General features: G+C 46.1%; 2 protein-coding genes across 2 annotated transcripts; one reads left to right on the top strand and one right to left on the bottom strand.

The window, feature by feature from the left end:
• Positions 1–4,803: 4,803 nt before the first annotated feature.
• On the top strand, positions 4,804–50,619 carry erfl3 (Ets2 repressor factor like 3). Its single transcript, XM_086113892.1, has 5 exons — positions 4,804–5,515; positions 40,250–40,484; positions 47,979–48,094; positions 48,202–49,316; positions 49,663–50,619. The coding sequence occupies exons 1-5, from the start codon at positions 5,494–5,496 to the stop codon at positions 50,323–50,325; spliced, it is 2,151 nt and encodes a 716-aa protein (XP_085970018.1). The 5' UTR covers positions 4,804–5,493; the 3' UTR covers positions 50,326–50,619.
• A 14,848-nt stretch (positions 50,620–65,467) lies between these two features.
• Positions 65,468–121,438, bottom strand: pou2f2b (POU class 2 homeobox 2b). Its single transcript, XM_086113894.1, has 16 exons — positions 121,339–121,438; positions 82,227–82,292; positions 81,291–81,325; positions 80,394–80,450; positions 79,384–79,503; positions 78,672–79,010; positions 78,119–78,224; positions 77,953–78,044; positions 77,370–77,522; positions 77,143–77,284; positions 76,895–77,043; positions 75,899–76,093; positions 75,326–75,531; positions 74,976–75,044; positions 74,199–74,272; positions 65,468–71,443 (listed from the first exon to the last, which is right to left on the bottom strand). The coding sequence occupies exons 1-16, from the start codon at positions 121,436–121,438 to the stop codon at positions 71,127–71,129; spliced, it is 2,220 nt and encodes a 739-aa protein (XP_085970020.1). The 3' UTR covers positions 65,468–71,126.
• Between the last annotated feature and the right edge of the window lie 10,215 nt (positions 121,439–131,653).

Consider the following 131,653-nt stretch of genomic DNA (forward strand, 5'->3'; position numbering starts at 1 on the left):
GTTTTCTTAGCTGAGATATACTGGATTTGTTCATCCTTGGAGGTTTGTGCCCTTCTTGTTCAATGCCTTCATCCATTGAATCTCGGGCGGGGTGTGAAAGAGAAAGGAAGGGAGGGCGAGGATGGCATGAGGCCTCGTCTGTCTTCTGGCGGTTGGATGTGAGCGAGCTTGAAAATAAACAAGTTCTCAGATGACAAAGCCGCCATTGACTGTCTCCTTCGCCTTCTTCTGCGTGCTTTGCCCCCCCCCAACCCCTCGGTTGTGGTTTCACCAAGGCTGAGGCTGGAGGGTGAGAGTGGGGGGGGGGCAATAACCGCCACCTCGCCACACTTGTTGTCCCCTCAGCTGCTACCCCCCCCCTCCAACCCCCCCACTCTCACTCTCTCTGTCTCTCTCTCTCAATCCCTCTCAATGCTTTCTTTTCAGTCTCAAACATCTCTACTTGTCCAGTCCGCTACTCACAAAATGTTAGGCTATATTCTGCAGGGTATGGTCTCATGCGGGCTGATTGAGAGACGACACTACTTCGGGGAAAGGAGAGAATTGTGGAGGAGGATTTGGAAACTGTATTTAAGCTCAAGATCAGATTGAATGTTTTTGTATTTCAAGACAATTTCAAAGTAAAATTCCATTAAACTTGCCATCCATGTTTGTTGTTTTCAATGACCCCACTTGACGGTGTGACGCAACAACCAATCGGCATGGAGAATATGCTGAGCCACTCACAATGTCCGACAACAATGACGGAGAAATGATCGGGAACATTTTGACTTGAAATAGTAAACCCGAGGAAAATAGTAAAAGTAACACAGCCGAACATAAGGTTACGTATGTAATTTGTTCCGGGAATCGAAACATTTACAAATCGAGAAAATGTTCCCCATACCATACTGTATTTCCCTGTATGTTATTACACGCAGATCTTTTTCTCTTTTTTTTCTCCCCCTCTTTTTGGGTGGGGAGTGTTGGTACGAAAGAATGGCAGTTTCCACTGATTTCAAAGGGGCAATGTATCTCAAGGCACAACACTAGTGTATATGAAGCTCATTAAGATTATGGCCCTTTGCAGCGGAAATAGTGGTGAGAAGAAGAAGTCAAGCATCAGTGCACTTTACATCTCTGCTGTTTCCTGACTGGCCTTTGCTGATACACACACCTTGTGTGTGTGTGTGTGTTGCCTGTGGTGCAGCTGTGTAATCTACCACACCCAGCGTCCATGTTAATTGCACCCACTCTGAGCCATCTGTGCCGTAAAGATGGTTCTTGACCTTCCGTACGGTTCTTTCTTCGGCTTGGACATCCTTAAATTGGGGATGATGCGACATCCAAGCCCGAACTAAGTCAGAAGGACGTTTGTACGTGTCGCAGGATGCCGGGACTGGAGTTGTCATGTTATATGTAAAAGGCAAACGCAAAGTGGAAGTCACTCAAAAATCCATCATTCTTATAAACTGAGGTGATGACGTGTAAAACAAATGTAAATATAAAGAAAAGGAAGAAACTGTTATGTGAATGTGGAAAAACGTGTTTAAAAATGTTAACTATTTTGGAAAGTTGAAAGTTGTTTGGAAAAAAAGACAAATTAAAACCATGAAAAAAAATCACTACTGTGAAAATGTTAAAAATTTTAAAGGTGGTAAAAATGAAGATATACAGTATATTTTTTTTAAAAAGTGGTCAAATGGTGAAGAAATTTGTAATTAAACAATTGTCAAATGTGAAATTTCTTTTTTACAATTTGCAACTACTACATACATTTGAAAACGTGTATGAATAACAAAAATCTAATTTAGGTGAATGTCAACCTGTTTTGGAATGATTAAAAAAGATCTGAAATCGAACTCTGACCAAATTTAAATAAAAATTTAAAATTGTAGAAAAACAACCAAGGAAAAAGAACGTCTGAATTTAACTCTCATACAAATGGTAATTTTAGTTTCAAAATTGTATTTTTAAAATGTACAAATTGGGAAAGTATCTTTAAAAAATTGTTTTAAAAAACTGACATCAAATCCCGGAATGGATTGCAAATGTGTGAGAAAGAAGAAATAAAAACTTGTTAAAAAAAACCTGAAAGCGCCGATTGTCGAAAGGGCCTGTTTAGTGACACAGAAGATAACCCCATTTCATTTGCACTTTGAATTTGAACTGCTCCTTATTATTATTTTTTTTTTGTTTTTATGGTGGGGGTGGGGGCCATCACATGAGCGGGACCATTAAATCGCTCCGGCTCTGACTTGCTGAGTGAACTGGATGACGCGCTTGGCAGGCAGATTGTATCATAAGAAGCGCCCTTGTCCCGCCTGTGTCATCCCGTCCCGCTCTTTTCATCCGGCCGCTGTCCGTTCCTAATCGGGATGACAGGCAGACGCTGGCCGCAGAAAGACGCAGCCAATGAAAGGGAGCCTCAAAGACTTTGTCAGATACTCACACTTCAGGCGGGTGCTGATCATCACTGAATATCTCAGTTTTCGACACCCCTGTTGCACAAATGAACATTTAAAAAAAAAAAAAAAAACGTTCCCCCAAGGAAATGACTCCAAAATGATCATACAGTAAACATCCATCAATTGCAGGGGAGACAATTTTATTTGTATTTAAAACAACCACATAGCCGCCGCTATCTTAACGCTAACATGCAATCGGAAACAGAATATACCCACGAGTAAACAATTTACATCTAAATGGCAAACATTTAACATGGGCGTGTATTCTTTATCCTCTGTGAAGAATAATTACGATTACTGCCATACTGAGAAGCCGAGAGAGGAGCCGAATGAATGTGTGAGTGGTTGTTTGTGAGCTGTGGCAGACAGTCGCTGCGAAAGTTTTACCGCGCTTCATAAAAATATCAACAGCATCACCAATTCACTGACTTCATCTTGACTTTCATCGCACTAGCCTCGACAACGGAAAATCACATTCAACCTATTGTATGGTTGCTGTCACCGTCTAATTATCTTCATGGGGCAACCCACATTGGTTGTGCTTGTTTATAAGTGTTCAGAATGTTCTGTGCTGTGAATTTACCTGAAAATGTCATCGAGTTCCCCACACAAATGTGCACATACACACACGCACACACACTTACGCACATGCACTTAATAGTTCCATCACTGTGATATGACTTCCGTCCTCCTCAATTCTGCAGCGTATCCTCTTGTTCTTTCTTTAATTGTATCTCCTGCGAATAAAGTCTCCTGAACTTGAGAGTATACAATGTGGAGCCGAGCTCTGTGTCCCCTAGAACCGATCGTTCATTCTTTGCCCCTGTAGTCTACGTGTAGTCGGCGCACCACACTGGATCACAACATAGCCCCTTTTGCTTTGTTTTATTTTGGATCCTGTTTCTTATCAGGCGGTGCAGAGCTTGTTTCCTGCGTCTGTCAGAGAATAGCCAGTGAGCGGGGGGGGGGGGGGGGGGGGCGGGGGGGGATCCTGTTTGTAAATCACACCACAGGGACACTTGTTTTTGTTGGTGGGGGGGGGCTGCTTCGGCAATTTTGCTACTACTGTTTCATGCTGTCAGTAAGGGCTGCGGGGCAAACAACTTGCTTGCTTTGTTGTGCTAACTAACATTGTTTGCCATAAACGTCAATAATTTATCATTTAAAGTTGTTCCAAAATGACAGTTTTAGTCAAACAAAATAAATAAATAAAATAAAGTGTTTTCTACAGTTTCTATGACCTCCAAATAGAGTTCAGCTGTTCTCGTAGACTTGTCCTGACATTTTTTAAATTACTTAGTTACTTAGTATCAGTATTACCGCACTGATCATTGAAGCTCCAGCTCTCCACATACTTGAACAATTGTTGTTGATCAATACTCCACAGAACCAGACACTTGAAAGTGCTCAAGGGCTTTCTGCATCATGCACACCTAAAGTTATACTACAATTACTGCTACTGGTCACTTAAAAATGGCGTCAAGTTTATCTGCACCAACTGTACAACCATCACAATATTTTAAGTATTATACGACTGATCACCTACATTGCACAGTTGTCATTGGGTGGTACAGTACTACTACACAATGGTACCCTCACATTACAGAAAGTATTTCTGTACTTATATGTCATGTCTTTGTTTATCGTAGCTGCTTGTTATTGCAATAGTAGGGTAGCTCATACTACCGGAAACAAATTCCCTGTGTGTTTTACATTTATAACAACAAAGATGATTCTGATTAGTCGCTTACTTTTGCTGTGATTTAGATACTGTAGTTAGCTAGTTATGGTCACTTAGTTAGATTTATTTAGTAATTTATGTAGTTACGGTTACTTATTTTCAGCCTCAGTATGTGGCTGTGTTTGGAATTAACCAATTGCGTTCAAATTCATGTTAAACCGGAATCAGCAACACACCTGCCACCGTGTAAAGTGTCTTGGATTAACAGCAAATAAATTTCAGATGTTCTTGTAGGCTTGTCCTGACATTTTTTTTTACGTACATTGCTTTTCTTACCTAAGCACTTGTATTTCATGCTTTCCACTTTTCTTTCCTTCACACACCAAAGCCACTGTTTATTACTTAATTGAGGAAACAAATTGTTTTCTTCATTTTTTCTTTTTATTCAGCCGTGAAATCAATCATCAATATCAATTCGTCAAAAGGCTGTGCTTACATATTTTTGAGTTGACATTCCCTAAAGTAATAACCATACCATTATTCATGACGAATAATTCAATGCGACCATCCGGGTCATCAACCTGAGACATGATTGACGTCAATGCGAGCAACAACGTCGGATATGACGTCACTTCGATGGCTTGCTTGGGCCAGTGTCCATGGCAACATCGTTGCGCGTGCTGGACGCCCCTGACGCCAACTCGAAGCGTGGAGGAGAGAGAGAGAAACAGAGAGATAAGCCACATTACGCACCCCTCCACCAGGTTACGAAGCCCTCCGCCCTCGACTCCTCTCCCTCCCCGTCTCCCAGTCAGTGTGGGCGGGCTTCGCGCGGAAGCGTGGGAGTCGAAACACGACACCCAGAGGACAGAGCGAGGCGAGAGGGTAGAAGAAGAAAAAGAAGAAGAAGAAGAAGTGAGGGGGGCAGGACGGAGGAGTAGGAAGAAGAAGAGTGGACGCGAGTGGCGTGAGCGTCGGAGAAGCGGGAGGTCAAGAGAGGGAAGAAGAAAAAAGAAAAAGTCCGACAAGAGCGACGTCAAAGCTCGGAGACATGTCGAACGGCGACGAAGATGCGGCCGAGGCGAAGTAAAGCACTCGCCGGAGAGTTCGCGAAACAAGTACCTGGAAGAGGGAAGGCGCTTTTTACCTCGCCTCGACCGCCTTTTTTTGGGTTGTTGTAGTTGAGAGGAACTTTAGGAAGCACCGCCGAGCACTAACGGACCCTAGCCCCTTAGTTCACCGGAGAGCGAGCCCCCTCGGTCGGGCCCGGAGAAAGGCGAAGTTCTCTCCCACCAAGCTGGGCGAGAAAGTGCCTGCGAGAGTCGCACTCCATTCAGCGGAGTTTGACCAACTTTTACGGGGAAAATGAAGACCCCCGGAGACAACGGTAAGTGCACTTTTTTTTCACTCGTATCGTTTGCTCTTTTAAGGCACCCCCATGTTATATTGGTACCCAAACGAATCTGAAATAGGTGTTTAAAAATACACAAAAATTCCAAGGTAAAACTTATATTCTCTGCCATTTTTCCTTTTCCCTTCTACACTTTTACTACTTTTTATTTTGATCATTGAACATGCCTCATGACCACCCCAAACCTGTTGATTTCAACGCAACAGCTTGTTTCTTGTCTGGAACGCTATTAATCATTTGGCATTTATTATTGTTCTATTTTGACAAGGAAGTGGATAGTGGTGTCTCCTGCTGGTGATTGAATTGCTGCCGGTATATAGACTGCTATGAATTTAGCGAGACCAATGGGGCCACTCATAGTCAACTGAGCTTTACAGTACGTTCGCTGTATGTTATGTATGTAAGTATGTGTGTGTGTGTGTGTGTCCAATTCCTGAAATGCTTGCATATGTTTCTTCTCGCCAAGACAAATCCGAACCCTTTCAGAAACTAAAAGAGGAAGTGTGAGCATTTGTGCCAGCAGTGCAAGTTTATTATGCGTGTGAGTTCGACTCAATAAACTTGGCCTTATCCTACAAAATTGACTTCTATGAAAATCCTTCCAGGTGGTGTGCTTGGACGTATTGCATGAATTTTCTGTGTGGCAACGCATACATATTTCACAACTTTTTTTTCCTCTGGAGTAGTGGGAACCCTTTCTGCTCCCTTCCCCCCACCGCCATGTCCCCTCCTGACTCCCGCTGCACCCATGGTTCGCCCCCCCCCCCCCCACCCCTGGCTCTCCACATTCCTACACACACACACACACACACACACACACACACACACACACACACACACACACACACACACACATACTGCAGTAAGACAAGGCTACCAGGACATCCCCACGGTGAACTTGTAGACCTTTTATTACAAGGAACTCTGTTAAGTGTGGCCTTCTGGGAAGATACTAAATATTGATTGTGTTTATAGGTCCGATGTATACAGCCTGAGCGTGCTTGAGTGTGTCTGTGGGTCATGTGTTCTGTGAATGTCAAAAGTGTCCTTTTCCTCTTTTGTTTCTGTCCTTTTTTTGTTTTCAGTACCGCTGCATATTTGTGATTGTGCAAATACGAGGCGTCAACTAATAATGTCATTTTAAGGTGAATTTTAGTGTCAAATACACAATCTTTCCTCAGTGCAGTGTAATTTCCTCGAGGTCATATCGTTGGGGATTTTAGTCAATCTTTGCACAAGCCTTGAAAAATTAACTCTGGATCTTTTTGTTTCATGACAAGATTTCCCAAAAATGATAGTCTTTCAATATGTCTGGTCGGAATGGCCACTCCAGAACCTGAGCACAACACACCATGAATTTTGAAAATCAAAGATGTGTTCCAGACAAAATTAGTTTTGTTGTTGTTGTTAGGGGTTTTTGTGTGTGTCATTACAAAATGTATTTTGGGGAATTTTTTTTCTTTCTGATATCTTTGGGAAATTTGCTTACCAAAAAAAATCGGCGTCAAATTAGAGCAAAACACTATTACTTCATTGTTTGTCTCCTTGGCCCATTTGTTTGTCCTTCTCAGGGAAGCCCTTCTCCGCTTGGCTGACTGGTTTCAATTAAAAACCTCCAACAATGAGCTTGTTGGGCCTTCACAATGAACATTCTGAGCAAAGTTATCTGTACGGATACGAATAAATATTTTACAATTAGAACCATTCAACGCTGGAACATATTATTCCCTATTGTTCCTAAACACATCATTTCCACTGTAGTGCCGAATCTCACGTCATCACACGTTAATGTTTGCATATCTTTCGGTCTCTTAATTGATTTATCCCATGTGGATGCGTCTCAGAGGCATTGCCTAATAACAAATCTGACCTTTTGACGTGCCGCTTATTGAACTATTTAATCTGGTGCTGATCCCCCCCCCTTGATCTCCTGCTGTTCCCCGCATCTGCAATCAGAACGCAAGTTTTAACCCATAACCCCATCCTCCGCTCCACTGAGTGAGTTTGTTTCAAATGATTACGCCGCTTGTTACGTGAACTGTTGCTTTATTGCCGAGCCACCGACACTGATGGCTTAGCTCTCAAACGTGAGTACATGCAGTTTGAGAGGGACAGCCATTTCACAGGTTGCATCAGTCTGGCATTCCAATTGAATGCCCGTATTTGTTTTTTGGATTCCATTTACATGCACGTCTCACATATGAAGCGACTGACCTGCGCAGATGCCCAATCTGCACATCTCATTCACTCCACAAACGTCAACACCGGACAGTGGAAGTAAATAATACATAAATCGTAAAAGTATTAAACATCACGTAGGATTTCGTTTTCCTGGGCTGATTCTTCCCTCATGGATGTAAATGAGGTTAACCTCCACTTTACACCACTGGCTACTGTCAAAGACTTATTTGGCTTATTAAATGATGGATGTGCCCCGAATGTTGCATATTTAAACTCTTTTTCATGTTTTTTGAATGTTTTTTTGGGGGGTGGGGTGGGGAGTGAGATATGGGTGATCGGTGTATTTAGCGATGACAAGCACGGATTGATCACGTTCTATTCAAACTGCACCCCAAATCAAGTTTCAGTCAAGCAATCCACTTCTTCCTCGATAATCCCGCCATGTTTTTGTGGTTCAATTAAAAAAAGAAATACCGTCTAGTGGAGTCTCATAAACGTATACAGGGTCACAGTTTTTGGTTAAAAAAAGGACTGTCATTTGGATAGTGCTTATCTAGATTTGGTCCTCAAAGCGTTATTTACCCATTGATGACGCAGCATCAGGAGCTACTGGGGGTTCAGTAGCTTGCTGAAGGAAACTTTGACATGGTCGGCTGGGGGTTGAGACGACCAATCTACTAGTAAGCCATACTGTCCCGTTGCGATATGTTGGAAGATGTGTAGTACAGTACTCAAACCCTTGGTGTGCAGCAAAAACAATTCTTGCAGTGTAATGTTTTTTGCAACGGTCCACTTCAGTCAGTTTCAGCTGCTTGTTCGGTGTGCCGCCGGCTTAAGATGAGAACAGGTCCAGTTGCCATCGTTTCAATGCCCTGAAAAACAAAAGAATAACCTGGATTAATGAGAAGAGTCACAGACTATTGAAATTGACCCACAGCTCACAAGTTTTGAGTTTGAAGCCTTCGGATTATTTATTTATGTATTTATCTCTGTATTGATTGATTGATTGTGAAGAACAAGCAAGCTTTGAATATGAAGCCAGGTGAGTGAAGCGCTAAAAGAAAATATATCTTGGGGTAATAGAATGTCCTCGTGTTGAGCTGCTGTTGACCACAACTCGCACCCAGACGCTCACTCTGAACTATAACTGGAAGACCCCCCTGTATTGTGTGTATTGACCAATTTTGTTCAAAATGTTGTGGCCTTGAAGACCTTTTTTGTTGTTGTTGTTTTTCCATACATTAACTCTAATTATGACTTGACCACTGCCGTCACGTACGTTACTGATCTGACTTAGATACAAATTTGGGTTACTTTGCCACCATAGGAACAGAACTTCACGATGGCAGGAGAGTACTTAGGGGAGAGGGAATGGGGCTTAAATGGCCCCCTGGTAGGAAAGGGGGTTTGCGCACCCCTAGATCGAGTAGTACATGTCATTAAAACTAGCCTACTGTATTCGTAGGGCTTTATCCCGAATACACACTCATCGCCATTTTCCTCCTTCATTCATCTCTCCCCCTGATGTGATAAGGACTGGTGTGTGTCTTTATGCAATGGAATTGCATAGTAGCTGGACCCCTGGCTCTGGAGTGGCTATTGTGCCTGTGTGTGGGGGCGGGGGGGGGGGGGCAATGGTGGCAGAGGCGAGCCGGCCCCCGTAGCTGATTGTGCGAGGACTCGTGGGGGGCCAGGGACCTCTCATTGTCGGCGTAATGGTGCAGAGTGGCGGGTAGTGTGCCGCCCGCGCGGTGAAGAGCGGGCATCCCCGATAAACTCCAATCGTTCAACAGTTGATCAGTCACCGTTCAGTCTTTGACGCAAAACACAAGGCCGCCTTGAGGTGTAGCATGAAGGGACAGCTTGTCGACCGCATCGATGGATGCGTACAGTCTTGCTCACACTGCTGACTGCAGCAAAAAAACCCAAAACAAAACGGTATCACCCATTATCCAGATACAGTTTTATAGCCTGATTTATGGGACGGGAAGACCTGCTGAGATCAGGCTTGGCCAACGTGGCTAGAATAGATGGCGCCTTTTATGAAAAACACTTATCTTCTGTGTGATCAGCAACCGAGGAACACCCAAAAAGCCCTGAGGGGTGACAGATTGTTTTTTTGTTTGTTGTTGTTGTTGTTTTTTTTAAAACTCTCATTCTATTCTACACAAAAGCACAATGTTATGCAATTGTAACCGAAAAGCGCCAGTCTCACAGTTTTTCATCGAAGTTTGGTTATGATAGTCAGTGAGAGGAGCCGAGGTACACTGGTCTTTTTCAAAACTAAGAATCTTCACCACTCTTTGGTAAGAGAAAGAAAGAAAAATAATTCTCGGGGTCAAATTGTTGGCTTCATCGCAATAATAGTAAAGGTGACATGACCTCAATTGTCTTGGAAGCGTTCAAATACTATACCGAACATGAAACCTTTGTTGACAAGGCGGCGATAATTAAGGCCGCGCATGCATTTTGAGTCATTTTAAAACGTTCTTAATGATGCAAAAGCAAGTGAAAATAAAAGTAAAGCAATGTAAAATGTTTTTAAAAACAACAACAAGCAGTCTACCCTAAGTTTGCTTGCTTCACATCACGTGCTGTAATTCGTGCTGAGGCAGCTCCTTCTTATCGAGTAAGTAACTCTTATTAATAAAACCAAATATACAATACAACAATACAATACATGCTGATTTATATAGCGCTTTCACAACAGCGGCAGCTGTAACAAAGCGCTTAACAAAACAGTTAACATAAAGTAATGTAAATAAACACAACACATAACATAAAACACGGACAGTCGTGCAGTCCTAACCACTTTTCCGTCACACGCTTTGTTGTTTGAAGCAGTTTGAGATGAAAGAGGAGAGAATCAAAGTGTCTAACCAGTGGATCAGAGACGTCATGCTCAAAATGTGCACACGTCGGCTACAAGCTAAGTTTCAAAGTCAACAAGAAGCTGAAGCATCCATTGACGAAAAAAGAGATCGGTTCACTTCTCCTGTCGCATGGAAATCCATTTCAATTCCAAGCGGCGACTCTCGGTTCCAAATACGCATGGGCGCTCTGCGCCAACGCTCCTCTCTCCTCATCCTCAACTTCAGCAGCCATCCGTCCAGCCACACCAACGTCGACTGTCCAACAGCGCCGACATCTCCACTGAACAAAACGGGGTTGTGAAAAATGCTGCCCATTACAGGCGCAAAAAACACAAGCGCCCCAGGTCTGTCCGGCACCGACAGTCAATGATGCCGACATTCCTCCCAATCAAAATATGTGCTTGTACAGGCGTGCTGCCGAGAAGGCGCAACCACCAAGCACAGATACTTTTCCTTTGACGAATGTCGTGGCCAAAAAACGCTGAAAACAGTCCATATCAGGTCCACACGATGAAACAACAAACAACATGTGACAAAACAAAAGACAAAAACAACAAAAACTTGCCGACGGCTGCCTACTCGGGCGCCATCTTGGGAGCGGACCACCCTTGCTAAAATCTGAGAGAATACATCCGGACTTAACGAGATGGCATTGCATGCTGACACGGGGAGATTGAACGGATTCTTGTGTTTCCCTGCAGTTTTCCTCCGACTCTTACGTAGGGCAGAACTGGGTACACTTACACTAACAGTCACTTTTCTTTCTCCCCTCGGTGCAGGCCAAGGTTTTGTCGCGAGTCTGTTTCCAAATTTTCCTCCTCCTCGGAACCAGTGTCGGAAACATTATCATCTGGCTCTTGGGAAACTTCCTCTTCAGCAAGTGGTTCATTGAATTCTTCAACCAATACGAACTCGATAAATAATTCTAAATAATTGTGTTGTTGTTGATCAACGACGCAATTACACCTCAACAATAGAATAAAATATACCATACCATACAGTGGATCCCCGCTATTCTCGGCGGGGTAGGGGCTGGCCCGGCCCATGATGATCTCAAATTCGCGTATAACTGACATCCGTCATCAATGCATTAGTGATAATGGCTACCATACAGCACTCAGAATATGAATGAAAATAAAATACAATACAGCCAGCATCAAAACATTGTTTCCTATTACAAAACACAAGGCGTCTCAATTTTTCCTATTGCAGCGAGTCAGTATGACTGTCTGAGCAAGGGTCAACTGCTCGATGTGCGGGTGTGAGCCACCGACAGTTTTTTTTTCTTCTTCACGATAGACCAGTTCAGTCACGTTCCGCCGTGTTGTTTGATGTGTGGCGGGCCATCCGCGCAGGACAGCGAACCTGGGGAAAAAAAGATGCCCAATTAGAAAAGCAAAGGGACTCTGTTTTGAAGATCCATTTTTCCGTGAAATGTTTTCCTGGGGCGAAAACTCACTTAGCATGTTGACCAATGCAACAACAACAACAAAAAAAAAGAATAATCCAAAAAAAGAAAGTTCGAAACAAATTCCACATGTTCTAGTAAGATGACAAATGACTTCTGGAAGAGCGATTGAGGTGGTGGTGGTGATGGGAGGGGGTCAGGGGGGGGGGCGGGTTAGTTGTGAAAATGTCTGTATTTGGTCAGGAATGTGACCAAAGGGAACAATGTGCTCAGCCAGTCGACACTAATGGACCTCCCTGCTATTAGTCGCCCTTGACCATCAGGACCACTGGGGGTGAGTGGGGTGAGATGGGGAGGCCGGACCCAATGACCAACAAGGTGGCGTTACCCTTGACAGAAACCACATTAACCTCCCATCTGGCTATTGAAATCTTATGGATTATCTCCTGGTGCTACACCAAATGGCTTCAAAGTGAAGATGTCCCATTTCACAGTTTGCTGTGCAGCAGAACCGAACGTGTCCTCGGGCCGGCTCTGTGATCACACCATCGATTACAGACACGGCGCGGCCCCGTATTGACCGTATTAGTTACTGGCTGCTAATCGGCTGCCTGTGCATGTCTGAGCGCGACGGTGCTGTTGGCTGACAACTTTTGGCAAACATATACATGCGAGTAGTAGCGCAAATACATACACACAAAATCCAGATATTTTTTGGTTTGTTGTGGTTTTGTTTTTGTTATTGGAATTCTTGGACCTCCCACATTCCTGCTTAGAAGGTTAATAGTTGCCGGCTGTGTTGTGTTACGCACGAGTCGGTATCTCCGCGAGCCGTTCCAGAACCCACTCGCAGTCGACTCGCAGGAGCCGTGCGTTTGCGCTTGCAAGGATCATGCAAGTTGACACATACGGTTTTCTTTCGCGGGCCATGTAAAATGACGTGTCGGGCCGGATCTGGCCCCCAGGCCTGGACTTTGAGACTGTGATCAAGTTCTGAAGTAAAATTAACCTGCACCTGCCCGCGTCGGTGTTTGTGCATGCTTGCTCATCCTCCTTTGAACAATAACGCTACTGTGTGTGTGTGTGCACGTACGTAATATACTACGGGGGGTTTACGTGGCGGCATTGTCGCGCAGGTGAATTGGTGTGAGGCGCACGGCGGCTTGTTTTTGTAAAAGTATATGGAGTGGATACACAAAAGAGGCGATGCTTTTGTGTGAAAGCACGCGTGAAAGGTATGACCTGTGAACAAAGTGTGTGTTGTGTGGGTGTGTATCGCAGGTGACCACAGCGCAACTGAAACTGATCTGAGCACGATCTCATACACACACACAGATCAGATAACTGTGTTCCTGTGATCCTTCCATATGAGAGCTTTTATTGTACACGGAAACAACACGATCACCTGGCCCGGAGACTTTCTGCTTCTTCACTCTGAACAGTGACAAGACGGCCGCATCGCTTCGCACTTGAGACCCCATCTCTAATGACATCACAGCCCCCGGGTTCTCATAATCCTGCCTCCACCCCACCGACAGTAGCCGGGGCCGCTGTGGCTGTGGCGCCGTTGTAATGTATCCTCCTAATCGTCTTGGATTAGCCCCAATAATGCCGGTCATGCTGAGGGTATCGTCAAAGTGGTAATGGCTCAGCGAGCAGTGAACCTGATCACGTGCATTCCAGGCAGCAACTGGGCGAGCGGACCAGTCTGGTATTCTTGAGAACATAAAATGTGACGAAAAAAGACCCCGGAAATCTAATTTGAAGGACTCCAAGATTGTACGGTATGGAAACCGGCAGAAAATTTGAAGGAAAATAGAACAAAGAAAAAAAATGGACAGACACAAGACGGTCGATGTATTATTATTATTATTATTATTATTCTCTCGCTGACCCGTGATGGCTGATTAGCGTAATCTCGGGTGCTTGTCAGTTACATGTCTCGTAATGCTCGCATCGTAGTCACGGCCTCCCCCGGATATACAGTGAGGGTGTGCCTGTGTGTATGCGCGCGTGTGTGAGACAATGATCAGACTGACCTACTGTCCCCGGGCTGTCAAGGCGACGAGTGGTGCTCCTAACCCCTCTCTAACCCCTCAAGTCCACTCCCTACAGAAAGCCAGCGGTGTTGGAATAGTTCCCCTGGCTATTTTTATCTGGGAATCTGCCTCTGTGCTGGCCCGGGGAAGGAACAGGGGAGGGGGAGGGGGGGGGGCGCGACAGTGTGTAGGACAAATATCGAATCTAATTTTGTCTGATGGGAAGTCACTAAAAGAACCTCTGCCCCGCTCACATAGTGGCAAAGGTGCGCGCGTCTACGTGCGCTTGGGTGTCGGGGTAATGAAATGCCGTCTGGTGCCAAGTTAAACTTGCCCCACTCATCCTTTTATTCCCCCCCCCCCCACCGCCTGACTTTTCCTTGTCTCCCGCCCCCATCCCGCCGCCCCATGCAAGGAATGCGAGCTCACGTTTGGACTTTTCTCAGCCTTTCGTCTCAATCTCCGTGTTCAGACTCGTCCACGCAGAACTTTTGAACCAGCAGCCCGCAGCGCAACGTGCCGCACGTTCTGAAAAGGTGCGGCTTTGGGCGGCGCTGCTGTGTCAAAGGTAAAAACGTGACTTGTTGTTGATGAAGAGTTAGAAGAGAGTGAACGTGCGGCTCTTGGAAATCAGAGCCAGCATTCTCTTTGCGTGAGCTCAACAACAGCTGGGCGGTGTCTTTGAAGGTTCAGGTGCAGATGCTGCGCATAACCGCATGCCCCCAAAAATGCCGCTTGTCTGGTTTGGGAATAAAACTGTATTTATAGCCACATTTCCACCAAGCTAGGGGTCCAATTGAGTTCTCTTTGCAGTGCCATTTGGAACGGTAAACCCTGATCTGGCTTGATGAACCTAATCTGAGTTTCCACTGTGGGAAGTGTAGGCGTCATTGGGTCTAACAGAAACCAGACTTTTGTTATGCATACTGTTTACTTTTTTTTTTTTTTTGAACATATGTGTGAAGTCGGGGAAAAAATATTTAAAGAGGCTAAAAATAGAAGCTACAAGGGGAAATTCTCCATGTTCAGCAGCAAAAACACACATTTAATTACCTTTTCCTGCGTGGAAGACGATGGATTGGGGGGGTCGGAGTTGATCCGCAACATTTTCCAGCTTCTGACGTTATATCAGAGGCGAAATGACGGCCGCGCCCCTATTGTATCAAAAGCAATTGTTGCTGTCCCAAACGGCGCCGCCACAGCTTTCCACATTAATTGCTTAATCGTCTCCGAATCAACTCACCGATGATCAAATGAATCCGTCCGAGCCGCCGCGGATCGACCTCACACCTGCGAATGAATGTCCAAAGTTGCAACGGCTGTGTGAATGCGCACCGCTTCGGGGGAGTTTTTCATGACGGCTTGACTGAGGCGCCAGTTTGGCGTTCGTGCCTGTCACCATTGTGATTTATCAGAGTGATGTCATTGAGGTTTGATTTGATTGAGGTAACGTACGTCAACAACCGACTGCTGACTTCCCCGAGTCTCGCTCCACCCTGCCACCTTTCAAACGTTTGGCAGTGGTAAAGCAAAAAACTTTTGCCTGTGTTCTTGCAGTCGCTTGACTGTCAAACCAAACCTTCGTCTGTCTTCACTTCCTTCCTGCTTTCGATTTACCCGATGTGACCCTCTTCAAGGATCCCAAAATGGCTAGCATCAGCCTGTTCGTTGCCAGGTGCAGCCATTCGACCGCTTGAGATGTTGTTTTGGAAGTAACTCTGGTGTGTTGGTACACACGCGCACACGCACGCCCACGACTTTGTAGGGGGGGTGAAACCTTTTTAAGCATCGATTGACCTTCCCATCCCACCATCCTCTGATGCCTCTCGCTATCACTTGTGTGTCACCAATCCGTTCTGGAATACCCCAGTGGCGGCTTCTCTTCCATTAACCTCCTCCTCTTTCCAGCGCTCCCCCCTCGTTCTGGCTTCGTGTTTTTGTCTCCTTCTTGCTTGTATGGTGCTGATTTGGCGCAGCGATACAGCGTTGATTCTACCTAAATTGACAGCTGTAAATGGGGATACGGTGATACCTTTTTAAAAGTTTTTTTTTTTTTAAAGGACTGAAAGTCGAGGTTACACAAGAGTCGCCGATACCAAGCACTGATACTTGAAACTGTCATTACATCTTGCAGTTGGGATATATCGTCATGGCTGACGATTTAACGTCCAACAGTTTTTCAAACAGTCTAGCCATACCGTTCACCTAAATGTGATCTATACCAGTGGTCCCCAACCTCTGGGCCGCGGACCGGTACCGGTCTGCACAGAAAGAATAAATAACTTCGATTACTTCCGTTTTATTTATTTCGGAATCTGAACGATGTTTTGTTTTGAAAAATACCGGATTCTCTGTTAAACCCGTCGACAGTATGTCACTCTTGACGCAGGTCAAGGCGCGCTTCTCCGTCACGTGATAGGTTGCCGCTAATATGAAACTCGGGAGCGGGCAAAATGAGTAAAAAAAACTAATGTCTTTGGAAGGTTTCTTTGGGAAGGGGGGGGGGGAATCCCAGACAGAAGAGGAGCCGCTGACTTTCAAGAGAAAGACGGCTACCTTTAATAGACAGTATCAGGAGTCCTACTTAAAATACGGATTTATCTCAACGGGAGATTCCCCACGCACCAAGCACTTTGTATTTGCGCTGTATCTTATTTTGAAGGCACGTTTAAACATTACCATAGCGACCAGAGAGCGTTGCGGCCAGATAGGACGTTCCTCGCATCATGATTCGTGGTCATTAAAACACCGCCGTTTTCGTGCAGGTCATGCGTATTATTTTGTTGTATTTATCCGCCACACCTTAAAAGCTGGTCCCTGAAAATGTCATGTCAGGTGTGAAATAAAACCGGGAGAGGCCAACTGAAGTGACATAACTCAGCAAAGTGGGATATTGATGCTTTTAAACCACAACACAGCTCCCCTCAGTCAGCTAACGATGTCAGCCACACCGATTAGTGTGACAGACCCACAACTGTAAATTCAGAATTTGATTGTTCGGCTTTGGCGTTGTGCCACTTGTCTAATAGTTATTCACTGTGACATAAGGGAAAAGTGAGTGTCAAGTGTTACTCAACAACCATGTCCCAGTGTTGAAGAATTTTCTTTGGCTCATGTGGCGTCTCGCCTCTGTTCTGGCTCGGCAATTATCGAAGAAGGTGGAAAAGTACCAGGTCGACTTCGTCCTGGTCATTGGTGTTTATACAGAACAGAGCTGCAAAAACGTGTGTGTGTGTGTGTGTGTGTGTGTGAAAGGGGATAATCTGGATCCTCCCAAACCTCAAAAGTAAAGCCTGAGGCCACTCAGACTGAGGACCTCCAGCTGGTACCAGGTCCACATGGCTCCTTAAATCTTTTTACCCGCCAGCCGTCCTCCTCTTAAAAATGCCGTTTTTGTTTTTGTTCTTTTCTTTCCAGGTGTGTGTTCGAGTGTTGGCGTGTGTGTGTGTGTGTGTGTGTGTGTGCATGCGCGCGTGGCCTAAGAGCACCTGAATAATGCATCAGATCATTGGAAAGGTATTTATAGGAAAGCAGAGGGATTAAAGTTTAATGAGCACGCCGGCCATCAGCGGCGAGCATCATGTAGCCAAGTCTGACGGCGCGCGCACACACATCAACAGACACAAATGGATGCGCACTTGGTCGTGTAAAACCTCTCTGGGAGTTTGTACATAACAGGGCTAAGTCGCTTTGCGCGTTCCATCGTGGAGTGCTGTTGTGGAATGGGATTAAAGTACAACGTCGACACGTGTGCTGATAGTGTGAAACAAGCACATGCCCTTTTATTGTACCGACAGCCTCCTTCCTGAGTTTACATTGACTTGTTACCTTTTAGAAAATAATAGATTGAGTTCATGGCGGCCCGGTGATCGAGTGGTTAGCGTGTCGACCTCACAGTGCAGTGCAGAGGTCGTGAGTTCGATCCCGGGGCCTCCGGCCTTCCTGCGTGGAATTTCCATGTTCTCCTCGTGCCTGCGTGGGTTTTCTCCGGGTACTCCGGTTTCCTCCCACATTCCAAAAACATGCATGGCGGGCTGACTGAACACTCTAAATTGTTCCGAGGTGTGAGTGTGAGCGCGGGTGGTTGTTTGTCTCTGCGTGCCCTGCGATTGGCTGTCAACCGGTTGAGGGTGTCCCCCGCCTACTGCCCGTTGACAGCTGGGATAGGCTCCAGCGCCCCCCGCGACCCTTGTGAAGAGGATAAAGAGGATCAGAAAATGGATGGATGGATAGATTGAGTTCATGTGTTGCCGGGGCAACCTGTTGCCGCTATAAAAATCGATTACAGAATGCCTTTTCCTCTTCCATTTCGGCGTTCCTAAAGAGTCAAAAGAAGTTGTATGATATAAAAAGAAAACATTGTTGATGAATCTGCATCCACCCATCTGTGATTGATGGACAGAAAGCTGTTCTAGATTGAAAGCAAGTTTTAAAAATTCCGGCCGCGCCATCCTCTGCGGACAGAATTTTGTGGGTATCCCCTGCCCGCTGTGCGCCAAAACAAATTTGGCCCGATAATCTGTCTGCTCACACCGCGCTTTAGGTTTTATTTCTTTTATTTTTATTTTTATTATGAGCAATGCCGACTTCATTTGGTGAGCAGCCAAGCCCTCGCAAACGTGGTGGTGATCACACTTGGGACGCTTACTCGAGTTTTGTTTGAATTTGTAATTGTGTGCGTTTCCACTCACAGCATTTTCGTGTGTGTGTGTGTGTGTGTGTGTGTGTGTGTGTGTGTGTGTGTGTGAGTGTGTGTGTTTTCCCCATTGCCTCCATACACTAGCCCTGCCCATCACAATGGTTTTATCCAAGTCCAGTTTTAGCAACAGATGTGGCCTTGTGAATTACATAACTACGCGGCAGTTGCACACGAGTGTACACACACACACACACACACACACACACACACACACAAAGTGATTTGGATGGGAGTTTATCATTTACCGAAGAGAATGGTTGTGTTTTGTGCGCAGACGAGTCACAGGGTGTGAGAGAAGCAACTTGCAAGGGGCGGATCAAGGAATGAAGCAGGACTGGTGGAAAAACATACATTTTCACACACTGACCCCCCCCCCCCCCCAAAAAAAATAAAACACAAACAAAACAACCCCCACCCCCGAAAAAAAACCCTGGTGTGTCAAATTTAGGCTTTTCACTATTACGATCTTTTTTCTTTGGAAGGGGAAAAAAATTGCATATTCTACGGTTATTTTCCCTATTCGGCAGGACAATATTTCTGCATCAACTTCACGTTGTTAGTATTAACCAGCAACGCAGAAAAATCTTTTCTGCGCTCAAACGGAGATATGGTGGAGGCGTGCGGACGACGAGGCAATGAAAAGAGCATGCTCGGGCATCTTTAGGAAGCGACTGTTGATGCGTTTACGACCACTCAATTAGTAAAATCCATCTTGGATGGTTACGAGCGTTGCTAATGAAGAAAAAGGGGCAATCGCCACGAGAGCGTGGCGACGCCGTAATTGACAACACAGGCAAACTGCACGGAAAAGCTTTCATCACTTGACTGCTCGGTGGGAGTGATGAATTGCGCAACGCAGTTCATATCAATAAGGATGCGTTTGTGTACACGTTGCCGTGGAAACAAGTACTAAGTGGCTCGCGTTGGCCTCTTCGGAGATGGGCTAAATGAGAAGAATGAAAGCGAAGGAGCCCTGGTGTACATTTAAGCGAGCCCCGCCAGGGTCTTGCAGGCTTTGATTGATTTATCAGCGGATCCCCCGCCGCAACGCTCGGTGCGCCCGTGTAAGTGCTGTTTTCGTCTGGCCCGAAGATTCGCCAGGTTCTTCGGGCCCATTCTGCCTTGGGTTACTTGGGTGAGAAGGAGGAGGAGGAGGAGGCCTAAAGGATAGTGTGTGGGATTTTAGAAAATTAGGAACACTGCGGACCAACTTTTATTGGAGTAGAATACTGCAAGCCCAAACAGGCATGTGGTTTCTTTTGCCTTTTTGTCATTTTCAATAAAGGGCTAGCGGTTAGCATGTGCGCCTCAGAGTTTTTGAGGTTCAGGATTTTAATTTCTCCTGTGTCGGGTTTGCCTGTTCTCTCCCCGTGCTTACTTGGGTTTTTACCGGGCACTCTGGCTTCATTGCACGTTCCCCAAATTTGAATGTGAGGTTCTTTCAAGACTGAAAATTGTCCACAGCTTTGAATGCACGGGCTGTATTTCATGCCCAAGCCACCAATCCGGTCGGAATCGAATCCGTCTATCGCACAGTCAATTGGAATCCAGATTCTTACCTTTCACGAAAACTACCAAATTACCTCCGACAGAAATTGAAAAATAATTTTCATTCATAAAAATCAAAACTAAAATGCTTTTAATCAACCAAAACTACCTGAAACTACATCTTAGGTTTATAAAAGTAACAGTAGTGATCACGAAAATGTCCTTTGTTTTCATCTTTGTGCGTGAATCACATATATGAGCCTTTGGGGTTCGTTTTAAGTAATTCTTTCAATATAGTCAAACACTCATTTGAGAATTGGAGTTTACTTGACTTTATTGACTTCATTGCACAATACTTTGTGGTCCCAACCCCCCCCCCCCCCCCCCCCCACATACCCCTTTTTTTAAACTTTAGAACACGACAAGTACTTTATGTATTTAAAAAAAAACACTTTAAAAACGAATTAAAACTAACTGAATTTTTAAAAAAAGTAATCAACACAAAATAAAAAGTAAAACTAATGAAAAATCTAAAGCTATTACAACCCTGGCTGGGACTTGATTTAACTCTTTTTTTTTTAATTTTTTTAAATGGAGTCCCCTTGTGTGTCAGGGTATTACCCGATGCCTGGGCCAGATTTGAGAGTTGAACTTCTGACACCCACTTTGCGGGATGCCCCGTCGCCATGGAAAATCCCACTCAGTTTGTGTCAACGGCAAACGCCGATCGACTCCGGATGATCTTCTGCTGTTTGTCTGGAATGCAGTAGTTTGCCCGTTTGCGTCTATCACTAAAACCACCAAATTAACAAATAGCGACGCTCGCGCCGCTTTTGTCCAGATAAATTGGGCTCGGAGAGGAAGCACGCAAGCCTATACATGGCCTTTGAAAAGCTTCACACTTCAGAACAACCGGTGACATTGTACAAGATCATTGATACATCTCCACGTGGTTTGCCGTAACCGCATTACGACAATTGGATGCCATTCATTTCCCGCAACTTGAAAGCGGCGTAACCAGTTTGGTGTGCGCACTGCGATAAGACGTGAGCGCGTGAAGATTTAAAATCGCTCTCGCTTGAGCTCGCTGCTATAATTTGATGAGCTCCATTCAGACGACCCGTTTAATACAATCAAATCTGACACATGTTGACCACTGGCGCTTTTTGAGAGCGCGTGTGTGAGAGAGTCAGACAATACCCTTTCACACACATCTTGAACATCCATGACCTTATGTGTATATGCATACACATCAAACACACAAAAGCGAGTCACGGCGATGGCACACGTTGGTTGTTACGTCTCACGCCGAGGTAACTGCTGTGCGTGTGCGTACGTACACGCTGGCCTCTTACATAACAGCATGCGGCCACTGACACTGGGTAGAAAGTTCATTTCTCACTCTCTGCTCTCCCTCGTTCTCCCGCTCTCTCTTTGCCAGTCAGTCTTTTATCTCCGTCAACTTCCTTCCTCTCCTTGACTTCTTGCTTATCACACCTGCTGATTTGCTGTCGTTTTTTGGTTTAAAAAAAAAAATGGGGGTGGGGGGGGGGGGGTTTAGACTTACAGGGACCATTTTGCAGTGTTTCCCTGCTGTATCGCGGGTCATCGTTGGCTCCCCAGCTCTATCGCAAATTTTCTAGGGATTGTGTGTGTGTGTGTGTGTGTGTGTGTGTGTGTGTGTGTGTGTCCATCCATCCATTTTCCGATCCTGTGTATGTCTGTAACTGAAAGCTGCATTACACTGTGAATATGCAGTCGCGTGTGTGCGTGTGTTTGTGTGTGTGCGTGTGTGTGTGTGTGTGTGTGTGTGTGTGTGTGTGTGTGTGTTCAGTTAGGTGCATCCTTTCGCAGAGGCCATTAGCGGGCATCGGTCATCTTGTCTCTCGGGTCCTTAAGAGCATCCTGACGAGGTACAGTAAGGGACGGCCTCTGTCTCTCTCCCTTTGATGCCCACTTGCCTCCATTTGCTGTATTTTGCTCGCCGGTTACATCATCATCAGCCTTTCTCTCGTTTTCTCTCTCTCTCTCACTCGCTCTGTCAAACTCTTGCATAACATCCAGCTTTATTTTCCTCCATTCGGCGATTCTAATCTTCCCCACGAGTCAGAGCGGAGCTGACTCGCCGCTGTTTATTGAATTAAGGGTGAGGCAAAAGGTTGATCACGATACTAAAGCTAATTAATAATTAAAAGCAAAGCATTTCGTGTTTACATGTTACAACGATTGGATTAGTCTTGAAATAAAAATATATGCATTGAGAGTGACACACACATATACATACATATACAGTATAAAACGCATAATTATAACTGAAATGAAAATGTAATAAGTATTTTCCAGAGGGGCAATATAGTCAAACCCGTTGTCCCCCTCTTGTCTCGTCTCCTGTGCTCCAGTATCGGTACACTGCGATCAGTATCATTTCTCGATCTGTTATTAAATTGAAAAGGCAAAGTGTTCAATTTCAAGTCTTTACCTTAACTGTAACATTTAAATAATATTTATGCTTCCTTTAAGTTAAGAGTTCCAATGACAACATGAGTATTATCATGTTCAAGCATTGGTAGATTAAAACTTACATAATAGTGGCCTCTTCTCAGAGTCCACAAACTCTTGGGTAAGGATTCATTAAGTGTACTCACAAGTAGTGCAGTGTTTAAAAAACTTCAATGTGTGACTTGCCGCGAGCTAGCCAAGCTAACAGGGCTAACATCACTGGGCCATAAATCAAAAGTAAGGCTTGTGTCCTTATTTCCTTTTGTCAGCGTATGCAGAAGGTTTTAGAAGATGGCGGCGAGTGGTTTAGTAGCCCACAAAAGTCAACGATGCTTAAAGTTTGCTCGCCAAGCGCCCACAACGTCAATGGTGAAATCAGATCGCATTGTTTGAGCCCTTGGCTCCCCTGTGGCCAAAGGTTTGCACTTTTCCTTTCGTGAACGCCATCGTACCCATGACCGCCCCCCCCCCTTTTTTTTTTTTTTTTCAAACATTGTTTGATTTATTAACAAGGCGTCCTCATTCCGATATTTATCATTCATCCCGTGTTTGTCGTGTGTTTGACGTGCGTATGCGCAGGACACGGAGGCGTACCGGAGCTCGTTGGAGGAGGAAGTGAGCTATTCTTTCAGGTCTTTCCTGTCCACTGCCGTTGATCTAGCGCCTCCATAGTGGCGTAATGCTGCAACTGCAGTGAAAATATGAAGCTGCCGCAGAGGGACAGTAACCCTTCAATCAGCACAGCTGGAGCTTTATGCCGTGAGCCCTGCGTGGCGGCCCATAATTAGCTGGAGGCGGCCGCCACGCAATTTTGAACGCAGCAAAAGCCTAGATTGTTGTATCATGATGCCAGGTACAATTTAGTTTGCATTTCTTGTCATTGTTTACTTGGGACATATTGCTTAGAGCTCTACGTATCTATCCATCTATGAATTTAGTTTTATTTCATTTTATTGACATGTCGTCAAGCACCATGTTGGGATACAAGTAAAATTCTAAGTTGCTGGTCCGCCGTGGAATGAAATATACAAGGCGGCCTGTCGTACAGCTCGTTTTGAATCAATTTGGAAGTGAATCTGGGTGTGTTTTCCAGAATCAAAAGAAGATGTTTATTTCACAATACAAAAATATCGGGGCACAGCACCAAACTACCTCGGTTGCGTTAAATCGAGTGTGCCTTCGGCCATGTACGGGAAGACAGTTTGATTGTTCCGCCTGTCACTACACATCACTGACACAGAGAGATAAACAAAGGAAAATTGTTTGTCGCAAATAAATAATAATTTTCCGGCCAATTAAATGTAGTTGGGTAATTGTTTAGCACATTTGATGGTTAGTCACGACACTCTATTGTGCTGCAACGCAGCGGTTGGAAACTGTTGAAACCCGTTTCAATTTACTCACTGGGCCTGCTTACATGAACTGAAAGCTGATCGACTCGCCAAGACACAAACAGGTGGTGAATTGAACCTTTTGCCGTTTCATAAAAAAGTGATTCATTGTTCTGCCTTTCACTATATAGTGCTGGATGAGCAATGGTACATTTGTAATTATGTTTATTTTATTATTATTATTATTATTATTATTTGAAGTTGGATAATTTCCCACGGTACCCCGACTGATCTCTCATGGGCACACTGGTTGGGAATCACTGGTCTAGAAAATGGATGGGATGTTGCTGGACTCTTTAGTACCTCCCAAAGAGGGAAATTAACATTCGATTATTGTAAATATAATTCTTCATTGGATGTGAAGAATGTGACATGCCAGTGTTGTAGAGCACAATAATGCTCCACATCAGCGGTGGCATGATTTAAAAAAAAAAAAAAAATTAATGGAAGGTTTATATAATGATTCCAGTGCCGAAGGACCAAGGGATTTGGGGCATTTTTTTTTTTCACAGCATTCAAATCCCATGAAGTTTTCTTCACAGTCTAACACAGTACCCGTGACGGAAGGAAAGGGCTAGCTTTATATCACATTTGTGGCCTTGGCAGGCTTGAGTGAAGCTTCTCTGCCAGGCCTGGCAGTTTATACCACCTCTGACCGTGTGTGCCCTACTAGAATAGAATAGAACGCAACAAACTAAGAACCAAGAACCGTGACAAAATGTGCACCAAACACGCCTGAACGTGACAACATTTGAATGGAAAGGTTGGAGAAATACATATGCTTCCCGTCCCACACAGGACCGCCTCAAACTTTTGTCACATCCTTTCACGTTTTGTTACGTTCAGTCATTCATGACAGCGGACTCGGGTTTCGAAGTCGTGGCAAATCTTTGACAATTTAAATATCTGTCCGGGCATCAACGGCGATCACGATCCTTTTTGTCCATGGTGACCTGAAATGTGATTGCCGTGGCTGCCGGGAACACAATGTGAACCTGTCATTAAATGGCACACCGGTCGAGTGAATCAACAGCCCGGTAGTGCAAGCCACGCTTACGCACTCCGATAAACTGCGATCGCAAGCTTCGGTGTGCGCTACGAACACTGACGCGTTCATTCATGCCTCGGATTTTCTCTCAAAGATTTCTAACACAGACGCACACGGAAGCACAAAAGATTGTTGTGGCTGGCACGCTTGGATGGCTGGCGGCGATGTCTGTGCGAGGTGAGCGTTGCGTAAGGCTGCTCAACAATACTTAAGCGCGGCCTCGAAAGCTGATTAACAAGCCGGCTGGGCAGCGCGGGCGAAGAGGCAGCAGCGTTGGGGTGTCGGAGGGGGGGGGGGGGGGGGTGCTTTGCTTGCACACGAAGGGAACGCGGTGACAGGCGGTGACGTTGAGTGCTTACGACGGGATCAACGCGGGCACGTAAACACTCCGCGCTTTGCCCTTTGTGGCGCGCCCGCCTTGGCGCGCTGTGCGCTTGTAAGCCCGCGTGTGCTCGTATACGCATCGACTTGAGTCTTTTCCTGTACGCCCGCGAGAGCCAAGCTGACTGCAGGTGCCGCACTAACTCAAAAGGGTCCTAAAGCCGCGGCTATCGGTGCTAACTGTTAGCACGTTGACGGCATTTTGCGTTGTTTGTTTGAATTAAGTTAATTTGACAGCAATGATGCCGAGTGTTAGCCGATGAATGGGATTTTGAATCATACGAGAGTGTTAAGCTAGCTGGGGCCATGTTAAAAGAGGAAGTCAATTGAAAACGTCAAGGGCACTTTGACGTTAATCTTAGCTCTTATACAGCATGTGCGCTGTCCTCAAAATGAAGATTACGTTTGCATGACTGTCGCCCCCCCGTGTGTGTTGCACAACGCTCATGTCAACTCAGATGGGACGCCGTCATTACCGATGGATTAATTGTCCGTTGGCTGCTTCTTTATACAAGCCAACGTGCTGCTAATTTTGTCTCTTTTTCCAGGTGACCTTTTCCCGCTTCGCTCCTTTCACTGCTTGCCCCCTTGCAGCACATGCTCACATAAAACCCTCACACACACGCCTTTTCTAACAGATGTGGCCGAAGCTTTCTCGCGCCTCCCAAATTAGCTGCAATAAAAGAATGGCAGGAAAGTGCACAAAGGGAAGGAAGCACAAACAGAACTGATGGGACAGAGGCACTAGAAACGGAGGAAGGAACAGGTTGATGGGACTCGTTGAAATAGCCCGCGTGTATTTTTGGTGCTGTTGACACATGCTGCTGACGCACAGGAAGTGCCGAGGGGCACAGACGCTACTGGGCATTTATGACGTATTGTTTGTCAGGCTCTGTTGAAATCGTCAATGCGCCATGATGGCCTTTTAACGTAGAATCAACTTAGCTCGCGTATGAACTCAAAAGGAGTTTAGAGTAGGGATGAGTCTTGCCCGTGTTCAATTTTACTGCGGAAATTCACGACAGACATCTTAATCTAGTGCTACCTCTAATTACGAAATTTATTGGTTCCGGAAGACATTTCTTAACTCGAAAATTTTATAAGTAGAGATGCTTTTTCCACGTGAATGCCCTAATCCGTTCCAAGCCCCCCAAAAATTCAGACATAAATGTTTCCTCAAGTCCAAAAATGCATCAAAATATGTAACAAATACATGTTACAATTAGATTATTGCACAATAAATGAGAGTTGTGTATCATGTAAAAAAAAGAAACAAAAACTGCGTCCTCATCGTTTTTCTGCCCTCTCGAGTCCATGTTTTCTCCCAAAAGTGGTTTATTTGCCTGCGTTTTGTCAAGAACTGATCCAAGGACATTTGCTTTTGCTTTTGCTGAGAGTAACAGGCCATACTGTATTTTTACCTTTTGTATCTTGACATTTCTTTCGTAAAAAGCGGCAATATTTTCCCGTTGAGGAGTTTCATAACTTGAAAATTTTGTATGAAGAGACGTCCGTACGTATAGGGGTACCACCGTAATGAATTCCGTCTTTCAAGGAGACGCAAATTATTATTTTTTTCCACCACTTAAAAAGGCAAAGATACATTTGCAAATACTGAATCATAATTTTTGGACGAAGTGACATTAGATAATTTCTCGAGGCACCCCCTCGATGATTTTTTCCAACACCGTGGCTGCGACACGCTGCCACACGACGGCTGACCTGCATGGAAGGTCTGCTTAGCGCTCGTAAAGTCATATCAGGGTTGTCATATCAAAGCATTATATATATTTTTTAAGTATAGACAGTATTAGCCCCATCCCTAAATTGCATGAGTTTATACTGCAATATTAGAGTCACCCTGAAATTTTATTCTCTCCTAATTTTTGGTGAGTAGTGTATTTGGTATCCAAAAAGATAGTTGTGGTATAAGTGGCCTACCTATCATTCGTTACAGCATTGAAAAAAAAAAAACTTGGCTGTTTGCACTCAGTTTTCTATGGTAAACGGCCATGTGGCCTGTTTTTTTTTTTTTCTTCACCGTGGTCGTGATGTGAAGCCGCCGAGAGAAAAGTCATTTTTGTAATTGTGCTTCCATTAGCACCTTTAATGCCACGCGCCCGCCGACGCCTCCTCTTCCCCCAAGCGGCGGGAAGGTGTGAAGGACAACAGTGCTGGTTGGCAAAGCTGTCTGTGTCCCCTGTTCTCTCCGCACCCGAGGGCCTATTTTTACTTCGACATCTTTCATCCTTGATGACGGACGGCGGCATCGCCACAGCTCGTGTCACTTCCACCTTGTTTTCCTCGTTGTGTAGAGTAGTTGTTTTTGTCATGTGCTTGTGTATTCAGAAAGCACTCAGGGCGACTGTTTGCGCAGCTTGCTCTCTTTCTTTTTTTTTTTTTTTTTTCACCCCTGAATACCTTGCGAGTGTCAGAGCATCACCGGGAACAGTGCGGCGGGGAGAAAAACACCGTTCCCCCAGGGCCAGCCAACTATTCTGCTCACAACAGCGCAGCGCTCATAACAAGAAGCACACGCAAAAAAACCCAAGCGTGTAAATGCGTCCTGCAGCTGACAGGGAAGTCTTGATCTCATTTTTGCAACGTGAAACAAAACCGTTCAAAATGTTGAATATGCGGCAGTCCACCGTATTCCAAGTCGGGCGAATGGGGACATTTTGGCGCTGTAAGTCGCGGCAATGGTTCAAGGTGAGCTGAGACGGTGACTGAGACTCACCTGTTGAACCGGCAGCGTTTTTATTGGCGTGACAGCTGGAACAAATATGAGTGACAGTGACTCAGAATGAAAAGAACGAGAAAAACGAGTCAGCGGCGAGCAACGCTGACAAACAAATATCTACGTATGATTTGTACGACGTGTGCATGCGTCAGCGCTGACTCAGTACGCGAATGCGTTTGAAAATTTCGCTCTTGACGACGCAAACACCCCCCCCCCCCCCCCCCCCCCCGCGTTTGCCCAGTCTCCGCTTCGCCTTCTCGACTGACACGGTCCGGTCTCCTAGCAACCAGACACTAAAGCCTGAAAATAACCCCCTCCCTTGCCAAAGAAATGCATTGAACAACAATAAGAAAATAAACGATAAAGACTAGATAGACCGCTCCTCGTGAGAGCGGGATTTCACAAAGCAACGCGCGGCAGGCAGGCGGAGAGCGAATGGGAACGGCAACAGGTAGTTGTCAGGAGACGGAGTTCTGCGCTCCGCACATGTCGTGTGGGTGTGCGTTGACTCTCCTCGATATGATGGCGCTGCTCAAGGCAAACAAGTCTGAAGCGAGCGAGCGAGCGGCAGGCTGGCAATCAGGCCGCCGTTTAGCGCTCTCCGAATGGAGACTCGCTCCTGTCGTCTGTCAGGGCCCTCGCTCTCTTCTTTCTCTGTCAGGACATCCCCCCCCCCCCTTTTTTTTTCCCTCCCAATCTGATGTTACGAAATGTGCATTTTGATTTAACAAAACAACTGAGTCATGGATGCACACTGCTGTCTCGCTCCGGAAGATGCGAGAGGCTGGTAGACTTTTGAAGGACATTTTGGATGGAATTCACAAAAAATAATAATAATAATCGAGCGCACGATTGGAAAGAATAAATTGTAGGGCCCAGCCGATGTGGATTTCTTGCAGTTCCGACGTTGAGAAGAATAAATTCTGATAACCGATGCAATGGCCGATCCATAATATTTTTTTTAAAAGCCTGAAATAACATATTTTTGGTCCTTTAACATTTATAACAATAAAAATATGAATTACTTGGAGAAGATTTGACTGTTTTGCAATAGTCGGTACTTTTTTGTTTAACTTTACAACAGGAAGAAAAATGGGCAAATTTGATTTATTTTTTGTGTTTTTGGGGGGGTGGCACTGTCTTTGTCTAATGTCGTATTGTCTTCAAACATTTGGCCCAAACGAAAGCGCAAATATCAACCGATGAAATTGTCTGGCCGATTAATCTGTCGGGGCGTAGTAAATACAATAAAAACTTTTTCAAGAGACATTACAACGGCGCCATACAAGTTAAATTTGTTCCATGATCGCTGTTAATAAAACAATTACATCTCAAATCATTTTTTCCCTTTTCTTGAATGGAAAATCCATGAATCTGCTCCATCCTCCCCCTCCCCCAAAATCAGCAAAAATTATGAATTTTAACGAGGGCAGAAAAAGTCCTCCTTAATCTTGGCATGTCATGACAATGAAATATCATTAAACTGTCGCCCGGTGGTCTGACGAGAGAGAGAACCGTGTCAAGACATGACATTGTTCTTACAAGTACATTAAAAAAAAAATGGAGATGAAGAGCATAATTGTGAGTGGCTTGTGCCTTAAAAGCGATCAACTTCTGGTTTCTGGACTTGGTGATTGCATTCTGATTTGATTGAATGTGACAACACTCATCGGCAGGCAGGAAACAGATCTGTTGCTGTTATGCAGAATCAGCGGCGAGCTTCCCGTCCATCTGGAGTGGCGCATTTCGGGAAGCCTTACAGCCTTCCACTAAGTGACACCACGAGCTTTAGTTCGCTCGTTAACCTTTCTCACCTAACTCAAGCCGCGTGGGAAAGTCGCCACTGATGCCATCGTCACAGTGATGGAGGGAAATTGCAAACTATACAAAAATATGTTCGAGCACAGTTAAACTGTACAGCTAATTTTTCCAAGTAAAATTGGAAAATTGTACTCTTATGATCGGAAAGCTCGGTGATCCGGTGGTTAGTGCGTTGATCTCACAGTGCAGCGGTCGTAGGTTCGATCCCGGCCTTCAAAATAAAGTGGATCGGAAAATGGATGGATGATCGGAAAGATATCGTGTGCCGTGATTTACTGGCTAATCACCATCGCTGTGTGTGATTTTTATGAAGGGACGTCATATGTATAAAATGTATCGCCATTTAAAATATAAATCCAGTGATGGCTCCCCCAATTTGGGGGCAGGATATCATGTCTCTCTTTTACATCAGCACAATTTTAATATCTGCTGCTGTTCCACCAGTTTTCTCCACGCCTCGTGTGATGAGTCCAAATAGATCAAAGCCTCAAATGATGGCAGCGCGCGGCGCTCGGCGCCGTCCTTACGTGCTCCTCCGCACAGAAATGAGCACTCGGGCAAATGTGACTCGCGCGACGAGTGTAGGCAGTGGGTTGTTGAACCAGAGGTGAAGTGTCAACCGGCAGCTCTCAAACTGCTGGCTGGAGAAGTGCATTAACACCCGTGCGCCAGCCCGCTTGAGCGACTGAAGGGAGGGGGGGGGGGGGGGGGGAATACAGGCGCCTGTGGCTTGTAACGTGCTCCTGTTAGGCCTTAAGAGCTTTCCCCCCCAAACTGAAGGGAAGGAAATTAGGACCCTGGCATCAAAAGAGCACCATTTTTTTTTTAATCATGGGTAAGACTCTCTTGAAATTGCTTAATTTTTATTTTTTTACGTGATTTTTGAGGAATTTTCAACTCATCCCATTTTACAGGTGTTTTCATCATGGGCAAAAATTGGCTTCAAAGCCCCTCACGGAATGTTTGAAAATTCCTCTCCCAAAGACTATTTCCTTATCCGACCGAATGGCGAAGGTCAGTGAGATACTACGGCCTGTAGATGCACAAAATTAGGTGGGCTTGCCCGTCGAGACTTGACCCCCAAAAATGTCTTCAGAACCTATACCCAAAATGATTCAGGATTATCTGCTTTTTTGGGTTTGAAGCGTCCATTTTGGGCCCAAGGTGACCATTTTCACCGTATCTTCATCAACACATTCGTCGTCGCTTGCAAACTTGTAAAATTGCTAATTTTTGAAAGGCATGTCGGCGGCGCTTTGAATGCAAAATTTGACAACGGTGTCCCGGCACGATGAAGTGGGGTTTTAGCGAATCTCTGTGGCTGTCAATCACACTCCATGTGTGACTCTACATCTGACTGAAGGACTGAATGTTGCGATGAAGTCGTTCAACAAATCGATGAGATTCCAATATGAAGTGAATGTCCGTTCAATTGTCTTTGAAATGAACGTTGAATACATGAGGAAAAGTTAAATTGCCTTTCTAATGATGCAGGTTCCAAAAATTTGGTCTAAAATGTGGCCCTGGTGCCCAGAGAACAAGAAAGACCTCTTCAGCCGATGACACAATATTGTTCTGTTCTCCTGAACACACTCGGGGGAGCACATTGGCACACGTTCCCAGCAGGCTTGTTTAGAAGTGTGATTATGCACCTTAAAAAAAAAAAAGGAAAAAAAAAGTAGTCGTCCGAGGCACCTGAGTGCCGCCTCAGGTGCAACGCCGCGGGGCCTTTGCGTGTGTTTGCTCGCATGTTTTTTCTCTTCTGTCCGCTTGAGCTCTTTTTAGTTGTCTCATTCCCGTGTGAAAACGCTGGCCTCTGTGTGTACTGTATCTGTGTGTGTGTTTGTGTGTGTGTGTGTGTGTGTCTCTTTTCTTAGAGCTCCTAAGGGACGGAACGCCCGCTGTGTGTATGTGTGCGAGTGTGTACATGTCGCTAGTTGCGGGGTGTGTGTTTAGTCTTCCCAGGAGGTCCCAAACCACTGCGTCGGTCGCCCATTATGCTCTCACCGGTGAGTTCAGGCATCAAAACAGGGTGTTAAAATATTCATAGATTTGGACGTCAACCTTTGCGTTCTGTCCCTCATTAAGCGCATACTTATGTCCTTTTTAGATATGAAGTGGCGCATATGCAGATTTTTCTTCACAGAGGAGGAAACGACAGTCACGTGTTAGGCTTACGCTTGTTGCAGTGTGTGTCCTACTCAAGATGACCAACACAGCGCAGTCGCAAGTCGCCTCCTGATTTCGAAGCTGATTCCGGATGAAAGAAAAAAAAAATCACTCTTCACCCACCTCATACCAAATGCAGGATAATATTTTCGACGTTTGGTGACTTTGGTCACAAAAGAGATAAAATGCTCAAATTAAGGGATGAATAACTATTGGTATGTGTACTAGGGCCGACAGATATGGATTTTTATTTTATTTTTTAGGTTGATGCCAATTTCAATATTGAACGGATTAAAATTCTGATAACCTATTCAGGGCGGCCCTGTGATCGAGTGGTTCGTGTGTCGACCTCACAGTACAGAGGTACCGGGTTCGATTCCAGCGCCGGCCTTCCTTTGCGGAGTTTGGATGTTCTCCCTGTGCCTGCGTGGGTTTTCTCCGGGTACTCTGGTTTCCTCCCACATTCCAAAAACATGCATGGCAAGCTGATTGAACACTCAAAATTGTCCCTAGGTGCAAGTGTGAGCGCGGATGGTTGTTCGTCTCTGTGTGCCCTGCGATTGACTGGCAAACAGGTTCAGGGTGTCCCCACTGCCCGAAGACGGCTGGGATAGGCTCCAGCACCCCCCGCGACCCTTGTGAGGATAAAGCCTATCAGAAAATGGATGGATAACTTGTTCATTGGCTATTTAATTAAAAATTAATCAAATGAATTAAATAAATTTTGAGTCCCTCAGTGCTGACAAGATTCGCACATTTTGTGTGTTTGAATGTCTGACGTTACAAAAAAAATCGGCACAAATCAAATTTTGTGCCGATTTTTTTTGTCAGCCGATTACATAAATCAGCATGCCAATTAATCAGTTAGGCCCTCTTCCTTAACGTCGCCAGCTTCACCTGGTTTCCGAGCAGTTTGCGGAGGGGGAACCCCCCCCCCCCCCCCGCTCCCACCCTTAATACATAACCGGATAATCTCTCAGGATAATTCTCCAATGACATCCGAGAATTGAGTTTACACCGAGGGAGGGAAAATGTCCAAATTTGGCCCAATTGTCTGTCAGCCAGTATGTGTGCACCCCCGCTTGCTTTCAAAGTGAACGTGGCACACTTTTTAAACAAGCGTCTCAACGAAACGGCTACTTGAACCGTCGTTCCGAGTCGGACACAAGGGCTGTATGTCCGGGAAGAGGCGATCCTTTTTTGGCTTCTTTTTCTCTGCCCTTTAATTCCCGTTGGCTGCAAGTGTCGCTGTCCAGCGAGCGACCACATCTTACATCATGCCCTCCTAAATCTTCCGTCCTTCTCCTCCCTTCTGTCAATCCTTACTGTGTTCTCTCTTTTGCTCATCCTCCTTTGAACAATAACGCTACTGTGTGTGTGTGTGTGTGTGTGTGTGTGTGTGTGTGTGTGTGTGTGTGTGTGTGTGTGTGTGTGTGTGTGTGTGTGTGTGTGAGCAAGAAGTTATTTTTGGCCCTCCCAAGGCCACAAAGACCTCTCTTCTCTAGTCCGCTCTCTCTTCTGTGGCTATATGGCAGCCAGTAAAAGCCTATAGACGACCTCTAGGAATGGCTGAGCAGCCTTCTCGGCTTCCGTGTTTCTACTGCGCGATGTTTGTTTAAGCGTACCTACTCTTCTATTTCTGAATTATTCAAAAGAAGACATCCTATCCTGTATATCACTCCGATACAACTCGTTTTCCAGAATGTCAAGGAGCCCTACAGAAACTATCATTGAACTAAGTCAAGTGGGGGGAGAAAAAAAATCTGTCCTAGCGCACGCAGAAGACGGTGCGTGCGTCAGGTTAAAACCTTTCTGTATATATAAAATAAATCTTCGAGTCTGAATGTGTACTTTGCCACGTTTAAGGGCTACCTTAACCGGCACTATTAGCGTTAGAAAGGACGGCTTTCCATTCAGATCTCTCCCATTAACTGAGACGCTCTCGACCCGCTTCGCATTTTTGTCATGGATAGTTCCCACGGTGAGGCGCGTGGCATTATAAATACTATCCATCCATCCACCCATCCATTTCCTGATCCATTTTATCCTCACAAATGTGGGGGCTTGCTGGAGCTTATCCCAGCAGTCTTCGAGCAAGTAGGCGGGGGACACCCTGAACTGGTTGCCAGCCAATCGCAGGGCACACAGAGACGAACAACCATCCACACTCACAAGGACAAATTAGACAATTTAGAATGTCCAATCAGCCTGCTACGCGTGTTTTTGGAATGTGGGAGGAAACCGGAGTACCCGCAGAAAACCCACGCAGGAAGGCCGGAGCTGGAATCCAACCTCTGCACTGTGAGTTTGATGCGCTAACCACTCGACCACCAGGCCGCCTCTTTTACAACAAACGAAGCGAAAATACAATACTTTTGAGAGACCAAGAAGTTTTAATCAGCCATTTTGATTTCAGGTCAAAATATTCGCTAGTTGCTCCCTGGTGTGTTTTATAAGCACTTTGGAAAGTCTTGTGACAGAATGGTGCGATGTACATAAAGCCTCCTGGCAGGTAACCCAAAGAAGAAAAGGGGGGTGGGGGTGGGGGGGGGGGGGGGAGCTGCCCCGTAGGCAGATTCAAAAGTGCAGTACCAAGAGTACATGGGCCAAAATGCTGTCGGGAAAACAGGGAGAGAGAGAGAGAGAGACAGCCAGACGGTCCAAGTGGGAAAGGACGTGAGAATCTCCGGGGCAAATCCACTGACGGGTCTGTGACAAAATCACGGCAGTGTTGCACAACGGCAGGTTAACTCTGGCGCATGAAGAAGAAGCGTCAGGTCACTGTGGGTTCAGGGAGTCGGTCAAAAGCATTCAAAGGCGCCGGCAGAGACGGGAGTAGCCTTCAGCATCCATGTTCATTCAAACAAGTCAATACATTCTCGGATGAGCAGAAAAAAAGCGCTCCAGGGGCCAAGGGAGGAAACTGGAGAAGGAAGAAATGACGGCGCAATATAAAGGCGCCGCCAGACGCAACAAGCAAAGGCAAGGCCGCGCTTGCCGTGGTGAGGTCATCGGAGCCCTTCCGCATGCATCCCTGAGTGGCCCCACTCTTCCCACTGAGTGCATTCAAAACAGAGGCCCTACTTTTACCCGGTTACATTTACGCAAGTACCTTTTGCTATAAATCGTACTTGCCAGAGAAGTTTTGACCCAATCCATATTCCTTTTTCCTTCGGTACCCCACCTACTGCCCCAAGACAGCTGGGGTAGGCGCGCGCGCGACCCTCGAGAGGAGAAGCGGAATCGAAAATGGGTGGAGAGAAAATGGAAGGTAGAAAATGTGTGGGTTGACTCCTCCTTTAATAGTTGAACCGACCATATAATACATATTGCGTTTTTCCAACAGTAGTATTTATAATGGCGGCCCGGTGAGCCAGTGGTTAGCGCGTCGACCTCACAGTGCAGAGGTCGTGGGTTTGATCCCTGTGTGGAGTTTGCAGATTCTCCCCGTGCCTGTGTGGGTTTTCTCTGGGTACTCCGGTTTCCACCCACGTTCCAAAAACATGCATGGCAGGCTGACTGAACCTTCTAAATTGTTCCGAGGTGTGAGTGGGTCTACTCGTTACGGAAATGCCTCCAGGAAACTGACGCTTCACCGATTGTGTCGAAGTACTCTCGTCTGACTTGGACAGCAGTGCGGGTTCAGTTCCCATTGACTAGATGGTATGTTGCCTTTTCGAGATACAGTATTAACCGGCGACCAGTACAGGGCGGAGTCCGCTTCTCGCCCGAAGTCCGCTGGGATCAACTCTGACCTTGCAGAGCAGAGTTATTCTCGAGTTTTGTTGTTTTATGGAGAGTCAAGTTTCCCTGCTATGCTGCGCCACCCACGCATCTTAAAAACTGCATTTTTTTAAAATCCTAGTTTGGTTGCATTCAGCAAGTATTTTGTCTTTAAAGGATCCTTGGAAATTGACAAAATGACCAGAATGTGGCCATTTCGAACCAAAATGGCTGAAGTCGAGTCTCTTTTTCGTCATGGCTTTTCGAGACTTTTTGCCGGTTTACTGATGGTCGTCAGTCCTATCGAATTGCATGTTTTGTCACTGTGCGAAACAAGCGTTGGCGGCTAACCTTTCAGAATAATTCTGGGGGGCATTACTGTGGACGATTTATTCACCGCCAAGCAGACTTTCTTTCAATTGGGCACGACAACATGCCCGTCGTCGCCTTTTTGTTGTCTTGCTTGGCTTCTTTTTACATGCGTGAGACGAGTCAAAGCACCGCGCCTTTGTCCATGAATTTGAGACGGTGTGTGATAATCCGTAATTTTTTTTTTTTACACGAGCATTTTAACATGGGGACGGATGGGGGTGGGGTGGGGTGCGGTGCGGTGCGTCAACAGCAGCAAGCGAGCGGACACAAATGACCGCACGTAATGTGAGCCACTGAGCGTTTTGTGATCTCTTTGACTTTGGAGTGGACCACACAGCGGTGACCATGGCAGGAGGATCATGTTTGAACTTCCTCTTTTTGTTCTCCTTGTCACTAAATCGGCTTGACCACACTTTTAGTCACATTTCATCATTTTTTTTTTAACAAATCTGTACATATGGGTGAGGAGCAGCGGAAGATGAGGCGAGCGATAGTGACCTACCCCCCCCCCCCCCCTCAATCGTCTTCGCTTTGACCTCTCCTTTCCCTCTTTCAGGCTCTTTTCCTCCCGCCTCAGTCCCACGGGGAGATACCAGATAGCCATTACGGCATACGCGCACACAATCTGTATCAATAATGTAGAAGCTTGTGTGGAGCCCTGACGAAAGGGGTGCGTCTAATCTCTGCCCTGGGACAGCAGAGAAAGAGTGCAACAGCATCGTGAGGGGCAGGTGGTAGAAAGGGATGCAAAAAAAAGGGGGGGGGTGAGGAGCAGCGAGGGAGATTGGGGCGGGGGGGGGGGGCGACCAATAAAAAGGGAAGACGAGATGGGGCGAGCGGCACGACGGGCCGAGAATGGAGAAATGAAAAGTAGCGGGACAGGCTACGGGGGAGTGGGTGGGTGGGGGGGGGGGTACATTAGGGGAAAGGAGTGTGACGGGAGCGGGACAATGGCCAGAGTGGGAGAGCGGCGAGGGGGAGGGTGGAGGAGAGAGTGGTGGTGGTGGGGGGGGGGGGGGGGGGGGGGATTAAGGGAACGATGAGATCATAGCTCGTCTGCTAGTCTGTTGTCATCCCGATCAGATTGCTAAACCCCCTCCCGACCACCAACACCCCCGCAACGCCCACCTCCCAAATCCTTGTCCTCTCCCGGAGTGCGGATGGCTCTTTTCCTCACTGTGAGCCCCTCTTCCACACTGTGGGGGAGCAAGAAAAAACAAACTTGGGGGGGGGGGGGGGAAGCACGATGATGACCACGAATCCAGTTTTTCCCATCTTCTGCAACTGGTGAAAACCTCTGCGACATACCTTCCGATGAGGATGCAACTTTCTCGCACGCACACACCCTCCCCCCACCTCCCTTCGAACCAACTTATCTCATTCTAAGTGGTCAACAGCGCTCGGCTGTTGACCGCATCGTTGTCCTCCCCACAGGCCGCGCGATTCTCCGGCGCTATTAAAATCCCGTCTGGATTTTTTTTGAGATGGAAAAGGCGTAGGCACCGCGCGCGTCGCTCGAGTGTTATTTTGATGGCGCGAATCGTGCCGTAGAATCCTGAGTAGGCGGTAGCAGCAGCAGCCAGCGAGCGGGCGAGCGAGCGAGTGAGTCACGGTCCGCGCTTCACAATCGCAACACCGTGCGGCCCGCTGTCAATAACGTGAAGCAAAGGAGAGCTTGAAAGTGCGACTTTCTCGTCGCGTTTACGTAACAGCCCAAAAAGAAAAATGAGCGTGCGGATTCATAAACGGCGCGGCAGATGTGCCACCAAACACGATTGTGTTACGCAAGCCACCAAATGGTTCTGGGCAGGTTAGCGCCGCGCAGATTATCAGAGCGATCTATCTCGCCTCGGGCTGTCATCCGCTAAATCCATTGACATCCGTAAGCCGATGATTTGGAGCCGTTTGTCTCACAGTTTCCACCCTCATTTCCTGCGTGGCTCCAGCTTGTACGCGGCAAGGCAAAACATATGCGCGCCGTTTCCACACCCGCATTCTCACCGCCTGTATCTGGTTTCATCGGAGCGGCAGGTGTATTGAGATGAGAGACGGCGGGTTTGTTTTTCCTCCGGCCGTAGGAAAGAGTGAGTGCGCCGGCAGGAAAGAGGCGGGGGGGGGGGGGGCGGGGGCGAGCGTCCTCGCATTGGCCGCTAACGCAACTTTGAGCACAGTCGTTTCAGTGTTTTTCCTTTTGAGGGGAGCCATTGCGGCGAGGCGGTGGCTTCGTCTTCGCACTTGTATGAAGACTGAAGTCGGCAGTCCTAAAAAAAAAAACAGGACTGCAGGTGAAGCCATCGTGCTGCCGTCCCTGCTTGCGTTTCTTTTGGTTCTTTGTTTTTCCTTATCTTCTCTTTCAGCTTTTTCAGGTTTTTATTTTTTTTTAAGCTAAAGGATGCGAATGATCTTTGTACCAGGCAGTTTACAGTTTTGTTTTTTTGTTTTTTAAATTGCGGGCTGCACCAGAGTGATGGTTGGCCTCAGAGGCCTTCGTTCTACTTGTGGAACGCCATAAAATCAAAATAATGCCCAGCAGATGGACAGCTGGGCTCAGGTAGCAGAGTGGAAGATTGTGGCTTCAAACCGGAGCCCCCCCCCGTGACCACGTTGAAGCAAGATACACCAATTGCCTTTTTTCCTCCAGGTTCTTATTTTCAATCATTAAATTAAAAAAAAAATCAATCGATATCAATAGCAGCCAATATGAAATATGACTTCAATCCCGATATACTTTTCAGTCCTATCTCGGACCATTTTTAACTCCGGTTAGTGGGAGTTGAAATCACAAACGCTCCAAATTTTAAGTCTGGTCAACACTTTGGTCAAAAAAATGCCTTGGTTTGGCTGTTTATGTTCCAAAAATAGTTGTTGAATAAAAAGATTCATCCCGCAGGCTTGGAGTTTCACATACGTGGTTTGAATAGGACAACATCCGTCATTCAAGAGCGACTAGAAAATGCAGATGTGGTTTGGAACCAAGCTAAAAATTAAATAAGGTTAAACCAACAAGTCTCACGGGGGTGGGGGGGGGGGGGGGGTGGTATGCCTTGGAAGCCACAATTCGCACCAAAAGCCAGGAAGTGACCAGCAACAGAAAATCTGGTCCACGGAGGAACACAATGACGAGAGCGTGTACTTGACTCGACCGACAGAACTCGTGAACAGTCATATCGGACAAACGAAGTTGAACTTGTCATTTTCTTCTTTTATTTCTATATCTCACTACCCAAATGTCATACGAGTGAATTATTCTGAGCTCAACGTGATGTCATTGCCGATATTGCGCGCGGCGTTCGTTCCCGTCGAGTGCGAATGGGACTCTTGTTTTCTTCTTGTTTCTTGGAAAGCCGGATTGGTGTTTTCATGCAGTTTCCTTTTGACTCGCGAAACTGACATGCAAAGCCGCCAGCCGGCCGGGGTCGAAGCGAAACTTGTTTTGTGAGCCATCCATCGCACTACAGATCAAACTTTGCTCAACTAAAAATAACAAAAGCATATTCCGGTGGAAATGTGAGCGGGCTTTTTCCCCAAAGCGAAATTTGCTCGAGAGCAAGCAAACGGTGTCGAGGAAGCAGAGGGAAAGGTGAGCGAGCAGACGTTCGTGCCGGACGTGAAATATGAATGAGGACAGACACTCCACCGCGAGCCCGACTAAGCCGCACTCTTATGCGCGAGCTATACTTGGCGAGACACTCGTAATCCTCTTTGCTCTCGTAGACTCCACTCACCTGAAACGGCTACAAACCGCTGACTCCCATCAAACAAATCTGGACTCCTCGTGTGACCCGCGACTTGCCGTTCGACATCGATTGCGCATGATTTTGTTACTCACAGGCCGCCTCCTTTTTTTAATTTTAATTTTTTTTTTTAACCCATGACAGGTTTCGCCTTCCCCGACTGGGCCTACAAGCCGGAGTCGAGCCCCGGATCGCGGCAGATCCAGCTGTGGCACTTCATCCTGGAGCTGCTGCGGAAGGAGGAGTACCACGACGTCATTGCCTGGCAGGGAGACTACGGCGAGTTCGTCATCAAGGACCCGGATGAGGTGGCCCGGCTCTGGGGGGCCAGGAAGTGCAAACCCCAAATGAACTACGACAAACTCAGCAGGGCACTGAGGTAAAAAAAAAAAAAGGCAAACATTTGTTCTTTGTGGACGCGTTGAAACGACCTTAAGACAGAAGTTGAATGAGTGTTGATTATTTTGAAATCAGCAAACTTGACGAAGGGGCAATTACTCGGCAGCGTTGTTCATAGCTCGGCCACCAAGCGCGCAGCTGCTCTGACGCAATCGACTTACTCGAGCCACGTGCTCTCCCCAAAAAAAAAAAAAAAAAAAAACCAATGTACAAAAGATGAGATGAACACCCGTTCCGCCAAGTGTGTCGGCTTCCTCCCGAGAGAGACTTTTGACTCGCCGTCTTTCTCTTTTGGCTTCAGTGAGCGCAAAGCATGCTTTGAGATCAGCCAAGCCAATATACAGAAGGAGTCGTTTTTCCACAAGTGCCTCATTGCCCACCGCCTTGACGGAAAAGTCTCTTCGGCATCTGCTGAACAGACGGAGGTGCCTCGCCTCGTCTGGCTGTTTGCAGGTGGAGCCCAAATTGTCAAGCGTACAAGAATCCGTGACAAGGCTCGGATGACTTTTCCGTCTCGTGGGGTGAAGTTGACTGGAAGCGTTTCATTGGGGCCCCGCGTAGGCGCCGGCCGGCCCTTTTTTTTTTACACTTTGGCGCTCTTTCAGCCCATCGGTCATGTGTGTTGAATCTCCAAATAGCAACGAGCCAACGCTGGCCACGTGCCCTCGCGCGCGCTGTTGACCTGTAGCAGTACGGCACGCTTTGCGCCAAGTAAAACGATCAACTATTTTGCTGGTACTTTTAATTTCCAACCGTCGACACGGAGCCGAGACTGTCGGCGCGTCGCACCGGTGTTTTGGCTGTTTAAAAAAAATTTTTTTTTTTTAATTTTTAATTTTTAGCGCTCCTGAATCGCCTTTTGAATTTAGACCTTAGATCAACTCGGTAAGCTGCATGATGGGTCTGAACAAGAATAGAGTTTCAAGGATTTACATTGTTTTAAATAGAAGTCTCTTTTTTATGATTATTATTATTTTTTTAACTGCCCGCTCCTTTACCTTTGAGATTAGGATCCCTCGCAAAGTCAAGAGTCTGCATTTAGAATTCCTCCATCAGGCAGGCAACGAATGTGAGCTGGGACACTTGCGGTCATGCCGATTATTTATAGCGTGTCCGCCCGTCCTCTCGAGCTGTGACAGATTTGAAGCTTAAGCAGTGGTAAGCGCTTAAATATAGCGAGTCTTTGCATCCCATCTCTCGGCGTCCTCCTCCGTTCTTGTTTTGGGCTGCTGCGGATGAATGGAGCAAAGTCACCTTTTAGGTGACAAGGGCGGGCCAACGAGCGGGGCCCCACCTGACGTGACTGGGGGAGAGGGGGGGGGGGTCTGTCCTCAGAGCCATGCTGGGGTGATGCACATCCAGAGTGAAGTGGCGGCAGGATTAGCGGCACTAAAGATGAATGAAGCGGCGCGCACGCGTGCTTGTTAAGAGGGCGGGCCAGCTTGTGGCCCTCATATGGAGAAAACCTGGAGTGTGGCAATTAGCATCCCCATGCAGGCGCACCTTGAAAAGTGTTCCTTTTCATCATCCCCCGTCATTACTCGCACCTTTTGTTATTATTCCACGTCTGCCTGCTGAACACATGGAGAAATTATAGCCCCCCCCCCCCCCCACCCGCGTTTGTGGGTTGGCTGTTCCAGGGGCTTTTGATCCATTTATTGTCAGAACGGCACGACGGTCCGTCAACGGTCCGGGGCCCTTAACTCATTCAGTACCAACCAATTCTGGACCAAGTCTGAAAAGACGTTTAAAAACGTCTTTGGGAGTGAATGAGTTAATGGTCCACAGGGTAAACGGTCAAAAACTTTTTAAAAAAATTTTTACTCTGGCATCGCATGCATCCAGACAGCGACTTAATGAGCCCCCAGCCCACTTTTCTCACAGGCACATCTAACGGTCAGCAATAGCGCACTTGGGTTCCCTATACAGAGGTCAGAGGGGGCTGGCGCACACAGCTGGAAAAGATTAACAAGCCCACACGTGTGCACATTCACGTACACAAGCGCGCCATTGTATCCGAGACCGTCTGGCTCACATGCATGTTTGGTGTGTTAGCTTCACTTCCAAATGTATTTGAGCAGCGGTGGACCACCGCGACGGGCCTCGATAAAAAGAACCGGCAACCTATGCTAAAAATGCCAACGCTGAATGAAATCATACGGGAAGCGCGTTGAAACCAGTCGCTCGAGGGGTCGAAAACCTCTACAGCCATCTTACAGCCATGTTCTTAGTGTAAGCGGTAGACATCAGCGGGGACACACACACTGAGCTCTGACCCCCCCACCCCGAATATAATTTTAATAGTTAATCCATCTGCCATGTGGATGGTTTGTTTGACTGTTGGCTGGGCATATTTTTTTTCAAGCAAACGGTTATCCGAACTTGGAATCGGCAATGCGCACGTCCACGTCACCTCGCTGACCACATCCGCACATCAGGCTGCAGGAAACGCACTCGGCCAGCTTGTAGGTCAGAAGGCCTCCGTGGCAGGAAAGTTCACGCCGGCACGGTTATCGCCTTGAGTTCAGTGTGTACGTGTGAGCTTCCCATTGTGCGTCCCCGCTGTGTATGTGTTTGTGTACACGGGTTGGTTTGGTGTGTGTTTGTACGCGTGCGCCCTGCGCTGTCCTGACCGAATAAGACTTGTGTATGGCCCACACTTACACACAGAGTACATATTAGCATTCACAGAACCTGTGATCACCATAATCAGACCCTCAGCAAGACCACCACACCCTCCTACTCTCACACACACACACACACACACACACACACACATAGACCATGTAACACTTTGACTAATCACATCCCACGTCAAGCCCACACCGCCACACATTTCAGTTCTTTAGTGAGATGGTAAACACTCATCATTGATGACTCACGGCCAAAAAGCCCGCGTGTTTATCTTGCTCACACGCACGTGCGCACATGCCTGAGTTCTGTGTGTGTGTGTGTGTGTGTGTGTGTGTGTGTGTGTGTGTGTGTGTGTGTGTGTGTGTGTGTGTGTGTGTGTGTGTGTGTGTTGACGAAAGAAGCTGAAAATAAACGGGGCTCATAGGGAGTATTGTAATCCCGACTTCCTGTCACCGTCAGCGCCGATTTACGGCGCAACAATGGGCAAAGGCGCAGCCTGTGCCGCACTCGCCGCTGGGGTCGCCTCCACAATGCTTTTTGTGTGTTTGTTTGTGGGACGACACTATGGTGAGCTCATGCGTGTATCGCGTGTTGTGGGGTGAGAGGTGGTGGTGGTGGGGGGGGGGGGGTTGCTCTGAATGAGAACCTTCTGGAAGAGGTGTGGCAGGTTTAGGCTACATCTGTATGCATGCAAAAAAAAAAACTTCCAAACGGAGCGATCACCCCTAATCAGAAGACAAACCAATTTTTAGAAAATCAACAGTTGTAAGTCAATGAGTTGTGACGAAATATCACATGTGAATACTTCAGGTTGAACACATGATGATAAGCCTCAGATTTCTTTTTAAACCCAAATACATTTTCAAATAGGAACTGATGGAAATGTATAGGATTTGTTCTGTGGTCTTCGTCATCATTTCAACACCTGCTAACAGTATTGGAATTTGAACATTGACTGTCGTTTGTTACAAGACGTGTAAAAATGAGTTTGGGGGAAATTGGAGCCTTGGCCAGCTGACAGGGCAAATGCGACAAAAAACCCCCCCACAAAAACCTTTACGCTTATGGACAATTTGGTCTTCAATGAAGCAAACTTGCATTTTTTTGGAGTCCGAGTAACTGCAGAAACACTGAACATCTTTGCTTTTATGGCAAAATGGCCACGACGAGGGATGGGCATATGACGGGGGCACCAAAATTCACTTCGTCCCTTCAATTCACAGACTGGAATCGCTCGCGACTTCATCGAAAGCTTTGCCGCCGTTTTCCCCGAAGGCTTTCTTCGCTTTGATTGTTGAGTCCGCACGTTTGGTTCAGCACAAATCGGTCAAGGGTGAGATGTTTCAGTGTGGTGGGGGGGGGGGGGGGGGGCTGGCCACCTGTGGATCCACCGCCATGGATTTAGGCGCGTAAGAGAGTGACGGGCAACTAAACGCAGGCACTCCAAGAATCTCTTTCTTCTCTTTTGAAGTGAGTTCAAATGCTCTTCAAAGAGTGTCTGCCCGCATGATGGAGAAGGGCAGGAGGAGGAGGGGCGGCGGGGGTGGGGGGGGGGTCGGCACAGGAAGAGAGTGTTTGACCATGTGCTCTGTACGCAGCCGCGGGCGCCACAAGCTTGAATGAAGTTGTTGTCTCGCTCAAACGCAACCGCCATTGGGAAGGCGCCGCCCGCTACGACTCTTTATTGCAGCTCATCATTTGCGCCCATCCATCCATTTTCCGATCCACTTTATCCTCACGAGTGGCTGCTGGAGCCTGTCCTAGCTGTCTTGGGCCAGTAATCGGGAGACACCCTGAACCGCTTGCCAGCCGCGCTCACACTCGCACCTAGGGACAATTTAGGGGGATCCATTAACCTGTCATGCTGTCAAGTTGCACGATGGTGGTGGACCCCAAAAAGCAGGCAGGAGGGACGAGCAGGGTGTACTTGACGAATCGTATTAAAACATAGAGAAAACTAAATCCAAAAACATTGTCCTAATAACGAAACGAATCCAAAGTAGCAAACAAAAACCATGACTGAAACTCAAAACGATCAATAACAGCCGCAAAGAGCAACAACAAACAAACACGACAGTAGCCAAAAGCAAAGAATGACCCGACGCTGAGTGTTCGGGCTGGCAGTCCTTTTAAAGCACCAATTACATAATGACCAACAGGTGTGCAGCTGCAGGGAGAGCCCTACAGTGCCACCTGTTGGTCACAAACCGAATCATGACACATGCGTGGTTTTGGAATGTGGGAGGAAACCGGACTACCCGGAGAAAACCCACGCAGGCCCGGGGAGAACATGCAAACTCCACACAGGGAGGCCGGAGCTGGAATCGAACCTGGTACCTCTCCACTGTGAGGTCGACGCGCTAACCGCTTGTCCACCGGGGCCGCCTGTCTCCAAAACATCCCGACCTTCAATCTTGAGGCAATATAATGCGGAGGCGGCAATTTACAACGCTTCGCATGGCGTGTTCGAGAGGGTTAAAAGATTTCTTCTCGAGCTATTCCCAAAACGTTTTTGAATTGATTCATCATGTGTGAAAATAACAGACGACACGGGGACAGACCGACGCTCTCCGTTGATGAATAAGTATGAAATTGACCATATTTGGGCATAAAGCGTCCCCTCCAAACAATGATAAGTTCTGTCTATAATGTTTAGTTCTGACAATTGCGGGCCGGTCTGGAATGTGTCCCATGCGATAAACAACTTTCGCACTTTGCAAATCAGCGACTGGCTAAGACTGATGAGAAATGCTTCTGTTGTTGCCATGGCCGGCGGATTCTCAGACGACCGAAAATATTGGTGGACGCACATTTCCCACTTTGAAGTAATGTACACGGCTCATGCCGGCGAATAAGATAGCGTTCGTTTTGAGACTTGAAGTCACCTTTTCAACCTCAACTTCGAGTTGGCTCGTGGGCTTCTCTGATAACATGTAATTGAGGACAAAGAGCTTCTGGGGTTTTCTTTTTTTTTTTTTGAGCAGCTGTGGTGTAAAACTTGACAGGCTCTGGCCTAATACGGTTGTTAAACACGTGTACATTCTTGAGCGTCCGATCATCCGTTGCTTCAAAGTTGCTTCCTCGCACATATCGTTGCGCTTTCACTATTCATTCAAGCTGACACGTATTATGCGCCCATCCATCCATTTTCCGATCCGCTTTATCCTCAAAAGGGTCGGGGGGGGGGGGAGTGGTGCTGGAGCCTATCCCGGCTGTCATCGCCAGGGACACCCTGAACCGGTTGCCAGCCAATCGCAGGGCGCAAAGAGACCAACAACCACCCGCGCTCACACTCACACCTCGGGACAATTTTGAGTGTTCAATCAGCCTGCCGTGCATGTTTTTGGAACGTGGGAGGAAACCAGAGGACCCGGAGAAAACCCGCTCAGGCACGGGGAGGCTGGAGCGAACCCGGTGCCTCTTCACTGTGAGGTCAACGCGCGGACCACCGGGCTGCCACGTATATTAGAAGTGGACATTTTTGCAACATAAAAACTCCAAACTGCCAGCCCTCAAGTCAGTTTCACTTCACCTGAAATCGCGCTGCTCCAGACACGCGGTCAAAACCGTCATGATCAACGGGCGCCCGTGTGCTCACCTGCACAAGCCCGCAGGCACCCGCGTTGGCTCGCGCGCCGGCCTTAACCGCTGCCGGCCGAGCGACGCGCGTTCATCCCGCCGAAGCGCACTCGACGCACGGCGCGCGGCGGCGTTTGAGCAGGACCCATCACCCGCCTCCTCTTTGACTCGGCTCGAGAGGTTACGTAAAGCGGATGTGGATCCCAGGAAGTTAAGCAAAGGCGGTGTTACATAAAGAGATGGAGCCGGACAAAGGTTAATAAAAAATGCAGCCTTGTACGCTTGGCAGGAGCCACGGGAGACGAAAAGCTTGTGCGGCGAGCGTACGGAAGGGAGAACAACAGAGAAATGCGGCTTACATAAACAAATGACGACGGGCCAAATTATTAGTGCCTCCGATGTTATGTAAAGAGATGATTCCATGGCGCAACGCGAAAGGCCGAATGTTCTTCACCTTACGACACAGAAAACGCACACGCGTGTACGCGCGCACAGACGAATGTTGACTCGGTCCATTCGCTGCTTCTCATCAACCTGTTGCCTTTTCATCCCGTCACCCCCCCCCCCCCCCAACCCACTGACCCCGCCGCGGGTTCGCTCTGTCACGCAACACTCGGTAATCTGCGTCTTTTAACAAAGGCCTCACCAGCAGCTGGGTGGACATGAAACGGAATCGATCTTTCTTATCACTGTACAGTGAAAAAGAAATGGAAACAAAAGTCACACAGCTACATGCTCAAAAAAGAATTCTTTGAATTTTTGCAACATATGTACCTGAAGACTTTCATTCTTTCCCTCCCCGTGTTTGCGACTTGTCTCTTCAATCATCTTTCCCCACTGAAATGAATGGAAATGGCATTTATCCATTCCGGCCACACACACACACACACACACACACACACATTTGCTTCACCTCAATGCAGAAATACAGATCAACATGTCGACGGCCACTCCTCTGTAAGCCATTGCAATATCAGTCATGCCTGTCGGAGGATAAAGAATACATGCCCATAAAGACAATAAAAAACATTCCGATGATCCTCCGCGTACATGTGGCCCATTTTTTTTTAAGAACAGAACCGTACTTAATTGTCAGTCCAGAAACTGTTTTCAAGTGAGGATTTCATTCTTGAGCGAAACATGATCAGCGTGCGTCAGTTGTCTTGCCCTATATTGATTTTTTGCCGTAGCGTCGTACGACGAGATAACGTCTGCGCTGCGGCTAATCTTTGGCGCGTTTGCCGTTTTTTTTTGTCATCAGGTACTACTACAACAAGAGAATCCTCCACAAGACCAAAGGCAAGCGCTTCACCTACAAATTCAACTTCAACAAGCTGGTGTTGGTCAACTACCCGTTCATCGACGTGGGCTCCGCCGGTAAGCGTTTCTGCGCCTCCTTCTCCCACAATATGACGGCGCGCCGATGTTGGATCGGATGAGAAAGCTCCGTTGTTTCTCACTCCCCTCGACTCTGTGGTCTCCAGGAAACGGCGTCCCTCAGAGCGCCCCTCCGGTCCCTTCCGGCGCAGGGACCCACTTCCGCTTCCCTCCCTCCACGCCCTCCGAAGTGCTCTCCCCGAACGAGGACCTGCGCAGCCCCGGAGGCCTGTACGGCTCGGTGGCCCGCCGGGTGGCCCGCGGCTCCGTCAGCGACTGCAGCGACGGCACCTCCGTCAATTCGGAGATCGAGGACGGCGGTACGGGCGGCGGGGAGGACCGGGCGGAGAGGAGCGCGGGCGGCGGCTTTCGGAGCGTCATCCACCCCCGCTTGTCTCACGAGTCTCTGTTCCGCATCTACGGAGGAGCCGGCAACCCCGGCGCTCACCCGGGCTCCCGCGGCCCCGCCGGGCACCGCGCGCACCCGGAGCCTTTGTCCCCCTTCCCCGTGTCGCCCCTCCCCGGGCCGGGAGGCGCGGGCCTCCTGGCTCCGCCGCTGTCTCCGGCTCTCAGCATGACGCCCGCGTCCCACCTGGCTTACACGCCCTCGCCCACTCTCTCGCCCATGCTGGGCTCCCACTTCTCCTTCAACCCCGAGGACATGAAGCGCTACCTGCAGGCCCACACCCAGTCGGTGTACAACTACGGGCTGAGCCCCCGGGCTTTCCTGCAGTACCCCCACATCGTCATCCCTCAACCTCACCGGCCCGCCGCCGACAAGGCGGGCCCGGGCGGTGACCGGGGAGCGGCCGAGCGAGCCGAGAGGGAACGGGGAGGTGAGCGGCACCACCACCACGCCCCGCTCTCTCACTCCGCCCACCACCACCACCACCACCATCATCAGCACCAGCCACACTCGGCGCACCCTCACCCCCATTCCCACCCGCTGCACCACACGCTCCACCTGGGCGAGGAGCCGCCGCACGCGTCGCCCTTCAAGTTCAAGCTGCAGCCGCCTCCGCTGGGCCGCAAGCAACGAGACGGGCAGGGGCAGGGCAAAGGCCGGCAGAGCTCGCTGTCCTCCGCCTCGGGGTCGTCCACGTCCGGCCTGGGCTCCTCGCTGTCGTTTGGCAGCGACCTGAGCTCGGCCAGCGGCTCCGGCCTCATCTCTGCCTCCTCCTCCACGCAGTCCCTGAACAGCGCCGGCCTTCCTAAAATAAAGGTCAGAGGCCTTTGTTTTTTTTTTTAAATGCGATAAATAATCATGGCGGACCGGGATTGAGTCCTGCTGTAAAAAGCAAAAAAAAAAAAAAAAAAAAAAAAACCCAAAGAAAATGATTTTGTAAACTGAAGATATACCACAAAACAAAACCACTTTTTTTTTTTTAAATAATTCCAAAGACGGCTTACTTTACCCTCGAAATGTGCCGTGTGTATGTGAACTACGGGGCTCTCTAATTTGTGACCTCGAACGAATCTGATCAAAGATTTTTAGAGCGACTCTGCGTGCGTTCCATGTGGCTATTAACCTTGAGTGTTTTGTTTTTTTCCCGGCGTCTCCAACGCAGGTGGAGCCCATCTCCGACATCGAGTCGGAGGAAGAGGTGGAGGTGACCGACATCAGTGACGAAGACCCAGACGAGCGCGATGTCGACTTTGAGGTCTTTGCGCATCGCCTCTCCGGAGCCCCGAACCACCACCAGCACCACCAGCAGCTCCTCTCCAACGGCTCGGCCGCCCACCCGTCCCTCCCCGACGAGGACCTGGATGAGGACGTGTTCAAAGCCCCCGCCCCTCCCCCGCCCGGCCTCCTGCCCTTCCTGGCCTCACCGCAGGGCTACTCCACCAGCTCGCAACGCGGGCCGCCCACCCTCAAGACGGAGCCCGGCGAGCCGGCGGACGCCAGCCCTCCTCGCCATCCGCCGGCGCCGCCCCAGACCGAGTGCATCCCCCTCAAGTTGCGTTTCAAGAGGCGCTGGAGTGAAGACCAGCGCATGGAGGCCTCGCAGGAGGAGTCGGACGACAAGAAGGTCCGGCCCCAGGGGCGGAGGGACCTCCGCGGGAGCAACGGCCGGATGCAAATCGAGGAGGACGGCCCCGGCGAAGCGGACGGCCCGCTTGCGTCCGCTTATCAGAGCTCCGTGGGCCAGCCCTTGCCCGCGCATCGGCGGGCGAGCGCCGACTTGCATCGTGCCACGGCGCAGCTGTCCCTGGAGAACAAAGACTGCTGATGGCCTTGGACGCCCGAGGCGTGTCAATGGAAACTCTGTCAGCCCCGCAGCCTCTCCGCCCGGCCCGGCCCGACGTCACCTCAACCACCTTAACTCGTACTCGCCTTACTCTGACAGATGCCCCCCCCCCCCCACCGACAAGTTCTCTCGCAGGATTCTTCTGGGGACGCGTTATTTGGGACCTTTGTTTCAGCCGGTGCGTGTCCACCGACTGCCAAGCCACGTTTCCACCCAGCGGTATGGTTCCGTTTGCCGCGCCGCGGGATGCTAAAAAGATGCTCATCACGCGGGGGGGGGGGGGGGGGGGGGGGGGTGATACTGACATGAACTGCACGCCAGAAAAGGGGCGGGGTCTGTCACATTTCAAGCGGATCGGTTCCGATTCCCAGCGTCCGAGGTATTGATACCAATACGCAACGGGACCAATTTTGTCTCTGTTTCCCAGAATCAAAATCATCTTTATTGGCCAAGTATGTCAAACAAACGAGGAATTTGTCTCTGGTAGTGCAGGCTACGCCAGTATTAACATTAGCATCGAAAAAAAATACACTTTCAAAACATTGACAAACGACAAAAATGAATTATAAAAAAATAAATAAATAAAAATGAGCCAGAGTGTTGGCATAAAAAGAAATATAGAACGTTTTGTAAGGAACAAAGTCTAAATATGCTCAATAAACAGAAAAACACTATAGAAATATTACAAAGTACAAATTGCAAAGGTCTTTGTGACCTTGTGACACAAAGAACAAAGCTCAATAATTGTGCGTTTATTTGTGTTTATCTTTGTTCCGTCAACAAAATATAAAAAAGTCCAGACTTGGGTACGCGTGCGTCCCTTCTCTTGCGCTTCGTACCCCAGCGGTTGACCGCCGTAAAGTTAGCAGTGTTAAGTTTCTTGCAATTGGGCGAGATTGCGCGGCGGCCTCGTGGTTCAAGCACATCCCTCTACGCGTGCGCTGTCGTCGGCCGCCGACCGTTCCAGGGCGTACGCTCGCTCTCATGTCATGTCATCGGGGGGGGCGGGCGTAAGCAAGCGCACCCGCCATTCAAATGAGGACAAGCGCGATAGAAAACCGAACGATACCGCCGGGTGGAAACAGATCATGAGTGCACTGGAATCGGACAGACTCGCGGACGGTTACTTTTCCCTCCCCAAGGCCAGTCGCGCTCCGAAGCGCAACTCCTGCCTCTTGTTCCTTTTCCTCAGGGGTTTCCCCTTTGCACCCCCCCGCCCCCACCCCCGTACCGCATCCCCACCATGACAAGTGCCTGCATTTACTCGCCTCGCTTGGCGGGAGGATGAGAAAAATGGCGGACAAAAGGGGGCTCTTTCAGGACAGGAGGGTGTCAGGTGCTGACGCGTGGCTCTTCAACCTGCCCCCCCCCCCCCCCCCCCACTCAGGGAAGCCAGTTGCCGCCTGGAAAGGAAAAAAAAAAACAGAACGGGCGTCCTCCCAGAGCTCCCTTGTGCCCCGCCTGACCTCCCGGCTGCCGCCGAGGGTCCGCTCTCAGAGGAAAGCTTCTCACACACACACACACACACACACAAATTTATAAGTGGTCAACTCAGCCAGCAAACACACACTTTGACATGCTCTCACGGGCTTTTTTTTTTTAACACTTATTTTACAATTTATTTCAAATTAAGATAGTAAGAATGTCACCTATAGATAATCCCCGGACAGCACTACGGAATCAACTCGGCGAGCGTGTGAGAGTGCTGTGATCTTTGACACACACCCTCTGAGTGAGTGAGTATTAGTGAGAGTACAAATGTGTGAGAGAAAGCGAATGGAGGAAAATGAGAGAGAAAGTGAGCATTTGTGGCAAAAAAAAAAAAAAAAAAAGTGAGAGTGAGGGAGAGTTTGAGAGTGTGAGAAGAACGTTTGTTTGGGGAGCGTTTGAGAAAGTGAGTGACTGAGAGAGCGTATCCGAGGAATTATAGGGGCGCGTGAGAGGCTGAGTGTGTGACAAAGTATATGGAGAAAAATTCAAGTGAGAATCGGTGTGTGTGAGAGAACCTATGCGGAGAAAAAGAGCGGGTGGTCGCCGATGTGTGCGAGGGCGAATTGGATTGGATTGGATAAGCTTTATTGTCAAATGTACTGTATGTGTAACATACAACACAGATGAAATTTTCTTCCCTCTCAACATAAAACAAGGATATGGTAAATAGTGAAACTTTGGTGGGGGGGTTGGTCGTTTTTCCAACATCCACCTAAACCCTTCACGGCTACTTTTCTGATGAGTATGTGCACGTGAGAGCTCGGTACTTCATGATTAGATTGAGATTACCAGTAAAACCCTTAATCGTGTTGCTATTTACAGTCCTTTTCACGCCGTACACTGTTTTCTGTTCACGGCCCCTGCAGAGTCACCCACCCCCCTTCCCATGAGTGAGTGCGTGTAAGTGTGTGAGAGAAAGAGAGAGAGAGTGAGAGGAACAAATTGTACATAGGATGACTCGCGATCTCTTAATCTTGTTTCTATCTTTACCAGTCATTTTCGCAGCCACACCTGAACACCACGGTTGTGCATCACCTCGCGAGTGCCTGTGTGTGTGTGTGAATGTGAATGTGAATGCGCATGCGCAGCTCAGAGCGAAAGGGGAGCCAACAAGGTGTTGAAAAGGTTAATCATTACTGTAAGAAAGCGTCTGACTCATGCCCCCAAATGCCCCCGCACACACACACACACACACACACACACACTATTGGCACTTATTGGTGTCACGGGACCAGACAGATCCATAAGACCCCCAGGCAGCTCTGTGATTAAATTCCCCTCACTCTTGTCTGGATGAGAGCATGTCACTCACGCATATAGCACACACACACACACACACACACACACACACACACACACACACACACACACACACACACACACACACACACACACACACGCCCGCCCGCCTGCGTGTACTTGTCACTAACCACTGCCTTATTGCTGACTTTTCCCCCAAAGCGTCTTTCCCTCGCTTACAGAACGGAGCACAAAGATTCTCAACCGAGAGGATGAAAGTTTATTTTTCTGATGTGAATATTGTTCTTAAGGTCCTCTCACTTGGCATTATGATGACTTACTATTTCATCGCCTTTTTCTGTCATGTACATCCAAATCCCCGCCGGGCCTCTCTTACCCTTTTGAGAGACTTAACCTGGTGTATTAGAACTCAAATGAGTCCAATCTTATCCATTTTATTTTTATTTTTCCATCCTGAAAAGTCTTTTTTTTATCTTGTAGTTTTTACCTTGGGGGAGGTTGTGTCAATTGGGAGGGGGGGGGGATAACTCAGATTGTGTGGACTATTGTTTGTGTAAACGTTACGAGCTTGTTACATAACACTCCTGACCTGGAGAGGAGCTGAGATCAATTAATCCCATGACGTAACATCATCATTTCCCCCCCCCCCCCCACCCCCTCCCTCCTTGTGGGTTGTTTTTTTTTTTCCCCAGCCGCTCCTCCCTTCCCTCCCCAAAAGTTGTAATTACGCTGTAATCAGGGTTAATTAAAAACCGTTAAAAGCCAAAACAAACGCTCTGGTGTGTTTGTGTCTACACTTGTATGCAAATGTATCAGTGTTGTGTTCAGGGACCGGCAACCCGAGGCCAAGGCCAAGGACCAAGGACTTGCCTCCAAGGCCAAGGACCAAGGACTGATTTTGAAACTGAGGCCTAGCCGAGGACATGTATAAAACAATGCTATCATACCACTTGGCAGGTCTTCATGATTTGCAACACCCCTCCATCATAACCCCTTGCACTCCCTAACGCTCGTATGAAGTGTTTTTATTCAAAGAGTAGAACAGTCAGGGTACGTGTTATTTATACTGAGAAAAACAAAAATCAAAGCATATGATATACATTAATGAATTAATGTTTTAGTGCAGTAGTTTCTTAATATGAAGTAAATCAACACTCAACAGGCATGACATGGCACGGAAGACAAGTTGAGAAATGACTTTGCATAGAAGTCAATCAGCTTACTCTTGAACGGTATTTTTCTGTCCATCAAATTGTTGCGCTCTCCATGTCCTCTTTTCTTCTCATGCTCTCCTTCCTGTCACCATCCCGATCAGGAGCCAGATGTAGCCATCTTTTGATTGTGACATCAATTTCCTGGTCTGAGGCCCAAGATGTTAGGCTGTTAGGTCTCACAGCGGCTCTAAGAACTGTAAGAAAACAAGAATGGACAGTGTGTTAGGAAAACAAACATTTGTACATGTCATGAACAATGAATAGTTAGTAAAAATAACCCTTGAAATTTTTTATAATAATAATACATTTCATTTATAAGCGTCTTTCAAGACACTCACACGTTACAACCAAAACTAAACTAGGTGTGATGCTGTGGGCGGAATATTTGCCACCAAAAACTAAACGTGAATAACTTTTAAATAGTTTATACGGAATTTGAATGACATGAATTGAAGGTCAGTGGCTCGGATAATGGATGGATTTGTATATTTTACTCTGAATCATATTGAATAACTGAATCTGAATTGTACAATCTGAATTTGAAACGATAGACTTTTTTTTCTTTGAAACTATATTTGGTCCTCACTGAAAATTAAATTCTGTTTATTTTAATATTCAGTATTACAAATACAAAACGATGTTTTTTCAACGTCAGATTTTGTTTTTGAATTGAGGTACTAAGTTTTAAATTAACTTCACGGTCAAGTATGAAGTATCCGGTTTGTATTGCAGCAAACGGAATCAAAATTAATATCATTGTATTTCAGTGCAGAAAGGGTTCTTTTTGGCAGCACCTCTGACTGTTCAATCACCTACATTTTCACAAGTGGTGTGTCGGTCGCGAACGAGCCGGTACAAAGAGCCGGCTCTTTGGAGTGAACGATGAGCCGTTTTTAGACGAAAAAAACGACCATGTAGAGTAAGGTGTATTTAGCCCAAAAAAAACCCCACCGTGTATAGTCAAGCGTTTTTCGACGAAAAAAACGACCATGTATAGTAAGGCATTTTACCAAAAAAAACCAGACCATGTGTAATAAGGTGTTTTTAGCTGAAAAAGACGACCAAGAATAGTAAGGTGTTTTGAGCCGGAAGAAAACGACCATGAATAGTAAGGCGTTTTAACAAAAAAAAAAAAAAACGACCATGTATAGTAAGGTGTTTTTAGCCGGAAAAAACGACCATGTATAGTAAGGAATTTTTGGCCGAAAAAAACGACCATGGCGTTTTTGGCCCAAAAAAAAAAAACGACCATGTATTTTTTTAGTAAGGCGTTTTTAGCCGAAAAAAACGACCATGTATAGTAAGTCATTTTTGGCCGAAATAAAACGACCATGTATATTAAGGCATTTTTGGCCGAAAAAAAACCACCATGTATAGTAAGGCGATTTAGCCGAAAAAAATAGACCATGTATAGCACGGCGTTTTTGCCCTAAAAAAACGGCCATGTATAGTAAGGCGCTTTTAGCCGAAAAAAACAGACCATGTATAGCATGCCGTTTTTGGCCCAAAAAAACGACCATGTATAGTAAGGCGATTTTGGCCGAAAAAAAAACGACCATGTATAGTTAGGCATTTTTGGCCGAAAAAAACGACCATGTATAGTAAGGCGTTATGGGCCGAAAAAAACGACCATGTATATTAAGGCGTTTTTAGCCGGAAAAAAACGACCATGTATATATAGTAAGGCGTTTTTAGCCGAAAAAAAACGACCATGTATAGTAAGGCGTTTTTAGCCCAAAAAAACGACCATGTATAGTAAGCCGTTTTTAGCCCAAAAAAAACGACCATGTATAGTAAGGCGTTTTTGGCCGAAAAAAACGACCATGTATAGTAAGGCATTTTTAGCCGAAAGAAACGACCATGTATAGTAAGGCGTTTTTAGCCGAAAAAAAACAACCATGTATAGTAAGTCGTTTTTAGCCGAAAAAAACGACCATGTATGGTAAGTCATTTTTAGCCGAAAAAAACGACCATGTGTATAGGAAGGCGTTTTTAGCCGAAAAAACGACCATGTATATAGTAAGGCGTTTTTAGCCCAAAAAAACGACCATGTATGGTAAGTCGTTTTTAGCCAGAAAAAAAAACGACCATGTATATATAGTAAGGCGTTTTTAGCAGAAAAAAACGACCATGTATAGTAAGGCGTTTTTAGCCGAAAAAAAGGACCATGTATAGGAAGGCGTCTTTGGCCGAAAAAAACAACCATGCATAATAAGTCGTTTTTAGCCCAAAAAAAACGACGATGTATAGTAAGGCATTTTTGGCCAAAAAAAAACGACCATGTATAGTAAGGCATTTTTAGCCGAAAGAAACGACCATGTATAGTAAGGCGTTTTTAGCCGAAAAAAAAACAACCATGTATAGTAAGTCGTTTTTAGCCGAAAAAAACGACCATGTATGGTAAGTCATTTTTAGCCGAAAAAAACGACCATGTGTATAGGAAGGCGTTTTTAGCCGAAAAAAACGACCATGTATCGTAAGGTGTTTTTAGCCGAAAAAAAACGACCATGTATAGTAAGTCGTTTTTAGCCGATAAAAAACGACCATGTATAGCAAGGGGTTTTTAGCCCAAAAAAACGACCATGTATAGTAAGGCGTTTTTAGCCGAAAAAAAACGACCATGTATAGTAAGGCGTTTTTAGCCGGAAAAAAAACGACCATGTATAGTAAGTCGTTTTTAGCCGATAAAAAACGACCATGTATAGCAAGGGGTTTTTAGCCCAAAAAAACGACCATGTATAGTAAGGCGTTTTTAGCCGAAAAAAACCGACCATGTATAGTAAGGCGTTTTTAGCCGAAAGAAACGACCATGTATAGTAAGGCGTTTTTAGCCGAAAAAAAACAACCATGTATAGTAAGTCGTTTTTAGCCGAAAAAAACGACCATGTATGGTAAGTCATTTTTAGCCGAAAAAAACGACCATGTGTATAGGAAGGCGTTTTTAGCCGAAAAAACGACCATGTATATAGTAAGGCGTTTTTAGCCCAAAAAAACGACCATGTATGGTAAGTCGTTTTTAGCCAGAAAAAAAAACGACCATGTATATATAGTAAGGCGTTTTTAGCAGAAAAAAACGACCATGTATAGTAAGGCGTTTTTAGCCGAAAAAAAGGACCATGTATAGGAAGGCGTCTTTGGCCGAAAAAAACAACCATGCATAATAAGTCGTTTTTAGCCCAAAAAAAACGACGATGTATAGTAAGGCATTTTTGGCCAAAAAAAAACGACCATGTATAGTAAGGCATTTTTAGCCGAAAGAAACGACCATGTATAGTAAGGCGTTTTTAGCCGAAAAAAAAACAACCATGTATAGTAAGTCGTTTTTAGCCGAAAAAAACGACCATGTATGGTAAGTCATTTTTAGCCGAAAAAAACGACCATGTGTATAGGAAGGCGTTTTTAGCCGAAAAAAACGACCATGTATCGTAAGGTGTTTTTAGCCGAAAAAAAACGACCATGTATAGTAAGTCGTTTTTAGCCGATAAAAAACGACCATGTATAGCAAGGGGTTTTTAGCCCAAAAAAACGACCATGTATAGTAAGGCGTTTTTAGCCGAAAAAAAACGACCATGTATAGTAAGGCGTTTTTAGCCGGAAAAAAAACGACCATGTATAGTAAGTCGTTTTTAGCCGATAAAAAACGACCATGTATAGCAAGGGGTTTTTAGCCCAAAAAAACGACCATGTATAGTAAGGCGTTTTTAGCCGAAAAAAACCGACCATGTATAGTAAGGCGTTTTTAGCCGAAAAAAACCGACCATGTACGAAAAAAAACGACCATGTAAAGTAAGGCAATTTTAGCCGAAAAAAAATGACCATGTATAGTACGTCGTTTTTAGCCAAATAAAATGACCATGTATAGTAAGGCGTTTTTGGCCGAAAAAAACGACCATGTATAGTAAGTCGTTTTCAGCCGAAAAAAAACGACAATGTATAGTAACGCGTTTTTGGCCGAAAAAAACGACAATGTATAGTAAGGCGTTTTTAGCCGGAAAAAACGACTATGTATAGTAAGCGTTTTTGTCCGAAAAAAACGACCATATATAGTAAGGCATTTTTAGCCAAAAAAAACGACCATGTATAGTAAGGCGTTTTTAGCCGGAAAAAAAACGACCATGTATAGTAAGGCGTTTTTGGCCGAAAAAAAGGACCAAGTACAGTAAGGCGTTTTTAGCTGAAAAAAAACGACCATGTATAGTAAGGCGTTTTTAGCCAAAATAAACGACCATCTATAGTAAGGCATTTTTGGACGAAAAAAACGACCATGTATAGTAAGGCAATTTTAGGCGAAAAAAACCGACCATGTATAGTAAGTCGTTTTGAGCCGAAAAAAAACGACCATGTATAGCAAGGGGTTTTTAGCCCAAAAAAACGACCATGTATAGTAAGGCGTTTTTAGCCGAAAAAACCGACCATGTATATTAATGCGTTTTTAGCCGAAAAAATCGACCATGTATATAGTAAGGCGTTTTTGGCCGAAAAAAAACGGTGCATATGGTTTTCTTGATTGCCTGTCAGCCGGGTGAGGGTGCCCCCTCCCCCCATGCCGATGGCCCGAAGACAGCCGGGGGAGGCTCCAATACACCACCCCGACCCTGACCCTCGGGAGGACAAGGGGATGAGAAAATGGATGGGAGGGTGGACGGACAACACCCATGCCAGCCAGAAGAGAACACGCAAGTGGGACAGGCCGGAGCTGGATTTGAACCCTGGACCCCTGCGTTCGCACTCCAACACACTAACCAGTGGGCCACGGAGCCAGCCCAGCATTGCACTCAAATGTATAAATGACAGCATAAAACACTTTAAAAAAAAAAAAAAAAGATCAACACATTAATAGTCAAGATACTCTTAATTCTCTCTGTGTTGTCATTTCTTGCTCTTGTGCAGCATTCTTGGCTTTGATCTTTTCCACCAGTTCCTGTCGAGGAAAGGGCATTGGGTGCCAAAGTTTGGCACCCAATGACAACAACCATTCCACTTGAATTGGTAGACATGTCCTTTAGTGACTGAAATGTCATCAGCCATCTAAGTCACAGCAGGACATTTGCGTTTTTGGGCCCAAAAAATTACCATGTATAGTAAGACGTTTTTAGCCGAAAAAAAGGACCATGTATAGGAAGGCGTCTTTGGCCGAAAAAAACAGCCATGCATAATAAGTCGTTTTTAGCCCAAAAAAAACGACGATGTATAGTAAGGCATTTTTGGCCAAAAAAAAACGACCATGTATAGTAAGGCATTTTTAGCCGAAAAAAAACAACCATGTATAGTAAGGCATTTTTAGCCGAAAAAAAGGACCATGTATAGGAAGGCGTCTTTGGCCGAAAAAAACAACCATGCATAATAAGTCGTTTTTAGCCCAAAAAAACGACTATGTATAGTAAGGCATTTTTAGCCGAAAAAAAAACGACCATGTATAGCAAAAACACCTTACTATAACTATGTCGTTTTTTTCGGGCTAAAAACGCCTTACTATACTATGTCGTTTTTTTCGGGCTAAAAACGCCTTACTATACTATGTCGTTTTTTTCGGCCTAAAAACACCTTACTATACGATGTCGTTTTTTTCGGGCTAAAAACGCCTTACTATACTATGTCGTTTTTTTCGGCCGAAAAACGCCTTACTATACTATGTCGTTGTTTTCGGGCTAAAAACGCCTTACTATACTATCTCGTTTTTTCGGCCTAAAAACGCCTTACTATATATTATACTATGTCGTTTTTTTCGGGCTAAAAACGCCTTACTGTACTATGTCATTTTTTTCGGCCTAAAAACACCTTACTATACGATGTCGTTTTTTTCGGGCTAAAAACGCCTTACTATACTATGTCGTTTTTTTCGGCCGAAAAACGCCTTACTATACTATGTCGTTGTTTTCGGGCTAAAAACGCCTTACTATACTATCTCGTTTTTTCGGCCTAAAAACGCCTTACTATATATTATACTATGTCGTTTTTTTCGGGCTAAAAACGCCTTACTGTACTATGTCATTTTTTTCGGCCTAAAAACGCCTTACTATACTATGTCGTTTTTTTTCGGCCTGAAAACGCCTTACTATACTATGTCGTTTTTTTCGGCCTAAAAACGCCTTACTATACTATGTCGGGTTTTTTCGGCTTAAAAACGCCTTACTATACTATGTCGTTCTTTTTCGGCCTAAAAACGCCTTACTATAGTATGTCGTTTTTTCGGCCTAAAAACGCCTTACTATACTATGTCGTTTTTTCGGCCTAAAAACGCCTTACTTTACTATGTCGTTTTTTTCGGCCTAAAAACGCCTTACTATATATACTATGTCGTTTTTTTCGGGCTAAAAACGCCTTACTATACTATGTAATTTTTTTCGGCCTAAAAACGCCTTACTATACTGTCGTTTATTTGGGGCTAAAAACGCCTTACTATACTATGTCGTTTTTTTCGGCCTAAAAACGCCTTACTATATTACTATGTCATTTTTTTCGGGCTAAAAACGCCTTACTATACTATGTCGTTTTTTTCGGCTTAAAAACGCCTTACTATACTATGTCGTTTTTTTCGGCTTAAAAACGCCTTACTATACTATGTAATTTTTTTCGGCCTAAAAACGCCTTACTATACTATGTCGTTTTTTTCGGGCTAAAAACGCCTTACTATACTATGTCGTTTTTTCGGCCTAAAAACGCCTTACATATATACTATGTCGTTTTTTTCGGGCTAAAAACGCCTTACTATACTTTGTCGGTTTTTTTCGGCTTAAAAACGCCTTACTATACTATGTCGTTCTTTTTCGGCCTAAAAAAGCCTTACTATACTATGTCGTTTTTTCGGCCTAAAAACACCTTACTATACTATGTCGTTTTTTCGGCCTAAAAATATCTTACTATATATACTATGTCGTTTTTTTCGGGCTAAAAACGGCTTACTATACTATGTCGTTTTTTTTCGGCTTAAAAACGCCTTACTATACTATGTCGTTTTTTTTCGGCTTAAAAACGCCTTACTATACTATGTCGTTTTTTTCGGCCTAAAAAAGACTTACTATACTGTCGTTTTTTCGGCCTAAAAACGCCTTAGTATACTATGTCGTTTTTTCGGCCTAAAAACGCCTTACTATATTACTATGTCGTTTTTTTCAGGCTAAAAACGGCTTACTATACTATGTCGTTTTTTTTCGGCTTAAAAACGCCTTACTATACTATGTCGTTCTTTTCGGCTTAAAAACGCCTTACTATACTATGTCGTTTTTTTCGGGCTAAAAACGCCTTACTATACTATGTCATTTTTTTCGGCCTAAAAACGGCTTACTATACTATGTCGTTTTTTTTTCGGCTTAAAAACGCCTTACTATACTATGTAATTTTTTTCGGCCTAAAAACGCCTTACTATACTGTCGTTTTTTTCGGGCTAAAAACGCCTTACTATACTATGTCGTTTTTTTCGGCCTAAAAACGCCTTACTATCCTATGTCGTTTTTTCGGCCTAAAAACGCCTTACTATACTATGTCATTTTTTTCGAGCTAAAAAGAACTTACTATACTATGTCGGGTTTTTTTCGGCTTAAAAACACTTTACTATACTATGTCGTTTTTTTCGGGCTGAAAACGCCTTACTATACTATGTCGTTTTTTTCGGCCTAAAAACGCCTTACTATAGTATGTCGTTTTTTTCGGGCTAAAAACAACTTACTATACATGGTCGTTTTTTTTTGTATAGTAAGGCCTTTTTACTATAAAAAACCCTTTTTTGGCTAAAAACGCCTTACTATACATGGTCGGGTTTTTTTCCGCCAAAAACGCCTTACTATACATGGTTGTTTTTTTTCGGCTAAAAACGCCTTACTATACATGGTCGTTTTTTTCAGCCAAAAAAGCCTTACTATACATGGTCGTTTTTTTCGGCTAAAAATGCCTTACTACACATGGTCGTTTTTTTCCGGCTAAAAACGCCTTACTATACATGGTCATTTTTTTTCGGCTAAAAATGCCTTAGTATAGATGGTCGGTTTTTTCGGCCTATTATTGGCTAAAAACGCCTTAGTATAAATGGTCGTTTGTTTCGGCTAAAAACGCCTTACTATACATGGTCGTTTTTTTTGGGCTAAAAACTTCTTACAATACATGATTTTTTTTTGGGGCTAAAAACGCCTTACTGTACATGGTCGTTTTTTTGGGCTAAAAACGCCTAACTATACATGGTCGTTTTTTTTTCCGGCTAAAAACGCCTTACTATACATGGTCGTTTTTTTTCGGCTAAAAACGCCTTACTTTCCATGGTTGTTTTTTTCGGCTAAAAACACCTTAATATACATGGTCGGGGTTTTTTTATTTTTTAGTTAAAACGCCTTACTATACATGGTCGTTTTTTTCGGCTAAAAACGTTTTTCTGTACATGGTTGTTTTTTTCGGCTAAAAACGCCTTACATCACTGGTGTCAAACTCATTTCACATGGTGGGCCACATACGGCCTCGGTAGATGTCAAGTGGGCCGGACCATTAAAATGATACCATACTTTGCTATAAACAACGAAAACAAAATGTCTTTCCTTTGTTTTGGTATAGAGAAGCACAAGAACATTTGGAAATTGTTGAAATTTAATGAACGTATCTTTTACAAAACATTTAATGAAGCACCTTACATTTCCTTCAACAAACGTGAAATTTACTTTTATCATTCACATATATGCATTGCAACTGATCCCATTGATTGTACAAACTTTAACAAGTAATTGAAATTGAAAAATATAGTAATGCACTTTATGATTACACAAGATTTATAAAGAAAGGAAGTTTTAAACCATTTACACGTGCATATAAAATCTAAATGTAATCCCTGCCTACACCTTACCAACTAAGGAGAGTGCTATTAAATGTGTAAATGTGAGAGTGCTATTGATAGCGTCTGCATTCATGGGTCTGTCTCAGTGACGGACTGAGGCTGCTGTTGTCTTCTTCTCTGGTCAAAACAGTTTCCCCTAGCGGATACTCAATGAATTGCACCTTATTAAAAATATTAATTCTGTCTTTTATGCTTTTTTTTTTATTTTTAAATTATCCTGCGGGCCTGATTGAACCTCGCGCATGTGTGTGTGTGTGTGTGATGAATGCAATTCCGAATCTGTGTGCAATTGTAAAACAAGGCTGTGTGCTGAAAAAATAAATCTGAAACTGCATTTCAGGGTGGCTCAATACTGGCTGGCCATATACAGGTTGGAGTTGTAAATTGCTTTCTGGCCCAAATAATTCACTCCACAACTGGCCCTCATCTGGTTTGCCAGAGTCAATCCAGTGCCTCCTTTGCCACTCCTGGGCCGTGTTCGGCCCACATGCATTATGCCAGTGCCGACTCAAGGCCAGCTGTGCCAGCTTCATGCCGAATCCGGGCCAGATGCCTTTTGATGACTGGGTAGCAACCCGCATGCGCACATAATGTTATCTGTTGCACCCCCTCCCTCCCCCCAACACTGAAAATAAAAACAAAACGAAAGTAAATTAGAAGAAAGACACTCACACACCACACCACAAACACACATGCAGGCACAGTGAAATCGCGTTGATCACACAGTCAACTCGTGTGCGGTGACTTTTATGGTTAAACTATTTTTCGGTACCGTTAAAATGACGCCATGGAAACGACACGCTACCGGTAACGATTGTTACCGTGAAATCCTCAGGCTTGCCGTAGGTTTTTTTTTGTTTGTTTATTTGTTCTGACTGAGAAATTTTCTTGCGTCCCAAAAACGCACATTATTTGGAACTGTGCGTGGGAAAATTATGCGTCTAGACGCGGGACGCAGAGGTAACGAAATGGCTGAATCTCTAAACATTCTCTGAGTACTACTATTATTACCCCTCCCACTAATACTACATTAATTAATTTAATACCTTCAACTTCACAATAATAATAAAAAAATAATTAAATCAACCATGATTTTAAACTATGTATTATCGATATTCATTATTCCAAACATGAGAAAGCATTCAGCAAACATAACTGGAATCGAGCAAAAGCACTGCAAATCCCAACGGCCAAATCCGAAAGTGAAGTGCCGACATTATGACTCCAGCTGTAACGCAAATTACTTGGTTCAAACAAACATTCTAGTGCGACCGCACAAACGTGACGACTGTGCAAAAATAACTAAATAAAAGACACCACTGTTACAGAAAAACTTGCTATTTAAACTGCCGATCGCGAACGGAACGAACCGTGATGGAAACTAACTGTGATGCCGCTCTTTACACGTTGTGCTGACTTTGTCTGGCCCCTCTTAAAGCGCCAGATAAAGTTATCAACGTGGGTTTCCCTGAATGGAATTTGTTTGATTTCTTTGTGATTTTTGCGGTCCTCTGGCCCACTTTATACCTGTGGACGAAGGATTAGGGGCTCTAATCCCTCGTTGTATCCGAGGACCGGCAACCCGAGGCCAAGGCCAAGGCCAAGGACTTGACTCCGAGGCCAAGGCCAAGGACCAAGGACCGCCCTTCGTTCCTCGAGCCGGTCCTCGAGGCCAAGGACCGGCTCGAGGAACACATCACTGAAATGTACAGTATGTTGTAGTGATATTAAATGATCAAATAGGCGAGAGTTTTAATTACCCGCTTGTTTGTCAACAAAGAGATTCACTTTTGAAGTTGAAGTCTCACACACTTTTTGATTCGATAGACTTTGGAGTTGGGGACAGCTCAGTTGCAATGGCAATTATCTGCTTGACTCGACTTTGGAGAACAGGCAGGCAAACATTTTCCCTTTGAGTATTTCCAGATCAAGATTCCGATAACATCCATCCGAGGTCGGGTCGCGGAGGCCGTTCTTCAGGCAGGGAAGGTCGGCTCCCTCTTCACCACGATGGCCCGATGTAGTTCGCCTCATTGCAGATGCCGCACCGGTAACACCTGCCGATCTTTTGGCGAGATCCTCCCTTTCACTTGGGGCAGGATTTCTTTCCCGACGCTAAATCCTTTCTCACGCTCCAGTACCACTCAATACATTTTATCGGGGACGGGAACACACCTTTCGGGTCCCCCCTGAAATTTCAACTACACTCTATGCTCGTCCATTTTCTCCCATGGTCTCACGTTCTTTCTGCCATTCATAAATCCTTTGGCGCCATCTGGCGGCGAAATGGTGTCCCTACATGCTGTGGTGCTGTCGGAAGAAGCAGTGGGGAGGGGCACCTGGATAGTTTTTGTCTCCTGTTTTTATTTGGATGAATGAAACACGTTCAGTTACAAAAATGACTTAAAATGAACAACACTGTACAATGAACAAGCAGAGTATTTTTTGTTTTTTTTTTGGGGGGGGGGGGGGGGGTTCGAGTTAAACACTAAAAAAATCGCTACTTCGAGGGTTTGGGGCAGGTGGGCTCACATGATGGAAGACACAATAGGAAGTCAAGGGGCAAGATATCATCCATATGTTCAAACATATCCGCCACAGACTGACAGGGGCAAATAAAACTACACGAACGAGGAAGTTGGCAAATGATCACTCCCAGAGAACCCCCCCCCCCCCCCCACTCTCAACAAACGCGCCAACACACACTCAAATACACCGTTGGGAGTAAACATCGGGGCCAAAGGGGGCAGGGGAAGGTAGGGGTATACTGTACTTTGGCAGAAAAAGGACTTGAACTCAAGAAGGGTCGGAACAGCTACAAAGATGCCAAGAGAAATTTCATTATCATCGTCGTCAAGATAATCCTAACTCAGAATATTTTTTTCCCCCCCAAATGACAAATACTCAAAAATATACATTTCATCATCATTATCTTCATTATTTCCCTTTGGATTGCTGAGGTTGTAAAAGAGCGGCAGGTCGCTAGGTGACATGATTTGAGAGGAATCAAGAAAGTTCGAGCTCTTTGGTTTGATTCTTTGAAACGTGGGACTTGTTTTGGGAATGCGTGGCTGTGAGAAAAAGCTTTGGACGAAAGTTGCATCGAAAGAAGACAGAAGGACAGACAGAAGAAAAGTGATGACAGAAGTCGGAGGGCAACATAGCGGAATGCTAGTTAGCTGATATCACCTTCTCCCAGCAGTTTCATTCCTTTTCTGAAACACTTTTAATCATATTGAAAGCACCTACTTTAGCCTTTTAAAGCAAAAGCACAAGATTCAAATTTTAAAGAAACCACGATCTCAACCTAAGACTAAAGAACAGTAGCGAAGTGCGAAAGCTAGCCTGAAAGTAAAAATGAGTGACATTCCAAGTTGTTTAAAACAAAACAAAAAAAAAATCTGGTTTGTGCTTTTCTACACCAACGGCGGCAAACAGTTGAAGAGAGGAAATGTTCACATTCAGGAATGAAGCTGCCAAAGTCTGGCAGAGGTGAAGCGGTGTGGAGCGGACGTCAGGAAGCGGGAGCGCCACATTCTCTGGGGGCGGGGCATAGACTTTGGTATCATTCCCGAAAGAGGGGCAACCCCCGCCCCGGGAGCCTGAGTTTCACCTCCACGCCGCGGCGCCCCCCGCCTGGACAGAGAGATATGATGGTCTCCAACAGAGATTCGCCGGGGGGACGTGCCACCTGGCGACCGCCGTCCGGCCGCCCTTCCCCGGACCCGCTTCCTGATTCTGCGCATTCGCTCTGGAAGCCCCGAGAAGCTCTTCAAATTGTGAACAGATCCCTTTTTGGATCAGATCAGATTGGCAAGTCGATGGCAGCCGGGTTTCGCAGGAAGGAAGCATCCAGGGTAAGAGGAGAGGGCGGCCTTCAAAGCTCAACGTGGAGAGCAAGGCTTTTCCAAGGGCAGTGGTTGTCGGGGTTGCACGGGTTGTGTGTGCTGACGAGAGCGTGGCTCAGTCGAGCCCCTTTCACACCGAGCGCATTATCCATTCATCGATTCATCCATCCATTTTCGGATCCGCTTTATCCTCACGAGGGTCGCGGGGGGTGCCGGAGCCTATCCCGGCCGTCTGCGGGCAGTAGGCGGAGGGACACCCTGAACCGGTTGCCAGCCAATCGCGGGGCACACAGAGACGAACAACCATGTGCGCTCACACTCACACCGAGGGACAATTTAGAGTGTTCAGTCAGCATGCCGTGCATGTTTTTGGAATGTGGGCGGAAAGCGGAGTACCCGGAGAGAACATGCAAACTCCACACAGGGAGGCCTGAGCCAGGATCGAACCTACGACCGCTGCACTGCGAGGTCGACGCCGAGTGAATTACATAGTCAAAGAAAATGAACGAAACGAACTAAACGTGAAATCAACATTTTTGTGAACCAAGTAAAAGACTTCGAAAAACAAACAAGAAAAATCGGTCCTTTGTTTTCAGTTTTGTCAATATTGTACGCCAAATCGTCCCTTAATAAATGTGGCTTTCTGTACTTTATTCGACAATATTTAGTCATGTTCCCAAATGTTACTCACACATCCTACATATCTATATTTGATGTGTCGAAGGGTATTGCCGCTTGTGCGAAAGCATATTACAAATGACCAAGACAAGGCTGTGAATGTGAACACTTTGCACTCACTTGTCGTCAACTTGTGTCGAAAGCAATTGCCTTTCGTACGTCCCCCAAAACACTGTCATCACGTCATCGCGAGTGTGAAACGTTTGAAAGTACACACAGCAGCGTTAAGTAGCGAAATTTGCAATACTGCCACCTGCGGGACCGGGGGCAGAACTTCACGAATTTCAGCAAATTGGCTTTTCAGAACAATCGTAAAGACCAAATTCAAAGCAATTTAGCACCGCCTGATTTTTTGCGTGCGGTGTGAAACCGCAGCCGACATCGCGACAGATGTTTGCAATGACATCATCGCTTCTTTGGCCACGGAGCTGCGACGTGTGAAAGCGCAAAATGCAAATGAGCGCTGGATCCTCTGTTATGGTTGTGTTGTGCGAATGTTTTCAGAGCTCTCAGTGTGAAAGAGGCACACGTGTCAGACCCCAAACTTGCGTCAGCACAACATCCTGGAGTCATCCCCCACAACCACATTTTTTTTTTTTTTTAAAGCATTCATCTATTTGGTTTATCATCAGAGAATATGAGGTATATGATGAACTCTCTCTTTTACATCCACCACTTGGATGAAGAAAAACAAAACAAAACAGAAGATCAAGAAACAAAGGAAAAGTTTACGGGACGAAATTGATTCACAATTAAAAAAACAAAAAACATCCTTTGTGTTTTGCGTCTTTTTGGTCACACAGCAGTAAAGCTTTCATAGTTTCTCTGTGGAGAAAAATGTTTCAACACGCCAAGGTCAACTTTTTGCTCTGCTTACAAACACGTTACTGTACAAAAAAAAAAAAAAAATTCTTCAGGGGGTCCTCGGTTTACGACGGCGTAACCCAAAATGATACGCCACAGTCAACCACGAACTTACGCTAATGGAGTAGTCATAATTACACTGAATATTTACATGAAAAACACTTCCAGGCCATCAATATAAAACATACGAAAAAACGCTAAGTACGGTGGTGACTGAGCACCAAATTCTCGTGTGTTCCGCCGCCGCCCAGCAAACGAGTTCCAAGCGCAACGTTCGGAAAGCTCGTACGCCAGGACCGCCGTAAACCGAGTACCGCCTGCATTTTCAAAGTCACGAGAAAGCTCCTCGTTGCATTGGTTGGGATCATTTGGTTTGAAGTAAATCGGGGGGGGGGGGGGGATGGGGGGGGCGAACAACATCGTCGCATCCCATCCCAGAATATTATGAAAACAAAATAAGTTAAATAAATAGCAAGGAACACAACTCAACCCTACCCTGAATAAATAGTACAATCAAAAGTCTAAATTTAAAAATAAGAGAGAGAGATAGTTAAACGTTTTGGTCTAAAATCAAGTCAATGTTTTTAAGTATCTTTTTTTTTTTTTTTTAATACATTGGCAATAAGTAAGCAGTAGTAGAACATAGATCTTTTTTTTTTTTTGTACTACAAAAATTCTATAGAAGCACTAACAGATACATTCCGTCTAAGAGTCCACGTGGACAAAAAGGCTTTACCTTTGAGGAGCCAAACTCCGCGTCGAAGCCGAGTCATCTTTGGGTAAACGCCTGCCTGCGACTGTGGGGGGCGCCAGCGAGCCTGCAAAGTCATCATGGCGACAATGTCTCATAATTTGGTGCCCACGAGAACAGCCCAAACACACTAAACTGCTCCGTTTGGCCTGACCGTCACTTTGTGTATTTGGTTTGTTTGGTTTTTGGCGTTTTGGAAAAAATTGTGGAAGCTTTTTTTAATTTTTTTTTTTTTTATCCAACCACCTGATTATTATTATTATTTTTTAGCACAACTACAAAAAAAAACTAAATAAAATAAGGAGCTTTGTGTAGTAAGCGAGCGGGTTGTTCAAAACGAGTGGTCATAAGCACTAAAAGGTACAGTACAATAAAACGGCATCACAGCAACCCGACAAAAACGAAGGATTTCTTTGAAAAGAAACTCAGTTCAGTGAGGTCGTTCGCGTTTGCTTCCATCCGCGGGGCCGGAGAGGGAGGCTGGAGTGGGGCCCCCCGCCTGGCAGATATTTGGCGCTCCGCCTGTGCTACACACTGAGGGCGCCGCCCCAAAAGCCATCCCTCCTCCCTCCGCACACATTTTGGTTGGTGATTTTTGGTTTGCTTCGTTCAGTCCTCTTTTTGTTTTGTTGTTGTCTCTTTTTGGTTTGGGTTTATTTTTGGTATCCTTTTAGAAAAGGTGTGACGTCACAGCCGTGTGTCCCACCCTAAGCCTGGTGAGCAGTCCAGTGGGCAAAAACTGACCCATTTTCGGGGGTTCAACCAACTTACCCCGAACATCGTCCGACAAACCTCCGCCACAGGTGGTTCAACTGAACCATCCCGTTTTGTTATTCAACCGGGAAACTTTCCATGTGGGGATTTAAAGTTGCGCTTCTGACCCTGGTCGTGACGGTTTGTGGCGGGGTTGGGGGGGAGATGGGTACTGAGTCCTGGTTTGAACTCCCATTCCGCCGCGAACTCGTCAGGGTGTCAAGTGTCTCGGACGAGGCTCTTGGAGAAGACCTCGAAGCCTTGGGAAAAAAATGCTTTGGTTTCCGTTTTGAGCGTTAAAATGGCAGTGGGACGTGTGGACGGGATGGCTGCGATGGATGACGACATGGAAACGGGTTGATTGGCGAAAGGGCAGCGCTGAGCGATGGCGGCTTCCGATCCAAGAGGCGCGCTACCGGAGGTGAGATGATGATGATGATGAGCTACATCTAAAGGCAATGCGAAGCTAATTGTAGCATCTTGATGAAATGGATGACAATGCACGTGTAGCAGTGGAGTCCTGGTCCTGGATAGCTTGACTATTTATTTACATGTCCTTGGAATAAAGCTTTTCTCTCCGTACTTTTTGGTATTTGGGATTTTGGTATGGTTGTCTTTTTTTTTTTTTGTCATTGTGTGTTCCTCCTCCGCCTCCTCCTCCTCCTCCTCCTCAGGTCTATTTTTGGTTTCAAGCGTCTCCTCCTCCGCTTTTCTCATCAGACCCGCAAAATAAATACATTTTAAAAATCCTCCTTGGTCTTCTTTTGTCATTTTTGGTTTCGGCGGCGGATGGCAGGCCTCTCCGCTTTTCTTCTCTTGCTCAGAGAGTCTTGAGGTGCCGCGCTGATGCTAATGAAACAAACTAAAAAAAGATTTTTGGTTTCGGTCTTCCCCTTCCCGCCCCCCTTCTCCCCACCTCTTTCCCTCCCTCCTTCTCTCCTCTTCCATTCTGTGGGTTTTTTGGCATCGGAAAACGCAGGAGGGAAGGACGGAGGGCGTCGGGAGAAGAAGAAGAAAAGCGCAAGGGAGAGGAAGAGCTAGCTTTGGTGTGAAAGGCCAGAGAGGCCCGCTTTCTTCCTTCCTCCTCTCTGATTGGCCGCCCAGCGCTGTCACTCCATCTTGGGGCTGTGTGCCATTTCGCCGGATGAGCAGGAGGAGGCGGGGCTGGAGCAGGGGGAGGGGGAGCAAAGGGTGGGGCTGATGCTGCTGGCCGAGGGGGCGAAGGGAGAAGGGCGCGAGGCCTTGGCCACGGCGGCGCTCAGCAGGCCGGCGCCCGGCGGGCCCTGGCCCATGTGGAGGAGGGCCGGGTGGTTGAGGAAAAGGGAGGACGCCAGGCCGCCGCCCTGGCCGCCCGATGCCCCCAGCATCATCTTGCCGCCGCCCTCAAGACTGGAAAGGGGCAGCTGGCCACCACTGGCCGCCAGGGCTGAGGGACACACAAATTGCAAAAGGGTGAGAAGAGCATACGCCATTGCGCATAGAATATGGGATGACGTATGTATCCATGTACAGTGGTACCTCGACTTACCAACGTCTCTTCATACCAAATGTTCGAGTTACGAAACGCCTCAAGAGGAAAATATTGCCTCTTGATACCAAAGAAATTGCAAGATACGAAAGGTACAGATAGAGGGTGGAGTGCTAGTCGCTGCTCCGAGTTTCCTGAACGCAACATATTTGTAGCTGCTCTGCCATTGGCTATTACCGAGCATCATCCTGGCATCCCATTGGCTAAGAGGGACCTCGACCGAATGTGTCTGTGTGTGTAGATAAACAGATAGAGCTGTGTCTATGAAGCCCCCCCCCCCCCCCCCGGGCTATGAGGTGTAAATGTGAAATCACCCAGAAAAAGTGTTCACTAGTCGGGCGATCGCTCGCTATGCTGATGTTTGCCTTGGACATTTTCGAAGGATTGTTAACAGCAAACGTCCTTGGATCAGTTCTTTACAAAACGCCAGACAAAAAACAATTCTGAGAGAGAACATAAACTACATTGGGCAAAAAAAAAACCAAGAGGTCACAGTTAAAAGTTAAATGACCATCATTTTTATTCTTTATCCTTTGTTGTTGTTTTTTTTTTTTACATTATCCACAACTCTCATTTATTGTGCAATAATCTAATTGCAACATGTATGTGTTCCATATTTTGATGCATTTTTATGCTTTACGAAACATTTATGTCTGAATTTTCGGCAGGCTTGGAACGGATTACGGCATTTATATGGAAAACGCGTCTCTACTTACAACATTTTCTCCTAAAGAAATTTCTTCTAGAACCAATTAATTTCGTAATTAGAGGTACCACTGTGTGTATGGTAATTCTAACTGCTAATGATCTTTTTAGCGTGAAGATAAAGTAGACCTCATTCCTCTATCTCCCTCAAATAATGTATTTTTACTGCGGTGTGAGACAAAGGGTGCGTTCGGAAAGTCACTGTGACACACTAACACCAAGTCCCGACCTGGATCACTTCCAGTGTGCGCCAGGGCTCCTTTTTTTATTTTTTTTGCACTCTGAAAAATCGAACGGCACACTTGAACAACGCTCTGAGTTTCCAAACGGTGGGAGAGGAGCAGAGTGCTTGGAGCCTTTTTTCCAAAGGCACCCGAAGCACGTTGTTTGTGGTTGAGGTTTTAGCACATGTGAAAAATCACAAGGAGCCATGCGCGGAATCGAACCGGAAGTCATCCGCTTCGCTTCTGTTTGAATTGTTTCATTATTATTATCATCACCTTGATTGACGGAGGGCACAAAGTGGTCGGCAATCACTTCTCAATCACACGTCCTTTGCGCTGTTCGCATGGGCACCTCACGAACAAAAACAGAGGCCCGACGTGTTTCCTTGCTGAGCGGCACGTGCCGCAGCGAATAAATAGGTCAGTCATTTGTGACGAAGACGATGCAGGCAGGGAGAGAACGACATGAGGAAGATGAGCGCACGCAAACATGTACTGTCCACACAAACGCACATTCGTGTTATAACGAGGCTACTCACACACGATGGATTTTGATGGCGTGGTTTGATTCTAAATGTGACAGAGGAGTATTGGGGCCACAGTGAAACAGAATAACACTTGCGTGGGGGGTCGGGGGCGGGGGAGGCGGCATCTTACGAGACAAAAAGTTACATACGGGATTTCCAAGATGTTTTGTTTTTCATGTCTTGAAGAAAAATCTTATTTTTGGGATTAAAAAAAAAGGCATTGGAGCAAAATTGGACAGAAAAGGATTTTTGACATCTACTTTGAAGATTACTTTAAATCAGGGGTGGCCAACCAGGCAGAGACTAAGAGCCAATTTTTTACTGTGTTACTGCAAAGAGCCACACACACACACACACACACACACACACACACACACACACACACACACACACACACACACACACACACACACACACACACACACACACACACACACACACACACACACACACACACACACACACACACACACACGACCACGGCTCTTGGTCAAATGCGATCGACGTATTGGACACACCTGCCTTAAAAACAGAGGTAATTCGCGAACTAGCTTAGCACTTAGTGCCGTTGTCTGCGCATGAGCGGTGATTCGGTCATCTGATTGGTTGCCCTCCATGTCAATCAAGTAACGGGATCGGCGATCGGCTGACGTGGTACGTTGTATGTATTCAGCACCGTTGTTTTGACGCAGCGCCATCGCCGAGGCGTTTTCGAAAATTGTCGTGTGAAAGCACGGGAGCCGCATTGAACTAGCCAAAGAGCCGCATGCGGCTCGTGAGCCGCGGGTTGGCCACCGGTGCTTTAAATGGTACAAGGGGGAGCCCGCAATGAAAAGAAAAAAACTAAGTCTTACGATGCAAAAGGCTTTTTTAGATTTGGAAGAATTTTATTTTTTAAATTTTCAGAAAAAATATATGCGTCACAGTCAAGGTTGCATCGATAGTTTAACGGATTTCAAAAAGATGAGTTTGTGACAGCCCTCATATTTTTTTGTTCATTAACGTTCTAGAAAGTGTTTTTATATTATATATATAGGGCTTGCACAGCACTGAATTGGGCTGTCGCGCGCCACCAAATGCTGGGGGACGGATATTTTTGAAGACACGTCTTTTCGTGGCCCAAACATCCCTCGGTAAAACGGAGCAAATTTGATGATGTTTGAAATGAAGTGGAGTTCTAGTCCGGCAAACACACACCTTGAATAGTGGCCAGGGGATTGTTACCGAGGAGGGCTTGGTTCATCCCTGTGTTAACACCCATCACAGTGTTCCTGGTGTGTCACACGCACACACGCAGCAGCACACGTGCAAAGCAGACATACAGGCAGAAGAGAAAAGATTAAGAAGAAAGGTTAGCAGCTTCAAAAAAGAAAAGCAGGATACACAATACAGTGAAACCTCAAACAATGAATGGCTCTTTCTTGGTCTTTTTTTTTTTTCCGTGTTTGCGCTTCATCCATCGACTCATTATCAAAGCGAACGTTAAATGGCGAGATGATGATGATACAATATAACCCCCAAATGGATAGGTTCGATTTCCATGATTTCCAGTTGGGGGGGATGCCGCTTAGTATTGTGAACAAATTGAGGAGCGTCCGGGAAAATAAACGCGGTTTGATTTGGGAAGGTTCCACTGTAAATGCAAGCAAACAGGTGCAAAAAGACTTGTAGATGTTTGGTCATGTGTAAAAATGAAACCAAAAGGAGCAAAGAGCAGTTTTGTGTGTTTTTTTTGGGGGGGGGGGGGGGGGGGTTGCATCAAAGCTGCACGGTTCAGCGTGTTCTCATGAGAATTTCAAAGGAAACTGCAGAAGGTAAACAACCTCAACACACTCCAGCCAAGTGCAGGGCGTCAACCCCCCCCCCCCAAGTGAATTTGTCAAGAATTCTCTTAAATTCTCACAAGAACAGCCTCCTTGCTATGAGGCTTGCGTGCGGCCTGTGACGCACGTGTGACGTGCTCGTCGTCCTCACCTCAAGTTTGCAGCGAAGTCGCTGATGTAGCTCGACACCTCACCGTTCTTTTTACCCACACGCCACAAGCTGTGAACACACACGTGCGCACAAGATCAGAACGCCTTGTTAGGACGACGCTGCCTCGAGTCAGACCGGGAAGCTGCAAATAACTGACTGACGCCCTCCCCGCAAAGAGTTTGAAATGGTGCGGGCACGCCACCAGATGGCCGCAAAGCACTTACAATAGAGAGGATCATTATTTAAAAAACAAACAAACAAAAAAACATTTTTCTTGGAACAGATGATTGTTTTAATCTTGATTTGTTTTAATCGCGTTGCAGTCTGCGTGTTCTCGCCATGCATCTTACCCGGCGTTAAGATTGAGGGCGCTGTGGCCGAGGGTGGCCGGGCTGGCCGTGCTGCGTGGAGGAGCGGCGGGAGGAGCCGGAGGAGGTGTCACTGGGGAGGGGGCGGAGCTAGAGGTGAGGCTGGAGGTCAAGGGGCAGATCGGGGACATGGTGGTCGCCGCTGTGCTACTGAGACTGGTCACGGCCTGGGACAGCTGGTTGCTCATCTTAGGGCCAAGAAAAAGAGAGATGATCAGACATATGGAACCCATGTTGATTGTTTGGATTGGCTACACGTAGCTGTCGAGCGTAGCTGCATTTGTTCGGTATTGCGATTGTGAGCGGGTCCTTGAAGAAAAAATATATATATTCACTGCAAAGGGGTGGAAGTACCAATCAAGTCGGACGACCCCAACTGTACAGTATTTGGGGGGGGGGGGGGGGGGGGGGGACTTGAAAAACCCTTAAAAAACGATGGCTATAAACAGTGACATTTTGGCTATATAGCCCGCGCGATAGCTGGGCGGCGCTATTGCGGGGGGGAAGACGGCATTTATGGAGCAGGTCAAATGTCAAAGTTGCGGGCTGACGCACCACGGGCTGTAGCAGGTGGGGTTGTGCGCAGGCGGGGGCATTGGCGGGCTGGCTGGGCAGGGGAGGTGTGGAGCTGCTGGGGTTGATGCGCTTCTCCTTCTGCCGGCGGTTGCAGAACCACACGCGAATCACCTCCTTCTCCATGTTGAGCTGCTCAGCGATCAGCAGGATCTCCTCTGAGGTAGGCTTTTGGTTCTGCAACGACAGCTCAGCTCATTCAGCCCACGCCGACCGCCACGTTTACGCTTCATTTTGTCACAGAAAGTGCAATCCTTCTTCAAAAATTCGATGCCGAGTGATGCGAACAGAAAAAGCTCGAGGCTAACACACTGCAGCATTTTAGCGCACCTCCCAACATGTCAAGCTCGTTATGAAATCCAGATCAGATGACATCAGCGCATTCTTATTGGCCACCCGATACAGTAAAAGTGACATTGATATTCTGGATATTTGTTTATTTAAAAAAAACGAACAAAAAAAAAAAGGTTAAATGAATAACTGAACTGCTTTATCTGCACAAGGGCAAAAACAAGTTACATTTGAAGTTAAATTGTGAAAAAGAGACAAAAATATTTATTCATCTTTTTTTTTCTCTCAGCATTTAAACAATGTTTACTAAAAATATTTTTTGTCAAAAACCGAATTTTGTTCTGAATTAGCATTGGTGTGAAATGCTCCTCTACAAGATACAACAAATATTTTAGATCATCCTTAGCTGTCTCAGCATTGACTCCAAAAGTAAAATGCATTTGATTTACTTTTTTAATCGATAGATTTTGGATCGGCATAAACGTAAACACTAATCTCATAACATGAAATTGATGATGGCAAAGAAAATGTAAAAGCACTCTATTTCATTTTACACTTTGGATTTCAATTCAATAACAATATCTTAAAAATAGCTGGTGACAAAAACTTTTGTTTTTTTTGTTTTTTTTTTGCATCACAGAAGAAAATAGAAGAAGAAATAGACGAAGAAGTTGCCCCGCATCTTACCGTCAAGAAAGCACGCTCCAGAGCAACGCGTACATTGGTCTCGATGCTGGTTCTCTTCTTCCTGCGGCGGCCGGGCATGCCGTCGAAGCCCAGCGAGGGCGAGGACAGCGAGCTGGGGCTGGGAAGGGTGTTGTCGATGGACATGGTCTCTGGAAGGGCAGGCGGTCACCAACACGCGGTCACAATCGACCCGCTTGGCATCGTCATCATCGCGTCACATTAAGCCAAACAAAGAAGGACGAGGGAACCTGCGTCGTTGAGCCACTTCTCCAGCAGCGGTTTCAGCTTGCACATGTTCTTAAAGCTCAGGTTGAGGGCCTCGAAGCGGGAGATGGTGGTCTGGCTGAAGTCGTTGCCGTACAGCTTCCCCATGGCCAGGCCGACGTCCCCCTGCGCCGACGGCCGCTATGTTGACTCGCCGCAAGAAACCGCCCGACAGACGCGAGGGGGGGACGACGGGGTTGGACGTCCTTACCTGCGTGAAGCCCAGTTTGATGCGTCTCTGTTTGAAAGTGCGGGCGAACTGCTCCAGCTCCTCCAGATCGCTGGGCTCCTCGGGGTGAGAGGGCACGGGGGGTACCGAGGTCAGGCCTCCGCCGCCTGCGCTCACCTCCATGCTCTTGTCTCGCTGAAATGGGAAAGCGCCATTAGCACCTAGACTGCAACGCATCTGACGTTTGCAAATGTTCTTTTCATGTCTTCTAGTCATGCATCCATTTTCTGCGGTTGCTCGTATGCATGAAGGTCGCAGCCTCAACAGTCATCGGTCATGCTGCCCAATTCAAGATCATTTCTTTATGAAAGGAGAAGAGAGAAACATGTTTTTCAGCAATTTTTATTGTTCTGTTATGATATTTTATTTTTTTTAAAATTCGTATGGAATGAAGGAGCTCTAGAATGTTCTGAACTTCTGTTGCATTTTTTTTTTTTGGAGCAAGTTGAGCTGCCTCAATTTATCTTGGCCAACTGTAATGACATTGCACACAGAATTTCACAGAAAGAAAACAAATGTGGTTCCTTGTTTAAAAGAGAGCGATCGCACCGTGAATTCTTCCTACCTGTGCTTGCAGTCCCATTCTACTCTGAGCAGACAGTAGGCTCCCTTGGTTTGGTTGAGGTAGCGGAATAAGATTTGGTGTCGATAGGAGTCCTGAAATCAATAATGACGTCAAGTAAACGATGGGATCCCTTCGGAATAAAACACCCCCCCCCCGGTCACGCTACCTTGCTGGCTCTGCTGCGCTTGCGGGAGGAGGAACTGCGCAGGTGACGGCAGCGAGTGGCCGGGCACCAACACCAGCTGCTGGAGCTGCAGCAACTGCTGGATGTCCTAATGAAGACCAGACCACAACACACCAAGACCACGTCAAACAATAAGACAGCAGCAGAAGTGCGGGCAGAGGAAGGGGGGGAGGGGGGGGGCATGCCAGGTGAAAAAAGGAATTATGAAACAGGGGTACTCAAACTTTCACCTCAGATTCTGAACGCCGGTCAAAGAGAACTAACTTGTGCAATATTTTACCCCAAATACAGGTAAACCTCCACCTGCTTTGCAATCTGCTATTCATAAAAATCACCTCTTGACCTTCGTCTTTTTCTGGGGAAACTACAACCCGGGCAACGCCACAAAGATGCATCACTTCCAACATACTTCCTTGATTCCGTTGACTACTTTTGGAGGCTCAGCAAGTTACAGCTGGCGGAACCCGGTTTGAGAACCACTGTTGTCAAGACTTGCTCAGGAGGCATTCGACGGCTCCCGATTGGCTGCCAGTACCTGGGCGGTGAGCTGGATTGGCTGAGAGAGGGCAAGCTGGGGTGGAGGAGGTGGGGCAGGGACGCTTTGGGCAGTGTGTTCCTGTGTGCTCTGTCCCTGACCCTGCTGGCCTGTTTGTCCCGCCTGCTGCTGCTGCTGCTGCGCCTGCTGCTGCCGCTTGTGGGCCTGCTGATTGGCTGCCGCGGCGGCCGCTGCCTGAGCTTGCTGCGTGGCCTGGGCGGCGGCGTGGGCGGCATGAGCGGCGTGCGCGGCGCTGGACTGCTGCACGGCGGCGGCCAGCAGCTGAGCCTGGGCCTGCTGCAACAGGAGCTGCTGCTGCGCCGGCAACAGAGCCGTGAGCTGCAAGCGGCGCAGTAGCGAGAGAGCAAGTGTTCAGAAGTCGCGGGCCAAAGCAAAAGCAAAGAGTGAGCGCAAGAGCAAAAGGCGCGAGTGGATGGATGGCTGTGGTGTTCGGACTCACCTCTTAGCCACTCTACAGTGAGGTTACCATTTTGGAATGCTGTTCATTTCAGTCAACAAATTCATATCGTTCACTATATACAAACCGCTACGTTTGTATTATATTTTGTTTCTTTTTCTTTTATGCTTTTAGTGGTTTCGGTAAAGCACTTTGAATTGTCTTGTGCATGAAACGTGCGATACAAATAAACCTGCCTTGCCGAAGTGCATGATTCTGAAGGCAACCTGCTCGCGTGTGTGCGTGAGGTCTCACCCCCGCAAGCTGGGAGCCGGTCAGCATGAGTTGTGTGTGTTGCAGTGCCGTCTGGGAGGGGGTGGGCCCGTGAGAGGGAGCCAGTGCCGGGGATGGTTCGCCACACTCTTCCATCTTATTCTAAAAGGAACAAAGGAAAGAAAGCAACGGGAAATGTGAACTGCCAACGTGCTGCCTTGCTCATGTGGCGGGTAGCGGGGGGGACCATCATGCTGGCGTATATTGGGAGGGGGGGACAATTACATTACAAGGCTTAGTGTATGAATTCAAAACACTGAAGTCATCTGTTGTAGTCATCACTTCCAGCGCACCAAAATACAAAAAAAAAAGTTTTTGAACATTTTAAATTTGAAAAATAGCACTCTCTACTATCGAAGTTTATAAAAACATACACTACTTACATCATTTAATAGATTGTTCAAAAAAAAAAAAATTAAACCATATGAGCATCTTGATAATTCAATTGGCCATGATGGGGGGGGGGGGGTATAATACTTCAAGACATACAGAATATTACAGTGCCCCCTTAGTGTTGACTTTTTTGGGGGTGGAGAGAACATTTTTATAACCTATTTTCATAAAAAAATTTCCATGTCAACCCAGCATGCACCAAGAGAGAGATGTGTACAAGTGACTCGAGAAAATTTTGGAGGGTATTTTGTGGGACAAAACGCAATTCGTGTGTTGTGCTTTTCACTTGCACAAAGCGATGACTATACCGTCCAGGATGGATCATTTCTCAACTAGAAAAGACGGGACTCTTCCCGCCCACTCGTTTGCATTTCTTCCACAGCATATGCAAATGTTGGCTTTATGTAGGCATTCTGGGAAATGGAGGGTGTGGGGGATAGCGCCATACTGGCGTGCTTGTTTACTTAGGGCAGGAACACAAAAGCAGCGAGTCGGAACTCTGCCGCTTGCCGTCAAGTAATTTTCTGCGCCACGTTAAGACACAAAAGACGAGCAAACACGAAGACGCGCATGCAGGCAGAGTCACAAAAGCCACTTACCTTGCCGCCGCTCAGGCTCGGTGAAAGGGAAAAGGGATTGACCTTCATTGACTGAGCCTTGATGAAGAGAAAAAGGACAGAACCGAAGGACTGATTGAAGAACTGATTTTTCATTTCCAAGGAGAGCGCACACAAAAAGAAATGCGACAATCATTTCGCTCGGACTCAAATGTTTTACCGGCGATGTCGGGATTTAACCCATTTTGGGACACCGCGTTTACGACAGTGGGGATTCAAATCCATATTGCGTCGCCGCAAACGGCCATCCTTTTTCGACAACTCTTCTCCTCATTTGGGACACCTGTGTGCTGGAGCTGATTTCACCTGACTGTAGGCAAGAGGATAGGTATGCTCTGGACTGGTTGCCACTTAACTCATTCACTCCCAAAGACGTTTTTAAACGTCTTTTCAGACTTGGTCTAGAATTGGCTGGTACTGAATGAGTTTTAATATAAATAACCACTGACTTCCACATCTAATGGCGGCCCGGGGGCCATTGTGCCACTCTGTCGGACCATTACATACCGTCAATGCAAATCCAAAAGTGCACTTTTGGATTTGGACTGAAAAGGTCTGGTGTCCGAAGCAGCCAGGCTGCAAAAAGGATGTTGTGATGACGCAAAAAAAAAAAAAAACTAAGGCGACCGGCACACACTTGACTGGATAAAAGAGCATGAATCAAGGTTAGCCTTATGTCGTTAGCTTCGGCTAGCCTGAAAGTCACCAATGGGTGCGCAAATGATTGTCTATGTGTGCCCTGAGATTGACTGGCAAGCATTCCAGGCTGTCATCGGCCTCTCGCACTAAAAGTCAGCTGGGTAGGCTCCAGCTCACCCAATAGCGACCCTCATTTGGACCAGCGCTCTCGGAACTGGGATGGGAGCGGTGATGACGTACCTGGTGATTAGATTCGGATCCATTGCGCTCGGATTCTGCATGGAAAGACAAAAGCAAGCAATGAGGACAGACGTAGCTACAACACACTGAGTGCAGTTTCCTCAACAGTGGTGGAATAAAAGGGAAGAAGAGGGGGGGGGGGGGTGTGGGGGGGGGGGGGCTTCCGAGTGTTCTTTATACACAATGATGCACTGACATCCAAGTAGACAGACATGACTGAAAAGAATCCAAACATGGTTGAAATTATGAATGCTCGAAGATTTGATCATGAGTATTGGAGAAAAACGGGCAGCAAAATAAAGACAAAATTGAGTTTTATAATAATGGCCAGTCAATGTCTAGCAATTGTGAAGATCACTGAGGGGGAAAACGAGTGAGTTTTTTTTTTTAATAACTCAATTTCCACTAACAACTGTTGACAAAGGTCGCATGAGGACCACGAGCGATACACAAAAGAATCACTGAACTAAAGGCTCAAACATTTATGGTATAATAACAACTTTTTCTTTTTTTAATCCATTACATGACATTTAAAAAGTACCGTTCAGTAGTATTTAACTTCAGCACAATACAGTTTTGCATTCAATATTTTCGAAAAAAAATTATTTTAACACCGTTCAGAATAATTTTTAAATCAAATTGGGTGTAATGTTCAAACTTCCTATAATGTTGCAGTGGCTTCAACGAGGCGACTGTTGCGAATGTTGGTCATGATAGTAGTACTTGAAGACGAACCGCTCGCTTTACAATATTCCAAATTGTGCCGCAAACCTCATTTTCAGGCTTGTGCCATGCACGAGTTGGATCTTGGATCCGATTACGAGCACCAAAACATCCACCAGTAGTTTAGTCTAACCAATAACACGTAGTTGTCCTTTTAGTACTGTGAAAGCTGTACTAGTTTGCTCGTTTGCATATACTTCTACTGAAGATCACCTGTGCTGTCCAGCGGCGAGTCAGCTCCAAGTTTCTCAAGTTCAGCTGGCCTTGGCATCCTGATTTCTGCAACACACAAATGCACGTTTTCAAATCTGGGCCTCGCACGGCGTTTTGATGACGACAACAGGAAAGAGAGGAGCCTTGAGGTGCAAGGGTGGGAGTGCTGTCAGACCACGGGGCCCCCCCCCACCACCACCTCCCCACCCCCCACACACACACTGTACACGGAAGGTGGGTGAATCTCTCACATTAAGTGCACCAGGGCCCACTTGCTTTCATTCATTCATACTTTCCAATTAAAGAGAGTAGGCTGGGGCTAAATTTAACGCGAGACATTTTGCGTGGGAGCACTTTTTGGATCCGTTACAGGTCTCGTGTGTGTGTGTGTCATCCGTTGTGGGTCCTCGTGGATTCATGGTTGAAACTGTTCACATTTTTGTACTATTTAAGGATTTTGTTTCAATTTTTTTTTCCTTGCCAATAAACCGCAAGATGAAGTCGCAGTGCAGTTCGAGAGCCCCCCCCCTTTCATGCGCAAACACACACACACAGCCACTTCCTTTTTATGAAAACATGCAAATCTGCCCAACGACTAATTATATCATGCCACCTGCATACACACACATTTTAGTCTTGCAGAGTAAGTTAGCCTTAGATCACAATTTTAGCAAATGAAGCATGAATTAATTTGAAAAAGTTGATCTACTTCAATTAGAGTTGTTAGCTTCCGAAAAAGTTGCAGTCTTTTAAGCCTTCACGAAGACAACTTTACAAAATGTGTGTGGCGTGAACGCAACACGCAAGTCCGTGAGTCATAAATCAGATTACTTTTGAAGTTACTTAAAAGATTGCCTACACCGCTAAAGCTTTCGTGAATTCATTCACTCGTCATGTCGCAATTTTGTACAATATAGCTTCTTATTTTGACATCATTTGGGTTGCGGAAACAGAGGAGAAAAAAAACAAAGCTTGAAAGCACAGTTGGCACAAGTTGACTCCTGGTGCGAGGCGGGGGGGGGGGGGGGGTTGTGTGTTCTTCTGTCCGGGTAATAAAAAGGCCATAATGTCTTTTTGCTGGCAAGCTTGCACAGTGGACAGAAGTCCCGGCCAATATCGATTCCCAGATGACACGAAGAGGTTAGCGGCTAACGTAACGGCTGAATGGTGTGCGGAGGAACAGTACATCAAGATGCTTTGGCGTCCTCTCACTTCCCCACGTTACTTCCCCATTATAAGATTAGTAGCGCGTGTTACTTACTGGTAACATTAGCATGTTCAAACACCCCACACGCACAAGCAGATAATAGTACCGCCTTTTCACGTCATTTTCAAGGAAACACTTTGAAAAGAGTGCTCATTTGGCCCAGCGGAGGATATGCTCCTATCGAGTACATCTCAGCAGTTCTGTACAACATTTTGTGCTGTATAATCCGGTGTCATGTTTATATACAATACAATACAATACATGCTGATTTATATAGCGCTTTCACAATGATGCAATGCACACACTAAATTCTAAATAATTTACTCTGGCCGAAGCTCTGCGAGAAACTTATGACCACAGTGAGGAGAAATTCCATCATTAAAAAAAAAAAAAAAAATCTATACACTATAAGGGATTATTTTAACAATGCTCCTATGTCAGTAGACACAATATGGTGAATTTATTCCATTTGGCTTTGGTTTATTTGTCCTTTTATGCAGTTTCTCTGGTGGCTAGGAAAAAAAAATACTTTGGAGTTGTTTATGAGAGCAAAGCTTTCCTTCCAATGAAAAACGCCGCACAGTGGTGCCCTTAAAATACGATTTTAACTCATTCAGTACCAGCCAAGTCTGAAAAGATGTTTAAAAACGTCTTTGGGAGTGAATGAGTTCATTTGTCCCGTGACCACACTTGTGACTCAAGCCACTCCAGTTTCAAGTCATCTTTTCACGATGGAAATGAATGGAAACAACGAACATTTGGTGACGTGTGACATCTCAGCTCCTCGCAAAGGACAAAGACTATATCACTGAGTGCTGTTATACTGAATGCCTAAGTTGCCTTGTTTGAGTTCAAATATCAGTTCCTGAAAGGGTCCATAAATTACCCATTACGTGTTGGCGTTAGCATTTAGATCGCAGACTAAAGGCTAAGCTTTGCGTTTCTCTGAAATATACATGTAAATTTCATTATTTTATGTTTAACTTGACACTACACTTCAACTGAGCGTGGAAATAAAAAACTTGAAGCCTCTTTTTTTCCCGAACAATTGTTGACTATTTGCCATTAAGCGAGCTGAGTTCACTGTCACAATGCAGTGCTCATAACTCCAAAAAAACTAATCTGGGTCACTAGTATCTCAAGACACGAATGTATCTTTCATACAAAAGAAAAGTTTTCAATCACATTGGTTAATTTTTCTCCCATGTTTCAAAAATTGAACGAAGAAAACAACATTTGTTGCGTCATACTTTCATCTAGTTAGCATGGCCTTTGGGGGACTAAAAAAAAAAAATCTAAATCAAACAGGCGTGAAACTAAACTTACTCAAGGACCATTGACCGTTTCAGATTACTGTCTACTTAATTGCCCTTTTTTATGATTATTATTATTTTCCTTATTAAATAGGGAGTGCTTTATACAGCAATTGCTCCCCAGCCGACGATCGGGGCAATGTTATTACGAAACGGGTTGTTAAATGCATTAAATACATAAATGCAACTGAACAATGAAAGAAAAAATATATATACAAGTTTTTAATGCGAGAAAAACCAAAAAAAGTCAACAGTAAAAATGGAGCAATTGTGTAACCTCGATCATTTTAAGTCGGGTGAATTTCTAGTTTGTTGTGACATTTGTAGCATAATTGCATCACTGTCGGGGTTCAATTTAGCCGGCTCATACGGAGAATTATTAATAACATGAAAAGACATCTCGGATTCACCACTGAGGGAGGGAGAAAGGAGACATTTCAGAGGTAATTGGCTGCGGGGACTAACAAGCGCTCTTGACTTCCAGCTGACCATCACAACACGGTCACGTCTTGTGTCTTACACAAGAATGATTGGACAAAATTTAACCTGCGCATGAGGTGGTGCGGCAAATTAGCAAAATTAGTGGCCAACTTTAACAAAACACACTTTTCTGATCGTAAAGACAAATGAGATAATACGCGAAGAGAAAAAAATATACAAGGTGTAGTCTGCCCAAAACATAACACTGACCTTTCCTGTCCACCTTAACTCCCCGCCCACAGGCTACCCTCTTGCTCTTCAATCACACACACACACACACACACACACACACACACACACACACACACACACACACACACACACACACACACACACACACACACACACACACACACACACACACACACACACACACAGTGCCCTCCTAGCGTAATTGGTTGCCAAATTAAGTAGTCCACACTCACCTGGCAACCACATGGTGGAGAAGAATGAATCCTTGCTTTATGCAATTGCTGGTGTCTCAGTCAAAAAAAGAAAAGTCAGTGTAGCAATGTGTGTGAGTGTGTATATGTGTGTGTGCGCACGGGTAAAGAATAACTCACTGTAATACACACACAAAAGGACAGTCACGCTCTCTCTCTCTCCCTCTCCCTCTCACTCACTCACTAAGCCACTCTTACTCACTAAGCCACGCCTCCTCCACTATCACAACCTGCACCTCGACAGAAAGCGAGGGTCAACAATGTGTGGTAAGTGGGCCTGAAGGTAAGGGAAGAAGGAAGGAAGGTTGACAGTGAAAGAAGAGAAAGAAATGAAAAAGGCGGGAGGAGGTAGGGATGATGAGTATGTGACAGTACGAGAGTGGGAGGGACTGAAGATGTCAGGTGGATGACAGACCGGAGTGGAAAGTGACAGCGCAGCTGGAAAGTGCCACTCACACGCTGCACACTGGAAGGAAAAGAGTCACAACACACTCGACTCGTATGCGTGTGATGTCTGTACTGTATTGGATGCAGGGTTGACCATCCCACACGTGCGGCCATACAATAACATCCTCAATGTGGCGGAAATTAGATGAGGGCGTTTGGGGGAAGGGGAGGAAATAGACCAACCCACTGCTGCTAAAACTGGATGTAGGCTGGGGGAGGAGGAGGTTTTATATTTTTTTATTTTTCAAGCAGAATTATTAATTAAAAGAATTGAGCATCGTGGTGGAATGGTGAACCAGTTTGTTGCTGTGGAGTCATTCTAGAGCTAGCTGGAATGGGTGGAATTCCAATATAGAGAATATAGAAAACACAGATTGCTGGGGGTTGTGGGGGGGGGGGCTTCCTCCTCGATACCATTTTCCCACTCTCTAGTTCAGTATTCACCAATACCAACACCAAGTAACCGAATTTCTATTACACCTATGACATTAAGGCAGAACTGTCACTTTGCGACACAGAATTCAAGTTCAAAATAAAATATTTTGGATTCATTTGTCATAGATAAACAAGAGTGAAAAAAACAGACAACTCCCTGAGTTTTAGTCTTTGTTCAAAATGAATTCAAACGCGCCGCCATCAAAAGAACAGTTAACGTAAAATGACAAACTAATACAACACGACACAGAAGACACAGACAGTCGTGCGATCTTAACCACTTTTCCTGCATACACTTTGTTGTTTGAAACAGTTCGATAGACGAAAGAGCAGCAAATCAAAGACGTCGTGCGGAAAATGTGCACGCGTCTGCTACAAGCTAGGTTTGAAAGCAACAAGAAGCTGTAGTGTCCAAAGTAATACAGGTTCAACTGTTAACTGTTAAGCACAACACGGTTAAGTTGTAAAATAGGGCTGGCGATAGACCTGAAAAAACGATCACAATGATGTTCACCCAATATGGACAACTATACTGTAGTTGTACTTGATACTTGATTTATACTTTTTACCCATTCACAATAAGACAAAAAATATTAAATGATCTAAAATACAATTTTAAAAAAAAACTATTCAGAGGGAAAATGCCATTGACATTACAAAAGATAGGGACAAAAAAAAATTAAGGGAACAGGTGAGTATAGCACATTGTATAATACTACGAGTATGACAAAGTGCTACGTTGCTTGTACATGGTACTTTTCTGGATAGCAATCAGGTAAATCGGAATTAGAATCAGTTAGCAAATCGATGTATAAATGTTGGTAGCAACACACTAACACTGCGCTCTAGGCAGAATGATAAATCTTCCAAACACACAACATAAATGAGCCCTTAACCACTGTCATGTCACTTGCAGTCGACAGTGTGTGGCAAAATGGCCGCCGCCCCCCCCCCGCCCCCCGAGATGGAGGGAAAATGAATTTTGCTGCTTATTGGACATTCCGCAAACGCAATATTCATTAGGATGAAAGTGTGGACTCGTGGGGGGTGAAGAACATTTTTGACTTGACTTCCCTTTTTAAGTGTGAAATGATGCCAAGCTTTGTCTCTTCCCTTTTATTCACTCCTTCCTAACAAGTATGTTAGATTTATTAAAAACTCGAAACTGTCCATAAAATGTATAAAGTAGATGTCGTGAAACGGGCTGGAGACTAGTCCACCCCCACCGGGACCCAAATGAGGACAAGCGCCATTGAAAAAGCAATGGCTGGAGAGTTGACGCTTCACTGTGACAGGAGGTTCAAGTGGCCACGAGGTAGCGCTGTTGAGCCGCAAATCAATGAGGATGGAAGGCAGTGGCCTCTCACTGTCACTTTTCCACAGCAACACGATTCCCTCAATTGCCACTGTGAACGTATAACTGTTGTAAGGGTTGACAATTACCGCAGTGTAATCCAGATTCTCCATTTTAAGAAGACTGTCATATTAAAAACAGCATCAAGATATTAGGAACAGAAAACCACTAAAAAGTGGGGGCAGACATTTATTTCAATGAAAGGGAATTTCATTGGACTCAATATTATCTTGCCCAAACGGAGTCAACAAAAATGGCAAATATTAAAATTGGCTGTCCTCTAAATGACCATTTCTTTGAAAGTGGAGGAGCAAAGTGCAAGAAAACGTCAAGAAGCGAGGCCGACTGGATGCGCGCGACACTGTGTTGCGGCCACTCCGACCGGTCTACTGGATGGTGGGAAGAAACATTCAGACCTTCCGCAGGTTGGTCTGAATGTTTAATGGAGTCTTTTACAAAAGTACAACATTAATTTCGGAAATGATTGATAATAGATGTATGTGTATTAACCTCGGAGGATTATTTTCAGTTGTTGATTTTCTCTTTTTAATGACACTGAAATGATCAGGGGTGATTATTTACAAAAATGCAAGTGAGAGGATGAATCTATTTCTGCAAACACATTTTTAGACTTCTTAAAAAAAATATGAACATTTTTGCATGAATTCATAATTCAACTGCAGTCAATCACGGTGGTTTGGAGGCCCTTTTTGTGACAATTTCTTTCAAATATTAAACAATAAATACAGATTGCTTTCAAGGTTTACCCCACACGAAACAAAAGAATATATTTTAGTTTACATTAAATTTGTTCAGGGAATGTGGAGTGAAAAACAAAAAGACAACTATGATGGAGGGGAAAAAAACAATTAGCAAACACTTGACGAGTGACCTCACTGAAAAATACAGCGTCTTGTATTTACTCAATTTTATTTCACCAAGTGGATGCACACAAAACAACATCGTCAGGATCCAGATACAATTTTTAAGTAGATGTAAAGTTCTACTGAAAAATTGTGTCTGGATACAGATGATTTTATTTCGTGCAACTACTTGACAAAATAAAATTGAGGAAATTCAACACACGATTCATTTTTTTTCCGTTGTGGAACCCCAATTGCCTCCACATAATGGAAGGTAGTACTGTACTGCGCAAGGACATTCGCGACACAATCCACAACGTTTACCTGCCGTTGATAGGCGCTGCTGTTTTGGTTAGCAAAGTCGTTGAGCGAAGGTTGCATTATTTGAGAAAACGCGGCGTTGAAATTCGTTGTGAAAACAAGACATTTTGCTCCGTCTTGCACTCACCGGTCTAATTAGTTGGAGCCATTACATGAGAAATTACAGCATCGATCAAATTTAAATTTGCTGCGAATGACTCGATTTCCATCCCTTTCATCAACATACGAAAAGACAGATGTCAACTGTGATTTCGCTTCCACCGATTGGGCAGCAGATGCGTTTGTGTGATTGTACATGACCCCTGTTGGGGTGACCGGGTGCGCGTATGTGTGTGCGTGCGTGATGTGTGAGGAAGGACACTGACAGACGGGCGTGGGGGAGCATCCAGGGGTCAGAGGCTGTCTGAGCAGCACTGGCTTTGGCCGTGACCTTTGTCCAGTGTCCAATCTATCCTCATAACAAGCAAAGAGTGCGTGCGTGCGTGCGTGCGTGTGCGCCTGCGTGTGTACGATCGCGTGCATATCGGCATGGGCATCGCTCCGGTAAAACAAGTAAATAAAATGAATAGAAAGCACGAGCGAATGGATGTCCGCACTGTCTTGCGTGTACAGTTCACGGCCACGGAGGGTCTTCCTGCCCCCCCGCCCCCTCAGCCTTGGTTACCATGGAGACCAGACCTAGCAACACCGCGGCCAAGCCACTTCGATGATACTGGTCTCAATTGAAGCATGGCCACACGAGGCTCTGGGTGCGGGAAGACAACCAGCAAGAGCTCGGCATGCGAGATGGGATTCATCCAGCCCCACTTGAAGACGGTTTTCAAGACGTGAAACCGACAGGAAAATGCCATTTGTGTCAATACTGCGCGTGACCGCTGACGTTGAATTGAAATCCTGGGGGCGAAGGGATCGGAACTGTGGGAAATAATAAAATAAATAAATGAATAAATAAAATGAAAGCTGAATCGTCGGCTCGAGGTAAATCTGTAATACTTCATTGAAAGAGAGAATTTTCAAATGAAGAATGTGTCGTTTGGTGCGTGAAAATGCCGGCCGGAATAATGTTTGCAAGGCTGAACAAGTTAAAATGGTTTAAAATTAGCTGGGAAGCGCTGAATTTGTCAAATGTATGTATTGATTGGGACACTTTCAAAATGTGGATTTTTTTTTTCTTCTTCTCTTAAAGTAGGACTTCGAAGTTACACTGGTTCGAATTGCTTGCTAAATGTTTGGCAATGTCCTGAATGAACTGCATATTGCCGGAATGCTTTTAATCAAGTGAGAAACGGGAGGGGGGGGGGGGGGGGGATAGATGAAAAAAAGAAAACTGTGGTGGGATCATAAAAATAAATGAGTCGATGCCAAAGTGTTTTGAGAAATTGTGTGCGAATGCTGTGGAATGATTTTGTAAAAATACAGAAAAATAGGGAAAGATATATTGAATGAATGAATATCATTTTAAAGGAGGGAATTACGTAAGATATTTTTTTTCTTAAAAGTGGTCATTTTGCTTGAAAATGTGGAATTTTGAGAATATGGGAAAGCTAATGTCGTTGAAATGATTTGAATCGGTCAAGACGTGAAGGAAAACGGAATGACGTACAATGTCTGAATGTGACAATTGGAATGTGGAAAAACGCGGACGTGTTTGGAGTGCGCCAATTCTTCGAACATTGACAACAGATCAGACGCTAATTTGAATGTGCTGCGCCTTTTGATTCTGGAAGGGGCAGTGATGACTGCCCTCCAGGCATTCCTATCATGAAGACGAACGCCATATCCAAGACGATCGCATTTCTTCAGAAATCTACAACGGCCCCCGCAGGACCGCCTCAGTTCGAAACACCCTAATTGTAAATTATTATTATTTTTTTTTTTTAAAGGTGTGTTCTAGTTATCACTGAAAGTTGTGTTGATAAGGCAGGGCGCACGCACACACACACACACACACGCAGACACACGCACAATGCGATAGAGCGACCCCGGGGAGGAAGATGGGGGAGGCTGAGGCCTCTAGAGTGCCATCAATCACGAGACTGTCACAGGGAGGACCGGCAGATAGGAGTGGGGGGGGGGGGGTTACAAAGAGCGACAGAATAGTAAAAAGATGGAGGGGAGGTGAACGAGTGATGGAAGCCAAGGTGACGATGGACAGAGGAAGAAAAGGAAGGCGGAGGATGCGTTCGTAATGGCTCATTGTCGGGCCTACTGCGAGCTCTTGAGAGGAGTCCGGCGGCCCTTTCTCGCTTTGGCTCGGCCTTCCTATTTACACACACACACGCCCTCTAATTCATCTAATCCATCACATTGCCGCTCTTACGGCGGCTCACTGATGGAGCCGCCAAGTCCTCTACGTCGTCCGAGTCGCAAGACTGCAAAGGTGAGAGATTAAAAATCCAGTCCGGTGTTTTTGCGGCGGGTGGGTGAGGGTGTCGCAGCGGGATTAGAAACAAGTAGAGCGGCGAGGAGTTGAGGTTGTCGTACGGGAAACGCAAACATCTCACCTACGCCTACGCGCTTCGACGCACCTCTCCTGGATGATGTGGCCGGCCCGTGGGGAGGCGGGCCACACCGACCCCGCGGCCGTCTCCCACGGCGCTATACGCCAAGGTTGAAACTGAAATTGTTTCTAGGGGGGGGGGGGGGGGGGCAACTGCCAGGGACAAGCGGCCATGCGGTTCACTTCCACTCAGCCTTAAGCTTTCATCTACACTGAAGGTGGGCAAGCTCAGGTCCGTGGGCCAAAACAGGCAGAGCGAGATGACCCCTTTTGTCATGGCAAATCCTCAAAATGGCGGTCACGCTTTGACAGCATTTTCCAAGTGAGACAGCGTCTGCCATCTTGGTTACCTTCTTCTGAATAATGGGGATCATTTGGGGAAAATTTGTGAGTAGAAATTTGTCAAAGTAGGCCCAACATGGCTGCTTCAAACCAACATGAGCAGTGTGTTGAAAACTTGGTTTATTTGACCATTGTCCTGACTGGGGCAACTCACTTCAATTTGACTTGCACAGCTCTTTGAGAACCACCGCCGCTATAACAAAGCACTGTACACCAAAAAAATACAAGCCAAAAATGAAAACGACAATATAATCATAAACAACCAAAAGCAGCCTTTGTCTCATCGAAAAATATACTGTACCACTTGCACCCTTTTTTTTTGCAAAGAGGAATTGCCATTGATCAGTATGGTGGCGCGAGACTCGGGGAGGGCATGACGTCACTCACATTTGCGGCAAGCTTAAGACAAACCAAAATGTTGACGTTTAAGCTTAAATGTGCTACCTTTCCAGTTGAAGTCAATATTTTCAAGAGGTGGGGACTAAATCCACCAGCTGGCATTTATCCGGCCTGTAAAACGGATGAGGGAACTACATACAGTATATACTGTATAAGTCCAGTGTATAAAAATCCCCACATAGTGATTAGGGAGAAGGCAATGAGTGAATGATCCCTTTTTGGGACTCATTTCCTTCTCTTTCATCACTATATTGGCTATGTCGAGGACGTTTTACGATAAACAGTACCGGTACTTGAAAATCTCGACATAGTGAGTCGGCGATGAGTATGATTCCAGACAAAGGCCTTGCAGGGCCCCTGATGTGAAGATCTAAAAAGTCTGAAAATTGGACTTCCAGGAGTTGCTGTTTTTTGGCCAACCATCCCATCTTTCACTTTTCCTGCATCATCATCATCATCATCATCATACATTTTGTGTGCGCGCGTGAATGTGAGCGACCTTGCCCTGGTTTTCCTCTCATGCAAACTTTCTCTTCTTCCCCTCGCTCCGTCTTTCTCTCTCGGTCGCGTTGGTCAGCAGCAGCTGTGACATCAGCGGCCACTCTTCTCGCCTCCGATTGGACATTCGGCCACGTTGCCAGGCAACAGCAGTGAAAGGTCTCAGTGTGAGCGTGCACGCCTCTGCTGTGTGTGTGTGTCTGTTTATAGCGAGTGAAAGGTGCGCGAGCCATTTACCACGCCTTGCCCTTTATCTGTGCATGAGGAATGATCGGAGCGCATCCCGAGGTTTATCTCCAATCAAAGCATGCAGATGATTGGCCGCCTGCACCACAGAAGAAGAGGGATGAGAGCGTGTCTTGTTAATGCGGGGGGAGGAAAAAAGAAAAAAAAAAGAAGAATCAAACGAATGTCTGTCTGCAACGTCTCTACAAATAAACGTGTTCTCATTGTGTGTGTGTGTGTAAGCCCCCGGGAGTGGGTGGTTATTGTATCTGACACAGCGGCTCTTTCGCGCGCCTCATATTTCTGGGCCGATCGATTCCTCTGACTCCCGACAAGACAATAATCGCACCTCCCTCTCTCACTCCATCACTACCATTATTACTGACCTCCCCGGGGAGCCAGAAGGGTGGAGGCTGGGTGGGGGGGCAGGGAGGAAGGGTGAGGGATGAGAGGGAGACGTGGAGTTGACAAAATGAGCCTATGATGATGAAAAAGCAAGAGGGGACAATGTTGAAAGTGAGACGGGATGAAGGTGGGAAGGACGCGAAGGAAGGTGGGAAAGATCCGCTTTTTAACTGCATGACAAGGAACTATACGGGACAACCGCTCAAGAAAAAAAATATAAGAATAAATCAAATACGGTAACCCACGGATGATGTTTTCGGAGGACACAAACGGCATGAAATGAACTACGGGGGCCGGGCTGTGTCAGAAAGGTTCCCGGACTGCTGTCACAAAAAAAGTGGATTTGAAATCTAAACGACAAGTTTTCCACTTCCAAGAAATCCCATCTCCCCCGCCACACTTTCACGCAGTCCTGTAAGGATTCTCCTCGGCAACACTGTCATCCACCCTTTGAGCTTGGGAAAGAGGAGGAAAAATAAAAAGCGGCGAGCGGTTGTGCTCCCACAACTTGCTGTCGCCGTGCTTGATTGTCAGGTCCAAAGTGAAAAGGAAAACTTGTGGTTTGTAGTTTGGGTTTGAAATATAACCTTTGGGACGGTAATCCTGGAACCTTTCTGACACAACACGTAGTTTGCTGGGCAGTGTCAGAACACAACCTCATGCAACCTAAAAATTCACACCAATGTAATGTAGGAATTGTTTTATATTTATGGCCCCGAAGTGCCTTTGGTCTGTTGTAAACCGAGGGCGCCCCTGCCCTGTGAATAATGTTGGATTTAATAACTAAATGTAAATAAAAAAGTTAACTCCGCCACCCCCAAAAAAACAACAAATGAAGTAATTGTTACATATAATATTAATTAATATATAAATGAAGTGATATAATAATAAGATAATATAATATATAATAATGTAATATGATCCACAAACCATCTAATGTTAAAAGTTTATTATTATTATTATTATTAGAGAGTCCAAGATTTCTCAAAGCGAATTTACGGGCCTCATCTGACAAGGACAACGCCCCAGGTCATGGCTGGCATCATTTTGACGGCGTCAACTGCGCTTTTGCTGCACATTCGCTCATCGTTTACTTCTTACCATTACTTGCTGTTGACTTCTACAACTTGCACACAAATGTAGAGCAAGGGGAAATGTTGATTGATTTGCTGTTGTCACGTAAATAGACCAGGAAAAGGTCAACAGTCTGGCCGTCACGTACATTTCCACCGGATCTGATCGAGGGAATACGCTCACAGCTGATCACCGTCATCGACTTGAAATATATCGGGGGGGGTCACGATTCTTCGATCGGCAGCCCGACTGCTCACTTTGGTGGCATCTCCAATTGTGAGCAATGCGGGACGCTGGGCCCGTGTCGTTTCTGCTGCCACCGCCGAGCGATGGCGTCGCTGAAACTGAAAACGAAGTTGCTGCCTTCGTAAGTCGAGGTACCGCTGCAGCGTGAAATGGTACACACACCGCATCGTAATGCCGGTTAAATGGGCCTAATATATATTAGGTGCACCAGCAATCGAGGTCTCAAAATGTCTCTCTTTTTGGCTCTGACGAGGCTGTACCGGTGTCATTATACCGGAGACAAATTCCTTGTGTGTTCTACATACTTGGCCAATAAAGATGATTCTGATTCTGATTAATGGCCAAAACACAATGCCGAACGTCTGCTCGATGTGCCACACAAGCTCTAAGCAAAATGAGAAGCAGAGTTGAAGGATTTGCTGTTTTCTAATAAAGGAGCGAATGAAAGAGTATGACGGTTGGGGGAGGAGGGGGGGGGGGGGTTTGTTTAGAGGTGAAAGATGGAAAGTCTGAGAAATATATAGGAAGCGACACACGCACACATCGATAAACGTATGAAGACATGGCTGGAGTTCCGCGGAGGTGGGCGCTCAGAAGCATTATGAAATTGACAAGAGCACAATAGTTGATTGGCAGGCGGACTCCCGCGATGCCATTCAAGCGCGGAAGAATGAAACGCGCAAATTCACGGACGGTCCAATCAACGCAGCATGCCGGGCGACACGCGTGCACGCACACGCGCGCCGGCCTTTTGTGCGCGGCCCGTCGCTGCTGCTGCTGCTGCTGCGGCTTTGAATCCAGATTACAATTACAGTAATTAAGATAAGATAAGATAATTGGCTCAATTCCTGCGATTTCTGTTTGACCCGCTCACCTCGTCCTCGCTGCGGCTTCATCAATATTCCGGCACCTGTATGGCCACATGCGCCTTTGCTCCTGGTGCATTGGCCCCTCCCCGCTACGATTCCTTTTCATACTTTCCTCCCTATCACATGTTACGTTTCCTCTCACATAGTTGGGGCACCGGGGAATGTATACTTTATTCATGCAGCATTTATTATGGAGAGATAGAAGTCATGCAGCGATACAGTGCAGCGTTGTTGTTTTTTTTTGGGGGGGGGGCAAGGAGATGGTGAGGAAGGGGGCGATGGAGGTGCTGCTGGTGATTGTGGTGGAGGAAGAGGAGGAAGAGGAGGGTTAGGAAATTGGTCTGGCTAGCGGAACAGCTTTTCACCCCTCTCTCTCTCCTTTTCGCCCCCCCCTCCATTCTGCTTTGTATTCTGCAGAGATGACAGGGGGAAAGCTTTATTGCTCCGAGTTTGTATCGATCGGGGCCCCTCGGAGGGGGGAGGCCGAAGGACGCGCTGAAGGGGCCTTTTCGCAACGACACCGAGCCTCGCAACAAAAGCCAACCCCCCCCTCCCCCGCCCCTCCGCGCGCACACTCCTCGCGTCGATCCCTCCTCTCAGTCCGCAAGCTCGCTCAGAAATTCTAATTCATTGCTCTTATTCTCAAAGGTTAGCAGAGAGAAAGAAAGAGAGAGGAGGATGTCTGGATTCTCGCTCCAAGTGAGGAGCCGGGGATCTGATAAGCCACAACGCGCAAACAATGAACGAGAGGAATAAAGAAGGGAAAGATGCCTTTTAAGCGCCTCCCAGTTGAACCCGGAGGAGTGAATAAACTCCTTCCACACCCAAGGTTACAAAGGTGCAAGGAAACGACAATCTCAGCCATTCAACGTGGCTCGTGACGACTGAAGCCATTTTGACGTTGGTGGTCATTTTGCGAATCCCAAGCAAGAGTCCTTGCGGGGGACGGACGGATACCTTCAAAGCAAAATGGCGGACGCCCTGACCCCTCTTCTTTCTGATTTTCTTATGTCCTGTTATGACGTGCCGGGTTTCGTTTGACTACATTATCCGTAGGTATGACTGCGTATTCCCGTTTGTCTCTATGCACTCTGAACTAACTCAAGACACAAATCAAGCCAAGACACAAAATGGCAAGCATCAACAGTGGGCAGTGGCAACAGACGGAAGCAATTTGGCGTAAATCATACAAATATGAAATATCACATGCGCAGTTGATTTAAATCACTTCCACTTTACTCCTTAGGCCACCCACTGATGGTTATTTTGCTTCTCTAATTATTTTTTTTGGGGGGGGGGGGGTCAGATGCAGTCGTGCATTTTACCAAGCAGTCTGCTTCGTTGACTTGGCTACCAGCGATCCGATATACAGATCGGATTTTCACTACTGGTTTTGGTCAGAAAATAACCAAAACGGTTATTTTTCTAATGAAAGACGGTACCTTAGCCGAAATGTGCGACTCCAACAACAAAACAAAAAAAGGCACACCGTGTAAATCCAGTCTTTGTAAATTCAGCAAATTTCAAGAGCATTTCTTTCCGTTTGACGAGCAATTCATGAAAAAGGGGGCGGGGGCCACGACCCCACGCCAAAGCCAACTGACCAAACATTTGACCGATGCGTGGACACCCACACCCACACACACACACACACACACACACACACACAGGGGCTGTTTATCCGTTAATGGCATGCACAGCGCTGCAGCCAGGGAGGAGAACAGATTGTCCATCAGGAGGAGAGAGGGTGGGGGCGATGACAGAGTTCAAGTCCATGACCAGAGGGCTAGAGGAAGGTTAGGGGGTTGACGGTTCAACTCCCAAGAGGGATGAAGGGGAGAAGAGGATCCCTGCTGTCTCCCCTATTCCAAACCTCCCGGCGGCAGCGAACGACAATAATACCACCCCCGTAAAGCCCCCCAAACACACACACACCGCCACCCATCGCCCTCCACTGTCCATCCTGCTGCTGGCCCCTTTCGAGCCGGTGGGTAAACCTTAGTTTCTTAAACAAACACACACATGCAATGCGGGCAATCACACAGATAACACACTATCGCCGACAAACACAAGACTACTTTTCGTCTCGCTTCAGACGAGTAATTTTGTTCTGCCTTCAGAAGGAGTACCGCAGTAACAGAGGCGGGTGCGAAGGGGTCAGTGGTGGACGATCAGACATTCTCTGCTGGCCTAAAAACACTATCAGAAGCAGTGACCTACATTTCGAGCCTAAATCGAATGTACGTATTACTTGTTCAATTAAACTGGATGAATTTATTTCCAACCGTGGTGATTCCTCTGTTGAAACTTTTTGGACTTCTTGTGTCCAATCAGATTTCAACCTGTGGGTGTTGCCATGCCAATCTAATCTGCCAAAGGTATTCGATCATCAGTGCTGGCAACTCGAACTAAGAATTGGACCGTTTCTTCAAATTGGGTGTCACAGGGTATATAGCCCATGATGATTTTCCATCCAGTATTTTTCCATCCTCTGTACTGATCTGAACACATCAGTGCATTTAAACATCACTGGTGAGTATGACGTTGAGTGGTGTTACATTGCATTTCCATAAAGTCTTGTATTGATGAATTCAATAATTGTGGCATGATTGTGGTCGTATTAAAAGGTGGATTAAGAAAAAGGCAAGTCCCCGCTGAAGGCCCAGCTACCAAACGCCATGACTAAGGGATGTGAAGTTCATTTTGCCTGGGACGGAAACTCACGTCTCCAAAATTGCCTTTGACGTTTGACTTTTTCACCTCCGTTACGACTTTGATACTCGGAAGGTCAAAAATAGCTGTGTGGATTTTGCCCCCGTTTCTGCTCTTTTGCTTTTTGTATAAGCGGCCCAGAGAAGGAAAACAGCGTAGAAATGTTGGCTTTGGCTGGGTAAAAGGGGATAATGTTTATCTGAGGTCTCTTTCCGTATCCCGCTTTGCTGGATAAAAGGCAAAGGCGGATGAATGCAGTATCATCCGTTAGTGCAATTTTGCAGGATTTCTGCTTGAAAATGTCTCCAGATAACAACACACAGTCACCGACATACCAGAAGCCCCTTTTATAGTCATCAGAATTTCTTCCACCTCAGGGTATGCAATATATTAATGTATGATGATGCTGTAAATTTGGCTCATAGTATACATTTGGACTCGACCAAAGAATCCCAATAACACATGTTGATGACATGCTTTTATCTCTTTCAGGGTGAAACTGGCTTCACTCTGGTCTGACAGCATCATTTTGAACTAGGTCCCGTTCAAAAAACAAATCTAGAATGGTCACTCCATCCTCCCTGCTTTCCCAGGAAAATACTGGGGGAATGCTCGACACCAAGCTAATTTTCTCCGCATGAGCACGGTCGGCTAGCGAATGTGGCTAAACGCGGTCATACCAAGTCTCCTTCAGTGTCAAAGGTTTGCGAGTGTTTGCGCTCGACTGTCAGTTTTTCGTCAGTCGCTATTCAATTTTGAACATGTTCAAAATTGTCGAAAATTGTAAAAAATATATACGGTAATAAAATACAAATTTTCAAAAACAGTCCTCGCGTTTGCCAACATGAGCAACCATTTGTCGCTCAGTGCGATACGGGTTTGAAGTTACTACACGGCGACTTTAAAAAAAAAAAATAAAGATACAGGTACATGTCTTAAAAGTATCATTATAACTAACAACACATCGAGCAACAAAATGATATATCTTTGTTTTCATTTTTTGTTGTATTTCTACCGTATAAACCCATTCATGAATTCTTCCGTTATTTTTACACCAACATTTTTATTCAATTGTTAATGTGATCCAAATTTTATGACATATCGCCCAGCCCTAGCAGAGTCGTAACAGAAGATCCGGCATCTCTCTACATGCGCGTTAATAACAGATACAGATTTTAAAGTATATGCCCCCAGTTACTGCTCTGATATCACCTGAGAAGGTGGAAAATCGCAAAGTCAACTTCCCCCCACTTTTTCTCTTTTCTGTATACTGGTGATTTCAACTGGGAAAATTTTGATTTTCACATGGAATGCAAAAGGCTCTTTCATGCGATGACTGTGAGAAGTCCTTCTGTGAAAAGGGTTGTGGTAAAAAAGGCAAAGACATCAACGCTGCGTCTTTCGTTCCTGCAATTTTGCAGATAATCTGTGCGGAAGAGGCTACAGATGACACACTTGCACCTTTTTTCCCCCCAACCACGTTGTTGTTCTGTGTAAACGACACCAACAAGGAACGTGACGGACAAAGTCTGCCAGGCAATTTTTGGTGAGACATATGAATCGGTAACTATATAAAAAAAAAAAAAAAGGCAAAAGTGGATAACGCCAGGTCCTCTATTACCAATTGCCAATTTTGCGAGGTCTCGGTGTGAAAGCGGCTACCGTGACAAAAAGAAGAAAAGAAAAAAACACACACAACCCCGAGTATACCTTTGAGTTCAAACGAGAATGATTGGCAGTTGCCCTCCCTCCCGTTTTCTCATACGGGAGCAAATCATTCCATTGTGAGCGACATCGTGGCTGATAAGTGCTTCGCTGTTTCCATCTCACTTAGTCCCCTTGTGGAAAAGACCAAGCACAGAAGCACATCACTTGCAGCAGATGTGAATGGATATGAGAGATTTGAGTAAACACTGGACACACACACACACACACACACACACACACACACACACACACACACAAACACGCGGATCTCGGCTCTTTTTTTCTTTATATACATCAGCATTGATATTGCTTGCGCGGTTTAACTTGCAGTTCCAGATTGGCCTCAGCGATAGAGTATACAACAGAGACTAACACACACACACACACACACACACACACAAAATACCTGCAGGCCCTTGTGAGCTGGATGCATTATTAAACACACAGGATTACACATGTACAGACACAATATGACTTCACAGTGCAATCGGGTGTACTGTTTACTTGAGTGTCCATTTGAAAGCCTTTAATTGACCTCTACTTAACTGCAGCTCTGACTACCATGTTTTAAAGGCATGGACAGGACGTAGTACGTGGACAGATTTCCTCCAGTTGAACGTCGTGGTGCGTTTTGTTTCCTCAACCGGGAAGTTTTTTTAAACACGTTAATACATTTGGATTTTTGCAGACCGTTTGATCATGCTCCAGAACATGCGACATATAGCGCTTAGCGCGTCTGTCTCAAAGGCTTTCTGGGTGCAGTCCTAACCGAGACGTGTTGCATAAGATGAGGAAGCCCGCTCGCATGAGAGGCGAAACGCATTCTTAGAAAACCAGAACAGTCCGGTTGCAATGACGTAAACAAAAGTGTTGATGAGATCATCACTGGTGTCTACTTGAGGTGAGGCGTTTATTTGTCTTAAGTGAGTGACAGCTGTAATGTGGGAGAGAGGGGGGGAGGGGTGGGGGGGGGGGTCTGTGGCCAAACCGCAACTAAACCACAACATCAGCAGTGAGCGTGTTTACATCTGTAGGGCGTTCGGGCCGGTCCCAGACTCTCACAGTAATCGATGAACGAGGGAGGAAAGGGAGGTTGCGGTGGGGTGGGGGGGGAGAAAAAAATCGGTAAAGAAAGCAGGTTATCTCCCGTCATTAGGGGAGCGGGAATTCCCGTCCGCAAGGGTGGGGCAGTGGAAGAAAACACTGGGGTTCATTGACAAAAAGGGAGAGCAAGGGGAGAGGTAGAGACTATGTTTGGCATGGGGAGAGAGCAGACAATTATCTGTATTGATTAGAGCGGCCCAGCGCTGTGAAGACTGAGAAAACTATGACTGGATCAATAGCCGGGGAAGAGGAGGGAGGATGGGGGTGGTTAGAGGAGACACGGACCAATCGGGAGAAAGCGTCGACAGAGATAAAAGACACGTATTACGACAAACAAAGAAATGGAAACGGTTCCTGAAGCAAAGTTGAAGGAGGTGCGATAAAATCGAAGTGGGAGCACGAACAGAAAGAACACACAGCGAGACGCATTAGCTTGGAAATAACGTCACTCTTTACCATTGATTTGTCTACAGAAGCGAACAGTCATTCAAAAAGCCTGCCAATGCCACCCCCCACCCCCCGCCCCCGCCTCCTCCACTCCCCAACTGTCACAGCAGCTGAGAGCGACATTGTCTCCATTCACAATCATGGCAACTTGTACAAAACGATGCTTTGCAACAACTTTAATAACGTATATTACACTGTCACTCATCCGTTACTCAACCGCAGCAAGTGGCCAGTGCTCATTTGGAGAAAGGTGTCGATTAGAAGGGAGATGTTGATTTGTACAAATGGCGCTAAATAATACTTGTTGGCGTCTAACCACAATTCTCAACATCAGCTTTACAGATTCCATTAAAGCTCTGCCGGCGGCGCCTACCATCACACATGGTGGGATCAAATGTCACGGTTCAAAGCAATAACGGCCATTTGGGCAGGTGTCTATTCCAGGCGGGCCATTTCTTCATCCTGGTGATTAATTGGAGGAGGTGTAGTACCTACAGTACGATGTAAAATGCAAAGGCAGGTAAAGGTCAGATCTTCTGTTCCAGCAAATTTGCAGAGGATCCTACCCATCTTTTTTTCCCTCATGTTTATGCGGAACAGCGACACAGGAAAAAATAAAAAAAAAATAATTTATACGGCCCACCAAGGGGGCAGTACAACAGTTATGCAGACAAACAAAGAACTCCTGTAAGTGACTCACAATTCTCACAATTCAAAGCAAATAAACACATGCGCACACACACACACACACAGACACAGAACACTTTAACAATATATTTCCTTTGACTGAATACGAGCATGTTTTGCTCCAACCACTCCATCCTACTCTCTCGCCTGCAATCACATCACAATGTCCTCACCTGGCTTCACTGATATCTCACAGAGAGGAAACAATTCATCCACATCAACAACACCTCCTCCTCCACTGCCCCCTGTCTCATGGTGTCCCCCAAGGCTCTGTGCTTGGTCCTCTTCATCCTCTATACCTTCTCCCCCGCGGCCAAATCATTCGTCATCACGGTCTCCGCTTCCACTGGTACGCTGATGACATCTCACCCCAACAACCCGCTCCAACCTGTCTAACTGTCTTGCTTATATTGACTCCTGGATGCAAACAAACGTTCTCATTCTCAACTGCACTAAATCTCACTTGCTTATCACAACCAAACTCGCTCACGCAAACAGGCATCAACTTTAACCTCACTAGCGACAACTCAACCCCGTCCTGCCTCCTCTCACTGTTGCAACCTTGGACTCCTTTTTTGATGGTAATCTCTCTTTGGACCAAAATATCACCCAAACCCCCAAAACGGCTTTCTTCCACCTCAAGAACATCTCTTGACGGTGCCGCTCAGTTTCTTTCACTGCCACGCAAACCCTCATCTAACTAGAATACATCCAGAATCTAATCTGCGGGAAAATTTACCGGTAAATTCAATTACACAAATCGATTCAATTCGCGGTCGCCATTTTCGAACTTTTTAAGGACACGCAGTTTAGCGTAATAAAAATGATTTATTGAAAGATTATTAGACTGGTGTGAAATTTCTTGCAGTCATAAACCAAACATTCTTGTAAAAAGTGCGTATTTTGACATGAATGCTCGATGATTATCGTCCCAGTTCAAATGACGCACAGTGTGTGTTTGTGTGTGCGGCGTGTGCGCGTTTGCAGTTTCGCGTGGGAGGCAGTAAAGAAAATCTAGATGGAAAAAAAAAAGGTGAGCGCTCTTCTCTTTATCCACATGGAATCCACCATCTTGATTTTTCTCCGCTAACGCACAAAAACTGCACAAAACACATGCACCATTACCGAAGTCCGACTTCAAAATGTGCGCGAGTGTGCGATGAATTTCCCAGTTCCAAGTGACATTTTTAGAAAGCCTTGACTCCACTACCGAGGCAACCTAAACACACGCGCACAAAGGCACACTGGGGAGCACATCATATTGTAGTGTATTGGACATTACACAATGATAGAATTCAGCCACCTATGTTTCTCCTGATATGTTGTGGCACCGAAGCGAGATGTATTGTCAGGAAGGGTTTGTACGAAAGCCAAACAAACAGATGAGAAACATAAATTCTGGTTTAGGGGAGATGGGGTGCGGTAGACGGGATATTGAGGAAACCTTTGGTAAGGGCAGAGAATGTCAGATTTGACAAATGACCTTTTAAACATGGAGCAGATGTAGAGCGTCATGTACACTGCGGACAGAGGGAGGTTACACTGACGGGGGGAAGATAAGGGGTCACCGCTGGGGAGACAAAAAAAAAGAAAGAATCACAAACTAAACTTCGATGGAATAAATCGGTGCATCAGGTGCCCCCACGCAATAAGGAAAACCACAAATCCTCATAAGTTTCCTTCATTTCATGTTCTTAATTAAAGCGGACATTCAGGGATGAATTGTCAAAAAATTCAAGTGGGGCTTTTGATCACGTTTTGACTTTGTGGGTCTGGGCTTTTTTTTTGTTTTATTTTATGACAAACTTTGCTCCCGTGCTGCAACCTAATGCAATCAGTGAAATTGCTCACAATTAAGTGTCAACCTTTGTCTGGTCTTTATAGTTCAATTGTAAATTTTGTAGCAAATGGACAATTTCTCAGATAAGTTTGCTTTTGAAAAACCTCTGCCTGGACGTCTCCGCTTTCAAACAAAATGAACGTCGTCATGTGTCTTTTCAAACGAAGCTTCTTGAGATTTTTCTGCATGCCGGCTCATTATTGACACGACAACAAAATTAGATGTCAAGTAAAAAGGATTTTAGGGCCTGAGTTTTCAATAAGTGGCTTTGGTCAACCTTTGACTTATAGAGTTATGTAAGCATGTTAATATTTGCGTATTCATTGAATACAAAATTTGCACCTATGCTCTGACCAGCGGTAATTACAATCAAGAAGAAAGAAAATGGACCTCATCATTCAGCGTAACCCTCTCTCTGGTCTGTCTGGTTCACCAAGTAGTTTTGTAGCAATCTGACAAAATCGCTCAAGCAAATTTGCTTTTGTAGAACCCCTGCCAGGAAGTGGCCAAAATTACCAAAAAACGGCCACTTTGAACCAAAATAGACGACTTCCTGTATCTTTCCAGTCATTGCTTCTTGAGAGATTCTGACTCATAATTGGCACACCTACCAAATTTCATGTGGGGGATCGATCTTTAAAAAGTGTTTTTGTTTTGTTTTGGGGTTTTTGGGGGGGGGGGGGGTGCACAGAAGGAGGAGAGTAGTATTAAAGGTGTGGAGTTATGCATGTGTGACATCACTGGACCCCGATGGCCTTGGCAATGGGCACCTTGGAAACTGTCGCTAAGGGAACAGCACCAGACGGAGACGGCTGGACAAAAAAAAAAAAATACGTTCAATGGGAGCGACAAAAAAAGAAAGAAAGAAATCCGAGGGTTAAATTGAGACGGTCGGTTAATGAAGGGTTGATCAAAGCCTTAATAGGAAGGACAAGTCATTTACCTTCCTTGTGTCTCATTGGGGAATCGTGGGACAAGAACGCACGCTTCATCGTGGCTACATTTGCCTCCCCACCAGTCTACTGTGACCTCTCAAAGGCTCCGGGAGATTTAGCACAGCCGCTACGGTTAACAATAACCCGAGTGAAAAGCGGAGTTAACACAGAGAGGAATATTGACAGAGGGTAAACATGTTGATGGACAAAGAAAAGCTCTTAAAGTGATGTGTCGGCTCTTAATGGGCGTAGGCGGACGGAGGTCGTCGGCAGACAAGACGTTGCAAGAGTGGATTTGGAGGGCGGGTGGGGGTGGGGGGGATTAGCAACCGCGGTATGACCTCGACAACGTTTGGGCGACAACGGCGACAATCAATCTGAAGAAACCATGTGTGTAAAAGTTTGTCCATTGGAGGAGGGTTTTTTTAAAAATTTTATTTTATTTGATTTCTTTTTTAAATGTGTGTAATTCTTTCTGTTGTGTGTTTAGTTTTGCAGTGAACTCCAGCTTGGGTGTCAAAGACACAAGAACATACAATACGTTCCACGCTTGCCGTCAGCGACGTCGTGCATTCACGCGGTGCTTTCGCAATGTAGGAACTTGCACTTTTTCTTCGATTACCACGGTTACATTTGGATGAATTGCCCAGGCCTAGCTGAAATGCACGAGAGATGTTAAAGCCACCGGTTGCGTCTACACACAATTGACAGCCTCTGAATGCAAAGACGAAATTTACTTTTCAAAACGCCTCAGCGCATGTGGAAATACTTTGCTTCAAGATACTTCATAAACTACCTCAGCCGCGGTTATGCAAGCGAGAGGCATCGTTAGCATGTCAAAGGCCCGGCTCGGGGTATGCACAGCATGGATTTGTATGTATGCATAACGTGATCAATATCGGTCGCTGAATAAAACATGTGTCGCCTTTTGACAGTCCGATTTGAAATGGTGATGCTATGCTAATAACAAAAGGGCCGCGGCCGAGATTGGCCGTGAACCTTGGGCCGCGCGCTCTCGCTCACCTGCACTTTCCATAATGCATGAGATGCCTGAATGTATACCGCATCGCACCCCCTCCCCCACTTGGCTCGCCATGCGCAAGGACAAGGGCCACGTATGAGCGTCACATACATTACGCTCAACAGTGAGAGCGTGACGGCAAAACAAAAACAAGGAGGGAGACAAAAAACTATTTGCTGACACTTATATGTGTGTGTGTGGGGGGGGTGGGGGGGGCAACACAAATGCTCCACTATGGGGAGGAGGTGTGTGTGTGTGTGTGTGTGGGTGTGGGTGTGTTTTCCGGTTTTAACGTCCCCAACTTTTGCAAGTTTTTTTAGATATCAATCTGGAAGTTGGCGGCTCGGTGCTCCAGTAGTTAGCGTGTCGACTTCACAGTCCGCTTTCCTCCCACATTCCAAAAACATGCACGGCAGGCTGATTGAACACTCCAAATTGTCCCTACGCATGAGTGTGAGCGCGGATGGTTGTTCGTCTGTGTGTGCCCTGCGATTGGCGAGTTCACGTCTGCACGAGCAAGCCGCTCTGTGGTGCGTTTGCATGCGAGTGCCGTTTGGCTGTTACGGTTATTTGGGAAGAAAAAAAAGGCGCACATCTCGATCTCTCGCGAAGGGCGGCCGAGGCGCATGCGGTAAAGTTGGGCTATCAACGGGGGCGGGTAATTACAAGGCGGGTTGGACTGTGATTCATATGCCGTGATTATGATAGCCCGTTGGCGTGATATGCATTTACGGGAGCACTCTGTCTGTTTTACAAGACAGCTGAATTTACTTAGTGCGTCTCTTGTTCTGTCTCACTGCCCCAGCTGGTCTTTAACCTTGGCCTCTGGTGTTTCTGCCCGCTGCAATAAAGTCACCCAGCCTCCTCTTCCTCCTCCTCCTCCTCCTCCTCTTCTTCTTCCGTCTGTCTCTCTGTCCCCCTGGCACCACTGTTGTCCACTCTTGCACTCATTCATAGTAAACACTATTGATTTTCAGCAGGGGGAAATAAATAAATAAATAAATAAATAATAGCCGGGGAGGGTGGGAGGGAAGCATGAATTTTAATGCGACTATCTGTCCCCTTCTTCGTCTCTTCCTATCTCACTGCCATCCCTTCTTTCCTGAGGGGAGGATAAAGAGATGGGAATCCGATGTGTGTGCGTGTGTTTAAGGTGCAGGGATGGATAGAAGGATGGATGGCAGGGGGGGTTGCATTTCTCATTTCCCAGCTGTGCTTCTCTCACACAACCCCCTTCCCTCTACTACTCTCTTCCTTCTCCGTGTCCCCTCTTCTGCCGCCAGTCATCTTCGCACTCGCAGGTTTTCCGCTAAAACCGGTATTCCTCCATTTTTGAGCCGAGACGTATTTTTAAAAACCTCGTACAATGAGGAGATTTGTTTTGAAAATACATTGCACATATATGAAGATAAGTGCTGAAAACGGGCTAAGACAGAAATATGTTGCACTCAACTGTGGAGATGTCGCGCTAATTGCTTTTAAGTTTTCCTGATTTTATTGGTTTTTTTGGGTTTTTTTTGCGTAAGTGGTGACATACTTTGGCAGAAGTCGTCCCTTCCTCCGCTATTAACTTATCCATCACAATTTGCAATGTGTAGTTGGCTAGCTAACCAGCCCCCCCAAAATCAAATTCCAAAAATCAACTCATGCGTGTCAGCTTTAGAGTGCGTCGTTATCAGACACAAGTGTGCGCACGTTGCAGAGAGGAGGTGAAGGCAACAAAATATACTAAAATAATAAGAATAATAATACAAAAAAAGGGGGCGGGGTGAAGTTTTCATACTGTGTGGCAGCTTTAGCGCACCTCATAGTTCCACGGCATATTTTGGTGGCTCAAACGTGTAGTTATGCGTCGGCATATGCAAGATGCTATACAACAGGGCATCATTTTTCCAGGTCATAGTAGAGGTGGGAGAATGAGAGTGAGCCGAGTAGGGCTGGGTTCAACGCATTCATCAGAAACGGTTACAGCATCAGAGAACTAAAACAAAGGCTTGATTGTGCACAGCTTTGAAGCCTCGTTTTTCATCGTTTGAATGTTAACATTCTTCTCCGTAGTGTGTCAAATTAAGATTAGGGCCCGACCAATATGGATTTTTTTGGGAAGCTGATGACCAATCAGACAGATTAAATAAAAAAAATATGAATGTCTTACATTGTAATGTGTTTGTGTATAGAAAAAAAAATCTGAATGAAAAAGGCAGATTTGTAAAATCTTGGGCCCTAATTTAGACCAGCCCGCTGCCCCCACTCTTTTTTTCCTTAACATTTAAAAATAATCTCACGGAATACAATCCAACTAAAATTTCACAAAAAGTGGATCCACGGGTTAATTGCCATCAAGTGGAAAAGAAATTATTTTGCGGGTCACTAAATCTTGCTTGCGTACTGTAGTGAGATGAACATACTTATTGTCATAAATAGAAAACAGTAAAATAAATATTTGGAGAACAATTGTGTGATTTCTCACTACTGTGCAGGAAACACTGTTTCGGCGTCGCTGGCTTAAACAATCACGCACATGCACATACATGGAGCTCCCCTCGGCCAGTGCAATCATTAATATGAATGCGCTGATTTATGCCCCAGCAGTAACACTCTAGCAGCAGCGGGGGGTCAAGTGTTCAAATTCCCTTCCGGGTCATACCCGTTCCCACTTCTGGTCTTCCGGCTTTATCTACCTATACACACACACACACACACACACACGCGCGCCCGCGCACGAGCACGCACACCTACTCATCCCGGCCTCTCGATGGCTGGGTCGCTCTTCGACTTGTGCGTATTGATTTTGCTATAAGCGCTGTCCCGGTTGCGATAGGTTAGCGCAGACGGACAAAGGCGGACTTCATCAAGCGGCGTTAAACACGGGAGTCACGTCCTCAATAATCACTCCATCACACAAAAAAGCAGCAAGAGAGGGGGAACGAGACGCACAGCAAGAGGCGCTAATGTTACAAAAGAAGTGGCAAAACCGTTCCAGAGTCAACAAAAATCAGCTTGAACAAAGAAAAGACAATTCAACGAAAGCCTGTTCATCGTTGGGGAGGGGATACATTCCATCTCCAACTCTGCAATAGAGAGACTGATTGGAAGAAAAAAATAGTTTTCAAAATAAAAGCTCTACACGCTTTAAAAATATTGCAACTCATTACAATACACTTCTTACCACATTGTCAATGCATTTTGTACACACAAAAACTGCAAGCACAACATGTATAGACAATACGACAGCCTGTCGCATCGGTGTTGTGCCTTTAAGAGGCGTGGCTTGGTGGGGTGGCATGTGATGTCTGCGCACGAGTGTCATGGCCTGAGCCGTGGGCTGACAGCGTTTCGTTTTTTAGTGTTCTTAAAAGTGACTTGTAAATCACGACTTTTCGGAGGAGAAACTTCACGCGCCATGTAACACTCTCTAATTAGTTGATTTTTTTTTCAAGCCGTACTTAAAGGAGGAGTTTTCGTCAACAAAAACTTTTTTTTTATAGTAGGGAGAGTATTGTGGACTTTAGCCAATTTAGTAGTGTGTGTGTGTGTGTGTGTTTTCATCTCTGCTTAATCTCTGGCTCCTGATTCAAAGTGTACACTGAGCCGCCTAATAGGATGTGACTGAGGCCGCGGCGAGCTGGCCGCTAATGAGCGCGCCGCCACGGCCGAGGAATCCAAGTGCTTCATCAGCACTCCTAATTACTGTAAAACCTCGTTAGCGCGCCGGCGAGCGATAGCGTCTGCTCTCACTAACAAAGTGCCTCCAAATAGAAATGGAACAGCAGTTTCCCTCCTCCAGAGCCCCGTTTTGTTTTGTTTTTTTTCACGGAAAGCGCACATTTAATGTTTATCGGCAATTTTCAGCAACTTCAGTGTTCGTAAAATTGTTATGTTGCGGCATTTATAATTTTCGTTCCCGTTCTCACTCATAAGCCAATTTGTACATATCGTAACTTACAATAATGCTTATTCAGAGTTAGGGCGACTTTTGTTTTTGTATGGAAAATACCAATAGGCTATAAATAGAAAATAGTTCAAATGAATAACAGTACGTACGGCGGTAATTTCGAAATTCTGGTATGTCAGTACTGCCGTAAACATCGGACCACTTGCGCATGGTCTTGTTAGGTTGTTAACTCATTCACTCCCAAAGACGTTTTTAAACGTCTTTTCAGACTTGGTCTAGAATTGGCTGGTACTGAATGAGTTAAATGTGTAAATGCACCGGCGAACATGTTTACTTCTATCATGTAAAATCAACGTACTTGACACTCCAGTCGAGATTTCATGCTGTGAAAGTGATAGTTGGCGCACATTAAGTCGGATTGAAACAAAGGAGAAGAGAAACGGCTCAATGATTTGAAGTACGTGCGACGGAGAGGAGTGTTGCGGCAGGAGAGGAAAATAGGTGTCGCGCAAAGATTGTCTGGGGAGGCGACGGAGGCAGCGAGGACATTTTCCAAACTGGCTGCGTCGGACTGTTTGGTTTAGGCTGTGGTTTTCAGGATTTTTTATTTTATTTTATTTTTTGCCGCCCCGTCCCTTCTCTTGTGACTCACGACTCATTGTGTCGTGATAATAGCGTACGTCTTCTTCTCAAATATGCTCTTAAGATAAGGCGAGTGATGACTCGTACTCCACGAACGACACAGGAAAGGACACAATGTCAAAATGTGCAACTACCCCCCGCCCCTCATCCCCCACCCCGTGCTATTGAGAGCTTATCTAACCTAGAACTGCACTAAATTTCCCAATCGTAAAGTGATTCGACACGTCCTATTCTATTTTGTTGGCCTGCTCGTGCTCGTCGGCGTTGTGAGGGCGTAGGGAGAAAGCGCCGAGGCCAAGTTCAATGCCATTTACATGAGAAAGCCAATCAATACACTTTGTGCCATTAGCGATACGTGCTGCTAATGTTGCCGCACAGCGAAGCAGCAGGTGTGCGGACAGCAGGTTTCCATGTAGCTCCGTCTGTTTGGACTCCCGGCCCTCCATCTTTATGTTTGATCAAAGCACTTCCTTTCAACCACCCGCCCCCGACCCCCAAACCACCTTCTGCTGTTCCCCTTTTTCCTGCACCCCCCCCCCCGGCCCCCACTTATAATTTGACTGATGATTACACTTGTCACTCAAGGCAGCATGTGGCCAATTAGGCGGAGGGGTGACAGCGAAGGGAGTTGTGGTGGACGCTGGAGGAAAATTTGAGTTTGTAACTTTGCGTCGCCACGCCTGCACTCAGGTCGGCTTTTTAGCTCTTCGGGAGAGACAAACAAATATTAGTTTCCTCTTCCATTTTCTTTTAAGAGACTGGCGCAAGAAAGCTGCCGTGGCCTTGTCTCACACTCTCCTGGCCACTTGGTCGCCTCTCTCCCATGTTCGCGGGTAATCACCGGCTCATTTCAAGTCACTTTTGTACACTACTTCTGACTGGTGCCACCACAAACTAGGCTTTTATGGGCCTTAATGCGTCTTACAGACACTTTGGCAAGCAGGCAGCTACTGTGGAGGACGCGGGGCTACGGCGGAGGGGAGGGAAAGGACGGGACATGAGAGGCCAACAGCCATGGCGACTTAACCAGGCTGAAAAAAGGGGGGAACGAAATAGGATGAAAGAGGGAGGAAGAGGAGGAGGAGGCAGGGGAGGGGCCACGGGAAAACGGACAGAACATGAGCATGTCAAAAGAGAGGAGAGAGGTCACTTAGTCATTCCTTGGATGCCCCCCCCTCCCCCCGCCTTCCCTCAACTGTGCCTCCTTCTCTTGTTCCTCTTTACAAGCACACAAAGGGACAGAGGGGCGCAGCCCTTGTACAGAAGCGGGAGAGGGATTGCCGCCCCTCCTACTTTTGATACATCCATACATCTAACCCTATAGCGTGTCGATATGGTTTTGTTGGATAGAGCGGGGCGGGTGAAACGGTGAAAGAAAAAGAAAAAAAAAACAACATTACAATGCAACAACGCCGTTGCATTTTAACAGCAGCCACAGCGAATCTCAAATGCGCACGCTTGTTTTGTGGGAAGACGGCGTAGATCACCGAGTGATGCGCACAGTCGTGCAATAGTTGTGTGGAAAAACACTTCCAAGCCATAAATACAAAACAAGCGCATTAAAAAAAAAAAAAGGTCTGACGATAACTGAGCATGCCTTCTTGTTGCGCGTTACCACATATTCTTACGCCGCTGTTTGCGACCTCAAAACCGAAAGTGTTTGTAAAGACTTACACAGGATCCCCTATAAAAAAATACAGATACAACAAAGATACATTTTTTTTGTTAGGCCTAAAGTATCGGTGGCTGGTAATGGCAAGTAACAGCAACATGCAGTCGCTACCAATTGGACAAAACCTTCGACAGCTACTTTCATACTGCCAGCAAAAGATGAAAGTGTTCCACCTTTTGTCTGCGTCACATCGTTTGTCAAACCAACAACAATCACCTTCAGAGATAGCATCAGACTGTCCAACACGTATTGTATACTGTAAATCACGCCAGGTGCTTATTTAATTCCCAAGTTTTACTTCGCCGAGGCACATAATTCACATGAAATCTACAGTATCGCATGGCACACAATCAACCGAAGAAAGCACTAAAAACTGAATTCTGCCGGTATCGTTTGGTGGGCCGTACTTGTGAATGCCTCGACTGAACACTCGTGCTGCATTTTTTTTTAGCATCCGGACCACAAAAAAAAAAAAAACAGCCGTATTAGCAATTTCACGAAATTCTCCAAAAAAATCCAATGTCATGTAAATGAACAGTAACGATAAACTAACGGCTAGACGGGTGCCAATGCTGCGTCTTCCAGGTCAAGCAGCCAAATTGTGCCTTCTCGATTTTGGCTATGAAAGTTAGTCAGTATCAAAACTTAACTGTGTGGTCATCTCCAAGTACACCACACACTACAAGAACAATGACAACGCTCATTTGATTATCATACGCCGGATCTGTTAAGATCTTCCAAAAGTTTACGTGTGTCCCCCTGCTTAAATTGTGGGGGGGTGGGGGGGGGGGGGGGTTCAAAGCAAGGTTAGCAACAGCCGACAAAAGGACGCGAGTGAGCCTGAGCAAGAGAATTAGCGGGCGAGAAGGTGGTTGAGTACGGCAGATTAATTTCAGAACAGAGGCCTCCTGCCGAAAAGGAGGTTGGAGAGCAGGAAGGACAGAGGGGATAAAGAAACAGCAGAATGACGAGTGGAGGGAGATTAAACATGTAGTCAACGCTCTCAAAAGGCCTGAGCTGCTTTGGGCAGTTATTTAGTGTGTGTGTGTGTGTGTGTGTGTGTGGGCGCGTTCTGTCAAGAGAGAGAACATGAGCTACCTTCGCTACGATCACCAAGCACGACTCTCATCCACCCTCGCCGTGAAGGACAGCAGGGGAAACCCAGAGGTTAATAGGACACCCTCATTACCATAAATTGTATCAGCTAAATGAAATGGGGGGGTGTGGGGGGGGCGTCTGGGGGCGGGGGTGGGGGGGACCCTTGATTTAGCCGTCCGCTCTGCCGGGCTAAGGGGAGACACCCAATCAAACCTCTGGGTTTTATTGGTCTTTTTTATTAGCTAAATGTACTTGCACATGAGTGGGGTGCCAGAGGTGACAGCCTGCTGCAATCAACAACCCCCCCCCGACCCCCCCACCCCCCTCAAAAAATAGACGAGGCTAGTAAAACTGATTGTTGGCACGTTTATGAGCGCGCTGTCGGCAAACCGACCGTCCGGGACCTTCAGCTTTTGTTATGAAGAAACAAATGAAGTCCCTCCGACAGGGAGAATGTGGATGCTGCTGGAGTGATGCTTTGACAATATCTGACAAGTTCAAGCTGAAACTAGAACCTGAATACTCCCCAACACTGGTAAACGCATGTATCCCGGTGAATAATGTTCCCCAAATGTGTCAACGCCTTTTCGACAATTTGGTGGTCAGGCACGACAGAATACACAAGGTGAATGGCCGAAAGAGACAATCGGACAATTGCAGCTTTTAAATTGAAGGGTTGTCTCATTGACATTTTGCACAGAATTTTTAACCAGGTGTACCAGACAGGTGAAAGCAAGTTACAAACATTTTATATTCATATATTCCTCCTGAGGTACTTTGTGGCTTGCTTTCATATTCACCACGGATAAAAGACAGATTGTCAATGGCGGCAAATATCAGGCTTAGTCATTTAAAAAAAAAATAATAATAATAAATCACACACCAGATGATCAAATGTCATCCAGCAGTCTTCCGTTTTGTAATCTGGGCCAACACTCAACTGTCGGAGCTCTAACCCAAACTATCCGAAAGTGACTTGCCATCAGTCACGACGATCCATACGTCCTAAATGTTGGTAAACGCCGGGAAAAATAATAAAAATAAAGATAATTGGAAAAAAATAAAATAACCACTTGGACACCAGTTCATAGTCATGAAAACAGCAGTCAAATTTGTTCTAGCATAACCCTGCTTCCCACGCATTCCTGAGGGGACGGCAACAAGCACCAAAGTCAACTAAGCGAGTGGTCAATAACCAGCAGGAGCTCAAAAGCTGGTTTTCCAGCCTCTGATTGGTAGCATGTGGCGAAGCCCACTCCAAGTCCTGATCAGGCCGGGTCATCGCCGACCAGGCATCCACACACACACACAATAGGACGATGCCCCCACCCCCACCCCTTCGAGGTCAAGTATGCTCCAGTTCGCCGCACGTAGACGTCATCTGGATGTGAGTGAAGGCGAGAGACGACAACGGAAAGAAAAGCTATAAATCAATACCGGGAATGGAGGCGGGCGCTTGGAATGTGTTGATTCCTGCTAATGTGTTGATTAACTGCCTGCAACTACACACACACACACACAGAGTCCATTTACGGGCCGGTGCGTGTGCTCTTCAGGTGATAGGTCTGATTAAGTGGCCTGCTCACCCGGCCTGTGATTAGGACTAATGCTGGGCTGTATTTCACTGGATGTGGCCAAGCAAAATTACTGCTTGTGCGTGTACTAATGCAACCACAGGAGGCGGAGCGCTGGGCGTTTGCACAATTCAGATGCGGCGCGTCTCTGCGAGTGAAGTATTTGCGCGAAAGGTCACTGCTTGGTCGTGGTTATTAATATGCCAGTGGTTGATGCGCGCGCGCACGCGTGTGGTCTGGAGAAACTCAATAACGCTCACCGCTACTAATGAGCTGTGGGACCTCATCAGCATTAATAGTGCATTAGCCACACATCGCGGCGCCAAACATTCCCCCCCCCCCAGGTGTGTTCGGCGAGCTATTGGGTACCTGCGCAAGTCCGTTAAAGGGGTCAATGCAGACGGCATTAGAAGGGATTTCAAAAGCCTGTTGAATGGCACTCGATGGATAAAAGTGAATGCGAACAGCAGCAAGATTAGTCAGCAGCATCGTTATCAACAAATAGTCTTCGTCCACACGGCGGCATTTAAAAATGAACTAAAAACGACTCACTCAAATTGTACCCGTTCAAATTGGCTCCCACTTCCGTCCTGCACCCATTTTGGAGGTAAGCTACATTAAAAACGGCCGCGCATCGGTCCGGGGCTTTTTTTTTTTTTTTTTTTTCCCCCTGACTGGATAATCTCCCCCCCATGAACTTTTTATCTCACGAGATTCCCCAAAAAGTGTCACCCTCTAATGCAGATGTGAACTAAAGCAGCAAGTACAGCATTGGGGCCTGACAGATTAATCGGCCAGGCGATTGAGTGCTTCTAAAATCAGTCGATTAATTCAACAGTTATCTCTATTTTATTCTGCCAAATAGAATTGGGATCTTCATTAAAAAGAAAAAATAATAATAAGCCGTCCGGCCCTCGTCGGCAGCTTCGCATGTCGGGAAAAACTATACAAGCATGGATAAAATGTCAACATATAAGCAGAATAAACACCATCAACAAATATAATGATCTCAATGTAAAATATGAGCCACGTTATACCTGCAGACGTGAATGCAAACAACGGCAAGTTCCGACTCTAAACATGCGACAAAAACGCAATATATCATCTTGAAAGTGGAAGATGGATGCGGACGAGATGAACCGTATATCAGCAAGTCTGGCCTCCGGCAGTGCGGGGAGTGCGTCGATATACCGTCCTCATGTACGCAAAGAGCAGAACCAAAAGCTCATTAGCCAGCGGAGCATTCCGCCATCATTCTGCTCCCGTAGTCATATTTCGCAATCTAATTGTAGCAGCGAGAGAATCGTATTGTGACAGCGAGCGAGACGGGGGGGAGTGAGGGAGGGCGAGAGGAGTGGCGGGGTGGCTTATGGAGAAGGAGAGAGGTAGCTTAATGCAATAAAGCATGTAGTATTGACATCTTTTTCACGTCTATTGATTCCCCATTATGTCGCTAACAAACCCAGGTTGACATTTTGTCATTTGCAATCATGTTAACACGGCGACTGGCACGGGGCCCTCCCCACTCCACCTCACTCTGTCGTCCGTTCATTCGCCACGTGGGCTCTCGCCCGGACACAAATCCACGCAGAGCGGGCACAAGTGGCATCATGCGATGCATCGCCGAGAGATGGATGCGTGCGTGGAAATGGAATTGATCCTCTGTCGAAAACCGGGGAAAGGGGAAGCTTTTTCCAAAGTGCTCCGAGGGGCCGTATTAAATTTAAGAACAAAAACGGGGCAACAATACACCAAATGCTGAATACTGCATATTATGAGCATTGGTGGGCGAAATGTCTTTTTTTTTCAGGGACAGCGGTTACTACAGTGGATAGCTTATCATGTTATCGGGTTACAGGGTGCATGAAAGGGTTAAAGCAGATTCATCTCTGACGGCTTTCGCGACAAACAAACACACCAAATTTCGCCCCATTTGAGCTAAATTGAAAAAATCTGGTGCCAGTTTCATTTGGCAACATGAAAATTTGGTATGTCTATCATGCGTAACCCCCCCCCCCCACGCACACACAAAAAAAGACTCGAAACCCCTTACCAAAAAGAGACAGAAAGTGGCTTACGTCGGTTTGAAGCGGACATTTCAGGATTCCTTTGGCTCGGGGTCCATCAATGACCACCTTTTCAAAATTTTATCCGATTGCGACAAAATTTGAACTCGCGCCGCTGTCAGGCCGATTGCAAGTAACACCGAAAACTTAAAATAATTTTTTTTTAAAAAAAGACATTATTCAACACAGTATTGTTTCAGTTCTCAAACTATTTTCAACACTTGTCTTGTGGACCGACAAACAGTCTTGACTTGAGAATCAAGTATGAAATGGACCAACCGACGGTTTCCATGACAGATGGGTGATGCTCAATGAAAATGGAATTTTTATTTGTATGAAGGCGTTAAGATGCCTCACCATAAAACACAAAACGCCAAAAAGGCAGGCAGTTGTACAAGGTGTACCAATAGGCCTAAAATATCCGAAGCAGTTATTCCACACAAGATGGAAGTTTTTGGGCATACATCACCTCAGCTGGACTCTGCAAATCACTAAGTAGCTCCTTCTGGAAGGTTAGAAAAGGGATTTCTGGGGCCTGCTCATCCAGCGACAAGAGCAGGGGCGGTTCTGGATCAATTTCACTGAGGGGGCCGGGCTGGGGCCAGGGGTTTTGATGGGGGGGCACATTCAACCCAGGGATAAAAAGACAAATTCGAAATCTTATTTGACTTTTTATTTCTTCAGACTTTGAAATTGTAGTCATAACATTACAGTGATGAGAAAAAAAACAGTATTAGGAGGGCTAAAATGTCTGCAAGCGTAACAATACGTCTGTTGAGAATATTCAAGCCAGGGGATGATATGGTACCAGCCTGCCGGGGACAAAAATTGCAAATACACTGAAGCTAGATGTTTTACATGCATATAATTATCCAAATTTTAAAAGGCAATGTCTTATATATTGATCCTGTTAAATAAAATTTTAAATAAAAAGGGAGACTAAAAAAGTTACACACACACACACACGCGCGCGCGCACACACACACACACACACGCGCGCACACACACGCGCGCACACACACGCACGCACACACAAACACGCGCACACACGCGCGCGCAAATAGCACTCGTGTGTGGTAATTTCCTTCTCTGCGAACTGCTTCTCATTTTCCCGCTCATTTTTAAATGGCGCAGCGCACTAAAGGGTCCGACTAGAATGTTAAATCACGCACTTTGGTTCCACCTTTCGCGTCGGCGACTCGGCACGACTGCGTAATCTGCGCTCGGAGGGGGGGCCACAGGGGGGGCCAGAATCGGTGCTACAGGGGCACTGGCCCCCGTTGCCCCCCGCCCCCCCAGAACCACCACTGGACAAGAGCACGGTGAGCTATTGCGAGCTGTGAACGACCCACAAATGTTAGCATGTATGCACAGTATGGGGGCATTGAAAGGTGGATGGTAGAAGATGGCGCTTAATGGGGTGTGACAGAAGGCGCATAGTTGAAATGAACTGATCTAAGGTCTGTGACGTCCCATCGTATCATCATCGGGTCCCGCGCCGTGCGGGAAACCCGCCGTTTCTCCGCCGTGTCCCATTAAACTTTCATACCGCGCTTAATGCTGATGGCTCCGCAAAGCACTCGACTACACATCGAGACGCGCAGACACAATGCCATTCGAAATGGAACAAAAGGTTGGATCAGTTAAAGCTGACCAGGTGGAAAAAAAAAAAAAAAAAAAAAAAAGAGTTCAACATGGATGTTCGGGTGGCATATGATGGTCCATCTCTTTCGTGAGACCCCGCCATGCTCGAGGCCCGTTCAGACATGAAAGAGAGCGAAAACACAAGTGGGGCGTCGGGGGGTTAGGGTGGGGGGGTCGTGAAGGCTCAGGTGTGGCCGAGTCAAGCGCTCTCCGGCGTGACCCCCTGAACTTGCAGAGCTCAGAGTCAAAGGAGTCAAGGAGCCACTACCGGGCAAAGAAATCAGTCAAGTGGACGCTTGAATCAAGAGCCCCAGCGCGGGGGCGGGCCAAAGGCCTCCGTTTTTCCACCGCTGTTCAGTGACAACGACCAGCCACTTGTTGTCCGTGACAGACTCAACATGGCTTTGTGAATCACTTTTATCCCGTCATCTACATGGCATCGCTCGGCCTGATTATTCCGATGTCGGGCCAGACGCAGGCCGCGGCAACGTTACGGCTCACCCGACGCCCTCCTCTCACCTCTCCAGCTCAAACTGGGTTTTCCGTCGCGCCCTCATTTTTCACCTTGTCATCTGCTCTCTCGCTCTCTCTCAAACTGCATTTATTTTATTTTTTATCTCCTTCTGACATTCGCAATTTTTCAGGGCCAAAATTTCTCCCCCTTCCTTGGTTTTGCTCCTTTCGCCTCCTTCTGGGGCTTTCCTACACCCCCCCGCCCCAAAACCATCATCCCACCCCCAACTATCTCATCACTGTCACGCGCCGCGCACCGCTGACTGAGTGTGTGCAGGAACGTTGGAGATGCCCGGTGCTCTCCGACTCAAATATGCTGGAAGTGATTTGGAAATGAGAGGTGAGCTGTCATATTTGGGTGGGATGGTGGGGCGGCGTGTGCCTGGCCCTTTAAGAGCCCAGCCTCTCTGGCTCGCATTTATTTCACCATTACTGTGTTACACCTGCACACCGAGGGGTCAGTGAACATTTTAATGCGGTAGTGAAATCAGGACGACAGTAAATATTTCGAGTAAAAACACTTCTATGCCATAAATGCATAATAAAGAAAAACAGTGAGGAAGTTGTTCTACTACTCACTCACTTTGTGACCTTTTAATAACCTTGATATGTCATAATTGCACTAAATTTGTCGGAAAATAACTCATGGGACATAAATATAAAAGCAGAAAGGAAAAACAGCATGCAGGGCAGTTATTCTGCTTTTCCTGTGTCACACCACAGCATATTTGTACACGAAAAGCACTTTCATTCATGAATATAAACCAATCTAACGGAAAAACAGTATGTTGGTAATTCAGCATGATTTCTTGTGCCATGTGAGCAAAAAAAAAAAAACCTCATCGCCTCAAATTGTCCTCACTATTGAAAATATTTGTATGAAATATACTTCTGGGACATAAACAAAAAGCTAAGCGCGGCAGTAACTGAGCGTGCCTTCTGCAATGTGACCACATTGTTACGCCTCTGCACTGTTTGTCACCTCCAAAAGTCATTTACGGTAAACATTTCTGAGAAAAACACGATACATAATAAATATAACACAATCAACTGGAAAGCAGCAAGTGTGGCAGTCACCAAAGAGGCCTTCTGTCGCATGACAACATATCCGAACACCTTCAAATGTTTGAAGTTGGGACCGTCGTAAACCAACCCCCTGCAATGCTCGCGCTATTGTAAAGGGGTGCGCAACCTACGATGTGTCAATTTGCAGGCCATACAAGGGCACGGGAGCATTGGATCCGGGTCGCCATCAATTCGTGGAAAACAACAACAACAACAAGCATTTTCTAAAATACTCATTCATGGTGAAAGGTGAGCTGGAGGCACCAAGTGATTTTGAGGCGGGAGGAAAGGGGGGGGGGGGGGGGTACACACTCTGAACTTGTCACCGGCCAATCACAGGGCACATGTCGTGGATAATTTAGAGACTTCAGTTGACAGTCAAAAATTCTCCTTAAATGCATAAAACATTTTTTTCATACATTCAAAAGAATGAATGCATGCATAGCTAAGGGGGGGGGGGGGACAAAAAAAAGGACACACTCGTTGACTTCTCCCCCATACTTCCCTTTCACGGAGCTCCAACCTACTACCACCACCATCACCACCTAACTCGAGCCGCTTCAATGCTCTCATCCCCGGCGGTGCATCCCAACAGCACCGCGGGGACCAAAAGCGAGGATGTCATCACCCATCAAACCAAAATGTTGATTACAGCTTGCACACAAAGTGTACAAAATCACCCGCGAAGTGTTATATTGAGCGTAACATAATATAAAAGGGGCAAAGAGGACATTTGCTACTCTCTCTTTACTCCTCCGAGCTCCACTTCTCCTATCTCCCCCTCACGCTCGCTTCCAGCGGCCCGAGGAATCGATCTCCGTGAGGATCGATAAGTTGGCATGAATATTCCCTGCCTGCCGAGAGTCTAGTCGGGGAGAGACACGGAGGCTGAGGCAGTGGAGGAGAGGGAAAGCACGGGCACGCTTCACCGGGAGAGGCGAAAGGATGTAAGGAAAGAAGAAAGGAAGCGATCGAGCGAGCCACCGAGGCGGGGCGGAGATGTCACAAACGCGGGGAGGGTTGGATTGGCAGGTGGGTGGAGGGGGGGGGAGAAGTGAACACGTCTTACCGGAGTTGGAGCGGAGAGCCAGGGGGGACTTGAGACGCCAGGCGCTGAGGTCCGGAGCAGCTCTTTGAAAGACGAACGGCACCGGCAGGGGGACAAACATGATCTTCCTCCGGCTTGGGCTTCTTTCTTTGGGTTCGGCTGCGAATGCGGAGGAGCCGGAGCGAGCTCGGTCCCCGCCGGAGTCTCGGCGCTGCTTCGGGAGGCGGTTCGGCGTGGACGGCTCGCCGCTTGGTGCGTACACATGAAGCCCTCCCTCGGCACTTTTATTGACTTAAGTCGGCGTGAATGTGCATAGAACCTGTTAGGACGCCACACAGACGGATAGACGAGAGCAAAAGTTGGGTCGAGACAAAGAGGACTGCTTTTTTTGGGGCGACTAACATGGAGGCCCCTGGAGGTGAATCCCGTGACGCCAATATTATAAAAAGGCGTAAAAACAGTCGCTAGCGCGCTAAGAGGGTTAGCTTTGGTTATTAGCTTGAATAAAGACAAAAGACGACACGAAAACAGCATTCGTGTGGGTAATAATTACACTTGGAGATAAAGTCTTACTGTGTGGTTCTATTTGGCTTGGAGCTATTTATTTGGCGTACGTTTACTTCGAAATACATTAGTTTTTAGCTAGCTTTAAAAAAAAACGGAGAGAAATGCACCGGTTTGTTAATTAAAAGGCGCGCACGCACCCGAGGGCGCGCACGTACAAGCACACGGTACAGTCGAGCGCTCGTCCCCGAATCTCCGCCCCTCCGCCCCTCTTCCCCTGTAATTAAAACGCAATCAATCGATAGATAAACAACAAACAACGGGGAGATCGACCCGAGGGAAAAACAACTTACACTTCGTCCATCCGCCTGTGTGTGTGTCTCTTTCGAGTCTTATTTGTTTTGTTTTGTTTTTCTTTTTTCTATTTTTTGGGGAAAGCCCCCCCCCACCCCTCCCGGTATGCAGCAGCCAGCTCACTCGACCCGCCTCCCTTGCACGATTGTAGCGATCTGCCACACCAGGCTGCCTGCAACACTGAGGCAGCTCAGGAGCCGCTACTACTCACACATCACCACCCACCACAACTCCCCCCCCACCTCACAGCCATCCCCTGCCCCCTTCTCTCCCCTCCCCACCATCTCCCTCGTTTTCACTAGCGCTGCAAAAGGTATCCTGTATCGATTTTTGTCCCCCCCCCCCCCTCTCTACCACTTTTAATAATACAGGCTATAATGATGGCAGTGCATTTGGATGGGGGTAGGGGGTAGAGTCCCGATAAGGGAAGCCACGGTGCTGCTTAAAGGCTAAAACCCCAGCATGCAACGCAATTAACTTATCTCAGCGCCGCCGCTGTGAATAAGCCACCTGAGAGGCAGGCTTGGAGACATTGTGATGATGTGCTCGGAGCATTTGTGAGTTAAGATTTGGTGTTTCTGCGCACAAACGGAAAGGTAAATGGACCGCAAGCCATAGATTTGCCAAGCCTGCCTGACATTATATGCATTACCTAAGATGTAAGATCAATTACTGCATGAAACAGATTTTTTTTAGGGGGTGGGGGGGGGGGGGGGGTTAAAGTGCAACATGTGATGATAAGCATTAAAGGATTGAAACTGGATTGTGACTGCCAAAGTACCAATACATTTTGTTTCTATTCAAAAGCATCATTATTATTTGTAAGCAATAAAAAAAGTATACACATTTGAATACCTGAAAGAATGTTAGATAATGAATGCATTAAAGTTTTTTTAAAATTCGCATATAAAGTATCTGTGTGCATACATGCACCATGTGTATTTATATATCGTTTCTAAAAAGATGATTTTTTTTACAAGCAATAAAACATCAAATTTAATATATATTTTTTAATGACTTAATAAACAGAAAATTTGATATTTTCTCTCTCTCTCTCTCTCATATGTATGTAAATATATATATATATATATATATATATGTACACACACGCACGCACGCGCACACCTACACACACACACACACACACCACCATTGTAAAATCCTTTTTTGTCCGGGCAATGTTTTTGTACATTGTCACATATAAAATACAATACAATACAATACATGCTGATTTATATAGCGCTTTCACAACAGCGGCAGCTGTAACAAAGCGCTTAACAAAACAGTTAACATAAAGTAAAATAATAAACACAACACATAACATAAAACACGGACAGTCGTGCAGTCCTAACCACTTTTCCGTCACACGCTTTGTTGTTTGAAGCAGTTTGAGATGAAAGAGGACAGAATCAAAGTGTCCAAGAGAAGTTTCTCACTCCCAAAGCAATATAAATACAACTACAATAAAGTAAAACTGCTTAGGACGCTCAATGGAGAAGGAACGATGAGGTGTTTGCCTCGTGGCACTGTCACCCAGTGGCATTTTAGAGGTACTGTATTGCCTGAGCAGCCAAATAGTTTTCTTGCGTCGCAATTAGTTGTTTGCTGTCTGACGGTCATCATTACACATTCGCTTGCCGCCATCACTGATGAAAAACACACTTGCAGACTTTTCACGCTCACTGTTGTTAGTAAAGAAAACTAGCAGCGAGTTGTATCAACACAATCAAAGAGAATGCTAAGAAGTAAAACATACTCATTGTGCATACTGTAGCATTTGTGCGAGAGGATGCGTGCATCAAACGGGTGGGGCTTAGTGAGTAAGACCAGGACCTGATAGGCCGGTTTGTCAGCGTGTGAGAATCTGGATGCGAGTTGTGGCCAACAGCAGCTCCACGCGGGTGTTCTGATTTTAAATTTGTGTATTTAACTGTTTGTCCTGTTCAATGGAGGGATGAAAGCCACTGCGGCTCCCCTGGCCCAAATGCGAGGGCATTACAGTACCTCAGCTGCTACATTTTTATCACACTTCTCTCAAATCATAATCTCCCTCAAAGTTTGCTGGCAATATGATGCGCAAAAAGTTAAAAAAAAAAAGATTTTTGCTGTTTAAAAATAAACAAAAATTGGCAGAATTTTGTGGGGCGAGGGGTAGATGAAAACTTAAGACGAAGATAGACGTTCAAACATTGCCCCCAAATTTGTTGTAAAGTTAAATACCAAAGGGAAAAACCCCCTAATATTTTGCCTGTAATTCATGATTGTAAGCGTTAACAGACCAAATAAGAAGATATTTTATTTATGATATATCTTTTGATAAATCAGCCGATTAATCGGTGATGGGAATTTTATCCTGCCAAACCTTGGCATTGGCTTAAAAAAAATCCTTGTCAGTCTGACCCTATGAAAAAAAAAAAATTGCATGCATGGGGTTCTTCCTTGATGGAGGTCACCACCCGAAACGTCTTCCCTTGCATCAGCAGCCTCCTCGTTCCCTCGCCTGCCACCTTACACGCCGTCAATTACCGGCCGGCATCAGTCAACGCCGGGCGCTTACACGCCAGATTATTGTCCATATAGATTTTTAAATAGAAAAATCTATACTTTAAACATGGCAGTCAATACGGGGGGAGAGGAATCGATAGGAATGAGCCAGCGTGTGCTGCCTGCCTGCCCGTCCACTCCGATCCTGTCCTTCCTGCAGGCCTCCGGTTTTGACTTTAAACGCCGCGGGGCGATTATCGGACGCTTTTCATGGAATTATCGCTGAGCAGGACGGTATAAAAAGGAGAGCGAGGGCTCTCCGGATTTGCTCATCGGGGCTGCTGCGGATGTGCTGCGAGCTAAAGCGGCCTTAATGAAGAAAAATGTCCCGCAGTGGACAAGCGGGCTCGATGGCGGCTCTCCCCGAGCGTCATGTATGACAGATGACATCCAATGAGGACGAGGAGGTGGGTGGGGTGGGGAGAAAGAGGGAGGCAGAAGTGACTCGTTGTCCTTCAAAGACCCCCTTTTTCCCTCCACAGGGGGAGTGCGCGCGCCCCCTTTCCCTCCCTCCCCCGTGCACTCCTTCCAGACAAAAGCAATTATTTCTTGGAGAATGTAGTGCGCTTGTGCGTGCGTGTGAGGCAGCGATGGAGGGAGGGTGCGTCAGATTTGTGGTGTGTGTGTGTGTGTGTGTGTGTTGGGGGGGGGGGGCAAGACAGCATGGAAGCAGATGGGGAGGTGGTGCGGTCTTCACCTTTCCAGCATTCAGCTACACCTTTGGGTTTGGGGGAGGTAACATTTTGCCACATTTGACTTTTTTGTGAATGTAAATAAATGGCGGAAGGGGTGACAGGTGCGTGGTGCTTTGTCGCGGGACACTGCGAGGATCCCCTCAGGTTCAAATAAAAAGGCCCTATTCGTCTATAAAGCATTCTTCCATTTTCTATATCCTGTTCAGGGTAGTTGGAGCCACCTATAACAGTGGGATCGGGGATAGCGACTGCGAATCGCAAAAATAGAATTGACGCCTACTCCAAATGCATTGGAGAAAGGGGAGGGAGTTTATTTTTGTTTAATCCCACTTTTTCAGGCCAATATTAGTCCAAGTATTCACTCTTGAGCACTCAATGTGCACCGATACCTCAAAGTACTTTGGATATATCACATTTTATTTAATACGCTGACAACAGTTGTGAGCAAAGACCTTTCTTTCTGATGAAAATAATGATTCACCAATGGGTCGAACTGCCGCTGTAGAGCGCCAACTACTGGCCAGGAGGACTTAATGTGAGATTTTGTTTTGCCCTTCACACAGAGGCTGGTCTGGGCAGCCTCCAGAAGTGTCACGGCGTTATGTCCCATGTGAACAGTTGGCCAGAGATCTTCAATTGGATAAGATTTTAATCGGAATGGCAAAACGTCTCCATGTAAACTCGGCTCAAGTCAAAAATATGTTCATACTACAGGTCAATTCCATTTGCGTACCCAGTGTGGCATTATTCACATATAATACCGAAACCGAAACTGTGCTGTCGTTGGGGCCTGCACGATTGGAGGAAATACACCGAACCGTGCGCTTTGATGTTGTCCGGCGAAATTGGCCAGATTGGTTTCTCGCTGCCAATAGGGGCCCCAACAGAGGTTTCTGCTCTCCGGAGGACCTGGAAGACCCAAGGGCCCGAAGACAGAGAGACAGACCAATAACGCCTGCTGGGCCACTGTCATTGGGGAACGACAACCCCCCCCCCCCCCCCACCACCCCTCTCCGCACCCCAAGCAAGCATCCATCTTAACACCATGCAAGCTCTGCTCCAAATGCCGCCGCAAATTTGCCATCATATCTTTCATATACGGTAATGGATGTGATGATGGCATTCAGCGATTATGGATGATTACTGAAAAAAAGGAGGTGGAAGCATACGTACAGCATCCCCGAATCACAGGCATTAGGATTTGAAAGCACTGCCTCGTCTCTCCACATTTGTGTTATTGCTTGATTTCAAGCAAAATAAATGATTCAAGTAAGCAGAAAGGAGTGTGTTTGTTGTTCGGTCGATACATTCGACAGATTTCACTCTGCGTGAAGGATTTATTTGTATTTGAGTCGAGATCACCATCAGGCGCTTTTGAGTTTAGTTGGTAGAAATTAATATCTGTCAAGGTCCCTCACATTTTTTTAAATAGATTTACTTGGAGCAGACATTGTAGCTGCAAATAGCAAAATATGTGAGCTTTCTGACAGGGTGGACAAGTTTAGCGAATGTTAGCGTCTCATGAGCAAATACTGGACCTTCGCTTCATGACACGAGTCAGCAAGACAAGTGCGGATTTTTTAAGAAACATAGTTTGAATATTGGGACGGTTTTTATGTCAATGGATACTTCACTATGACAGAGTGGACATGAACTAAATACTAAATGCAAAAAAAAAAAACAACCCTGTTTTTTGTAGTTTGTCATTTTACTGATCACCACACCCCAGAAAACCTTTTAAATATGTTTAATACCTCGTTTTATAAATATGACGTGAAGATATGTGGTATAATGTAACTGTCATTGCTTTTTGTTGTACATTTAATTGCAATGTTTAATACCACATTGATAAACATTACTCTGAAAACTGATTGCCGTGTTTTACATTCATCTGTCAAATCAGTCATTAAAAAAAAAACATTTTTCCCCACATTTTTTTAAATGAAACAACAATCACAAGTGTCTAAAAATATGCTATCCAAATATTTAGCTTTTATTAGTAGAAATTAGTATATGCATTTCATAAATATGTATTTTCCCAACATTTTTATCATTTCGGAAATGTAAAATTTTATTTTATATTATTTAATTTTATAACTAAATTATATATATGCAGTATATATACACATACTGTACATACACACACACACGCACGCACATCACAAACTTCTTTAGTTGTTTATGTTACCACATGTGGTTCCTTGTTTATAGCGAGCTGCTGGACATTGTTTTCCAGTCAGAACCTGGAAGCTAATATAAAAGTTAAATTATGTTCTGCAGTCGTTCTCCACATGTCCTCCTCGAGCAAACGTTGGCTTGTTAAGTGGCTTTCTTGTGTTATACGACGACGCAAAAAAAAAAACCAAACAAACAAAAAATAAATATATATATATATATATATTCATGGAGGGCAATTTGCTGGCCGCCTCACCTGACGTTTGCGCTGCCTGTGCTGCGGGGTCAGAGGGTGGCATGAAATATTTATACAATCAGAAGAAGGTTGAAGAGTCCTCAGGCCATACATTAGTCATAAACAGGCCCTTGCATGAAAGTCACATGGCGAGGCGCTCTCCGGTCCTGCTTGTATCTGAGTGCACATGAAAGCTGTGCAACGCTCAAATCAGCATCGTCATTGTCATCACGTGTCAGAGGCGCGCTCACCCCGGCTCGCTCACGTCACGGCGGCGGCGTTAAACGGTCGTGTCGCGGTGACAAACGAGGCGGCTGAATTAAATTCTCACTCATCAATAACGCCGCCGCTCGTCAATCGATAGCTGAGGGGTGGCGGGGGAGGCCTAGCGAGGGTCCACTACAATGGACGACACCCCCACGTTTCCCCGGCCCACGCAACCCTACTCACGCCTCCCCACTCCCTGAAAGATGCAATATGTCGCGGCACGATGTATACATTTGTCAAGATGATATGAATATGATACATGACCTTTTATCAACTTTGTGCGCTTCTGATAGACGCGCATGAACCCTCGGCGTATTTGAAGAATTGCGGGGGGGATACTTGTGGAGACTCAACTGGGAAAATATCCCAAGATGGCATTTCGTGTCTCTGACCGAAATACGTCAGAGTCAGGGGGGAAGGCCACAATTACACAGCCACTCCAATTTACAAAGACAGTCGAGCCTTCTCAGGAAGAAGTCCAATCGAGGTGGTTCCTAGGAAGACCGTTGACAAGACCGTACTCTGTGTTCTCGATATTGAGAAATGGCCATCGTCTGTCGACGTATTTATTTCAAAGATGCATTTCCGAAAGGGTTCTAATGGTGCCACATCGATGCTTATCATTGGATATGGCAGCATTAGCCTTATGCTAGCTGCGTGAAGGCTAAACTATGTTGTTGTTAAATACAGTACATGTGTCATTCTCTTTGTTTTAGGTTTAGTTTGACGATAATCTTCTACCGCCCATGGCAAGAAACAGCTCGGGGCCTTTTTTCTTCCCCCCCAAGATTGACTCTTTGGCTTTGACACTGCCGCCAAGTTAGCAATCGTCAAATCATGGATAAAAAAAAAAACTTGGACCCTGAGTAGTAGAACAATAGCGTCTTGTTGACACAAATGTTGCCATCTGTACGCGAAACGTTTTTTTTTTTCCCCTTGATAGTAGCCTTAATGTATCGAACGCTTGGCTGCGTAATAAGATCACGCCGAGCCGCTTGCTGGAGACGCACATCCCTAACAAATAATGCTGATACATCATACGTACGCCTTCTCGCCCCTTTACAAGTATTTGATCCGGCTAAAGCCCCCCGTGTTCTTTCTGTACTCCTCGTCTGTTTTTATTTGATTAGTTTTTATTAACTTTGCCTCCCTTCTGTCAGCACTCTCAATAATCAATGCTGATATAGTGCCAATATCCACCTAAGTCCCCCCATGCCGTCTTTCACAGCGGCTTCCTTATTGGTGGGTGGGGGGTGGGGGGGGGTATAACTTGTCCCAATAATGATGATATTTATTATAGATATTTATTATCTGGCTCCTTGGCAGATGCACATAAACACACACACGCACACACGCACGCACACACACGCACACACGCACGCACACGCACGCACGCACGCACACACACAGACGCCGTCTCACCAGGGCGCTTTAATTTACGCTGGTAATATCAGGCCATTATTCGCCCGCGCAGATAGTGTAAGGTTATCAGCACCACGGCCATAAGTGTCCGTGGATTCACTCCATTTGTGCCCGTTAATATGTGTTTATATGTGTGTGTGTAAGCTGAGGGAAGGAGGGCCGGGGGTGGGTTGGGGGGGGGGGGGGGGTCAAGATTCAAGTCAGGGGTGCATGAGGGAAGGGGGGATGGGGGGGGGGGGGGGGGCAGGACTGGACAATACGCTTGCTCTTCCATACACACACACATACACACACTGATGCATGGCAACCCCCCCACCTGCCCCCCAGGCCTCATCTACAGCCCCTCTATCTCCCTCCAGACGGTAATCCACCCCAGTGCTCCTCATCCTTTCAGGTATTGATTTCCTCTCCTGCGCCGCGGCTACATGTCGCACCCACGTCTGCTTGCGACCCCTCCCTTCGTGCCTCACCCTTTAGCCGCCCCTCCCACCCTCGCCCTCCAACAAGCAAGCGTTCTACACAACAACAAAAAATAAATATATATCTATATATATATATATATATATTTTTTTTTTTTAAGGAGGGGGTTGCTTGTCCAGGAGCAGGGCTAAAAAAGTGGGCTGATAAAGCACTGCAGTATTTCAGCAAAGCAAGCAGCATTTTACAAGGGTGGAAACAAACAGGATGGAGAGAGGAACAAGAGACAGAGAAGTGGAGCAAAGGGGGTGGTGGGGGGTATTGGAAAGGAAAAAAAAATAAAAAATCTGCCCCCGGGGGGTTGCAGAGGATATTGTGGAAATTATCAGAGTGCGACACGCGCTGGAAGTCCGAGACGAAAGATTTATTTCGAATTTGTCTTTGACAGAGAAATTCATCACACAGCCTCCGCCGAGCTCGCTCCAATTCTCTCTACATTGCACCTGCCCAACAACCTGCCCTTTAATTGGGGTGGGGGGCGGCATTGGCGTTCATCAATGCTCTTAATCGAGTGCGTTCAACGAACGGGGCGAAGCATGCATGAGGTTGAGAGAACGATAGCGGGTCAAGGTTACGGGAGCCCGAGGACAATGTTATGGGTGTAGCGTGCGCGTGTGTGTGCGCTTCAGTTCGTCGCCATGCGTTTGTGTGGAGCCAGTGCCCTATCGAATCCATTCAAGCCCCAATACACGCACGTAGCAATCATCGGACAGAATTTTGGGCCGTTTTGAACCCCTCTGATCAAAGTCAGCAAAAGCCAGATGGCCGGCCGGGTTCCTCGGAGAGATTATCCCGAGAGATTATCCTGAGCCGTGGGCCGTGTTCTGCCCGGAAAACTGTCCATCGTGAAAGTGGGGTTCACACATGCTGATCATTGGGCAAAAAAAAATCTTGCATTTGTCCCCCCCCCCGCTTCCAATCAAAGTCATCGAAGCCCCGATGGTCGAGTGCCCTTCAATGGAATCAGCAGCGCTTGTATTTGAACTCCATTCGCAATTGGAACGTCTCTTTGTCCGATTTTCAAACTCACAGGGCCCAAAAAGTGACATCGGCATTTTTTGCCATCCTCTGATTGGTTCGGCATGACAAAACTTGTTCCAGCCAACGTGGACGAGCAAAACACGTCCGGAGCGATTTGGACACATTCATAAATGTAATCATCGGCATGTCTGGTGAGTATGAAGACATACTTGATTGCAGCGGTTTCTGCTTTTGTCATATGATTCGATAAATATTGATCATGGACCGCACGGGGACGATGTACAGCGCGCGGCACGGTTGCGCACCATTTGGAGTCTTGACGCTTTCTAGGATTGTGACGTGCGCCACGGTGAGCGGCGGATGAAAGCGAGGCAGCGTAGCTTGAGTTTTGACATCGCATTTCAGACTTGAGGCAAATCAAAGCGACACTTCAAGACAGACATTTAAAAAACAGAATCAGCAACGGCATTTAAAAGCAGGGTAGAGAAATAAAGTTGTTTACTAATAAGTAGACGGATAATTTGGGGGAAAAATGGATTCTACAAATGCCGGGGCTGACTTCATTTCTTTTGGCAGCTTATTCCATTTGTGTGCGGCGTCACAACCAAGTGCCGCTTCACCATGTTTTCTTTGAACTCTGGCCTCCACCGAGTGTCTAAGCTCAGAACCCGACTGGCTTTCC

The sequence above is a fragment of the Hippocampus guttulatus genome, chromosome 6, assembly GCF_054856545.1.
Source record: "Hippocampus guttulatus isolate MCC_2025c chromosome 6, RoL_Hgut_1.0, whole genome shotgun sequence".
In the NCBI taxonomy this organism is placed as follows: domain Eukaryota; kingdom Metazoa; phylum Chordata; class Actinopteri; order Syngnathiformes; family Syngnathidae; genus Hippocampus; species Hippocampus guttulatus.

What these genes read in the sequence shown, in the direction of transcription:
- erfl3 (XM_086113892.1), top strand. Translation starts at nt 5,494, where the DNA reads ATGAAGACCCCCGGAGACAACG. An exon ending in AAACTCAGCAGGGCACTGAG is followed by an intron (nt 40,485 to 47,978) that starts GTAAAAAAAAAA and finishes TTTTGTCATCAG; the next exon opens with GTACTACTACAACAAGAGAA. An exon ending in CATCGACGTGGGCTCCGCCG is followed by an intron (nt 48,095 to 48,201) that starts GTAAGCGTTTCT and finishes TGTGGTCTCCAG; the next exon opens with GAAACGGCGTCCCTCAGAGC.
- pou2f2b (XM_086113894.1), bottom strand. Translation starts at nt 121,438, where the DNA reads ATGTTTGTCCCCCTGCCGGTGCCGTTCGTCTTTCAAAGAGCTGCTCCG. An exon ending in TCAAACTGGGCTTCACGCAG is followed by an intron (nt 77,285 to 77,369) that starts GTAAGGACGTCC and finishes CCGTCGGCGCAG; the next exon opens with GGGGACGTCGGCCTGGCCAT. An exon ending in GACTTCGCTGCAAACTTGAG is followed by an intron (nt 74,273 to 74,975) that starts GTGAGGACGACG and finishes GTGACACACCAG; the next exon opens with GAACACTGTGATGGGTGTTA.